Source organism: Sminthopsis crassicaudata, chromosome 4 (genome assembly GCF_048593235.1).
Source record: "Sminthopsis crassicaudata isolate SCR6 chromosome 4, ASM4859323v1, whole genome shotgun sequence".
Taxonomy (NCBI): Eukaryota; Metazoa; Chordata; class Mammalia; order Dasyuromorphia; family Dasyuridae; genus Sminthopsis; species Sminthopsis crassicaudata.
The window spans coordinates 221,896,364-222,040,542 of NC_133620.1; the positions used below are offsets into that span (position 1 = coordinate 221,896,364).

Below are 144,179 nucleotides of genomic sequence, written 5' to 3' on the forward strand. Positions count from 1 at the left end.
AAAAGCATTAATTGAAAAAATAGCAATGGTGAATTATCAGCTGTAGATTTCTCAATGCTAGCAGAACAGCCATTGCATTAGCCAATGTCTAAATACAGCTGAGAATGAATGCAAAGTTAGGCGCTTGCTGTAATGTAGGCAGAGCTCTAGAAATGGGAGATTTTTGAGAGGTTGTCTAGTTGAACCCTTTTATTTTCAGATGAGGAAATGGGCTGAGAGTGAGCAGATGAATTGAAAAGGTCATCCAGAAAGTAAGGGACAGAGCCAAAATTAGAAGTGAACTGTGTTACTCAAATCACTTAAATTTCTTTATCTTCACTTTAAAAAGGGTGGCACATTTAGGGAAGCTAAGAAAGAAATCCTCAATATTAAGCTTGGGGGAAAAAAAAAACTTTTTTTGGTGTAATGATAGTCTAAAAATTCCTCACGGTCTTTTTTTTTTTGGAGGGGGGGCACTATCTAATGTCTCTTGTGCAGTGGGAATGCTGGAGCTAATTAAAACTGGATGGGAAGCAAACAGATCATTAAAAAAGGAAAAGGACCTACATGTGCAAAAACGTTTGTAGCAGCCTTTTTTGTAGTGGCAAGGAATTGGAAATTGATTGGATGCCCATTAGTTGGGGAATGGCTAAATAAGTTATGGTATATGAATGTAATGGAATATTATTGTTCTATGAGAAATGAAGAGCAAGCTGATTTCACAAAAGCCTGAAAGACAACAGAAACTGATGCTAAGTGAAATGAGTATAATCAAAAGAACATTCTACACAAACAACAAAGATTATGTGATCAATTGTGATGAACTTGGCTCTTTTCATTAATGAGGTGATTCAAGGCAATTTGGATTAGATTGTAATGAAAACAGCCATCTGCATCCAGAGAGAGAACTATGGCAACTAAACATGGATCAAAGCATAGTATTTTCACTATTTTGTTCTTGTTGTTGCTTATTTGCTTATTTTTTCCTAGTTTTTTTTTTTTTTTTTCACTTTTTGATCTGATTTTTCCTTGTGTAGCATGACGAATAAGGAAAGAATTAGAAGATTTCACATGTTTAACCTATATTAGATTGCTTGCTGTCTATGGAAATGGGTGAAGGGCAGGGAAGGAGAAAAATTTGGAACATAAGGTTTTGCAAAAGTTAATGTTGAAAACTATCTTTGCATGTATTTGGAAAAATAAAACATTATTTTAAAAAGCTAGATGAGAAGATTGTTAGATTTTCTTTTTTAAAATTATATTTTATTTTTCCTCAGGCACTTACTAGCTATGTGACCCTGAGAAAGTAACAAGCATGTTTACTTTAATTTCCTTATCTGCAAAATGAGCTAGAGAAGGAAATGGCAAGCCACTCTAGTATTTCTGCCAAGAAAATCCCCAAAAGGGATCATGAAGAGTTGGACAGGACTGAAATGACTAAATATCTAAAATAGTGTACTGCTTTTTTAAGCCCAAAATGTTTGTTTCAACAATCCATCCTGTAGATAAATGGATTTTTGATGCAAATAATAGAGATGGTGTAGGGGATAGCACAAATAGAGAATTACTTTGGTTGTCATGTGTCTTCTAATAGCAAGGCCTTCTGGACATTAATGTAACAAGCTACACATATATTCTGGCTTTGGGAGTAATGATATTATAATCATCTTTGTCCTCATATCCTACTTTTCATATGAAATGCTAAAAGGGTCTTGCAAAATAGGATTGGATTGTTGTTAGGAATAGCATAATTATCAATCACTATAAAATGTAAATACAAAAAGATAAGAAATTAAGTGATTGGGCCAGTCTCTACCAGAATTCAATATTATGACAAGCCAAGGATTAGTAACAAATATAGACACTGAGGAAGCACAAGTGGGGATACTCATAAGAGTGACCAGAAAACTTAACTAGTTTGGGAAATGAATAGATATTTGGACCAGTTTAGCACTTTTAAAATGCTGGCATACCTTGGTCAAAACAGACCATCTTTGCACAATGTGAAAGAATAGGGAAATGAGAAGCCATGTAAAGCTCTGAGAAATGCTGATAAGTTTGGGTATGGTGGAACAAATTTTTCCATGCCCTTCTATTTAAGGTTTGCGTGTAGCCCTAGCTAATGTACCTTTAGTGAAGGAGGAGAGATAGGTAGATAGATATAGATAGATACATGGATAAATAGATAGGTAAGTAGATATATATATATATATCTAGATAGCTATCTAATAGATAGATAGATAGATAGATAGATAGATAGATAGATAGATAGCCATGATCTCAATTCTTCCACAAAATGTTCTATGTGGTCCATTGATGAGCTCTGCTGCTCTGGACCCAGGAAATAGATTGTGCATTTTGAAGTAATGAAAAGAACATTGGATTTGGAGTCAAGGATTTTGAGCTTAAATTCTACCTTTGATGCTTAGAGCTCTCAGTGTGGCTCAGTAAGCCTGTTTCATTATCTACAAAAGAAGATACAGATACTTTTCCTATATATCTCACCAAGTTGTTGTAGTGAAAATGCTTTGTAAACCTTAAAGAGCTATTTGAAAAATAGGGGCTAAGAGGTGATCACTGATCAGTGATGATATGTTCTGAGAGTATGGATCTGATTCTTCATAACTTAAAACAATTTCTCATCTTTGGAGAAGACTTTTGCCAACTCTCCATAAAAACCATATCATAAGACCTAAAGCTGAAAACAATTTTTTCCTCCTTTCTCAATTAAGATAAATGACCTCTCCAAGATTACAGAAGGACTACTGACAGCTGGGAACTCTCTTCTTTTGATTCTAGGAGATGACAGCCTATGACCAAATACTTAACCCAATTTTTTCAATAAGGTAATATAAATACCCCCAAAAAAAGAAAAAGAAAAGAGAAAAAAATCAGACTTCTCTGGTATGAAGAGAAGGCCAAAAGATTTTTCATATTTTGGTGGCCTGAACCCCTAAATCCTATGATGTAGAAGGGATAATTTTATTTTCATTTCACCTGCTCAGAGTTAGGAGTGATAATAATAGAAGCTACCCAAATATTAAAATAGGTCTGTGTGTGCATGCATGTACATGCATGAACATGCACACATATATCATCCAGCTTCTAAAAGACTCAATAGAAGGGGTTCATCTAGCCTTCATTCTGACTTAAAAAGATTTCATTCTCCTTGATTCATAGAGGAGTAAGGGCGTGACCTTTGTATTGAGAGAGATGAAGGGAAAAAAAAACTCTCAAATTTCCTAAGCAACCCTTTTGTGGGCCATCCAGGGAGACAGATGATGTATAGAAAACAGAGTTAAAATGGTTGACTAGCTCCAAATCACAGAGCTGGGTTGGTCCATTCTATGGCAGCAATGGCACTTCCTAGAAGCAGCAGCAAGAGAGAAGAACTTTAACAATGGCACCTAAGCATGCAGAGGACAACAGCATGAAGAACTGTCAGCCAGTGGCTCCAGAGGCTGAAGGCAGAGGCACAAGTAAGACATTCAGTGGAATATGGAAGCAGAGTTGTGATGGCCCAGAAGTACCTGGACGGTATCATCCATCTAAAGGTTCCATAGGAAATCAAGTAGGAGCTTTTCACTAATGACAAGAAAGATGCCACTGGTACTTAGACCCTTCCTCAGCTTAAACCAAAAGTTTTCCATGTCTTTGTTCCCTTGAGTCACTGTGATTCTTTTTTTTTCTTAAAGAATTGAGTTTATCTCACCCAGCCTAGAAATGTAGAGTCTACTCAAAGTCTCTGATCTGATCTGTGAAGTACTGGTTTCCAACTTGGGTTGACTCACCCTTCCTTAGGCAACTTGATAGATTTGAATTAATGTCAAATCTGGTGCCGTCACTGGATTGGCTTAGATCATGGCAACTCAGAACTCCTGAACTTAAGTGATCACCAGCTTTCTATCTCTTCTGTAGCAGGTATTTGTCTGTGGGAGTTTGTGCTCATTTGTGTATGGGGACTGAGAATTATTCATCTGTGTGATTCCTCCCTCTCCACAATTTATTGTGCTATTTTGTCTCAATGGAACACTTTGCTATTGGATTCTTGGTCCCTGCCTGATCTTTGAGTAGTGTAAGTACCTAAGAAGTACCTAAGTAAGTACCTAAGTAAGTACCTAAGAAGGATTGGAGACAAATTTCTCCCAGACAATGAACCAAAGTAATGCATGATTCATTAGTGGAGGAGAATTTGTTATTCAGTCTTTTTTCCAGTCATATCTGATCTTCATGACCCTATTTGGGGTTTTCTTGGCAAAGATACTAGAGTGATTTGTCATTTGATCATTATACTAAGGAAGAAACAGAAGCAAATAGGGTTAAGCGACTTGACCAGAGGCTAGTCTGAGACCAGATTTGAGCTCTGGAAGATGAGTCTTCCTGACTCCTGGCCTGGTACTCCATCTCCTATCCCACTTAGCTACCCAAAGGAGGGGGGAATACTTATTACATACTAAAAAGTTCTGCTGGCATCTAGTTATTTTCATCCAAAAGATTTGGGAACAGCCGGAGGGATGGGGGAATGGTTCTTCTTTCAAAGCTTACATTGCTTTAATATTTTCATTTCCCTTCTTTCAGGACTTCTTTGATCATGTGAGACCTAATTACATCTTAGAGATGATGTTATTATTCAAGAAAATTTAAGAAAATAGAGAAAATGTCTAGAGTGAATGTTTTCAATTGGCAAAAAGGAAAGGGAGACTGCTCATTCTGGCAGCACATATACTAAAATTGAAATGATATAGAGTTTAGCACTCCCCTGTGCAAGAATGACACTCAAATTCTTAAAGTATTTCATATTTTTTATAAAAATATAATAAAATATTTTTTAAAAACAATAAATTTATTTAAATTCTATCTTGACTATTTTATAGACTTTCTTTGTGCCTCAGTTAAGAGTAAGTTTCTCTTAGAATTAATTTTCAAAGAGTTGGATGAATATCTGTATCTAGGAATTATTATTTAAAAAACAAGAATTTTGTTTGAATATAGCTCTGATCTGAAAGTTTGCATCACAATCTTAAGTATGGTAGATTTTTATGTCTGATTGGGACATTCCATTCCTTATTTATATCTATTCGGGCCAGGACTAGGCTTTGAAATCTTTTTTCAACTTCAGAATACTCTTCCATTCTACCTTGACCTCAATCTAGAGAACTTACTTTTTAAATATGTTCCCTTGGTTAGCTTGTAGTTTGAATTTACTTACACAAGACATAGCTGCCTTCCCTAGAAATAAAACAGCAGAGATTGGGAGAGGAGGCTGGGGAGTTCATTAAATCAGTATCTGTGTGATGGTAGGTCTGGTTACTTGCTAATTCAGTAAATGAATTAATTCAGAAGATTCATTTTGGGAAAAGGCTATTGAATAATTTCTGAAAACCAAGCAAACAAACTCTGATTTCCTTTGATCAGAAGTTTTATAGTTTAAACTTCCTAGCATAGATTATGAACTTCACCTTCCCATGAAAGTTCTGATGACTTCTCTTCCTCTTTCTGCTCCTTCTTTTCCTCCTTCCTCTTCTTCCCTCCTTCTTTCCCCTTCTTTTATAAAACATTACTGACAATTTGTGTTTTTCACAACAGAGTTATTTCTAATGCTATTGGTTGTTGTTACTCAGTCATTGCAGTTGTGTCAGAATCTTGGTGACCCCTTTTGGGGATTTTTTTGGCAGAGATATTGAAATGCTTTGTCATTTCCTTCCTTCAGTTCATTTTACAGATGAAGAAACTGAGGCAAATGGAGTTTATGACTTACCCAGAATCATATAGCTAATAAGTGTCTGAAGCTAGATTTGATCTTGAGTCTTCCTGATTCTAAGCCTGGTCCTCTATCCATTATGCTACCTGGATAACCTTTCTAGTGATAGAAAATGCCAGTCTTAGAGTCAGGAAGTCCTGGATTCATGACCTGTATAGAACTTCTGTAACCCTCAGCAAATCATTTAAACCCTCAATGGACATACCATCCTCTCAGACTTACAGAAAAGTTGTTGATCTACATTGATGGAGTGAATTTCTACCCTGGGAGTTCTCTGTACAAATGGAATCAAAGGAAAAGAAAGGAAAGAAACAAAAAAGAAAAAATGTACCATTTCTCTCCTTTCCACTGAGATTTCCCTTGTAATAAAGAAAAAATCTGAATAATCCACTCTGATGAAGTATTCAACATTCAGTAGCGGTAGCCTCCCTCCTCTCTACTAAGAGAAAGGAAGTATATACATTATCTGTTCTCTCGGACCAAGAATGGTCACAAAAAAGAAATCAGAATTCCACCTAGCCTACTTTTAATAATGCTTTGGTCTACAAAAAAATTTAAGTTGCCAGAAGTGAAAACCAGTTCGGATTCAGATGGACAGATTGTTGTTGTTCATCCTTCTTTCTTGAAGAGGATCAATGACATTATGAAGGTAATGTCTTGAATTGCAGGTGAATTGGATTTAAGTGAGGAAGGCTGTATAGTCATCTATGTCTTTTCTCCAGAATGTCAACCCAATGGAATCAGCCTCTCCCTATAGGATGGCTGGAGTGGAACAGAACAGACTGGCGATTGTTAAAAATCGGTAATCAAACAAAAGCTTAATTTCAAAGTGAGAGAAATGATTTGCAAGTAAGAACACAAGTGCTGAGGTCCTTGTTGGGGGGGGAGGGTGGACCAACTTTAGTCAATGAGCTATAGCTCTGACTATAATAGGTACAGCAACAAGGTGACAAGTTGGATTCATAGCAGGGCTTCATGACCAGACACAATTCTTGGATTTTGCTGTGACTGATTATCCAGAGAGCAAGTTCAAAAGATTGTTGCTATGCGAAGTTCAGGGAACAGTTTCTTGCTAGTCCTTAGCTCTGGAAAACAGAGTATCTCCTAAAGAGTTACCTGAATCCAAAGGCAAGACATAGGTAGGACAACTGGAGATGACTCCAGATACAGTGGGAGACCTTAGTCTTTTTAAACTAAGGTCTTTCCCAGGTCTCAGTTTGTCTGAGGCATCACATATTCAGTGATTTAAGGCAAAAGATGGCCTAGTTTGCTTACTCCGCCCCCCCACCCACCCACCCAATCACTCTGGGACGGGAAGACTTATAGTTTCTGGCCAGAATAGAAACAATTGTTATTTATACTCATTCTAAGCCATCAAAACTGAAATAATGACCCTATAAAATGGGACCTATTATTAGCCAGAATGATTTGGGTTTAAGGCATAGTAAAGTAGCTCCATTTGAATCCCCATGGGCTTTATCCATGCTTGGTTTTCCAGAGCCTATTTCAAGAAATCATAAATGAAACTACATAGGTCATGTTATGATATGGATGATGAATCATCATCAGGGACTAGGACTGATAAATCATACAGATAAAAGGAGAACCAGGAAGGAGTTATGTCCCAAAAACCAAGAAAGGAGAGATTATCTGGGGGATTAAGAAGTCAAATGCAAAAAAGAGATCAGAGAGAATAAGGACTGGGAAGAAATCATTACATCTGGTCTTAAGGAGAGAGTTGGTAACTTTGGGGAGGGCAGTTTCAGCTAAGTGAAGATGTTAAAAAAACAAATTTCAGAAGATTGAAAATATAAAGAGAAAGAGCCACTGAAATCCACACAGGTGGATTTTTCAGAATTTGGCTGAGAAAAGAAGGAGAAATACAGGACCATAGTTACCAGAGATGGTAGAATCTTGTAAGAATTTTTGGAGGATAGAAGGGATTTGGGTATGTTTGTAGGTAGCAGAAGACTAAATATTAGAGAGATAAAGGGGATGATAATGGGGGCAGTTAATAGAAGAAATGGAATCGGGGATACACACAGGAGCTGGTGGCAGTAAGGAGAGTTGCTATCTCTTCAAAGACTAAAATAAGAGAGGAAAAAGTGGGAGATGATGTGAGGGAATGGAGAGATTTGGAGGATGGAAGAGATAATTGTTTATTGGACAACCTCAGTTTTTTGGATTAGAGTATGAAGATATCAGATGAATGTTTGGGGGGAGGAGTATCATTAGAGGCTTGAGGAGGAAAGAAAAAGTTTTGAATAGTCATTGTGGATAGTGGAATGGAAAGAAGGAAGAAAGGAAGGAGGGAGGGAAGGAAAGGAGAAATGAGAGTTTATTAAGTGCCTACTTTGTGCCATAAGCACTTTATAAATTTATCTCATTTGATTTTACAACAGACCTAGGAGGAAGGTATTTTTAGGATGGGGGGAAATGTGTATACACACACACACACACACACACACACACACACACATACACACACACACACACACACACTTTTTTACATATTTATGTTGTCTCATAAATATCAGATTCTTGAAGACAGTGTTTCATTTTTTTTCCTTTGTACCTCATTACCTAGGACAGCATCTGGCACATAGTAGGCATTTAATGAATGTCTTCATCATGGGTAATGGTGGGAAATTAGAACAATTTAACTCATTACTTTTAGCAAGATGTAATATGTAAGATGACAATCAATTAATCAGCAAACATTTATTAAGTACTAATTCATAGAGTCTTTTATATCATTAGATGAGTCAAATTGTGCTCATTTCCCATGTTCACTTAAGTGTCCCAAAGTAGACTCTAGACTCTAGAAATCACTCCACTGTCTTGACCTTAGCTACAAATTAAATATTTACTTCATATAGTGGTGCCTATATTCAAAAAGAACTACAAGCTACTCTATCATATTTTCTCTGAGATAATATTCTAAGAAACAAGGTGATATAGTGGATAGAGAACTGGTCTCAGAATCACAAAGATGTGGGTTCAAGTTTTATCTGTGACACATATTGGTTAACCTATCTGTTACAAGACACTATTCTCTTTGAGTCTCATGCAACTCTAAGACTGAGTAGGAGTGAACAATTAATTGCATTAGCAGAAGGTTCTAAATTAGAATTTCCCTACACCCATGTGATAATTGGTATGACAAAAATATAATTCCCTTTAGAGAAGCTTGAGGAAGGAATGAAATCATTGAATTAAAACAAAACAAAACAAAACAAAACAAAAACAAGTTTCCATGGACATTGCTATCTTTTCTGTTAGTCCTAACTGCCTTCACAAAGGTCACCTTTATTCACTACCTTCATCCTTTTATTCCTTTTAGAGGTTATTAGGTTTTAATTGCTGCCCTCCTGGCAATAAGCTACATAATTTCCAACAGAGTACAACATTTAGGTTTAAAGATGTGAACAATAGTTGTTCCCAGCTCCCTCAGAGGTACTCAAAGCAATAAATACCTATCAGGTAGAAGACTACTTTTATTTTATCATATGGAAAATGAGCTCAATATAGAGAATTCATAGGTGTACATAAACAATTATCGAAGCATATGCTATCGTGAAGTAGAACAAGTTTGTCCTTAGCATTTCCTCAGTTCTCCTTCCAATACTCCCAACCCTCTTCTGACCCTTTCTATTCCTTTCAAAATTACCAGCTTTGTTGTAGCCCCCCTGGATTCACAATCTTGGAGTCACTTTAGACTTCTCACTCTCATTCACTCCACGTAAAAATAAGTCATCTATTTCTGCAATATCTCTTTCAATTGTCCTCTTTTCTCCACTCACATGGCCACTGCTCTCATTCAGGATGTCATTCAATTCTTGTCTGGACTATTGCAATAGCCTCCTAATTAGTGTTTCTAATTCAGTTCTCTCTTCAGGCTGACTCAGGTCTCTTCCCATGACAGCTCATTTTTCACAAAGCTGCCAAGGTGATTTTTCCTAAACCATAGATCTGGCAATGCTACCTCTTTTTCTTAGTAAAATGCAATGGCTCCCTATTACCTCTAGGATTATATTGTAAACTCCTGTTCTTTAACACTTTTCACACTTTAATCTTTACCTGGGTCCAGTTTTTTCCATACATTCCTTCCTTTCACAAAAAACAAACTGGTTTTCTTACTGTTGTTCAAACATGGCAGCATCTCATTTCCCATCTTCATAGCTTTGTCTTAGTTGTCCCCTATGTCTAATGTGTACCACCTCCTCAACTCCAACTCTTAGAATCTCAAGTCTATTTCAAGACTTGCCTCACTTAGCAACTTCTACATGATCCCTTCAAATGCTGGTGTTTTCCTTCCAAATCATCTTGTATCTTTTTGTATATCTTTATTTATATACATATTGTTTCTTCAAGATAGATGGTAAATTCCTTGAGGGCAAGGATTGGGTCACTTTTTAATTGACTTTTTAATTCAATAGTATTTTATTTTTCCAATAACATTTAAAGAAAATTTTCAACATTAATTTTTGTAAATTTCTGAGTTCCAAATTTTTTTCTCCCTCCCTCCCTTACTGCCCCCTTCACCATGACATCAAGCAATTTGATATAGGTAATATATACAATCATTTAAATATATATTTCCATATTAGTTATTTTGTGAAAGAAAAATCAGAACAAAAGGGGAAAACCACAAGAAAGAAAAAGCAAAAAACAAACAAGGATGAGAATGCTATGCTTTGGTCCACATTCAAGTTTCCAAAGTTCTGTCTTTGGAAGCAGATGGCACTTTCCATCCCAAGTCTATTGGAATTGTCTTGGATCAATATATTACTGAGAAGAGCCAAGTCTATCATAGTTGATCATCACATAATTTTATTTTATTTTTATTTTTTTAAATTTTATAATTATAAATTTTTGACAGTATATATGCATGAGTAATTTTTTTATAACATTATCCCTTGTATTCATTTTTCCAAATTTTCCCCTCCCTCCCTCTACTCCCTCCCCTAGATGACAGGCAATCCCATACATTTTACATATGTTACAGTATAATCTAGATACAATATATGTCATCACATAATTTTATTACTCTGTACAATGATCTCCTGGCTCTGTTCACTTTACTCAGCATCAGTTCATCTAAATCTTTCCAGGCTTTTCTAAAATCAACCTGGATTTTCTCATCATTTCTTATAGAACATAATATTCCATTACCTCCATCTACCATAACTTATTTAGCCATTCTCCAACTGATGATCAGATTGGATCACTTTTATATTTGTATTCACAATGACTTGCAAAGTACTGCACACATAGTATATGCTTAATTAATTTTATTGATTGATTAAATAATATTTCTTCCTTTTAAAATTTTATTTTTGTTTTTACAGCAGACCTCAAAGACAGAGGAGAGAAGTTCATGAGGAGACACACAAGCAAGGAAGGTATGATTATTCATTCAACATTTACTAATCAATCAAGTACTTATTAAGTGCTTACTATGTGCCTGGCACTGTGCTAGGTGCTGGGACCCAAGAACAAAAGAAAAAAAATCTTAACTTGCATTCTAATGGGAAAGACAAGTACATAAAATATATTTAACATAATATATAACACAAATACTAAGTTAATAGATAACTGTGTTTATATTTGGACACACACACACAGCTCCCACGTTAACTATGAGAATCCTCTCCATGAATCAGTTCCCCCAGAGGTTGGCTGTCTCACCCCACTCAGGCCTCTAAGGGCACATATGAACAGTTGGGGTAATTCTCTAATGACATCAGCTGAAGCCCCCACTGACATGCTCCCTCCAGGTTATCAGGTGGAATCATTTAAGTCAGCCAGATTAAAGTAGTTTTTAGAAAGGAATATTTTATTAAGGAAGTATAGCAAGAAGGGGGAAACACGATAGAGAATATATGAATGAAAGTCAAAGGACAGAGAAACAAAAGTGATTTTATCATGTAGTGTGTTGCATATCACCAGACAAGAAAGAGTTCTGAGGAATTTGGAAAACAGATTTGAAGTCTGATGCAAGGGCATGAAATGTCATGGTAGGAACCTTCAATTATCCAGACATCTGTTGGCATTCTTGCTCTGCCAATAGCAGAATAGCTAATAACTTTGTTATTTGCTTGAGTGATAATTTCATCCTTTAAGAGGAACAACAAGCTGGAAGAGATTCTATTCCAAAACTGATTCTAAGATGGAGGATTTAGTTGCTAAAGTGGAAATGATGGTAATCTTGGGGGGAAGTGACCACTTCATTCTAGAGTTTGTTAAACAGGAAAAAAAAAAAAAAAGAAAAAAAAAAGAATGTGGACATCGTCTGACATGTACTTTAGATTCTGGGAAAGCAGATTTGAAAAGGTTTAGAGGAAAGATAGGTAAGATCCTATGAATTCAAATGCTTTAAAAAAGCGAATACCTAAAAATGAAATTGTGAAGATAAGAAAGGAAACAATTCCAGTGACGAGGAAAAATGGGGTTTATCTGATGAGAGTGACATAGAAGCATAAGGAACACAGCAACCAACTTAGATTAAAAAAAATAAAATTAAATTAAAAAAAGCCAGATAACAGAGGTTAGTGTGTGTCATTGCCCTATAAAAATAATGTCAGGAAAATGTAAACTCAGAATGAGCTCTATTGAGGAAACCTACAAAAAAAGAAAAAAACAATGTTTCAAAACAACTTAGTGGGGATAAAGAACAAGAAGCTCAAAGAAAGGAATAAGATCATTATTTGAAAAGGGTGGAAATAAAAACTGATAATGAGAAGAAGTCAGATCTTTGTTCATCTTTGACTTTAATTCTGTTTTCCCTCAAAGGAGAATGACCCTCACATTGTTAATGACAGAGAAAAAATTAATTTTAAGGGAGTTGATATACAAAATAAGAAATTGTAATGAAGTACCCAGCTGATCTCAATAAATTCAAGTCATCTGGTCTCTAAATAAACTGTATTCCTGAAGAAAACTGGCAGACATGATTGCTGAGCCATCATCAATGATGTTTGAAATCATAGGAAACAGGAAAAATACTTAATCATGGGAGGAACATAAGTGAAAGGCAGAGATGCTCACAATCCCCTCAGAAGAGGGACGAGATGTAGCTGCCTCATTCTAGGAGAATGGGACAGAGAATATTTGCTACATTGAGATTTTATAAAATAAAAAAAGGGAAGAAAGAACAGAGAAGAATAGAAGCTATAAAATTATAGGCCACTGAACTTGACCTTTAATCCTGGGAAAAATTCTAGAATGGATAAAGAGATGATTGACAAATACCTAGAAAGGGAAACAATGATTATAAAAATCCAGTGTGGCTTTGTCAAAAACAGGATTAACTTCTCTTCTTATTTATAGGCTTGTTAAACTAGTAAATAAGAGGGACACTATGGATATAGCTCACTTAGATTATGGAAAAACTTTTGACAGTAGAAAAGATATATGTATTAAATAATGACAAAATGAGTTGGATTTAGAACTGGTTAGATTGCTGGACTCAAAGAATAGTTTTGAATCATTGAATGCAAATATGTCAAGAGGTATCCAGTGGAGTATCCCAGGATTCTACACTTGGCCCTATGTTATAAAGCATTTGTTTTTTTTAATCTAAGTCTTGGATATAGACATGGATAGTATACTTATCAAATTTATAGATGACTCAAGGTTGGCAGTGATTGCTAATGTAATGAATGAGAGTCAGAATTCAAAAGGATTTGGCAGGATTGGAATGAATCTAATAAGATGAAATTCAATAGGAATAAATATAAATTCCTTCAACTGAGTATAAAAATTCAATTTCACAAGTTTAATATGATGGAAATATGAGGAGAATTCTAAAATGGATCTGGGAGTTTTGTTATTTAATTATGTCTGACTCTTCAAGGTCCCATGGACATGGGAGTTTTCTTAGCAATGATACTGGAATGGTTTACCATTTCCTTCTCCAATGTGTCATTTTACAGATGAAAAACTGAAGCAAATAGGGGTTAAGTGATTTGTCCAGGGTCACACAGTTTGTAAGTGTTGAACTACATTCGAATTCGTTGCTGATTCAAGGCCCAGTGTTCTATCTACTGTACCATTTAGATGCCTTGAGGGTAATGGGGGTTTTAGTAGAATACAAGCTAAAAATGAGACAGCAGTATGGCTTACAGCAACGTTAATGTGTCAATCAATTAATATTATGTCAGGCACTCTGCTAAATGCTGGGAATACAAAAACAAACAAACAACAACAAAAAGACATTCCTTATCCTCAAGGAGTTTCCAACTCAATGTAGAGAACAACATGCAAAGAAATATCTACAGAGTAAGCTATGATAAATTTAAATTTAAAAATTTAGCATAAATACTAGAATGATTACCAGAGAAAAGACACTAGAATTAAAAGGAATCAGGGAAGGGTTCCTCTAGAAGGTAGGATACAAAAAGGGGCATCACTTCCAGATATTGGAAGGTAATAATCTCATTTTACTATGCCCTCATCAGTCCTCATTTAAAGTATTGTGACCATTTCTGGGTACCACAGTTTAAGAAAGACATTCATAAATTGCCCAGAGGAGGGCAACCAGATTGAGAAAGGGCCTTGAATCCATGCTGTATGAGGATTGCTTGAAGGGACTGGTCATGATTACCCCTGAGAAGAGTGGGAAGGGCAATATTCAATTATCTGAAGGACTGTCCTATAGAAGAGGGACTAATTTAATTCTGTTTGGATTCAGAGGACAGAATCCCCCCATTGGCAATGGGAGAATTGAGGGGGAGTTTCAAAGAGCGGAATTTAGGCTTGATGTCAGGAAAAATTTCATAACAACTGGAGCTTTTCAAAAATGGAATAAGCTTCTTTAAGAGGTGGTCTGTCCTGCCTTCTGCTTGATCTTCAAGTAGAGGTTGTACCATCATTTAAAGAGTATGTGTTAAGTATAGACCTTAATGCTAGCATCCTGGTAATTTAGCTTGGATGTTGTAATTTAAATGTAGTACTTACAAGTCACTAAATAAGCAACAAAAGGAAGTCTATCTTGCTCTATCCCAACAAAGATATGCAATAAGGATCCCATGGCACTTAGCTTTATGACCCTTCCTAGTCTCTATATGGAAAGACCCAGAAGGACCAGGGATCCTGAGGGGGTTCTTCAGAAATCCGAGTTGCAGGTGCTCAGACTCCATATGCCTTTTTATGCCTTTAGGTGGTCAGGAAATTTCATCAAATGCTATATTGGTCTCTAAACTGTGAATAGCTAGAGCCGACAAAGCCGGCCTATAGTCAGGTTTTTAGAGATCAAATATCGGTTTAATTAATCACTTTCAGAGTGAGGAATACAGTTTGCAAATTAGAAGCTTTGCAAGTAGGAGACCCTGTCTGTTGCATTAAAGGCAGAGATTTTATATACAAATCACAAATTGGAAGGGAGGGCGAAATTGGAAAGGCAGGAAATCATTTTCAGGACCTGTATAGTTTCCCATGGCAAGTCTATGAGTGTAGTACAATATGGGTATTTTCCAGTCCTGTGGGAACAGTTCTTAAGTGATTATTTCAAATACCAAAGATTGTTACTTTAAGGGAGACAGGACTAGAATTTTGTGATGGAAACAGGTTCTGTAGTCTTTGATTCTCTTCACTTAACATACACAAGAGATTATTTCAAGTTGCATTGTAAGACTGACTCCCAAGTCAGATTCTGCCGGAAAAAATGGTAGCTCTGAAAAATCTAAATTATTAGTATATTCATTATATGTATCAGATCAATAATTATGAAAATCATAATAATTTTCTTCATAAAAATTTGGAACACAAAGTTTTTGCAAAGGCAAATGTTGAAAATTATCATTGCATGTATTTTGAAAAATAAAAAGCTATTATCACAAAAAAATTTATTTTCTTCATACAAACAAGCAAGGATCAATCCAGTCTAAAGAAAAAACTTTCCTTTTAGCTAAGATTAAAAGGAGAAACAGTGAAAGAGTTAGGATCCTGACAAACTAGAGATTAGTCTGAATCTAATAAGATGAAATTCAATAGGAATAAATGTAAAATATTTCACTTGGATACAGGAGGGGAAAAAGGAGAATCCTTATTTTATCATAGTAAGTTATAGATGAGATTCTTTCAGTGTATGATTTGGACCAGATGGACAATAATATCCTTTATAACTCTGAAATTCTGAGATTGTGCCCTGAAGTTGGTTGTTCTGATTATTGGTGAGGATATAATTCACATCAAGGATAAACTTGTCAAAATATTTGCAGGGGGATACCCTGTTTTCCAAAGCTAAAGTCTAGTAAGCAGTCTGTGACCTAGGCTTGGCAGAGCAATAATCCTTTGCACTCTGGATAATATTACCCTCTGGCAAAGTATATTGCTTGGACCAGTACCAGGTGTTCATTGGCGGATTTAGTTCCCCTTATTTCCCGGGGCTGCCCATCACATGTTCATAATCCGTGTTCCTTGTCATTCACAGGTATTACACTACTATTCTTGTCACAGAACTCTTTGCCCCACAGGGTGGCCATGACCCACAAAACTTGGTTCAATGATTGTTCCCATGGATCCAAGTTCATCTATATTGTCCCAAAAAGTGCTAACCATGAAAATTATCTCAAGTCTGAGAATGTGTTGTGGTATATAAGAGTCTCCAGTCTTTGCGGTCTTAAGCTTTTCTTTTTAGAAGGTGGTCTTTGGCTTGCAAGTGTTGTTTTCCTTACTCCAAAATTAATCAAGCTTCTGATTGTGTTCTAAGTGTCCTGTTTTTAGGCTGCTTTGTGTGGATCTGGCCACTCACAAATTAAAGGCTGGTTCCAAGCCAGTCAACAAATTATTAGATAAAGGAAATGGGACAGAATTGAAATTAGACTGCAATGAGAACTTAATATGAAGATGGGTCAAGTTGACTAATAATTCCTGAAAATTATTAATGAGAACTATTAATGAACTGAATTTTAGGGCAAGAAGCAATGAAATGAAGGTGTATATAAGTTAAGAGTTTGGGCTTTTGTGAATAGAATCAGACATCTCTCATAAAGCTGGCCAGACAAATTCCCACAATGGCGATGTCTCGGAAAGCAGTAGGATGATTTGGGTATTTTCACTCTTTTTCTACCCTTCCCAAAAATGCAAAAAAGAGGCAGATTATGTACCACAGTCCAAATAATTGGATCTTAATGTTATAAAAATTATGATTTGACTCAAAGGGAGATCTCCCAGATTCTCTGAATCAGAGTTATCTTATGAAAGAAATATTTACCTTGTGTTGGTATAAGTAAAAGAGTAGAGGAAAGAAGGAAGGAAGGAAGGAAAGGTAGTGGGGAAGGAAAAAAAGGAAAAAAAAAAGAGGCCAAGTAGGGAGAAAGAAAGGTAAAGGGAAGGAAGACAAGTAATGAAAGAAAAAAAAAAAGAAAGGAAAGGAAGGGATATAAGGAGGCAAGAGAAAGGAGAGAAGGAAAAGAAGGAAAAAAAACAGGGAAGGGCAAGGGAATAGGTAGAAAGGAGGAAGACAGGGACAGAAGGAAGGAAGAACTGGTGTGTGTGTGTGTGTGTGTGTGTGTGTGTGTGTGTGTGTGTGTGTGTGTGTTTTTAAGAAAATTATGGAGACCTACCAATCCCAAGGAATCTGCTGGATGGGAAGGAAATCTTGAGCTTGTTTTGGAACCACTGACAAAAAAGAAACTATTACTCAAAGAAACAGAGTTACCTTACTCTTGTGCTAGAGAAGTCTTGGGAGAAGTGAGACATTCTTGGAGGGGGTAGAGTTTTGAGCTTGGTTGCTCTGCCCGAAGGGTAGGTGCTGTCATTTTAGCAATAACTAGAGTAAGATGGCTTCCATCTCCTCCTCTAGCCTCCATCTCCTCCTCTAGCCTCCATCTCCTCCTGCTTCATCCATCTCTGAAAAGAGTGTCTGAGGCTAATGATTAGAGAGATATCTGCACATCCATTGTTGAACTTTCTATCTGAGAGAACTGATACCAGATGGTGATTGTGCCTATCTCTCATCCTCCCATCCCTGTCCAAGAGAGCTTATATTAAATCCAAAGCTCAGTAATTCTTAGTAATTCATTTACATTTGTGTTCAATTAGTCTTGAAAGCAGGCATAAAATAAGTGAGGTCAAATACAGGACTTTCTGGTGTTTCATTATCAAAGAAAGGAATTCAAACAAAGGAAGAAATATAGTAAGCTATATACATTCAAAATATGACTGATAAAGTAGACTGTCAGAAATTATCAGGATCTCTAAATGAAAAAGAATCTTCTTGGTTTATATTCCATAACTTCCCTAAATCAGGAAAGAGATTAAATGAATCTAGTCACCCTAGACAAAAAACTGAGCTATGAATAAACAATTTTAAATAGTAGAAGGTTTAATGAATAATAAAAATAATAAATGAAAGAGCTTCCTCAAGTTTATTCCTCCTCTCTTGTTCTCTGCACATGCTCAAGAGATATCCTGCTCCATGAAGCAAAAAACAGTGAGCAGAAAGGAGAGATAGAACACAGCAAAAAAGAATGGCTCTGTTCACTTGAGAATAGAAACTAGAGAGAAGGAGTGGATAGTTTTACTCTTTAGTCAAATACCTTTATAACCCCAGATATCACTATAAAACACACACAGACACACACAGACACAGACACACACACCAATATACCTGTGTAAGATTACCACTGAAAACAAGCATGTATTATTTGTTAATATAAAGTGGATAAGTGATTCTATGTTTTCTGTATAGCTCAATATTGAAAAGAAGTCCTGACATCACCAAGTCTCCACTGACAAAATCTGAGCAACTTCTGAGAATAGATGACCACGATTTCAGCATGAGACCTGGCTTTGGAGGTATGAAATGGGTACCTTTGTTGTTTCTTTGCTATTTGTCTGCCATTGGTGAAAAGTTAGCAAAACTTTGTCAAGGGGGCACCTAGGTAGTTGATAGAACTTTGGCTCTAGAATCACTGAATTTAAATCCATGACACTACCTGTGTGACCCTGTGCAAGTCACTTAATCCCTGATTGCCTCTAAACAAACAAAAGAACTATGTCATGAAGTTTTTTCTTTTCAAATTATACTTTTTGTTTGGATTTGGTGAGCCAGCCAAGTAAGCACGAATCTAATGAGTATCTGTTGAGTAGCATCACTATGTTAAAAAATCATGATTTTAGTCACATAAAGCATGTATTTTCAGAAAGGGATATCGTGGAGCTCAGTGCTCACTCCACCACTCTCTGGATTGGCATAGTTTTCTTTTTTAAAAAATTAGTTTTATTTATTTAAATATTTCCCGATTACAATGTAACTTTTTTAAGCAATCTTTTTTTTTTATTTTGAGTTCCAATTTCTCCCTTCTTCTTGCTCCTCATCCCTCCTTGAAAAGGCAAGATTTTGATTTTGATTTACATGTGTAGTATGCAAAACATATTTCTACATTAGCTATGTTGCAAAAGAAAACAAAAAAAGAACAATAAAGCTATATTTTTCAAAATGTATTCTTTAATCTGCATTCATATTTCATCAGTTCTCCTTCTGGAGATAGATTACATCATAGGTCCTTTGGAATTGTCTTGGCTCACTGTATTGATCAGAGTAGATGAGTCTGTCACAGTGTGTACTACATTCTCCTAGTTCTTCTCACTTCCCTTTGCATGAGTTCATAGAAGTCTCCCCAAGTTTTTCTGAAACCATTTTGCTCATCATTTCTTGTATGTATAGCAATATTCCTTCACAATTACATATCACAATTTGTTTAGTCAGTTCCCCATGTGATAGGCAATCTCTCAATTTCCAATTCTTTGCCACCACAAAAAGAGTTGTTATAAATATTTTTGTACAAATAGATCCTTTTCTCTTTCATTGGATCTCTTTGGAATATAGACATAATAATGGCATTTCTGAGTCAAAGAGTATATACAGCTTCAAAGGCCTTTGGGAATCTGTACAGTTTTCCTTCCACCCTTACTCTTGATAATGACTTCTAAATATTGATAAAGCATCACAGCCTACTATGTGATCAGGAAAGAATAATTGGACAAGTATAACAGAAAATATTCCAATGGCAAGTAGAAGAAAAAAGATCTTGCTATAAGGTCTATAGACTACTGGCAGGTAGTCTGGTACTGTGGAAGGGGCACTGGTTGTGGACTGAGAAGACCTGTTTTCAAATTTCCTTCCCTACTTCCCCTTCTCCCCTTCTCTCACTTCCCTGGACCTTAATTTTCTCATCTATAAAATAAAAGAGGCTGAATTAGATGGCTGCTAAAGACCTTTTTAGCTTTAAATCTATGATCCTATAAAGATATCCTTCTACATCTGAGAGCCTGAAACAGAAGTTGTTTTTGCATAATTGAGGATAGAGTCTGATGTGCTTGGTTTAATTAAATGGAGGGGTGGAGGTAGTAGAGCCCCACAGTAAAGTTTTTTCAGTTCAGGCTGTATAACCTGCTGAATACTTTCTCCTCGTCACCAGATGATTTCAACCAAGGTAAATTGTCTTACTTTGCCATTTGGTTCAGATCAGAGGCAGGTAGGTGGTGAAATGGATAGTGCACTGAGTTTGGAGTCAAAAAAGATAAGAGTTCAAATGTGGTCTCAGACGCTTATGAGCTGAGTAACCTTGGATCTCAGTTTGCCTCAGTTTCCTCATTTGTAAAATGAGCTGGAGGAGGAAATGGCAAACCACTTTAGTATCTTTGCCAAAAAAAAAAACCAAAAACAAACAAACAAACAAAAAACAACCCAAATGGGGTCACAAAGAATTGGATTGAATAACAACAACTGGTTCAGGTCTTTCTGTTTCTTCAAAGGAGAATTTAAGGTCCCATCTTTGTCCTTTGGGAGTTCTAATTATTAGCACTCACAGTCATTTATATTACTTTTATATTATTATATTATATTACTACCCTCTAAGGGTTGTAACTTAAGGAGAAACTTAAAGGAGGAAACTTATGTAAATACATTCTTACTGACTATATTTGTTAGAGGCTCTATAGTCCAAGAGGCAAAGAAAATGAAATAGCTCCAAACTTGACCAGCTGGCTAAGTGAGTTAGTTAATTATCCCTCACTTCAATTTCATCCTACATTCTTCAGAAAGATTTAAAAAATACCTTAGACTTAAGAGAAGAATTTACCTAGTAAATGATGTAAATCTTGATAAGATCCTACTCACACAGTCTCCAATGGGCTTACCCAGTGGACTGTTGGTCATTTACTAGAAGTGCTATCCTTTCATGGCTAGGTTGGACTATTAGTTCCTGATGTGTAAGAATTGTATTATGAGATCATGAATTTAGAGATGGATGTCAAATATAATACTACGAAATGTTAACCGTCTGAGGCTAAATTTGAACTCAGGTCATTCTGGCTCCAGATCCTGTTGTTCTATCCCCTGCACCATCTAGCTGCCACAGTTGCTTCCTCTAATTGCAAACTTAACACATTATTGCTGTGATCACAGTCTTACATGGAACTGTGCAACCTGAAAATTCAGGACCACTTGAATAAGAAAAATAATTTGGGTAAAAGACATAGCTTTCATTTTCCAGGCTCTGACCATAACTGTTCTTACTTGGAAAAAACAAAACAAAACAGAAAGCCTGAGTTCAAATCCAGCCTCAGACATGTAACACTTCCTAGCTGTGTGACCCTGGGCAAGTCACTTAACACTAATTACCTCAGCAAAATAAAACAAAACAGTATACTACTAATTTCATTTTGGCCCATCAAAGCACTCAGGTTCTAAGGAAATTGCTCATGTTCATTTTTGGGGGGGTGGGAGTAGATACTTGCTAACAAAAGAATATCTGACATCATCATCATCATCCACTTTCCAGGTCCTGCCATTCCTGTTGGTGTAGACGTGCAAGTCGAAAGTCTGGATAGCATCTCAGAGGTTGATATGGTAAGTACCATTCTGACAACAAAGAGAATTTGAGAATCAAGGCAAAAGCAATTTGTTATTCACGTGTTAATATGGTATCAGAAAGTTTCTTCAATTAGTTGATTTCTCACTAGTTTCTGTGATTGGCCCTGGAAATGCTCTGTGTCCTGGGTCCTCTTTTCCTTCTATGCTACTTCATTTGGTGATCTCCTTAGCTTCCCCATTCAATTATCATCCCCTGTGCTGATGATTCTCAAATCTGATTATCAGGGATTAACCATCTTATTGACCTTCAGTCTCACATTTCCAACTGCCTATTGGACATCTTGAATTAGATGACTCATAGGCATCTTAAATTTAGCATGTCTAAAACTGAACCCATTATTTTTTTCCCCTAAACCCTCCCTTTTCCCTAACTTCTTTTTTATAGTTGAGAGCACCACCATTTCCCAGTGACCCATGCCCACAGCCTAAGTGCATTCAGTGACAATGTTCCTTGCTGTTCCTTGAACACAACATTCCCTTTCCCAATTCTGGGCATTTTTACTGGCTATCCCCCATGACTGGATTTCTCTTCCTTCTACCTCATCATTTCTACATCTTAGCTTCCCTGGCTCTTTTCAAGTCCCTAAAAATTCACCTTCTACAAGAACCTTTTCCTTATACCCTTTAATGCTAGTGCCCTTTTTCTGTTGATCATCTCCAAATTATTCCATATTCTGCTTGTTTGTATAAACTATTTGCCTATTGTTTTCCCCCATTAACTTAGAAATTCTTTAAGTATGGGGGCTATTGTTTGGCTTCCTTTTATCCTCAGTGTTTCGCGGTTGGATAATAAATGTTTATTGATTGGCTGACAAAATATAACAGTTCCCCCATTCAACAACAGCAGCAGCAATCCAGGAGAGAACATGCTGAGTAGAACTACTTGAAGTCAACTCAATCCTCTGGAGTAAAAAGGAAGGACTAAGTCCCTGTGGATGGTACCAGAGGGGGAGAAGCAAAGAACCTGTCAGGGGAACTATAACTAGGGTGTGGCAATCAGTACTTTGCCTCAAAAAAGTAAAATTTTGAGGGCATTGACTTGTTGTCCTTTAATAGGTAGGATTTCCTTTCAAATCCTCCCCTCTGTTGAATTCTCCTATTCTTAAGGGCATTTCTCACACCATACATTAACTCAGTTTTCTAATCTTGCTATTTCTTCCTCCACAACGTCTCTTGAATCCAATCTCATCTCCTTATTCATAAAACCTTCCTATTAGTTCAGGCCCTTCATCACCTCTTTCTTAAATTATTGCAATACTCTACTAATTTGTTTTCCTGCCTCAAGTCTCTCCCCCATTCCAATCACCTCCCATATCTCTTCCAAAATGATTCTCCGTGAGTATATACTGACCATGTCTTTGTCTTACTTTATAAATTCTAGAATCATTTGATTCTATAATTCTGAAAGCCCTTCACAACTTGGCCCCAATGTATTTTTCTAGTCTCATTACTCATTATCCAATCTTTCATACTCTATTCTGTAGCCAAATGAATCACCTCTGAATTTCTCATTCTGTATCCAGTCTCTGTGACTTTTCATCGATGTTCCCTTCCCCCCCCCCCCTGCCCCCGACCTGGAATTCATTCCCTCTTCACTTTTGGTCAGGGGTGTGCAGAAATCAGCTGGAAATAGCTGCAAGTGCTGAGTAAAATTTCACTGTGAATATTATCACTGAAAATTAGAAATAAATGACAAATCAGGTCTTGGTTTATTGTTTTGTTGATTGTGTGGTACATTTGGTTATTTGTTTTTCTGGAAAATTGACTGTTAAATCATTGACTAGCATATTCCTTTCTCTGCCCCAAATATCACTTTCTACATAAAGCCTTTCTTGATGCTCCTCAGTTTCTCCTCCTCCTTGATTACCCTGTTTTTATTTTATATATGTTTACATAGACAGATTTTCCCTTAATAGAATATATGTTCCTCAAAGCAATATTGTTTCAGTCTTTGTCTCTGAATCCTCAGTACCTAGCTGGAATGTTTCTTGATTTATTTATTGATTGACTGAGGGTGAAATACTTGAAGTTAGGACCTGCTTACAAAAAATAGTTAAAATGGATAATGCCCAGAGGCAGCTAGTTGGTACAGTAAATAGAGCACTATCCCTGAAGTCAGGAAGATCTGAGTTCAAATTTGGCCTCAGATACTTAACACTTCCTAACTGTGTGACCCTGGACAAGTCATTTAATCCCAATTGCCTTAGCAAAAAAAAAAAAAAGACGCTCCCCCCCCCAGATAAATTTTTTTTCAAGGTATTACTTCCCTACCCACCCCAACAGCATTGGAAAGTGCATTTTGTCCTGTTTGCCAAAGGTAAAATATTGTTTCTGTCTTTTCTTGTCAGTACACAGAAGCAGGGCAAAAATATCGTAATTGGATCCATATCCTGAGAGGTAGGCATACGAAGACATGAAGTTTCCTGCCAGACAGCAAACAACAATCAGAAAAGGGTTTAGGCTGAACTTGGCTTGAGGTGTGAAATGACAGTTCAATTCGCACAGAGATAAAAAGAGCACAGGATCACAGAGCAAGGATGATTGAATTCTGTACCCACAGGACACTCTTTGTGGTATCTGTTGGTAATATATATTTTTTAATCATTAGAATTGTAAAAGAGGGATAATAACAATAGCACATAGAGATGCATCCTTTTTCAAACCTTGAAGGACTATAAAAAGGTTAGATATTACAATTAGAGGTCATCTAGTTATAGAACCAGGGGCTAACTGACATAGTGGAAAAAGTACCACACCTGAAGTCAGGAAAATTCAAATGTGGCCTCAGACACTTAATAGCTGTTTGCTCCTGGGCAAATCACTTCACCTTGCTTGCCTCAGTTTCCTGATTTGTAAAATGATCTGGAGAAGGAAATAGCAAATCATTCCAATATCTTTGCCAAGAAAACCCCAAAAGTCAAGTATAGAGTCATACATGACTGAAATAATTTAAAAAAACAACTACAACCATAACCACCATCACAATAACAACAGCCCTAAGCTTCATGATGAAGCTTGACCACAGGGTCCCTGATAGAGTAGCTACTTGTATCAGGGACCCTGTGGTCAATTGACATTCACGGGCCAGGCAATTTAAAAATGCTTCCAATTTCGGTGGACTACATGTATTATGCTAGAGCATTTATTAAGCAATTATTATGTACCAGGCTCTGTGTTAGGTGTTGGGATCAAAATATAAGTAAGAAAGAGAGTCTCTGCCCTCAAAGAGATTATATTCTAATGGGGAACACATAAAGGAGAACAAGAGAAAGGGGAATGACATACTAGTATGCCAAAACCCTTCCATAATACCTCTAAGGCTCAGTTGTGATTTTTGTGCAAGTAGCTTCTATTTTTATTACAAGTAGCTTAATCTCCCTAACTGAGAAGGATTTGCAAAAGAATATGCACAAGGTTTGTATACTACCTGAACCTATTTGGGTACATGCTGTTGAGGGGGCAAGGTAAACCATCAACCAGGTTTGTTAAGAGTCCTATTTTCTGTGAGCATCTCAGGTGAATGAATACCTTCAGTAGGTGCTTTAGAAGGACAGTGGGGTGAACTCACAGACCAACCAGTGGTAGTAGACTAGATAAACCATTACATCTCCTGTCTCATATAGACTCCTCCAAAATACCAGGTAGTCATAATAAGAGTTTTGGACATATTTACAGAGGTTCACCATTATGTTGTTTTGGCCGAAAGAAGACATTTCCCATCATGATTTTGTGGGAAAATCACAGGTGAACAAAGGTGCAGACTGCCCACACAGGCCTTTACATGCTGTGTATCTCTCATCCCCAAATTCACTACACATCATCCATGCAACATTTTGACACCATCACTTTCTCCCAAGATCATGTGTGCTCATGGAACACTTTAGTGGTCCTCAGGTCTTGCTTCACTCTTGCTAAATGCCAAATTCCTCTTCTGTTGTTATTTGTATGTCAAGAATGTCAAGATGATATTCTTTAACTCTTCTAGAAATATGTCAATTTGTTGGCCATTGGATAAGGAAGGATTTCACATTTGGAATAACAATTGTCAAATTAAAATCTGTTGACTCTTTAACTGATTCTTAGTGTCTTCTTTCCTACCAATACTACTGTCATTGAAAAAGGGGAAGGAAGTAGCACAGGAACGAGAGCCTGGGTATAGGAGTAAGCCATCCTCAGTCCCACAAGCTCCCTCCTATGTGTGTTGAGCTACCAGCAGATGGTCTTGGAGAATGGTGGAAGGAATGCTACAACTCTAATAATAACCAAATAACCAAAGAGAGAAGTTGAGATGAGTATATTGCTCAAATATTGTATACTGGTATAAATATTTTACCTGGACTAATTCATCATTGATAGGTATGATTGATCTACTAAGACAAGTAAAATAGAATCATAGATTTAGAACTAAAAGGGGCTTTAGGGATTACCTAATTCACTCCCCTTCATTTTATGGAATAGTAAAGTCCCTTTTCCAAGATTACACAAAGTAGCAAAGACAGGATTCAAATCCAGGTCCTCACTCACCAAAACCAGTTCTCATTCTATTATACCATGCCTGGGGTGATAGCATAAGATTATAGATGTACAGCTTGAAAGAACTTGAGAGTCAGTTGACTAGGATTTATTAAGTGCCTGATATTTAGAGTCCAGCAAGCTTAGGCATTTTATTCATTTGATATATTATAATGGATTTCCTATGGGTTAGATTAGATGCATACTGAGGTTCCTCTCAACTTGCAAATTTTGTTATTCTCCATTGCTTATTTCTTCCCAAGTCAATAAATCCATCACCTGGCAAATTTGAATTGAAAGGATGATGTTCAAAGACTTCTCCTACTTCTATAGGAAACCTATTATTGAATTGTCTAATAGAGGAACACTGCCTAAAATGTAGAGAGAGGTCTAATGAATAGTCTGTCCATCCAAGTCAGGTGTGTTAAAGGCTATCTTGCTTTGAACTGTGTGGAAGCCCTGGGAGTGGGGATTCATAATTAGTTTAACTAGACTAGAAGTCCCAGGAGCTCTTCAGCCTTGCAAAAGGCTATAGGAAACTCCCAGTGCTGATGGCAGAGTAGAGTTACTACCTCCACTTGCTTCCAGAATCACTGGTTTGCTTTCTGCAAATAGATACACTCTGGGAGAGTATGTGGAAGTCTGCAACAATGAGGTCTCTGTGGAACAAATCCAAAGATTTATAAGGTAACGAAGTTCAGGCAATTTCTCTGCAGCAGAAAGGCAACGAGCCTGGGTGTAAGGCAATATTGTTCAGCTTCTAGTCCCTTGGGGAAAAAGGGACCAATTAGTAGGTCTCAATGAGTAGGGCTCAAGTAAGAAATTATTCCAGGGAAAGAAAATGTGGTTCAATTTGTGAACCAAATCCTAATCTAAGTGAGCGGAAGTTATGTTGTCAAACTAGAGTTTTCTTTTCTTTTCTTTTTTTTTTTTTTGTTTGTTTTTTTTCTTGTTTTTTTTTAATTAATTTTATAATTATAATTTTTTGACAGTATATATATGCATGAGTAATTTTTTTATAACATTATCCCTTGTATTCACTTTTCCAAATTTTCCCCTCCCTCTACGCCCTCCCCTAGATCACAGGCAATCCCATACATTTTACATGTGTTACAGTATAACCTAGATACAATATATGTGTGTAAATCCAATTTTCTTGTTGCACATTAAGTATTGGATTCCGAAGGTATAAGTAACCTGGGTAGATAAACAGTAGTGCTAATATTTTACATTCACTTTCCAGTGTTCCTTCTCTGGGTGTAGTTGTTTCTGTCCATCATTGATCAGCTGGAAGTGAGTTGGATCTTCTTTATGTTGAAGATTTCCACTTCCATCAGAATACATCTTCATACAGTATTGTTGTTGAAATGTATAGTGATCTTCTGGTTCTGCTCATTTCGCTCAGCATCAGTTCATGCAAGTCTCTCCAAGCCTTTCTGAATTCATCCTGCGGTCATTTCTTACAGAGCAATAATATTCCATAACCTTCATATACCATAATTTACCCAACCATTCTCCAATTGACGGACATCCATTCATTTTCCAGTTTCTAGCCACTATGAAAAGAGCTGCCACAAACATTTTGGCACACACAGGTCCCTTTCCCCTCCTCAGTATTTCTTTGGGATATAAGCCCAGTAGTAGCACTGCTGGATCAAAGGGTATGCACATTTTGATAACTTTTTGGGCATAGTTCCAAATTGCTCTCCAGAATGGCCGGATTCTTTCACAGCTCCACCAACAATGTATTAGTGTCCCAGTTTTCCCACATCCCCTCCAACATTCATCATTATTTGTTTCTGTCATCTTAGCCAATCTGACAGGTATGTAATGGTATCTCAGAGTTGTCTTAATTTGCATTTCTCTGAACACTTTCATATGAGTGGATATAATTTCAATTTCATCATCTGAGAATTGTCTGTTCATATCCTTTGACCATTTATCAATTGGAGAATGGTTTGATTTCTTATAAATTAGGATCAGTTCTCTATATATTTTGGAAATGAGACCTTTGTTAGAACCTTTAACTGTAAAAATATTTTCCCAATTTGTTACTTCCCTTCTAATCTTGTTTGCATTAGTATTGTTTGTACAGAAACTTTTTAGTTTGATGTAATCAAAATCTTCTATTTTGTGATCAATAATGATCTCTAGTTCTCCTCTGGTCATAAATTCTTTCCTCTTCCACAGGTCTGAGAGGTAAACTATTCTCTGTTCCTCTAATCTATTTATGATCTCATTCTTTATGCCTAAATCATGGACCCATTTTGATCTTATCTTGGTATATGGTGGGTCCATATCTAATTTCAGCCATGCTAATTTCCAGTTTTCCCAACAGTTTTTTTCAAATAATGAATTTTTATCCCTAATATTGGTATCTTTGGGCTTGTCAAAGACTAGATTGCTATAGATGTACCCTTTTTTGTCCTTTGTATCTAATCTGTTCCACTGATCAACTGGTCTATTTCTTAGCCAATATCAAATGGTTTTGGTGACAGCTGCTTTATAATATAGCTTTAGATCAGGTATACCTAGACCACCTTCATCTGACTTTTTTTTCATTAATTCCCTTGAAATTCTCAACCTTTTATTCTTCCATATGAACTTTGTTGTTATTTTTTCTAGGTCACTAAAATAGTTTCTTGGGAGTCTGATTGGTATAGCACTAAATAAATAGATTAGTTTGGGGAGTATTGTCATCTTTATTATATTCGCTCGGCCTATCCACGAGCACTGGATGTCTTTCCAATTATTTAAATCTGACTTTATTTTTGTGGCAAGTGCCTTGTAATTTTGCTCATATAATTCCTGACTATTCTTTGGTAGATGGATTTCCAAATATTTTATGCTCTCGACATTTGTTTGGAATGGAATTTCTCTTTGTATCTCTTGTTGTTGCAATTACAATTACATCACCAATAGGCGATGTATAAAAATGCTGAGGATTTATGTAGATTTATTTTGTATCCAGCAACTTTGCTAAAGTTGTGAATTATTTCTAATAACTTTTTATTAGAATCTCTGGGGTTTTCTAAGTATACCATCATATCATCTGCAAAGAGTGACAGTTTGATTTCCTCATTACCTACTCGTATTTTTTTAATCTCTTTCTCCACTCTTATTGCCAAGGCTAGCATTTCTAATCCAATATTGAATAATAATGGTGATAGTGGACAACCTTGTTTCACTCCCTGATTCTTACTGGGAAAGGTTCCAGTTTATCTCCATTACTATATTATGCTTACTGACGGTCTTAAATATATGCTCCTAACTATTCTAAGAAATAGTCCATTTACTCCTATACTCTCAAGTGTTTATTAGTAGGAATGGATGTTGGATTTTATCAAATGCTTTTTCTGCATCTATTGAAATGACCATATGGTTTTTATTAATTTGATTATTAATCATGGTCAATTATACTAATAAAGTTTTCCTAATATTAAACCAGCCCCCTGCATTCCTGGTATAAATCCCACTTGGGTCATAGTGTATTATCCTGGGAATGATTTTCTGAAGTCCTTTTTGCTAATATCTTATTTAAGATTTTAGCATCAATAATCATTAAGGAAATTGGGTCTATAGTTTTCCTTTCTCAGTTTTTGATCTACTATGTAAGATGGAATGTTGGTAAATAAGCCTATATTGCTGGATATAAGTAAGGTTGTAAAGAGTTGAAAAGTAGGAAAAGGATAAGTTGTAAGGAGCTTTTAAATGCCAAACATTTAATATTTGAGCATAGGGAGTCGGTCACTGAAATATATTGAGTAGGGAAGTAATATGATCAGATCTGTGCTGTAGGAATTGCAGAATGGAAAGATATGAGTTAGGGAGATCAACCAGAAGGCTATTGCAACAGTTTGGACTAGAGGTGATGTGGGCCTGAACTTGAATGGTTATGGTGTGAATGGGCAGAAGAGATATTATGAAGGAAAAAGCAACAAGATTTGGTAACAAATTAGAACTGTGGAAAGAGTGAGAGTGAAGAGTTAAGGGATGATTGGGAGGATTATAATGCACTCAACAATAATAAAGAATCTAGAAGAACAGGACTTGATGAAAAAGATTATCAGTTTTGTTTTGAACATGTTGAGTTTGAGATGGCAGTTTCAGATGCCCAAAGGCAATTGCAGATAGATGACAGCATTCCCAAGAGAGAATCTTGGGCTAAATAAATAGAAGAGATAATTATCTGCCTCAAGGGATTCATTGAACTCATGGAGCTGATGAATTCAAGTGAGTTAAGAAAGAGAGAAAAGTGAAAAGGGCCTATAATAGAACCTAGAGGGACACCCATGATTATTAGGTAGGGCACAAAGATAGATCCAACAAAGGGGACTGAGCAGTCACGAAACTCTTGAAAACATCATCATCATGAAAAGTTAGATAGATGTGGGTATGGAAAGGGTGATCAACAAAGCAACAAAGCAAGATGAGAATTGAGAAAAGATCATTAGATATGGCAATTAAAAAATCTTTGGTGGGCAACTAAGTGGTGTAGTGAATAGAGCACTACTAGCTGTAGTCAGGAGGACTTTTGAGTTTAAATTTAGCCTCAAACACTTACTAATTGTGTGATCCTGGACAAGAAACTTAATCCCCCCCCCCCCCAAAAAAAAAAGATCTTTGGTTTCTTTGGAGAGGTCAGCTTTGGTTAAGTGGGCTGAACAGACTTAAAGCCAGATTTCAAAGAATTAAGAAAAGAATGAAAGCAGTAGTAGATGCACCCAATATAATTAGTTTTCTAGAGTTTAGTCTAGAAAGGGAAGAGGAATATAGAATAATTGCTAGCCAAGATGGTCAGATTAATTGAAAGGGTTTTTTTTTTAAGGAGGTAACAATTTACACACATAAGACTAGATTTTCAAAGTACTTTTTTCATAGCAATTCTATGTGTTTAATAGTTTAAGTATATTTACTCCTATTTTACAAATAATAAAACTGGCAGATGGGTTATGACTTCTCAGGGTCACATAAGTAATAACAGAGTCAGAATTCAAACTAAGATCTCTCCTAACTACAAATACAGGGCCCTTGCCATTATACACTTTGCTTCTCAGAAAAGATGTTTGCCATTTCATTTTCATTCTCCTAGAGGTGTGTTCTATAGCAAGAATCCAGTGCTAACATCTGTCATTGTTTTTGGTTTTTCTCCTTAGGACTTTACCATGACCCTATACCTGAGACACTATTGGAAGGATGAAAGGCTATCTTTCCCTAGTACAAACAACCTCAGTATGACATTCGATGGCCGATTGGTAAAAAAAATCTGGGTTCCTGATATGTTCTTTGTACATTCCAAGAGGTCCTTCATCCATGACACTACCACCGACAATGTAATGCTTCGGGTACAGCCTGATGGGAAGGTTCTATACAGCCTCAGGTAAAAAGCCAGTTCTTTGCTTCTTAGACCCAGTTAAAGCTGGGGGAGGGGGGAAATCTGAATTTAGAATGCTTTCTGGCCCATTTTCATCTTTTTCTGGATAAACTTCTTTAACTACATGTATTTTTAAGTAGTCTAAGGAGAAAAGGAAATTGCCCGATTGTGGCAGCAAAAAGCAAAAATTTCTAAATAGCAGCCCTACCTTATAATTTTGATTACTAATGAACTACACTAATAATCTCATTTCTTGAGTATAATGGAAGAAGCAGAGAAATATGGGTGACAGTCTAATCTAATACTTTGACATATACCAAATTTTATTTTTCTTATATTTATTACTTTAGTCAAGAAAAGTTAACACATCCCTTCTTCTATTTGAACAATTACTCCCCCCACTTTCTGCAAGAAAGCTGTATAGTATAGTGGAAAGAAAACAAGAAATAAAACAATGAAGATAGACTTTTAAAAATATAGATAATAGCTTTTTATTTTCAAAATATATGCAAAGATAGTTTTCAACATTCATCGTTGCAAAATCTTGTGTTCCAAATGTTTCTCCCTCCCTTTCTTTCATCCCCTTTCCTAGACAGCAAGGAATTCAATATGGATTAAACATGTACAATTCTTCTATACATATTTCCACATTTATCATGTTGTACAAGAAAAATCAGATCAAAAAGGAAGAAAAATGAGAAAGAAAACTAAAAGTAAGCAAACAAAGCAAAAATGGTGAAAATAATATGTTGTGATCCACAACAAGTCCCTACAGTACTCTTTCTGGATGCAGATGGCTCTCTACATCCCAAGACTATTGGGAATAATTGGCCTGAATCATCTCATTGTTGGAAAGACTCAAGGCCATCAGAACTGGTCATCACATAATCTTGTCATTGTGTACAATGTTCTCTTAGTTCTACTCACTTCACTTAACATCTGTTTATGTAAGTCTCTCTAGGCCTTTATGAAACCATCCTACTGATCATTTCTCATACAACAATAATATTCTATCATATTCATATATCATAACTTATTCAGCCACTCCCCAAGTGATAGGCATCCACTCAGGTTCCAGTTCCTTGCCACTACAAAAAGCGCTGTTATAAACATTTTTGCACACAGAGATCCTTTTCCCTTTTTTATAATCCCCTTTGGGATATAGACCCAGTAAAGAGACACTGCTAGATCAAAGGATATACAGTTTCATAGCACTTTAGGTATAGCTCTAAATTGCTCTCCAGAATGGTTGGATCAGTTCATAATTCCACCAACAACATATTAGTGTCCCAGTTTTCCCACATCCTCTCTAACATTTATCACTATCTTTTCCTGTCATCTTGCCAATCAGAGAGGTGTGTGGTGATACCTCAGTTGTCTTAATTTACATTTCTCTGATCAAGAGTGACTTAGAACATTTTTTCATATAACTAAAAATGGTTTCGATTTCATTTGAAAATTTCCTGTTCATATCTTTTGACGATTTATTAATTAGAGAATGGCTTGTATTCTTATAAATTCTCTATATGTTTTAAAAATTAGGCCTTTATCAGAACCTTTGGATGTGAAATTTTCCCCCTCAATTTTCTGCTTCCCTTCTAATCCTGTTTGCATTGGTTTTGTTTGTACAAGAAGTTTTTAATTTAATATAATCAAAATTACCCATTTTTCCTTTCATAATGTTCTCTAGTTATTCTTTGGCCATAAATTCCTTCCATTTCCATATATCTGAGAGGTAGACTATCCCTTGTTCTCCTAACTTACTTATCAATGTCAGAGGGTAGATTCTTTCAATAAAAGGAGGGTTAAATTTAGAATGAGATGATCTTGATTCACTTGTCAACTCTGTTGAAAAGTACGTATGTGACCTTGGACAAGTAATACAATGTTTTGGGGCCTTAGTTTCTTCATCTGTAAAAATGAAGCCTGGATTCGATAGGAAAACAAAGTGCCATTTATATAGTGTCTATGATGTGCCAGACTTTTGTGCTAAACACATTTTACAAATATCTTGTTTGATTCTCACAGCAACTCTGCAAAGTAGGGACTTTAAGATCTCTTTGAGCTCTTATCCTATGTCCCTTATTGCATTCGATCTCTCGAGATTCCAGTACTAGCACTATCATCTACCAGCCTTGTAATCTGGGCTGAATTATTTAATCAATCATCAAGGATTTCAACCAAAAAGCGTTTTCTATGTGCCAGGCCCTCTTTCCCCAAGGGGAAAGGAAAGACAAAAATGGAACCATCCTTACCCTCAGGGAGTTTTTTCTACTTGGGGAAAGCAACAGGTATAAACAAGCCTACACACCCACACCCACACCCACACCCACACCCACACACACACACACACACACACACACAATAAGTCAAAAAGTAATTTCAGTGAAGGAAGCCCTAGCAATTCTGGGGATCAAAAAAAAGGCCCTAAGCCTGAAACTGACTATTGAAGGAAGTTTTTAAGATTTTAAGAGTCAAAAGTGAAGAGGAGAGTTATAACAGGTGCAGAAAGAACACATATAAAAGAATGGAGAAGGAAGATGGAATATCATGCATGAGAAACAGTAAGAAGTTAGTCTGTTTGAAATACTGAAGGAGGGGTGATGGTGGTAATAAATAATAAACCTGGAAAAGTCATTTGGAGACAAGTGGTCGAGTAGTTTAAATACCAAATGGAGACATTTGTATTTGATCCTAGCAGTATTGGGGAGCCACTGAATTTTATTGAACAAGTGTGTGTGACAAGATCAGATTGTGTTTTAGGAATATCCCATGTTATTGTTCATCCTTCATTTTCAAAGAAGACCATGACCTCATAAGGTAATGTCTTGACTCACTCGTGAATTGAATTTAGGTGAGGCAGAGTTGTACAAAGTAGTCAGCCTCACTCTCTCTTCCAGTCATTGAAATCCAGTGGCTATTATGGCCAGCATAACATATAAGGGCTAGTGGCGGTTGAAAATAAAGAGACAGGGTTGCTGATAATTCAATAGAGTCATTCAATGAGAGAAATTGTGTTGCTTGTATATCTTAAAACAATGTTGCTATGAAAAACATTGTTCTGTGACCATTCTTGATTTCTGTTTTCTATGATCTAACTTTCTGAAACATGCCAGGTTCTAGGGACTCAATCTTACTTATAGTTCACAATGATCCAGTAATTTTTGCCAGAATCTTATGTTTTCTCATGATTTCAAGCTTAGATGCACTCTTAATTAATCTTAGGAGCAGGAGAACATCCCAGTTACTGAAGTTTCTAGCTTCCTGGGAGTTCTCTACAAGTGGCAAGACAAAAGTCAGGATGATTAGCAATGGCCTGGGATGCAGTGGCTGACCTTGGCATCTTTGATGTCTGACCAAGCTCTATGCACTCTTGCTTCAGTACCTGCCTCAGTGCCTTCACGGCAATTATTCCTATCCATTGATTGGATAGGAATTCCTATCAATTGATCCCCCTGACAAGTCTTTTTGCTCTCCAACCCCATGGAGAATGGGTTGGAGAGCAAAAAGACTTGTCAGGGGGATCAATTAGGAGGTTGTTGAAATAATCTAAATGAGAGGTGATGAGGGTCTGAATTAGAGTGGTTATATTATGGTTGGACGTGGAGGTGTTGAAGAAGAAGAATCAATAAGATTGAGCAATTTATTCAATATGTGAGGTGAGGAGAACAACTCTTAGGTTGTACACCTGGGCAACTGGAAGAATATTGGTGTCTTTGATAGAAATAGAGAAGTTTGGAAGAAGGAAAGGTTGAATTTCTCTGAGTTGAAGTTTCTTCATTTACAAAATAGATATACAAATTCCATGATCTACCTATTGTCCTCTGACACTTAAAAACAGATGTTTCCTTGGCAATTAGTGTAGGTAGTGATGGCAGGCACCATGGCAGCACATTCAGAAGATAAGAGACCCAACTTACAGGATAAGGCAGAAGAATATATATGTACCCCAAAACAGCAAATTAAGGAAATTCTTAAATCTAGACACTCATTACTAGGACAATATTAAATCCTATAGTTCAATTCCTGGCAAGTCTTTGGGCTCCTTCCCTCCCTGGGACACCGGGTTGTTTGAAGATATGAGATAATATTTGTATTGCATATAATGCAATAACTGGCATATAGCAGGCACTACAAAAATGCTATTATTAAACTGGGATTCTCCCGTTTCTGATCTATAGGGCACTGGACTTAAGAGTCAGAAATACCTGGATTCAAATCCTGCCCCTAACTTTTACTAACTGTATGATCCTGTGCAAGTCACTTAAGCTCTCTTTGCCTCAGGTTCTGGCTCTATATAATGAGGTTGGACTTAGTGGCCTTTAAAACCTTCTCAACACTAAATCCTATGTCCTTGGTGGATTTTTGAGTTTTTGAGACCACATTTCCCCATTTAAATCCCCACAGGCTTGATCCCAATACTTACCAGAATAGACTGGTTTGCCCCTTGTAGGCATCGTTTGGTCCTATAAGCAAGCAATCCACCTGCTTCATCCTTCTTTATAGAAAGGACTACAAGCATGCACTGCCATGCCCAATGATTCTATCATATTGCTCGCTCCCTTTGGCTAAGGATTGGGGCTTCTTACTTTTGTTGTATAGTCATTTCAATCATGCCTGATTTTTTGTGACCCCATTTTTGGCAATGATACTAGAGTGGCTTGCCATTTCCTTCTCCACTTCATTTTACAAATTAGGAAACTGAGGCAAACAGGGTTAAGTGACTTAAGTGCCCAGGATCTCATAGCTATTAAGTATCTAAGGCCAAATTTGAACTCAGATCTTCCTGACTTACACCTAGCTGCCTCTTTAGAGGGGATTTAGACTAAGGAACTTCAGGAGATGGAATTTCCTGGGTGTCCATGTGGAAGAATCTTTTAAAATATACTTCATTTTCAGCCTATATCATGGAACACTAATTCTTAGCCCACAGGATTTTTAGCTCACTCTCTTCCCATTCTGGGTCCTATCTTAAAGTACTTCTAAGAACAGCGAGGCTACTTCTGGATAAAGGTGATATTTGAGTGAGATGCCATATATTGAACATTGCTGCTCTATGTTGTATGTAAAGGATTACGTACTTACTAACAGAAGATTTGCTTTACATAGAGAAACAATTTGGTGCAATAGATAGATTTGAAAGCAAGAACACTTGGGTTTTGACTATGGCAAGTCATTTAATTTTTCTAGTTCTCAATTTTTAGCAACTATAAAATGGGTGCAGTGGATAGACTGCTGGGCCTGGAGGCAGGAAGATTAGTTCAAATCTGGTCTCAGGTGCCTACCAGCTGTGTGACTCTGAACAAATCACTTAACCCTGTTTGCCTCAATTCCCTCATTTGTAAAATGAGCTGGAGAGAAAAATGGCAAACCATCCCAGCATATTTGCTAAGAAAACTCTAAATAGGGTCATAAAGAGTCAAACGTGATTGGGAAAACAACAAAAAAGGGAAATAGGAGCTACTTCATAGAATATTGTGAGAATCAAATTAAGTCATTTATGTAAAAGCATTTTGCAATCCTTAAAGCACTATATAAAAGGTGAATATCATAAGGGGAGAAAGGGAAAGAAATAAGCATTTATATACTGTATGAAACACTTTACATTATTATCTTATTTGATGCTCAAAATCCTGGGAGATAGGTACTGCTATTATCCTCACTTCACAGTTGAAGAAACTAAGAGGCAAACAGAGATTGGGCCATTTCCTTAGGATCACACAGCTAGTTATGGTCTGAGGTCAAATTTGAACTCATCTTCCTAACTAGGTAGCACTGTGACACCTAGCTGCCTTTATCAACATCATTATAATAGCATCAAAGGAAGGTGACTGAGATAGCCAAGTGCTCAAAATGCTGTCTGTTCAAGCTAATTGATGATGCTATTATAATGATGCTATTTTAATTTCTCCACATGGGCTTTTTCCTTTCTAGTGCTTCAACCCGAATTTCTGTCCAATTAAAGAAGGTAGGATTTAATCACATTAAAATCCATAATTTGATTGGCTTGTGCCCCCATTCCCACAGGATGCTCTTTCCCAACTTCATGAGATCAGAGAGGATTATTTGCCTATGGATTAAAATACATTTACTAAGCAAAATCAAAATGTAAGAGATGCAGCATTAAAGCTATTTTGGCTTGAGTAGCCACAATCATATGAGTAAGCCACACTACCTAAGCTATTGCAGACTGAATATACAACTGTGCCTACCCAGATTTCTTGAACTCTGCCTCTCACTGTGCTGAGACAAGTATAACATGATTTGGCTCTGGCTCCTGTCCTCTGAGGTCACATTATTCTTACTAAAGGGCCTTCCAATATTCTGAGAAGAGTGCTTCCCTTCTCTGCCAGTGACTCATGTCCTGAAAATATAATACTGATTGTATTTTCCCCAATATAAGGGGCCAAATGACTAGCACCCCAGTTTCATTTAACCAATTAACATTGGGCTAGCTTTGACAAAGGAAGGTTTACTTCAAAGATACAGTAAGAAGAAATGTCCAAACATTTACCCCAATACTTTAGAGGCATCCTTTCTACATTACTAGGTCTCTGGGGATAGGAGGTTCACAGTCTATCTCAGTTCTTAAGTAGCATTAGTCTAACCAAGTTCAATTTTAAATCTTTCTTGATTAGCATCTTAGACTCTTTGCCCCTCAGAGCTCCCTTGCTGGACCGGCTGTAGCAACATCCAGTCCTGAATGCTGGACTCCCATTTTGCTATAGCTTGAGACTCAGAGACTCCATTCTTTGCACTTAGAACATAAAAGATCAAAGGAAAAGTACAAAATCCTGGGACCATTTCTCTAGGCAATATGGCCTATATGGAGGGATGGGGAAATAGGTGGACATCCAGCCCTCGCTCTTACCAAATGGTAGGAGTGAAGGAGTCTTTCATTCTCACATAAGAATGTAGGAAAAAGCCTGACCTTGCTTAGTAAAGTAATTTTAAAGACAGTACTAGCAATGTAACAAAAGACAATTCCCAACCCTGTGATAGGCCTTTACAGAATGACCAGTTTCCCATGCATGTGCCAGTTCTTCAGTTCCCCAGAAAAAGGACCCCAATATCCTCTACTTTCACACCTGTAGATAGCACTATCTTAAATAAAATTCCCTTTTTGCAAGCATATCTCCAAAGACTTTTATAACAATGTTTGGTCTCAGCTCACAGAGGGGTTGGTTCTCACAATGGCCTAAGATCTGTCCTGATCCATATAGGGACATTATTGCTTCCTGGTCAACTGTCTGGTGAAACCTGGTGATCCAATTCATCCAGTCAGGTTCTGTTTTTGAATTCTGTCTCAGGAGACACTCCTTTATGCCATACTCCACCCTAGGCCCAAGACCATAGGAGTTTCCACCAAACTCCTAAAAATAAAAAATAAAGTAAAATAAAAATAAAGCAAGATCACAGGTCCAGATTAAGGGTCCCTGCTCTAAGATAAAATACAGACTTCTCTATTTGGCATTAAAAATCTTTTTAATACTGAAGGAATTCAACCAGGGAGAAGGCAGACCAGCATGGTGGAGAGATGTACTAGAGTGAGAAAGGCCAGAAGCTGAGGGAAGTTCCAGGATTAGAAGGAAGCTGAATCATGCTGGTAAAGTTCAGCACAACACATTCTGTCAGACATTCTAGGATCTCACTAGTGCCAAGCTAGACAATCATCAGCAACAAGATTATGTTCTAATGCTCCTTTATATCCTAGAGAATAGTTGTTCGGACTAAAGTCTCACCTCTAAATTCCAATTAAAAATCCATCTTTTACAAGAAACCTTCCCCAATTTTTCTTAATTCTAGTTCTTCCTCTCCATTAATTATTTCCTACTTATCCTATATATAACTTGTTTAGTGTATGTGTGTGTGCGTGTGTGTATATATATGTGTGTGTGTGTGTGTGTGTGTGTGTGTATACATATATATGTTATCTTCCCTATTAGACTGTAAGTTTCTTGAGAACAGGGACTGTCTTTTGTTCCTTTTTATGTCCCCAGGACTTATGCTGACACATAGTAAGTGCTTAATAAATATTGACTAATAATTATACATAGCTGTATCAATGCTGTCCCCTCTATGTATAACTATATGTTTTCCAACCTTTGTGTATCAGTGTCTCCTTGTTGTTCAGAGGTGTTTCAGTCTCTTTGTATGTCTCTTTGTGACCCCATTTGGAGTTATCTTGGAAACGATATTGGAGTGATTTGCCATTTCCTTCTCTAGCTGATTTTACAGATGAGGCAACTGAGGCAAACATGGTTAAGTGATTTACTCTGATCCAACAGCTAGTAAGTATCTGAGGTAGGATCTGAACTCAGATCATCTGACTCAAGACCCAGGACTATCCCCAGTACATCCTTTGCCTAATAGTATTGTTGTACTTTGTACAAACACTGCCATTTTAAACTCAAAGGTGTAATTGCCTCTTCTTGTTAGGATTACTAAGTTTACTTAGTAATCCTAACATCTTCTGACAGAAATGCAAATGAATGAATAAAATGTTAATGTTAAAAGTTATTAAGGTACTTTCTATTTAGTTCTCCAAAGTTGATCTCTCACTTTGACTTTATAGACTTGGTTTTAGCTTTAGCATTTATAAATTAGAAAGATTAAATTACTATACTTGGCAAAGTAGAATAGACAGTGGTACATAAAATCCTGTATGTTACATTGTTATTGTAATAGATAAAATGTAATTCCATATAGAATCCAAGCAATTTTGAAGCTAGTTCTATGCCCGGAAGGAAACACTGTATAGATCAATAAATAGTCACTTCAGTCCTCATCCCAATTTGAAACCGAAGCAATCTGACATCAGGTTTATCTGGCAGCGTTGCATGGATGAAGTCATTGGGATTTCATCTCCAACTTTTGAACTGTGTCCCATAGGAAAGGCTTTTCGAAGAACTGTGAAATCATCTAGTCTTTGAAGTTATGAGACTTAGTTCTCTATCGAAATGCATCATGTGAGTTTTCTCAGGGCTCATTGAATTGCCTGGCAGATTTTTGGATTTCTATGCCCATTTCTAGAACTGTGCCCCACTTTCCTGTGTGCTTAATCTAAATATTCAGAAAACATAAAACCCTGACAGCAAAGTCTTGTCACAATCTCCAGAGAACCAGAGATTAAAATAATTATAACATTGAGGATAAATTAATAAAATGAGGAAGTGAAGATAGAGCTAAGTTAAATGGTGGGAGGAAGGGAGTGGAATCTGCTTACTTTGGGTGACAAATCAGCAATGAGAACATCTTACTCCACAATAAGTATTTTAAATATATTTATATGTGTACATATAAATATATATGCAGATATATACATATATAAACAAATTATTTAGTATTTAAATTAAATATTTAATTGAATTAATTTTATTGTTTAAATTAAATAATTGTTTAACAGAAATTAAATCATAACATATTAGTACTATTCATTACTTCAAATAAAAATATGAGATAGGTAATAAAAGTGAGTAATAGCAGGTAGATTGATCTTGTACTTTAAAGCCCCCTAGATCTTGTTGCCTTCCCTGCACCTTATCCCTCAGGACCACGAGGTCTATTCATCTACTGTGTAGCTGAACCCACTTCTTTATGCTGTTTCTTTTAATTAGAGTGTAAACTCCTTGATCATAGTGCTTCACTTTTCTATTTGTATCTCCACTATTTATCATAGTGCTTGATAAATAGTAAATAATTAAGAAAATTTTTTTATTCATTCATTCAATAAGCATTTAAGTACTTACTGTATTGCAAATAGGCATGTTGCACCATTATTCACAAACTAATTACAAAAATTCATAATACTCACAAAATAAAGAATCACAGAAAAGCCTCTACCACACCTTACAGAAGATTTATAACTAGGGATGAATATAAAGTGTAAATAGATTAAGATTTGCATGGGTTAGAGTTTATGCATGTTTATGAAATTACAGATCCATTGAAGTATTTGGGCAACTTGATGGTACGGTGGATAGAATACTAGGCTTGGAAACAAAAAGACAAATCTTCATGAGTTCAAGTCCAGTCTCAGACATTTAATGGCTATGTGATTCTGGGCAAGTCACTTAATCCTGTTTGTCTCAGTTCTATAAAATCTATAAAATAAGCTGCAGAAAACCTAAACTGGGATCATGAAGAGTCAGACAGAACTGACCAAAATATCTTAAAAAGTCATATTCTATTGAGCAAAATATTCTGAAGCCTATGAAAAAGGGAAAAAATAGAGTTGCTGGGACATCTACTGGCAATTATCTTATCAATAATTTGACAAAAATTGTCAATCAATAATAATCAGTCTTATAAGATGGTCTAATTTATCATTCTTTATTTCCTTTCAACTTCATAGTAGGATGTGCATGGGTCTACCCAGAAAGAAGACCCACAAAAAGATGAAAAATCAGCATCAAATTCACTTCCATATGAAACCTGTGCCAAATTTAAAGTCTTACTCAGATTCAATGACTCATCTCATCTTAGTTCCTTGCCTCAAGTTTCTTATTTGTCCATGATAAAGAAATAGTCTTCAGGACTTCTTTTTATTTTAACTATTTTCTTTTTATTTTTTATTGAATATTCTTTTTATTTTAACTATTTTTATTGCATGTTAAAATCTACTTGTCATGTAAATAATATGGGGCACATGGAGACAATAATGCTTTTTTCATTTGTTGATTTTATTTTCTTCTTTGTCATTTCTGTCTTATTCCATTTGCATAAATTCAATACTTAGAATGCATTGATACTAGAAACCACTGAAGCAAGCTGATGAAATTATTAAGCAGGTTCATACTTATTCTAAAGTAAGACTTTTTTTCTATTTTTAGAGGTAAACTAACAAAAGAAAGGAATTTTCTGAATTTGATACTCTTCTAAGCTTAGTCCCTAGAAATTCCTATGTGAGGCATGTACAAAGCTGGTCCCAGGAGTATTGCTCCTTTATCTTTACCTACTTCCTTAATAATAATGCTACAATTAATTAGATTCAGAATCTATCAGTAGATATGGAAGCCTCACCTAGCCTCACCTTTCTCTGCTATGGTCCTTTTCCATCAAAATCCACTCTTATGTCTCTCTTTTTGCTTAGATTACCTATTGAAAGGGAAATACCAACAGCAGATGTTAGGAATCTCTGAATTAGACTGAGTCTGCCCATTAGTAAAAAGATCTGGAAATGCATGCTGAAATACCATATCTGCTCAAAATTTACAAAGAACTGACTCTGAAATGTTCTTTTAATTTACATTACCCAAATAATTACCTCAGTTCTTCACAAAATACAGACTAGGAGATTGGAGACAAAAGAATAAAACAAGAAAAGAAAACAAATGAAAAGAGAAAAATAACCAAGAAATTTTATGTTCACAAATAATATTTTCTCATTCTGTGTACTTTGAAATAATTTATCTTCAGTTTATATTGGATGAAGTGGTGGTTCTTAGTTTCATCATAGGAAAAATGCAAATAATAATGGCTCCTACTTCCCCAGGGTTGATGTGAGAATTGAAGGAGATAACATGCATAAAGTGTTTTGTAAAATTTAAAGTGCTCTAATGCAGACAAGATTAGAAGGGAAGCAATAAACTGGGATGTTTATCTTTACAGTTTAACAGAAAAGATGTTTATCTTTACAGTTAAAGGTTCTGCTAAAGGCTTCATTTCCAAAATACATAGAGAATTGACTCAAATTTATAAGAAATCAAGCCATTCTCCAATTGATAAATGGTCAAAGGATATGAACAGAAATTTTCAGATGATGAAATCAAAACTATTTCTAGCCATATAAAAAGATGTTCCAAATCATTATTGATCAGAGAAATGCAAATTAAGGCAATTCCACTTACTGATACCACTACACACCTGTCAGATTGGCTAAGATGATAGGAAATGAGGTGATGAATGCTGGAGGGGATGTGGGGAAACTGGGACACTGATGCATTATTAGTGGAGTTGTGAACGGATCCAACCATTCTGGAGAGCAATTTGGAACATACTCAAAAAGTTGTCAAAATGTGCATACCTTTTGATCCAGCAGTGTTACTACTGGGCTTATATCCCAAAGAAATACTAAAGAAGGGAAAGGGACCTGTGTGTGCCAAAATGTTTGTGGCAGCCCTTTTTGTAGTGGCTAGAAACTGGAAATTGAATGGATGCCCATCAATTGGAGAAAGACTGGGTAAATTGTGGTATGTGAATATTATGAAACATTATTATTCTCTAAGAAATGACCAGCAGGATTATTTCAGAAAGGCCTGGAGAGACTTACATAAACTGATGCTAAGTGAAATGAGCAGAACCAGGAAATCATTATACACTTCAACAACAGTACTATGTGAAAATCAATTCTGATGGAAGTAGCTATCTTTGGCAAAGAGAAGATCCAGATCAGTTCCAATTGATCAGTAATGAACAGAACCAGCTACACCCAGCGAAAGAACATTGGGAAATGAGTGTGGACCACAACATAGCATTCCCACTCTTTCTTTTATTGTTTGCTTATATTTTTATTTTTCTTTCCAGGTTATTTTTACCTTCTTTCTAAATCTGATTTTTCCTGTGTAGCAAGACAACTGTATAAATATGTATACATATATTGTATTTAACATATACTTTAACATATTTAACAGGTATGGGACTACCTGCCATCTAGGGGAGGGGGTGGAGGGAAGAAAGGGAAAAGTTAGAACAGAAGTTTTTGCAAGGGTCAATGTTGAAAAATTTCCCATGTATATGTCTGTTAATAAAAAGCTATAATAAAAAAAATTTAAAGTGCTTAATAAATATTGGCTATTAATTGTCATCATTATTATTCCATATTATTTTTTTATCTTTTTGCCATCCCCAACACACTGAAAGCAAAGAGTTTCCTTCTTATTCTAAACTAAAAATTATTTTATTTTATTTTTTTTTATTTTATTTTTAAGGTTAAAAGACTTGCCCAGGGTCACACAGCTAGGAAGTGTTAAGTGTGTGAAGTCATATTTGAACTCCGGTCTTCCTGACTTCAGGGCTGGTGCTCTATCCACTGTGCTACCTAGCTGCCCTTAAACTAAAAATTTTAAAAAAAAATTTTAATCCATACATATTTATACAGAGAATATTTTTGATTCTTTTCAGTTCTGGCTGACTTCATGAAACTTTGGTAATAAAAATTATATATATATATATATATATATATATATGTATATATATATATATATATATATATATATATATATATATATATATATATATATATATATATATATATATATATATATATATATATATATATATATATATTACCTCCAGTGGAAACTATTATAACTAAAAATTATCAGCATCCTGTCCAAAAAAATGTAGCACCCTGGAGACCAAATTTTTAAATTAGCATTGGCAATTCATTAATTTCATTTCTAAGACATAACATATAAAATTTTTAATAGCTACAAAAGAACTTTAGAACTGAGTAATCTAAAATGAGTAGTACAATATAGATTCTCAAAGTGTCATTTAATTTCAATTCAATAATAAGATTGTTATTAAGAATCTATTAGGCACCTATCTAGACCTATGTTATGCACTGAGGATTCAAAGCCAAAAATTAAATAGTCCTTGCCCCCAAGGGGCTTCCATTTTGTTGAGGGATACAACATTTTCATAGATAAGTAAATATAAGCTAAATTGTTAGTCAAGTAGAATTTATTAAGTGCCTTCTATGTGCCAGACATTGTTCTAAGCACTGAGGATATGATGAAAGACAAAAAAACAGTTCCTGCTGTCCAAGAAATACATAGTTTAATATCTAATGTATACAAAATAAGTACAAAGTGATTTTGACCAGGGGTGGGAGAGAAGGATCTTTAACAACTAAAAGAATCAAGAAATGCCTCTTAAAGAAGATGGGACTAAACCTGATTCTTGAAGGGATCCATGGGTTCCAAGAGGTGGGGAAAAGAGGGAAAAACATTCCAAAACCAGCAGGTAACCTGAACAAAGGGATGGAGATGGAAGATGAACTGTCAACATACAAGAGACAGCAAATAAGGCAATTTGGATGGACTATTGAAGGTGTGAAAGAGTAATGTGAAGAAATGTTTGTATGATTATATCTATATATTAGACTGCTTGTCATCTTGGGGAGAAGGGCTGGGAAGGAGAGAGGGGAAAAAGTTTGGAACTCAAAATCTTATTTTAAAATGAATGTTAAAAACTATCTTTAAATATAAATGGAAAAAAAAAGAATATTACTTACCAAAAGAAAAAAAAAAAAGAATATCAACTTGGTAGCTATGTGAAGGATGAATAGAAGGAAGAGATTTGAGGTAAGAAGATCAAATAGGAGATTATTGCAATTGCCAGGTAAGAAACAATGAGAACCTGAACTAGTATAGTTGTAGTGTAAGTGGAGAAAAGGAGGCAGGATGCAAAAGATGTAAAGCCAAAGTCCACAAAACTTGGCAACTCATTGAACTTGGATGAGTAAGAGTGAAGAGTGAAGAAGGAGTTAAACCTTATCATTGGAACAATGGGTGGTGTTCTCAACAAAAATAGAATTCAGGAGGAAAAGTGATTTTTAGAGTCAAAGATAATGAGCTCTGTTTTATCCATGTTGAGTTTAAGATGCTGACAGGATATTCAGGTGGAGATGTCAAAAAGGAAGCTGCAGAAATGGAACTGGAAGAGAAATGAGGGTGGAATATGATTTGGACAGGATAATATAAATCATAGGAACTGATGATATTGCCAAAAGTGAGAATATAGACAAAAGGAAAGCAGATTCATTAAGACACAGTTCTTTCAGAAGTCAGATATACTTTGATCTTATGTCTTTGATTGCCATGTTTGGAGACCTTTGTAATGATATACTGTTTGCATGTGATACAAATTAGTGGAAGCATATGGTTTAGCCATGACATTGGTATGGCATGGGAGAAAAACAATGGATTCTGCATATAAAGTCTGGATTTGAATTCTGGCTCTTATGTTTGATGGCTATCTGGGCCTCAGTTTGCCCATCTGTAACTAGATCACCTCTTCAGTTCCACTGAACTCTAAATTTTAGAGCCCCCAAACATTTTGTTTTCCAACTTCATCTAAGTCCCAGAGTATTTAATTACACTGAAGGAGATTAGATGTTTGTTTCACCTTTCTAGAAAATATCAAGTGCCTTTTAAAGACATTTAAAATTTTTAAATTTCATATTCATTGTGTATTTTACAGGCTTTGAGAGCTTCAACTGTGTCATTGTATTTCTAGGGTCACTGTGACTGCAATGTGCAATATGGATTTCAGCCGCTTTCCCCTGGACACGCAAACATGTTCGCTTGAAATTGAAAGTTGTGAGTATAACTGGGTCCAGAAATTAAAAACATCTCTTAAAATTGATCCATTAAATTCAATGCAACTAACATTAAATGATTGCTATGTGCAGCACACTATGATAGATGCTTTAATTCCAATCGCCCATCCTCTTTTAACTCTTCTTAACAAGAATTATAGGCAATATTTATATATATTCTTTTTTTGTCATAGAGGCAGCTGGTGAAGTAGATGGAATGCTGGGCCTAGAGTCAAAAAGTTCTGAGTTTAAATTGGATCTCAGACATTTACTAGCTGTGTGATGTTTATTTTTGTGTGCCTCAGTTTCCTCAATTATGAGATGAGAAAAGCGGAAAAAAAGCACCTTGCAGGGTTGTAAGGGTCAAAATGAAATATTTGTAAAAAGTGCCTGGCACATAGTAGGTACTTTACAAATGCTTATTCTCTTTTCTTCTTTTGGATTACATGTGTCTTATCTACTTCTCATATCCTTATTTAACCATAAATTCCTTAATGGCTAGATCTATCTCTTTTTTTCTTTTTATTCTTGATATATCTCCCAATGCCTAAGCACAGAAATTACTTAGTAGGAGCTTGATAAATGTTTATTGCATTAGACAGCTATTAGGTATGATTGTAATGTAGATATTATTGTAACGTGGCCCATTTGACCTGGCCCAAAAAAGTTAGATCAAGGATAATTTTTAAAATCAAGAGAAATTTCAGGCATAAAACCCAGCACTCCTGTAACATGCCTTTTCTATCCTTAAGAGCAGTGGTCTCCAAAGTGGAGTCCCTGATATTGTCACTTCATGGGTGGGGGTGTGAGTAAGGTTTGAGGTATGACCCTAAGGGGTATAAAGAATAGGTAATAAGGTCCCACTTACTCCCTAACTCTCCCCTCACTCAGATATGCCAGCTTCCACTATTCTGAGATGGATTGGTACTTTTAAAAAATTCCACATCTACTCCCTCTCCTTTATGCCATCATCATTTGGTGACTATAAAAAGTGCCCCTCAGAGGATGAGTTCTATTCTTGGAGGCAGTGACTGGTGAGAAAGAGCTCTGCCTCCTGCTTTCCATTTTGGAGAGTCACATGAAGCAGGCATGGAGGGCTTATTATTTGGAAGATAAATTTTATTATATTATCTTTCCCCTAAAGCCACCCCTCTTCCCAACTCTTCTACTGCTAGTCCCAATGTCCTTGTAATCCTCTAGTTCTTAGATACTCCATGCTGACCCTTCATTGTCTCTAGCATATATGATAAATTGCCAATCTTGTTCTTCTTAGACATCTCTCACATTCATCCTGTCTCTCCACATAGCCGCCACCCAAGTTTGTCCTTCATCACTGAGTATTATAATAGTTTTCCAATTGCTTTCCTGCCTCTAGTATTTCCTTTGTTTAATTCATCTTCCATAGAGCTCCCAAAATAATTTTCCTTAAGTGCAGATTCACCAGATCATTCCCCTACTTAAGAAACTCCAATGACTCCCTAGTGATTATAGGATCAATATCATTTCATTTTTATCTAACTCTCCTTGATTTCTGGGTTGTTGTTGTTGTTGTTTTTTGGTGCTTTTTGCAAGATCTATAATTATTTGTAGAGTGGAATCTGGATACAATCTTTACATAAGGAAACAATATTTAGAGGTACACATTCAAAAAATTTTTACTGATAAGAGTTTTATCAAAAAGTTTAGGGGATCTCTGTTTTTTTTTGTTGTTGTTTCCAAAAGGAGTTTTTATTTTTATTTTTATTTGTTTTGCTGAGGCTTGACCTTGCTGAGGTCAAGTAACTTGCCCAGGATCACACTTCCTAGTGTTAAATGTCTGAGTCCATATTTGAACTCAGGTCCTCATGACTTCAGGGTTGGTGCTTCATCCACTGCACCACCTACCTGCCTCTAGAATGAGTTTTTTTATTGAAAGACCAGTCTCTGATGGCTTCTGTGACAAAACTCCTACTCCAAAATGATGGTAAAATTTAAGGTTGATGACTCAGATTTTTGTGTTTAAAAAATACATTTGGTAACTTAATTATTTTTAAAGTATTGCTAATGAAAGTCTATAGGAATTTTAGATTGTTGTTAATTAGCAAACAGGTAGGAGGCACAGTGAATAGAAGGTTGGACCTGGAGTCAGGAAGATTTCAAATCTAGCTTTATCACTTAGATGTGTGATTTTTTATTAAACCATATAATATCTTCTTCAATTTCCTTAATTATAAAATGCAAAATAATGGCAGCTAAATGCTGAAGGGGTTAGAACACCACACCTGGAGTTCAAATCCAACCTCAGACACTTACTAACTGTGAGGCCCTGGACAGGCCACTTAACCCTATTTGCTTTCCTCATTTATAAAATGATCTAGAAAAGGAAATGACAAAGTCTCCAGTATTTTTGCCAAGAAAACCCAGGTAGTGTCATGAAGAGTTAGACAAAATTGAAAAATTACCAAATACCATCACCAAAAAATGAGAATAATAATAGCACTTACCTCTCAGTGCTGTTGTAAGGATCAAATGTGATAATATTTCCAATGCTCTTAGCACAGTGCCTGGCACATGTTAGGTCAGTCAATAAACATTTATTAAGAGCCTCCTGAGTTTCCATACTCCACCTTAAACACTGGTGCTTCAAAAAAAGATGCAAAAGACAGTCCTTGCCCTCAAGGAGTTCACAATCTAACAGTAAGTACAAACAAGTTATATAAAGGATAAATAGAAAAAGAATTGAGAGAGGGAAGGTACTAGATGAAGGAGAGACAAGGAAAGACTTCCTGTAAAAGACAAGATTTTAACTGGGAATTAAAGAAAGCAAAGGAAGAGAGAAATGATGCTTAATAAATGCTTGTTTCCTTCCTTCATAACACCCTGAGTGGGGATATTGTAATATGTATCTACATGGTCCACTGTGGTAAAGAACGATATTTAAAACCAAAGAGCTGAGACAGAGAAAATAGGAGTCCTAGATCAGAAATCAAGAGGACATCCACAGAACTGATAAAGGAGAAGACTATAAGCAAACAGTACTCAGTCAATACATATTTATTAGTACCAATTAGATACCAGGGATATCGAGGGGCAGCTAGGTGGCACAGTGCTGGGCCTGGAGTCAGGAAGACTTATCTTCCTAAATTAAAATCTGGTCTTAGAAACTTACTAACTATGTGACCCCAGGAAAGTCTCTTTTAATTCTGTTTGCCTCAGCTTCCTCATCTGTAAAATGAGCTGGAGAAGAAAATGCTATCCTACTCCAGTATCTTTGCCAAGAAAACCCCAAATGGGGTCCCAGAGTTGGACACAACTGAAAAATGACTAAATTAATTTTGTTAGGTGGTGGGGATAAAAAGTCAAAAATAATGTTCCTAGTCCTCAAGAAATTCACATTCTAGGGGCTAAGGGGAATAAGGGATTTTGAGAGGTAGAGGTGAAGGTGGTGTAGCTTGGCACTTAATAAATGCTCTATTTACAGTGGTCAGTCAAAGCACAAGCATAGATTGGCAAGATGAAATGTGGGTAAGAATAAGAAAGACTTGTTATACTTCTTTTAGTTTGGACCAGAATATAAAAGCAGAGAATCTGAGACCCAACCAGGAATGGTCCCTTATTTCTTCAGAGACCCAAGCTATATAACTTGGGATGAAAATCTAGAAAGAGAAATTTGAAATAAAAAGAAGTGGTGACAAGAAAAGGATTTTGGTGGTTCAAATCTGGTTAATTTAAACTGAGATCAGATAAACTTAACTGAATGTCCTAAATTGCAATGAACAGGGCAGGGAAAATGGGCAGAGCTGAAGAAGCCAGAGAAAATGGCAAACTTAGGAAAGAAGTTTTTAAAAAATTAAATGAAGACTTTTTTAATTAAACCACCTATTATTTTGTCTTTTTCCCATTTTTCCCCCTTTCCCCATCCAACTGAAAAAAGAAAAATATAACTCTTGTAACAAATAGTCAAGCCAAACAAATTACCACTTGGGAATAAGGTTTTTTTATGTTAATAGCTTTCTATTTTTCAAAATACCAGCAAAGATAGTTTTAAACTTTCATCCTTGCCCCCCTCTTCTAGATAGCAAGTAATCCAATATAAGTTAAATGTGTGCAATTCTTCTAGACATATTTCCACATTTATTATACTGCACAAGAAAAATCAGATCAAAAAAGAAAGAAAAAACCCAGCAAGCAAACAATACCAAAGATGAAAATACTATGTTGTGATCCACATTCGGTCTCCATAGTCCTCTCTCTGAATACAGATAGCTCTCTCTGTCACAAGTCTATTGGAATTGGCCTGAAAGAGTGAGTTTTTTAATGGTGAAGTTTTTTTTACTCTTGAGCAAGAGAGAAATAATAGCTAATACTTATATAGCACTTTAAATTTGCAAAATACTTCACATTTATATTTCATCTGATCCTCACAAAGCAGGTTCTAATATTAGTACTAAGAATTAGTACCCAATTGGTAAGGTGCTAATTATTTTGTTTCACTTCATCTACTCTGCAGGGTTTTACCCTACTAAAGTCCTGCAAAGTAGATACTGCCCTCTTATCCCAATAAGATAAAGCCTTGTAAAGTGGGTACTCCATTTTATAGATGAAAAAACTGAGGCAGAGAGAAATCAGATGTTTTGTTCAAGATCACTGAGCTAAGCAAGTGTCTGAGGGAGGATGCAAACTCAGGTCTTCCTGAGATCTATTAGGAAAATAGAAAAATCAGATGTTTTTCTCTTGCCCCTGTTCTCTCTCATATTTAAATCTTCTGGGGGTCCTGTCAATACAGAAATCTCTTAATTCTTTATACATACTTCCTCAAGATATGCTGTCTCTAATGGTTTCCTTCTATCTTTTTAGATGCCTACACTGAAGATGACCTTATGCTCTATTGGAAAAAAGGGAATGATTCCTTAAAGACAGATGAGAGAATCTCTCTATCCCAATTCCTGATACAAGAATTCCACACAACTACCAAGCTTGCCTTTTACAGCAGCACAGGCAAGCCTGTCGGAGGGAGGCCTGAGAATATGGGCTGGATTTTGCTTTGTTGTGTTCTTTTTTTTTTTATTATAATTAAACCTTTTGGCTTATGCAGCTGGTTTTTATAACACTTGAATTTCCTGAAGTGTCTAATGGTTCTCAAAGAGGCAGCACCTTCCAGTGGAAAAAGTTCTTATTACCTAGGATCTAATTTCTGCCTCTATCAAGTTAACTGGGTGACCTATGACAAATCATTTTACTCCTCTGACCCTCAGTTTTAACATACATAAAATGAAGAAGTTATAAATGAAGGTCTCTTTCCAATGCAAAAAGTCTGTGAGCCCAAATTCTCAGAAGCTATAGGGTTTTGAAGTTAAAGCTAAGAATCCTAAAGAGATAGGTAATTAAGCTAAAGCAATTTGGACATCCCCTTTGCCTAGCAAATAGATTGTAATGACATTTATCAATTACAGACTCATTTTGACCTTCGGTATCATATGTGCTCTACTTAGGAGGGCAGGAACTCAAAGAAATGATATAAAAAGTATTAGCTAATATTGATAGAGCCTGCTACCATAAAGACTAAGGCTGGAGGATCCCTTGAGCTCAGGAGTCCTAAGCTGTATTGGGGCTAAACCTGAATAATATCCACACTAAATCTTAATTACCAATATGGTGAATCCTCAGGAACAGCAGGAAGCTCCCAAGCCATCTAAAGAGGGGAAAAAAGCTTGTGGATCAGCAGTGGGATAAAGCCTATAAGTGGCTGATACACTTAGAGCCTGAGATAGAGAAATCTAGTTTCTTTGAGAGAGAGATTTAAGATCTATAAAGTGATATGTGTGAATATATGAATTTATAAACATATATCATAGATGGACCTACAAATGTCTGCTTTGCAATCAAATGCAATTCAACATTTTTTCTCAAAGTAAGATGGACCTTATAGAGTCTTTTTTCTCACAAAGTAAGATGAATCTTATGGGGTTCAATGATCAAAATAGATACACTTGATCTTGTGTTATTCTGGGGATTTATCTAAGTGTTATGGTTAATTATAAAATTTTACTTCCAATGGTATGATAAAATTTCAGTAATGTTTATATAGGGAATCTGAGGGAGGGAGTGTTTGAGAAATTCATAATCTCTTTTTTCTTCTCTGTTTCGTAGGGTGGTACAACCGCTTATACATTAACTTCACTTTACGCCGTCACATCTTCTTTTTCTTGCTCCAAACCTATTTCCCTGCTACTTTGATGGTGATGCTGTCCTGGGTGTCTTTCTGGATTGATCGTAGAGCTGTGCCTGCTAGAGTTCCTTTAGGTAAGGATATCTCAACTACAACCCAAGCATTATACAATAAAAATAATTATTTTAGGATCTACCTAGCTCTTAAAAAGTTTCCTCAAACAAATATTTATAGCAGCTCTCTTTGTGGTGGCAAAAAACTAGAAACTGTGGGGATGCTCGTCAACTATAAGTCATGCTGTAATACTACTGTGCTATAAAAATGATAAGCTTAATGATCTTAGAAAAACATGGATAGACTTGCACAAAATAATGAAGAGATCAATAAGCAGAACCACTAGAACATTGTACAATTGTTTCTGTAACTGTAACTGTAAATTTGTTTTAAGTAACTGTAAAATTGTTTAAAGAACAACTTTGATTTTTTTGGACTATTTTAGTCAATTTTGACTATTTTTTGACTATTATAATGACCAAAATAACTACAAAGGACCTATGAAGGAAGATACTATCTGCATCCAGATTAAAAAAAAAAAAAACCTGATAAATAGAAATATATAGAGAATGGTTTTATACATGCACAAACACACTTATGTCTAATGGTAGCCATCTGGGGGGTAGGATTGGGGACAGGAAGAAAAAAGGGGAAAAAAGAAAAGGGGAAGAAAGTTATATGATAACTTTATATTTAAAAAGAATAGCAAGGTATACATAACAGATTTGCAGTTTCATGTGTAATCATTTTTATGTAATTGAAATGCTTGTTTTATTTCTTAAGTTCTGAATAAAATAAATAAAATTTTAAAAAGAAAAAATTCTTCTCCTTTTTACCATTTCATACTGCAAGGTTGGAAAGACTCAATTTATAGATAAAATTCAATGACAATAATTGTCTTTTCAAGAAAGTTTCTTTGGGACAAAGCTGCTTTTACAACCCCATATGAACCATATAAATAGTGCTTTATTCATCTGATTACAAAAGAACCATAAAATCTCAGAGTTGAAAGGTCATCAGTGATCATCTAGTGAATTCAGACAAATGGTGGGAAGTGGTCCTCCAACATCTATTTGAAGATATCCCAGGAGTGAAGGGACCCTTCCAGGCTAAGTTTGTCTATTTGCAATTTCCTTTTTTTCCCCCTTTTCCTTTCCTTTTCTTTTTTTGGAGGCAATTGGGGTTAAGGGTCTTGCCCAGGTCACACAAACTAGTAAGTGTCTGAGTCGGTATTTGAACCTAGGTCCTCTTTGACTCCAGCTGATCCTTTTTGTAACTTTCACCTATAGCCCCTGGTTCTTCCTTTTGGAGCTAAGCAGAGTAAATCCAATCCCTCTTCCCCATGGCAGCCTTTCAACAGCTGAAGGGCAAATATTTAATATAAGATGAAATTTAATAAAAAAGTAAATGTTAAAATATTAGGAATTCAAAATCAATTCAAAAAGTTCAAAGTAGGGAGACAATACCAGATAACTTGTCTTTTATTTTTCCTAAAAATAAAAATTTTAAAAACCTTAGTGGATTACAGGCTCAATATATTTCAACAATAAAATGTAGTAAACAAAAAAATTCCAAAACCCTGAGGTATGCATAGTAACTGGAAAGAAGGTGAAAACTCCACAGTGCTGCAGTTAAATCACACAAAAGGTACTGGTTGGTTAGTTCTGGGTATTAAATTTTATGAAGAACATTAAAAAGCAAAAATGTGTGTAAAAAAGAATAATTAAGATGGTGAAGGACCATATGAGGATAGGAAAAATTGCAGAAAAGCAGAAATATTATATATATTCTTTTCTTATTAGAATTATAAAATTTTTAATAAATATATAACTGTTATGTAATATAATATATAATGAGCTGAATATTATATTATTGTGTTATATATTATATCATATAATTTTAAATGTAATATGTAATTGCATATATTAGATACATAATTATATATTACAGTGAATTAGGAATATAGAAAATAAAAGGTGGAGGATAGTTAAACAATTGCTTGTCCTAACTATGAATGTGAATGAGATGAGCTCATTCATAAAACAGAAGTTAGCACAATAGATTTGAAAGCAAAATCCAACAATGTGTTGTTTACAAGAAACAGGTTAGAAACATAAAAATTCACAGATTTAAAATAAAAGATTAGAGCAAAATATATTATGTCTCAGCTGAACAGAAAAGAGTAAAAGAGGCAACAACAAAAATTGATTTAAAAAAATAAAAAGGGAAGCTACATTTTGCTGAAAAATAACAGAGAAATTGATTTGTCTTTTACATGTATGCACCAAATAACATATCTTCTAAATATTTAAGGAAAAACAAAATGAATTGTAGGGAGAAATAGATAATAAATCTCTAATAGTGAAGGAATCTCCACTTACTCCAATCAACTCTAGATATATTTTACCAAAAAAGAAAAAAGAAGAGCAATTCTGAAGGGAAGAAACTTGGGCTATTTATAGCCATATAAAGAAAAAACACTAGTTTTTTCAAGTTAATTCAAGTTAAAGACTATTTTTACTGATATATAAAAAAATTGTTGAATAGTGCATGTCCTTTGACCAACTATATACCACTATAAGGTTTATATACAAAAGAAATCAAAAAAAAGGAAAGGGGCCTACATGTGCAAAAATATTTATGGTAACTCTTTTTATAGTGGCAAAAAAAAATCCCAAATCCTAGAAACTAAAGGGATAACGAATCAATTGAGGAATAAGTTGTCATGTATAAATTTGATAAGCTGTAAGAAATGAAAAAATTGGTAATTTCAAAAATACATATGAACTGATACAATGAAGTAAGTAGGACCAGATGAATAATTTTAGATCTTAATTTTATAATAATGAACAATTATGAAGAGTTTTATAAAGTGATGAAGAATTGAGTGAAAACTAAATTATATAATGACAATACTAAAACAACAACAACAAAAAAAAGGAAACCAAAAAAGCTGGAAAATGCGAAATGATTCCAGTATGGTCAAATTTACTAACCATGACATAATAGATTTAGAAGGGAGAATAAAATATATGTGTGTAAATATATATATTAGAATGAATTGTTTTTTTTTTTTTCCCTTTGCTTGTTTATTACAAGAAATGTTTTTCTTTTCTTCTTTTCTAATGGGTGGACTTGGGGAAAGATAAAAAATAGATTTGACATTTTTTTAAATGGGGGATTGCAACAGTTGTGGAATATTGAATGCACTTTTAGATCAGGTCACTGCATTATTACTATTGTTGGATTGTTTCAGTCATATCCTTCTTTATTATAAATTTTACTTAATTGCTTTTTTTTATAGCTTTTTATTGACAAAACATATGCATGGGTAATTTATCAACATTTTATCAAAAACTTTTGTTCCAACTTTTCCCCTCCTTCCCTCCACTCCTTGCCCTAGATGGCAGGGAGTCCCATACATGTTAAACATGTTAAAGTATATGTATGTTAAATACAATATATGTATACATATTTATACAGTTGTCTTGCTACACAAGAAAAATCGGATTTAGAAAAAAGGTAAAAAATAACCTGGGAAGAAAAACAAAAATGCAAGCAAACAATAACAGAAAGAGTATAAATGCTATGTTGTGATCCACACTCATTTCCCATAGTTCTTTCATTGGGTCTAGCTGCTTCTGTTTATTACTGATCAAATGGAACTGACTTGGATCCTCTCATTGTTGAAGATAGCACTTCCTTCAGAATTGATCCTAATATGGTATTGTTATTTAAGTGTATAATAATTTCCTGGTTCTGCTCATTTCACTCAGCATCAGTTTATGTAAGTCTCTCCAAGCCTCTCTGTATTCATCATGCTGGTCATTTCTTACAGAGCAATAATATTCCATAACCTTCATATACCACAATTTACCCAACCATTCTCCAATTGATGAACATCCATTCATCTTTCAGTTTCTAGCTACAACAAAAAGAGCTGCCACAAACATTTTTGCACATTCGGGTCCCTTTCCCTTCTTTAGTATCTCCTTGGGATATAAGCTCAGTAGCAGCACTGCTGGATCAAAGGGTATGCAGTTTGATAACTTTTTGAGCATAGTTCCAGATTGCTCTCCAGAATGTCTAGATCCGTTCACAACTCCACAATTAATGCATCAGTGTCCCAGTTTCCCCACATTCCCTCCAACATTCATCATTATCTTTTCCTATCATCTTATTGCTTTACTTAAAAAAAAAAAAAAAAGCATCTTGGAGTGAGGATAATATGTAAATGTAATTTAAAACAAAAATACATTAATAAAACTGGAGAAAAAAGAGGAATGAAGGTGCATGATGATATTTGATAACTATTTCAATATAATTGGTTTCCTTTTTAATCCGATGTATTTTATTTTAAACATCATGTGAATATAGAAAAATTATTAACCCTTTCTGTGCCTCCATTTCATATCTTTTAGGGAAAATGTTATTTTATTCTTTTAGGAAATAGTCAATTCATATAATAGCCATTCATTATTTTAAAAGCTCCTGCTTGAGTACTATTTGTAGGGAAGGTGAGAAAAGGACCTTTAGCCTACTATTGACTAATAATTACATTTTAAGACCCCCTGTCACTATCCACTCTTAAAAAACAAACAAACAATAACACAGGCCATTTGTCTATATAGGCATAGGTATATTGGTGGTAGTGGGGGGCACCAAAAATAGATAACAATCCTGACAGAGAGACCTTTAAGAAACACTCCAATTCCTTCTGATTCCATATTTACTAAGCAGATGTTTTCATCTTCGTTTAATGAATTTTAAAATTAATTTCATTTCCAGATGAATTTTCACTGAGAATTTTCTGCCTGTATATCAGAAGCAATTGCAGGGTAGCTTGAATTGATACAATACAAATAAATTGGCATTTCTGGTTTACAAATCAGTCTGGCAGTTATAATTCCTTTAGGAGAAGTGGGAACTGAATTTCTATCTCTACAAGGCTGCCTGAGCCATCTCTAGAGCAGAGTTAGAATAAGGTCAAATTAGAGTTAGATGGCAGCAGCAACAATAATAATAAAAGAATCAAAACTTTGCAGGATTGGCTATTACATTTATAAAATACCTTAAAGTTTAGAATCGTAGATTTAGAGTCAGAATGGACCTTTGAGGTCATCTAAATCCAACCTCTTAATTTAGAAATAAAGCCCAGAGAGTTTGGGCAGTAGAAACAAGAAAACCTGAGTTCGAATGTGGGGCTTCAGATACTGTGTGACCCTAGGAAATTAACAATCTCTCACAGACTCAATTTCTTCATCTATAAAATGGGGAGAATAATAGATTCGATCTATGAGGAATATCATGAGATCAAATGAGATAATATTTATAAAGCACTTTGCAAACCTTCAAATACTATATAAATGCTAGCTATTATTGAGTGACTTGCTGAAAGGTCTCATAGGTAGGGAGTTGCAAAGAGAGATTTGAATCCAGATACCGCTCCAAATCCAGTGGTCTTTACACTGTTACCTCTACTCATCTGCTATATTTACTTTCTCACAAATACCCTGGTTTCAAAATTTCTGGAATTCTTTACTAATGGCTCAACCACATAACACAAAGGGGGAATTTTTTTTTTAAAGTAGAAACTTAAGACAGATGAGAAGCAACAAATAATGAAAACACTGACAATACAAACTGAGCTTTCTTTGATTTTTAATCTTAACATAGTGGTATGTTTCTAAGGTATCACAACTGTTCTTACCATGTCTACAATCATCACCGGTGTTAACGCCTCCATGCCTCGAGTCTCCTACATTAAGGCTGTGGACATCTACCTGTGGGTCAGCTTTGTGTTTGTGTTTCTCTCCGTGTTGGAGTATGCAGCAGTGAACTATCTGACCACTGTACAGGAGAGAAAGGAGAGGGAGCTTCGAGACAAGGTGATGTTATTGTGTAATTAAAGCTTTGGGCTTCTGGTTGAAAATCATATATCACATTTTCTCTCATACTTTGGTCTAGTGGTTTTCAAAGAATGATTTCAGAACCCCAAGACTCACTCTAAGGTAAAAAATATTTTCATTATAATTATATAGATGTTATTTGCCTACTAAAATACTCTCCCTTTTCTAATTACATATCTGCAAGAGGCTGAATTTTCTTCACATATTTCAACCAAAACAATCACAATAGATTGAATACAAAAGTTGGCTATTGAGCCAAACATAAAAGATATTTACAAAAAATATATTTAAATTGCTATTTAAAAATTTTTTTTGTTTTGGAAAATAAGTAATTTTACAAAAAGGTTATTTATATTAACATGAGATGAATTTATAATTTTTAACTTTAAAAATAATAAATGATTTTTCTTTTAAAAAAAGTTTGTTCCTAATATGGAAAATATTGATAGATACAAAATCCACATGATCATAAGTTCTTTGGGATCTTCCAAATTTTTCTGGAGTGTAAAGGGGTTCTGAGACCAAAAAAAAAAAAAAAATGAGAACTACTGCTTTGTTCTGTTTAGTATGTAGAAGGAATATGACATAGTATAAAAATATGGATCTGGAAAAAATGAAAGAATGTAGCTTCATATCCTGGCTCTGTCTCTTACTGCTTGTGTGTCTTTTGATAAGTTAGTTAACATAGACCTCAATTCCTTAATCTAAACAACATAGGGAGATGGATTGAATTATCTCTAAGGCCCCATTGTATTTATGATTCCCTGATCTTTTTTGGTAAGTTTTAAAAACACTACTGGTTAATATTTATGCAGGGTGTTCCAAAGGTTTTAGTTAACTTTAATAGCATAAAACTTCACTAAGACTTTTGGAACACCTTACATAGCACTCTAATAATGCACACATCATTCCCAATTGATCTACATATATATCTCCCATACTGTTTTCCGAGATTGCCCAAGCTGCCATTTCATGAATCTCTGTTCCTTCAAACTGGATGTCAAAGTCTGTCTCCTCCAGAAAGGGTACTCTTATGAGCAGCTTCTTATTAGTACAAGCCCTGCTTTCCTACTAGTCTTGCAATTGTTATATTTATCTACATCTATATCTATGTATATTTATGTTGTTTTCTGTATTCTGTTATCATCTCTTTGAGGGTAGGAGTTAGAGCTAATCTTTAATATGTCTCTTCAAGCAGGTGATATGGTGCTATATTTCAGAATAAATACTTATGTGTGGGAAAAGGTGAAAAACTTACAGCATATATTGATCAGAGACTGTTAACTAAAGTAGATCAAGCCTATTAGGCCTCAGTTTCGGCTTCTCTGGAGTCACGTGATTTTAGATAAGGCTGGACTACATTCCATTGTCCAATGTGGCTGAAGAAACTGTATCTCACCTTGTCTACTACATTCCACTGACCAACTAGGGGAACAGTAGACTTATGTGATTAATCACAACATATAGAGGGCGGGATTTTGGAAGTTCTTTGTCTGACATGTATAAAAGTTGTAAGCATTTTCAATGCTCTGGCCCTATCCTGCTGTGAATTTAGCTCACAGACCAGGATGGGGCCCGCTTCTTGAGATTCTAATAAATAATTATGCTTTCTATGAGTGATCTCTGAGTAGTCAATTTGGGTAGGTCTTTTTGTCCCAAACACTGAGATAAAACAAAATTAGTTACATGCCATTTTTGCTTCTAATTTTTTTTATTAAAAAGAAAATTAGGTAGTTGGAGCTACTGCTCTTAAGGAATGGCATCAGTATTTCAAAGGATATATAGTTATCCCTTCCATATTGCTGGGGTGGGAGTGTGGTATTCCCATAATCTGGAAAATCAGTATAAACATTTGGCCCTCCCTTAGTATCAGAAAAGATATTTGAATTATTAAGGTATTAAAAATAAAATGTTAATATTATACACATATTTTATACATTTTTGAGTTTCTAAACTTTTTTGTGTCATTTGTGGTTTCCCCAAAATTCCCATTTAATTTCTCATGTCTGATATATTGATATTGCCATGGGGAAATTTATGATGTGGAAGGAATACCTGTACTAGGATGTTCTAGATGGTCACTTTAAGGATTGTGTCACCATCACTATTGATGCCATCACCAGTTTGGTGGTATTTGCAGTAGGTACCATGTTTGGGATAACTTCCTATGCTACCTGTTCAACCCCAAAAGAAACTTAATTTATTCACAGTTCCACCCTGATAAAGATGGGAAAACCAAGTGTTCAGCAGATGGTTAGTGGATCTTCACTCTGAGTCAACAATGCCTTTCCTTATTTTAATGTAATGTTATACTTTAAAGTATATGTGTTTTAAGAAAGAGGGAAATGCAACATCCTTTAATGCTGACTTTGGATTATCTCTAAGGTTAACCACCTAAATTAGTTTTTCCTTTTGGTATCTTTTGTCATATTCACAGCTTTCCTGTACTTGTGGTATATCTCAGCCCAAGGCTATGATGTTGGATAGCAGCTATAGTGATGGAGAGGTGAATGAAATAGAAAATTATGAACCAGACAATGGAGATAAGCAAGACCGTATGATGGTGCAACTGGCTCTGGGTTCTGAGAGGAATGCCACGAGGAGGAAAAGCCAAAGAAGTTATGTGAGCATGCGGATTGACACCCACGCCATTGATAAGTACTCCCGGATAATATTCCCAGCTGCATATATCTTATTTAATTTAATATACTGGTCTATTTTCTCATAAATGTTATTCTAAAAGTTTTCCTGTTCTACACAAAAAACACTTTCAAAACAATTACATAAAATAATTAATCTTTTAAAAAGGTGAGAAAATATTTCATTCAATGTTATGAATAGGATAGAAAGAACCCAGAGCTCACTTCTATCTTTACCATCATTTCCCATGTGTGATATTAATATATTAAGCAATCATTAAGTCAAATAACATTTATAAAGCACTGACCATATATACACTGCACCAAACATTATAATAATGCATATACCCAATGGCATCTGATGTTAGTAACATAGTCTGAAAAAATATATGGTACTGTGATGTGGGTTTATATCTTATTATTTCTGATTTTGCTAAAATTCTTGTTTATTCTGCAGTGCATTTTCACATGAAATCTAGAACTCTTTGAGCTTGCTTATTTTTACAAATATTGCTTAACTCAAATGTTTTTATATTCATTAAAATGAGTATTGATATCTAAAATGTATTAATATGGGACCTAAATATCCCTAAAGATCAATTTTTTAAATAAGATGGGACCTTCTGATATGGATTTATAGAGGAGTACTATATAGTCTGTTCTTTCTGTTTCTGTGAAATCCTAAGTCACTGTCACTGAAAGCTATAAAAATGGTTACAATCATGTATTCTATATATGAAGTATTTTCATAGACTTACCCCTTTCCAAGTAGAGGACCTCTTAATAGTAGAAACTTTTGACTTCAATAGGAAATCTACTCACCAAGGGGAATTTCAGAGAGCAGATCATGGATGCAAACTTTCAGGAATGTTGTAAGGAACTAGTAGAAGCTAATTAAGTCATTTAAGGATTTCTTCTGTTATAATTACACAGTACTAACTCCTCTATTTCACCAAGTTATATAGTGAATAATTCTAGTACTCTTTATAGAGAAGTTTATTTCCTGTAGAGCAGGGATTTTTAGTTCTAAGGGGGTCCATGGGTAGATTTCAAGGAGTCTATGAACTTGAATGTGAAAAAAATCTTCATTTTCACCAATTTCTACCTTGAAATTTAGCATTTTCTTCAACTTATTTAAGAGCCTGGATCTTAGAAGAGGCCTATAGGTTTCACTAGGTCCATGATATAAAATAGATTAAGAACTTTGGCCCTGTGGTAACTCTCAATGAGAGAAGCCAAGAAGAATAGAAGTATAGTCTTGTTTCTGATAAATGCTTTGTGTGTTACCTTTGGTTAAGTCATAATCACATACACAGACATCTATCTGTCATCTATGTACAGTCTAACATATATACACACAAATATATGTGTTTTTGTACACACACATACTAGAGTTAAGTCTTCAAGTAAAGAGAGTCAAGCTCTTCAATCAAATTATGTTGTTTGTATGCTCTATTGTTAAGTCCTTTTCAGTTGTGTCCAACTCTCTAACCCCATTTGGCATTTTCTTGACAAAAATTTTAGTGGCTTTCCATTTTCTTTTCCAGGTCATTTTACAAATGAAGAAACTGAGGCAAACAGAGTTAAGTGATTTGCCCATGGTCATAGCTAATAAGTGTCTGAAGCTGGATTTGAGCTCAGGAAAAAGTCTTCCTCATTCCAGGCTCAGAAGTCTATTCATTGTGCTACCCAGCTGATACTTTCTATTCATCAAAAGGATTAACCAGTGGAACCTTTAGAAAGCACCTGAAATTAATTCACAAAGCCAAAAAAAATAAGGTTAGAATCCTCATACTATATTTAAAAGGTGGTGGGGAGGGAATTGAAAACTTAACCAGAATCAGATCCTCTAAATTCTTGATCATAAAGCAATTTGCTTAAATGATAGTGATTATTCACTTTTAAAAGGGAGTCACTATTTTAAATAGTCTTCAGCCATGAATAGAGATAATAACTATATGATTTCATAGTAGTATTGTTTTTTACACGTAGAGTAAGATAGTTTCAGAAGGATCACAGCAGAAACTAATACAGTAAATCCAGTAGCATAGCTGGAATATACCATATAGTGTTTTGGTTAATCAAATACCCTGATTAAGAGACATATAGCAATAACTACCTTATAAGGCTATAAGCTCTTTAGTCAGTAGGGATTGTTTCACTGTACTGTATTTGTATTTCTCCTCCCACCCCTAACTCTCCCCTTCAATAGACACTGGAACATAGGAGACTATGCTAAGTGATTAAAGAGTGAACAATATTTAAAGTCCTAATAAAATATAATTTGACACAAAAACTATTCTGAACACAATTTAATCTCTCCTAAAGGGATCAGAAAGCACTTGAGAATTAGCATTTAGGTGGCACAGTGGATAGAGTGCAAGGCCTAAAATCAGGAAAACCTGATTTCAAATCTGATCTCAGATAGATGTATGACCTTGGGTATGTCATTTAATTTCTGATTTGCCTCACTTTCCTCATCTGTAAAATGGGGATATAACAAATAGCCCCTAGTTCCCAAGGTGCTTGTGAGGATCAAGAGATATTTGTAAAGTACATACATTAGCACAAGGCTAATTTTATTTTTGTTCAGTGGTGTCCTATTGTTCGTGACCCCATTTGGTATTTCCTTGATAAAAATACTGGAGTGGTTTGCCATTTCCTTCTCCAGCTCTTTATTTTTTTATAGTAATGATTTTATTTTATTTTATTATTATAGCTTTTTATATACAAAACATATGCGTGGATAATTTTTCAATATTGATCCTTGCAAAAACTTCTGTTTCAACTTTTTCTCCTCCTTTCCTCCACTCCCTCCCCTAGATAGCAGAAAATCCCATACATGTTAAATATGTTAAAGTATATGTTAAATACAATATGTGTATACATATTTATAGTAATCTTGTTGCACAAGAAAGATCAGATTTAGAAAGAAGATAAAAATAAACTGAGAATAAAAAAAACAAAAATGCAAGCAAACAATAACAGAAAGAGTGGAAATGTTATGTTGTGGTCCATACTCATTTCTCAGTGTTCTTTCTCTGGGTATAGCTGGTCCTGTTCATTATTGATCAATTGGAACTAAATTGGATCCTCTCATTGTTGAAGAGAGCCACTTCCATCAGAATTGATCATCATGTAGTATTGTTGTTGAACTGCATAATGATCTCCTGACTCTTTCCATTTCACTTAGCATAAGTTCATGTATATCTCTCCAAGCCTCTTTGTATTCATCCTGCTGTTCTCATTTATTAGAAAACAATAATATTCCATAATATTCATATGCTACAATTTACCCAGCTATTCAATTGATATGCATCCCTTCAATTTCCAGTTTCTAACCACTACAACAAGGGCTGCCATAAACATTTTTGTACATCAGGTTCCTTTCCCTTCTTTGAGATCTCTTTGGCATATAAGCCCAGTAGTAACTCTGCTGGATCAAAGGATATGCACAGTTTGATAACTTTTGAGCATAGTTCCAAACTGTTCTCCAGAATGGTTGGATCCATTCACAACTCCAACAATGCATCAGTGTCCAGTTTTCCCACATGCCCTCCAATATTTGTCACTAACTTTTCCTGTCATCTTAGCCAATTTGACTGATGCATAATGATATCTCAGAGTTGTCTTAATTTGAATTTCTCTGATCAACAATGATTTGGGACACCTTTTTATATGGGTAAAAATAGTTTCAATTTCATCATCTGAAAATCGTCTGTTCATATCCTTTGACCATTTATCAATTGGAGAATGGCTTGATTTCTTAGAGTCAATTCTCTATTTTTTGGGGGGGGAGATGAGCTCTTTATCAGAACCTTTAGCTGCAAAAAATGTTTTCCTAGTTTATTACTTCCCTTCTAACCCTGTCCGCATTAGTTTTATTTGTACAAAAGCTTTTTAATATAATTGAAATTTCCTATTTTGTGATCAATGATGCTCTCTAGTTCTTCTTTGGTCACAAATTTCTTCCTCCTCCACAGGTATGAGAGGTAAACTATCCTATGTTCTTCTAATTTATTTATAATCTCATTCTTTATGTCTAGATCATGAACCCATTTTGATCTTATCTTGGTGTACAGTGTTAAGTATGGGTCAATCCCTAGTTTCTGCCATACTAATTTCCAATTTTCCCAGCAGTTTTTGTCAAATACTGAATTCTTATACCAAAGGCTGGGATCTTTGGGTTTGTCAAACACTAGATTGCTATGTTTATTATCCTGTGAACCTAACCTATTCCACTGATTCTCCAGTTCTTTATTAATGAACTAAGCTATCCACAGCACCACCTAGCTGCCTACCTGGCGCGTAGTAAGCACTATTCATTTATTCGCTGTTAAGAACATCACATCATTAGACCTGGAGATAGACAAGTGCCAATTATGGGAGCTTTTAGGTTAACAATGTCAGATTTTGCATCAGCTTTTGCTCTATTTATCTTTTGGTCTCTCCAGCAGTAATAGGATCTTCCATTTATAGAATGTTCAAGTTGTATCTATCTCTATGTGTAGAATGTGGCAGGCAACTGTCAGTTTCTCATATAAAAAATAAATTTCTTGCAGTACTGAATTTAACTTTCCAAAATCATAATGTAAACATTATGATTTTGTCTACACCAGTATTCCTGAACTTAAACTTCACTTTCTGTTCAAGTTCTCTAATTTTATTTTGGTCTAAAAATAACCAGTTTCCACTAACCCCATAAGCCGAAGTATTATTGAAGGCTGAGTATATTGGAATCACACGTAAGAAGCAGTCTCTACTTTTACTTAAGTGCAGCTGAAGTCAAATAAAAAGCAACACACTGATAAAATGCTAAATCCTCTTCCAGAATCACATGCGTATACTTACAATCATATAAAATGGACTAAATGCAGACCATTTGTATACTTGGGCCCATAAAACAAAGAGACTGGACAACAATAACTGCTGTGTTTTATTTGGCAGCTAGATAATGGTGCAACAGTTTCTCTTGGCTGAGTACCGAAAGTAGAAAAGGATTCCAAATCTTCATCAAATACAATTCGTCCTTTATCTAAAAAGAAAATGCTTCTCACTTTTTCATAATCCATAAGAGTAACATTCATGGGTTTTTTTTTTTTTTTTCAAAAGTCTGTGTTCATTTTAAGAAAAGTGGCTGTTGATTAAGTGAATTGTCAAAGGATGAGCTTAATTTTTATCCTTAGATTGAGAAAGAAAACAGACTAAGAGCACAAGCTTTCAATAGAGGAACATGAACAGTTTCCTCTTCCTTATAAAGCATTTATTGGGCTATTCATATTCCGAGGGATAGGAAACTATTCTTGTCGCCTACTAAATAAGAAATGTCACCCTATAGCTTTGTTTTGTATCTCACCTCCATTTAAAAATTCAACATTGTGTTTATATTACCATAACTTCAATCTAATCTCAAATTAAGATGACATCTTTTTATTTTAAAAATGTCTAACTGTTAAAAAGGAATAATACTGATTTTTGAAAATGAAAGAATTTGGTACAGCATTATTCTATTCTTTCTCCTCAAATTTTCTGAAAACATTATATTCATGTTCTCTGAATGAGGGTTTAGAAACAAGTGATCAGGTTTCATAACAGTGAAATCTAAAATTGACATAAACCATACTTCCTATCATCAAAAAATATGTATATATTATATGTATATTATATATACATATATTCACTTACCCTTTGTATTCATTGGGAATACCATTACAAAGAACATTCTAATGAAAAGAAAGGCATCTTATAATTAGTATATATTCTTAAGAAATAATTTTAATAATAATAAATACTCCTTTGCAAAAACTAACATCGATTCTCAAGTTACATGTGTAATTTAATAACTGAAGTTACAAAATTAAATTACCTGAAAAGTAATACATTTCTGAATATACCTCTCCCACAATTAACTACCAGGCCAGAGCACTATTCCCTCTCAAAGGTCAATCTTTTCTTTTTATTTTTTTTGGTGATGCAATTGAGATTAAGTGACTTACCCAGGGTCACACAACTAATAAATATTAAGTGCCTGAAGTTAGATTTGAACTCAGGCCCTTCTGATTTCAGGGTAGGACAATCTTTAATAATTTTTATTTTACTTCATTAGCCTTATGAAAGACTGAGTAGCTAATCATAGGGAAATGATTCAATTCCTTTCCAAACGATCCTACATATCAGGGTCTAAGATAATTCTTTAAATGATCATGGATGTTTCAAGTACACAAAAATTTATATACTGGGGCTAGACAATAATTCTAAAAATAACAAAAGTTCCCTCAGTCAAGTACATTAAAAGAATCACACATTTCAACTTTTTTATTTCATTGGAATTTTATTTAAAACTTCCAGTCAGTGACCTCTAAAATACGAGAACACAGGCTGATTAGTGTAAATATGCAATAAAAATTTACCACTGTTAAATTACAAAAACCAAAACCAATAAGGATTTTCAGTAATTAACACTCCTTTTTTGTGGATTATACATAAATATCATGGCTTGAATTCATTGACAGGAGAAATACAAACACACTTTATCATTACAGGTTCCATATAGAGTCTTAGGACTTGTCTTCAAATCAATAATCCCACCACATATCTTAGTTTATTTGTTTTTTTCCCCAAAAGAACATTCCCCCAAAAGACATTAAGTCTAAATAATTTAACCTAACTCAAAATTCATGCTAAATAGAAGTTTATATTTGTATTTCTTGAGGGGAAAAAGTACCTTAAACCAATGATAAACAAAAGACTGTACAAAGTAATGATTTACTTAAGTTACTATGAAAACAGCTTTAGCCTATATAAATATGTGCCTTCTACATAAACTTGAAAGAGAATAAAACTAAATTTCTTTTAAAATTATGTAATGTAAAATTTATCACTAATTCATCTAATTTTCCCCTCAAAATTTGACTAAAACTTATATAAGATGAAAAGTAATTGTTAAGAATCTCTTCATCCACTCACTTTAGAGATAATGTCCCTTAAATAATTTACTATTTCTCTTTTCCAAGAAGTTGCTATAGCCACAAAATTTGTAATCAGGGCCTTATAATTTATCTTATAATCTCCAAAGTTATTTCATTCCCTTGGTTTAAAAATGAGAAAGTTACAAAAGGCAGAACTGCAAAGAGCCAAATAAGGCTTGATGTCAGGAAAAACCACCTAACGATTAGAGTGGTCCAAAAATAGAACAGGCTGCTTTCCCTTGGAAGTCTTTAAGAAAGGGCTAGACAACCACTTTTTGGAAATGTGATATAGTGAGTGTTCTTTTCGTGTGTACATTGTACTATATTACCCTTTTCAGTCCTTTTAAAATCAAGTTGAGATTCTGTAATAGTCTTTCAGCAAGTATTTATCAAATACTCATGTATAAGTCCCTGTGATATAAAAACAGAAACAAGTCACAGCCCTGGCTTCAAAGAGCTTACAGTCTAATAGGAGAAGAATATATTAGCAAAATTATTTTATGTACGTATTTTTCAATCTTCTTCCACAACAAGGATTGTTACTACTTTACAGATAAAAATGTCAAATGACTTGTCCATGGTGACAAGTTAGAAGGACATGAATACAAGACTCTCCTGACTTGAAGTTATTACAGCATGTAAAATAGGGCATTTAATAAATGTTCTCTAAATCTAGTAGGAATGACTTTTTTTTTTTTTCAAGTCATGTCAGGCAAACTAATTTAGAAAAGGCACTTAATTTTCCCCCTTCAAAAAAATGCACATACAACTTACCCAAAAAGCAGGGGGAAAAATGATCAAAAATGACCTGAAATATGACCTAAAATGAATAGATCGTCTATACCCCTTACTCATTTTTTCCCTAAAAATAATGCTCACAGATATTTAACTTTTACTTTCTTCTGCCCCCTAAAATGGCAAACCATGAAAGTAAAGACTAACTATTTACCAGGGGAAATAAGGTTGAAGATTGGTTTGAAACATCTGAGGATTCTGGCCAATCTCTTAGCATGAAAGGAACTATGGCACAAGAACCAAATTCCAAAGAAATTAGCTTTTAGCATGGGGGAATCCTGCCTGCTAATTTCAAATTAGGTTACAGAGATGAGTTACAGTCATGCTCATGCCTATAAACTAGAACATGAAGCTCTTGGTTGTACTTCTTTCCACATGGAAAGATGGAATTTCAGTTCCACATGGGATTTGGCTCAAAGTAATTAATTTGTCATAGGAGATGCTTTCTTTTTAAGGGAGGCAGCAGGAACAAAGTCAATGAGGTGTTCTAGAATACCACTGATGGCTGAAGAATACAGTAAAAAATGTTTTTTGTTTTTTTTTCCCCTTTGGGTGAAGAATTCCCTCTGACTATGTCAAACTGATAAAACAAGCAATAAATTTGCTTTACATACCCAAAGCCTTGTATTTTCAAAGATTTCAATGACCACACCTAAATGTGAAATGTTATAATTACTATCTGCAGTTAAATACCTAAGTAGGAGAAAATGGGGAAGAAAGTTCTACAAGCCATTACACAGAAAGATTTTTTTTTTCTTTTGCCCTGAGAAAACTTAAGGTCATGAAAAACAATGGTATGACTGGAGATCAAAGGGAAATCCAAAAATAAAGAAAATCTCAGTAAGGAAAGGTAGATTGTAAAGTAGGAACCACAGTTCCCATAAAGGACATGATGCTGATAGGATCCTTCAATGTGAATAAGTCAAGTTTCCATATCAGTTGACAGGAAAATATCCAGCTACATAATAAAAATCAATGGGTAAATATACTTTTATTTATGTGAAAAGAAAGAGACATGTAATTCTCAAGTACTAGCTTCAGAAACCATAAACCTATAAAAGATCTATTCATGGAGAACTTTAAATTCAGGGACAGAGTATGGACAATAGAACTTCTAGAGCTGGAAAAAATCGTGAGCAGCCCTCCTTCAATTCTCTCCTTTTGTAAAGAAAAGAAATAGAAAGATTAAGAGAGATTTGACTGTACAAGTCAAATAGCCTTTCTTACTGATTCCCATTTCAGATAAAGTATTACTATCATTATACTAGATTACCAAGAATAATAATTCATAAAATTCATAGCACATACAAGCGGCTCCTTTTCCTCTCACTTCTTTTTAAAATAATCACACAGTATTAATGTACATCAGATATCACTAAATAAATAAGCCAATAAAAGGCTATTCACATATTAAAATTTTTTCTTCACAGTATATTTTTACTAGTTTGTACCTACAGCTTCCAAAAGCATGTTAATTCTATTAATCATTAGATTTTAAGCCTTATTCTTTTCAACATTCATCTTTGCAGTAACACATATATAGATCTACAGTGGGGTATATAACATTTCTATTTGTGTTGGAAAAATAAATTCTGGGTCTACTATGTTCTAACTTATATCAATTTCTAGTACATTTAAATTCTCTTGAAATACAGATTTTTGTAAATTTATTTTAGATTACATGATTTAGATTACATTAACATTCCATTTAGATTACATTCCCTTCTTACTGTGTCACAAAATTTCAAAGTACCAGAAATTTGATCCTAGAAGGAAAAAAAAAAGCAATCCTGTCCTACCTCATTAATGAAAGAACTCATTGTTAACGTGATTCACAAGTTGTGCTGAGGTCTTGGTTTTGATCTGTAGTATTCAGAAACTCTTCTTCTTGAAGGCTAAGTCTAAAGTCCTCTCTAACTTTTTCCAGCAAACCTGGCTTGAAAACCACATCTAGTGCTGTCATGGCCAGAGCCTTAGCAGTACGCAAAGTGTAGAATTGTGCTTCTTGGGATCCTATAGGGTGGAAGTACCAACAAACATTGAAGTGGCAACTATGTGCCAGGCACTGGGGTCATAAAGACATGGATATATCCAAATATAAACAGAATAAATGAGGAAAATAAAGCATTTCCAGCCTCACTGAAAATTAAACTAAAATCAACTTGACTATGAAGAAATACTTCATGAATTTGACAGTTAATGCTCAATCACTTCCCTACTCTCCATTCATAACTAATTCTGAGAATTTTAATTATAACATAATTATACCACAAAGACAAATTTGCTTTCAGCTAGTCCAATGGACAGAGAGCTGGGCCTAGAGTCAGAAAAATCTGATTCAAATTTGGCCTCATACTCTTTACTAGCTGTGTGATCACAGGCAAGTCATTCTCTGTCCATCTTAGTTTCCTCATTTGTAAAATGGAAATAAAATAGCAACTACCTCCCAGGATTGTGGTGAGGAGCAAATGAAATTTCCATAAAAGACTGTACAAATCATAAAATGTTATATAAATGCTAGCTGTCAAATGCCGATAATTCTCTCCCTTCACTTCACTCCACCAGATGATATATTCCAAAGTCTATTCACATCAGCAATTCTTACCTGCAGCTGCAGTATATTGCTCAGTATGATTCAGTGCATCAGAACCAATATAAAAATAAGGGTGAATTCCAGGTACCACAAAAGTAACATTTCCAAAGTCAGTGGAACCTTGAAGCATATAAAATAAAAGGCATGTATTCAGTTAAGTGTTTGAATTATTAAATTATAATCAAAAACTCATTTTCAAGTTCAGACATGAAAAAACATAGTAAAAGCAAAATATATTCATAATGGCATATTTTTCAAAGACAAATGTTAAACTTAGAGTGGGGGGGGGGAAGTAAAGTATATTGGAATATAGAATGAAAATTTATTATTACTTGACCTCGGTATTCCTAAATGTTAATCCCCAGAACCAGAAAAGCCAACCCCAGTTTTATAACATAATGCAAAGTATAGTTATTAGGCAAAAACATAATAAGGCAAGTAGATGTGTGGCTATCGGATCTTTTTATATTTCTGGGTCAGTCATTTTTATTAAAAAGTAGTACTAGTTATTTTCAACTCACAAATGGATCAGATAGATACTCAAAATCTAATTGTAAATTAGTTTGGCATTTTGGAACTCAAGATATATCGAAACATAATTTTCATGGAGAAAATATAACAATTAGAGCTATCCAGGAGTGGAATGGTCTCCTTCTGGAGTGTAATCTCCCTCTGAAAAGACATCAAGTAAAGGCTCCAGAAATATTTCTTAGGTATGGATAAGATGATCTCTGAGAAGACTGTCTAAATTCCATAATCAATAATAAATCAGATGAGTCTCAGCCTCCATTTGTTTACTTTTCATTGTATTTTCAATCCCTTGGAAATGTTTTTGCCTACTTTCCACTACCTTTCCTTGACTGTAAGATTACCAGTGCTTTCACATACTGTCAAACCCAATGATCTCCTCTCAGTGTATAGCTTCTCAGTGTATAGTGACTTAATTGGCTACTTCCCTTCCTCAAAGACAATGTCTCCCTGCCGTGGCTTTTGTGAAGATTCTCTCGTGGCTCTCTTCCATGTCTGACTATTCTTTTAGTCTCCCTTAAACAATCATCATCATGGCTTTGCCTACTACCTATGAATATATACCTCTTCTCTATCTGTGTGTGTGTGTGTGTGTGTGTGTGTGTGTGAGTGAGAGAGACAGAGAGAGAGAGACAGAGACAGAGAGAGAGAGAGAGACAGAGACAGAGAGAGAGAGAGACAGAGAGAGAGAGAGAGAGAGAGAGAGAGAGACAGAGAGAGAGAGAGAGACAGAGACAGAGAGAGAGAGAGACAGAGACAGAGACAGAGAGAGACAGAGACAGAGACAGAGAGAGACAGAGAGAGACAGAGACAGAGAGAGACAGAGAGAGACAGAGAGAGACACACAGAGAGAGAGACACAGAGACAGAGACACAGAGAGAGAGAGACAGAGAGAGACACAGAGAGAGAGAGACAGAGAGACAGAGAGAGAGACAGAGAGACAGAGAGAGAGAGAGACAGAGAGAGAGAGAGAGAGAGAGAGAGACAGAGAGAGAGACAGAGAGAGAGAGAGAGAGAGACAGAGACAGAGAGAGAGAGACAGAGAGAGAGAGAGAGAGAGAGACAGAGAGAGAGAGAGAGTCAGAGAGAGAGAGAGAGAGAGAGACACAGAGAGAGAGAGAGAGAGAGACACAGAGACAGAGACAGAGAGAGAGAGACAGAGAGAGAGAGACAGAGAGAGAGAGACAGAGAGAGAGAGACAGAGAGAGAGAGACAGAGAGAGAGAGACAGAGAGAGAGAGACAGAGAGAGAAGACAGAGAGAGACAGAGAGAGACAGAGAGAGACAGAGAGAGACAGAGAGAGACAGAGAGAGACAGAGAGAGACAGAGAGAGAGAGAGAGAGACAGAGAGAGAGAGAGAGAGACAGAGAGAGAGAGAGAGACAGAGAGAGAGAGAGAGACAGAGAGAGAGAGAGAGAGAGACAGAGACGAGAGAAAGAGACAGAGAAAGAGACAGAGAAAGAGACAGAGAAAGAGACAGAGAAAGAGACAGAGAAAGAGACAGAGAAAGAGACAGAGAAAGAGACAGAGAAAGAGACAGAGAAAGAGACAGAGAAAGAGACAGAAAGAGACAGAGAAAGAGACAGAGAAAGAGACAGAGAAAGAGACAGACAGACATGGAAACAGATAAAGAGAAATACAGACACAAAGACAGAGAGAGACAGATAAAGACAGAAACAGAGGAAGACAGAGACAGAGAGACAAAACAGTGACAGAGAGAAAAAGAGAGACAGATAAGACACCGAGAGGAAGAAGGAAAAAATAGAGGGAAAAAAGAAAGAGACAGACAGACAGACTGTCTCTATTGATGTTAACTTTAGCTCTATGTATTCAATCATCTTCATGCAGATGGCCCCTAAATCTAGAGTTTTAGTCTTCAATTCTACTCCCACATTACCATCTATCTGCTAAACATTTCCATCTGAATATTGCATGGGTATCTCAAACTCAACATATCTAAAAGAGAATTCATGCCCTCCTCCAAACCCATTAATCCTCTTAACAGCCCTATTTCTATTGAAATTACCAGTATCTGTCTAGTCAGTCATGTTTGACTTATCTCACCTCCCATATCCTTTGACTTGACAATTCCACCAACAGCAGCATGGCATGATAGCTAGTGTGTTTCAGAATAAGGAACACCTGGGCTCAACTTTCACCTCTTCCACTTACTCATGAGTGACCCAGGAAAAGCTGTTTACTCTCTCTCTATGACCCTGTGGGCTCATTTGTTTAAAATAAAAAAAAAAAAAAAAAAAAAAAAAAAGATGCGTGCAGACATTGGGGGAGATGTATTTATTAGATTTGATGACCTCAGAGGTTTCTTCCAGATCTAAATCTATGACTTCGGATTTTTAAATCCATCACTCTGGTCCACTCACACTTTAGGCCCTCATCACTTTGGCCTAGGCTACTGCAATAGCCCCACCCAATTCCCAAGTTATTCTCTAAATTGTTTCTAGTCTTTCTTCTTTGTTCCAGCTTCCACAGAAATATCAAAGTGACATTCCTGAAACACAGACCTGACTAGGTCACACATGGACTTAAGTCTTCAGGGGCTCCCTACTGATTGTATGAAAAACAGAAAAAAAAACTTTTCATAATCTGGCTTTCCAGTCTTATTCCCATTTATTCCCCTTTATGTCTTCCAGTAAAAATGGCCAACTAGCTGTTCCTCATACATGACATTCCATCACCTGTATCCAATGCCTTTGCACAGCTCATTCCCTCTGAAATGGAATCTTCACTCACTTTCTCAGTGCCCAAATTTCTTTAAAGGAAAGTGTTCAGATGACATCTATTACATGAAATTTTTTCTAATGCCCCCTAGCTGTTACTGCATTAGAGAGAAAAAAAAAGAGAGACAGATAAGACACAGAGAGAAAGAAAGAAAAAGAGAGAGGAAAAAAAGAGAAAGAGGCAGGAAAGGAGGGAAGGGGGAAGAGAGAGGGGAAGAGGGAAAGGGAGAGGGAGAGATGCATTAGAGCATTGAGAGCTCTAATTTGTGATGCCAAGAGCATCATGCTCCAAAGGACTAAGAATATGGACTCTCCCTGTCAAGAACAACTATCTGTGACTTCTGGGGGAAAACTTCTAATTCGTGAAAAGCTAGGGCAGGAGAAAAAGGTAAAGAGCAATAACAGGGATTCCAGCCTTGTATAAGGAAAAGTGGGGGGGGGGGGGAGGGAGAAGAGCTAAGAGAAGAATCACAAGGCTTATAGTGAGAAACTTCAGTAAAATAAGGTTTGAACTTGGAAGAGAAGATGCCAAGTATTTGGAATAAGAAGAATGGGTCCCAGTTCAACTTTGTTATCAATTAGTCCAATGACCATAAATCAGTTTTAAAGGGATAAAATGAATGGATAGTTGATTGAGACAGACATCTTAAAAAAAAAAAAAAAAAAAAAAAAAAAAACGAACTACTAAAAAGCCTTAGATCTTTGTCCAATAGTCAAAAAACTCAATCAAAATTTATCATATAGTCTGACCATTATAGGTAAAGAACCAGTAAAAATAGTTCATTGAAACTTAGAACTTTACTGACAAAGTTCTGTAACTAGAAGCCAAATATCTAGATACAGAAACAGATTTCTGCAGAATCTTTGTTTGAAGTAGAATAAAGGATATGAAAAGGCTTTTGCTTTCACGTAATTGTAAAGCCATAAAGCACAATAAAAATGTCAGGATCCTATGATGCCTACTAGTTATTTTTTCTCCCTCAAATGAAAAACTGGGGGAAAGTGAGGAAGACAACTAGATTTACAATTTTTTTGTATTGTATTTATTTTTGTTTCCAGTATACCACTAGAAAACCCTGAGAATTTCTGGCATAACTTGCCAGACCAATCAGCTTTTATTTGCATGTTCCCTTGCTTACATTGCCCTCCTCACTAACTTCACTCTACTCAGCTGACTCCTATTCTTCTTCAAAGACCATTTAAAGTCTAAGATCCCCCAAGAAAAAGTAAACAACAATCATGGCCTTGTAGACCTGTACTCTTCCTCATAACAATAGTACACAGTAGTATTACTAATACACAGTATGTGTATTACTTCCTAGCACTTAATATATAATTCAGCCTTTTTAGCACTTATAGCATTTCTTAGCACTTAATATATAACATATAATCATTATGAAGTCTATACAAAAAGAAACAACAGAAAATGGGAAGAATAAAAAACCTATTTCCAGAAAAATTTAAAATCCTAATAAATATTCACCTTCAGATTTCATAAAAGTTGCTATATAAGTAAGTGGTACTAAGCAATATGGTAAGATGTGATTTTCAGAAAGAATAATTAAAAGAAACAACAATCTAGGAAACAGGAAAAAATAACTTCTATGTAAAGATAACAGCTAAGATCATTTTATTGCTTAGTTTCAAGGTGTTTCCTAACTCTGTATCTTTTCTAAATCCTAAAAATTAAATTTATGTTTAAGCTCATGCCACACTATGTTTTAATAATATTATACTAATTATAGTTGAAAAAATTTAAAGCAACTTCAAAATCTCTATATTTTCGAAAACCTGTGCTAAGTGTTATCCCCTAGCAACAAAACAATACAAACATCATCAATTCCCTATACAACTAAGTAAGTATTGCCCTGGAAATGACCCTGCTTATTTATAAAGAGGATTAAGAACTTGTTAAGTTTTCCTTTTCTTTTTTAAGTAGTTTACAATCACAGGAATTAAAAAGAAGATTCAGAGATCACCTAGTTCAATCTTGTCACTTGAAAATTAGTTAAACCAAATGTCCCCAATGTAATTATTTGGAATTTTTTTTTAAAAGCCAAATATATGGCTACTTCTAAAAATAAAATGAACTCGTTTGACATTCTATATTTGCCTTAACTTTAAGAAATTAACTTTAACTTAAGGTTAATTAACTTTATCTTCAATTTCTCAAATATCTGAGAGGAAAACATTCCCTTCCATTAACAATTCATACCTTTCTATTCCCCAATATGCAGGAGTTAAGCTCTGGTAAAGCCAATAGAGAGCAGGCCTTACGAGTCAGCAGCACTTGACTCTTACTACCTCTTAAAAAACCCAGAGGTACAAAAGGACCTTTTATCCTTGAGCAAGTCATTTTTAAAAGTTGGTTTTTTTTTTTTTTTTCTTTTTTTGCTGAAGCAATTGGGGTTAAGTGACTTGCCCAGGGTCACACAGCTAGGACATGTCAAGTGTCTGAGGCCAGATTTAAACTTAGGTCCTCCTGACTTCAGGGCTGGTGCTCTATCCACTGTGCCACCTAGCTGCCCCCACAGTAAAAATTTAATCTGGGAATTGAGTTGTTAAGATGAGTTACAAAACAGTTGTCTATCTACATTTGTAGAGAAGTTTTCTCAAAAGGAGCATTGTACACAGATTAAATGACAGGTCCAAACCAAGAGAGGGAGAGGAGATAAAGACCTTTGTTAACAACTAAATAAATTATATATATATATAATATATATATTATATATATATTATTATATTATTAATATATATTATATATATATAATATATATATTTTATATATATATATATATATGTGTGTATATATATATATATAACATATATATATAAATATAAAAGCACCCTTTAGAATTACCTGATGAGCCATTTGACACAGAATCTCCAGAAATAAATTCTATTCCCAGCTTCTTTCCATTTTCCACGTAAGCGTTCCAGAGGCTCTTGTTAGGAAGGACATTATAGTAGTCATGCCCTGCACCTTTTAATTCCACCTAATGAAAAGATGGTTATTAAGCACAATTTGATTTAAAAAAAAAAAAGACAAAGAATTAGAGAAATTTTTTCAAATCAATAAAGTTATGAGCATCTCTATTTCCAATAAACTGTAAGCATCTGAGGGAGGCAGCTATTACCTTAACTATACCATATAACCTATACCCAAGATTTTTGTCTCCTGCTTTGAGAACATTCAAATATAAATATATCAATTTGTCATAAAGAAGTCCCTTAGAGTTCAGACCATGGGTACATATTTATATGTACTTAATTTTCTCATTCTTTTTAACAGTTTCCAAGGGTTTTAATTTAATTCGATAATTTAATTTATCTTCCTAGCCAACCCAGCCTCTTAATTTATTTCCTATTGACTATCTTGACAAACAGCTTTTATTTGCATGTTCCCTTGCTTAGAATGCCCTCCTCACTCCACTCTACCCAGCTGACTCCTATTCTTCTTCAAAGACCACCTGAAGTCTAAGATCCCCTAAGAAAAAGTAAATAACAATCATGGCCTTGTAGACCTGTACTCTTCCTCATAATTATAGTACACAGTGTGTGTATTACTTTTAGCACTTAATATATAATTCAGATAACAGTCCCTCCCAATTTAAGATAATTGTAGCACTTGGTACAGTACCAACATATATATTTATATACTGCTCAAAAAATATTTGTTGATTTGATTGATGTCAGAAATAAAATCCCCTTCTACAGAATAAAAAGGCAGCTCCTTCCCCTCCCCTATCATCTTATTCTAAGGTCCCAATGTTTACTATATTGCATACATGAGTATGTGATCTTTTTATCCCATGCTTTTTTTTTCCCCCTTCTAAATCAGGCTTTGCCAATGACTTGTTTCCTTAAATAGGAATTTTACTACATAGCAAATCTAAAAAGGCAAGTTACATGTTTCCACAGATAATAATAACCAATAAATAACATTAATTTTTGTAGTTATCCTAATTGTACTATTTGACAGTCCCAAAACATCTCTCAATAACCAAGTTTTCCCAACTACTTATAAATACTTGTTCCTAATCATGGCAAATGAGGAGCCCAGAGTCAACTAGTATAAAATATTTAAGCCTTTTTGAAATGTAAATTATTTTAGTCAATTGAGAAAATATTTTTCTTTCCTATGATTGGTTATAATTCATTGGAAAAATTCATAATAATGATAAATCAAGATGAAAATAATCACATAATTATATTAATGGAACCAGATAACCTGATTCTCCTCTCCATTTGTCTCTCAAATTTTTTTAAAATTTAAAATGTAGAGAAAAACCAAATCAAGGTCCTTCCCCCTCCAAACCCTTCTGATTAACATTTCTGATTAACAAATGGATTAGCTCTTAATACTTCTTACTGTGCATCCTGTAGCCAAAGCAGCAGCTTTAAAGCAATCTTCTGCTTTTTTGGTCAAAATTGGAAGCTCTTTCACTGAGGGCGTACGCAAATAATAGATTAATTCAGAGTATGAGGGGATGATATTAGGTTTCACACCACCATGTTTAATTATACCTAAAAAAAAAAAGGTCAGGGTATTAGAGTAAAGCAAAATAAAAAGTTGCTGAAAGCATTAACTTAAGTTATAACAGGACTAACAAGCTTTCTACCAATGTTCATATAAAAAGATAGATTTAAAGTTATTAGTAACATAGAAACCCCAATTGCAAAGGATTTTGAAAGCTATATATATTATTACTTTCATTGTGGTATTTTCCAGCCAATCAGAAATAGCCGAGTATAAGTCCAAGTCTTCCTATGAACCACAGAAAGGAGTTTATATAACATAGGATCAACTTTAAAAATCATTTGCTCTTTAATTCTAGTGAAGCTTGGAAACATAATTAGTTATATGTAATTTACTATAAGTCTATGTGAAGTTGGTGAAAATTTTATACTATTTACTCTGGATTTAGCAAAATTTTACTGCAACAAAACCAGGCACATCTTTAATCAGAAGGCTGGAAATGGAAAGTAATTTAGGTCATCTGATGTAAGCTCTTCACCATATCAATGAAGAGAAATGCAAAGGGACTTTTATCCAAGATTACAGCTCCATAAAGAGTTGGGGCATGAACCTAGTTTTTCTGGCTCCAAATTACATGCTTTAAAGTCTCAAACAGCAATAAAATCTTAGTGAGGATGTGAAGAGATGCAAGACAAAAGAAATATTGCATATTCAGTAACCATAATTAGGCAACATGCAATTATTAAGTACTTAGTATGTGCTAGTCATTGGTGCTTTCACATATTCTATTTGTTATTCTCTGTGATATGTGTCCTTTTGGATACAGATAGGAAATTTTCCCTCTAAAAATGGTAACTTAAAGCCATTCACAAGCTGGTTCTAACCCACTCTTCTCTGGCATATTCTCCGTAATTCACCTTCACACATTTTATGATCTAGCACCACTGGCTCTTCTTGTTGCTCTTCATGCATGACACCTCTCCTACTGTTCCTGTGTCTCTACACGGAATGATTCCTGGACCTTGAATGCATTCCCTCCTTAGCTCAAATGCTTAAAATCTTTCATTCCCCTCAAATTTCAATCCAAGTGACAAGGATTTCCTGAACCTCCAACTTCCTAGTGCCATGGTGGCTACATATATTTATATATTGCTTCCCTTGCATACATTTATATCTTGCCTCCTCTGAGTAAGTTTTCATGTCTTTATATACTGTCTCCCTGATAAATACCAAGTTCCTTGAGGCCAGGGCCCATTTCATTTTTGTTTTTGTACCTTTAGCACCTAGCAAGTGCCTAGCAAGAAGTGGGAGCTTTAAAAATGATTATTACCATTTCTCTTCCTCTACTTTCAGTTTAAATCTCTATAAGACTACAAACACACATCTTACTGATCCTTTTTAGGTTAATTCTATCTTTGGCCACTCCATCTTCCTGGTTCAAAAATCCAAATTCTTTTCTCAGGAGCCATATCTCTTAAACCAGTTGTTCATCTATTTCTCCCTTCCCCAAATTGCTGATGCCTTCCTGTGAGGACCCTTATATAATCAGTAATAGTGATTTTAAAATATTAACTCTATCTCTGAAGTCCTTAAGTTATTGCTGGATAAAATTTTTTTCCCCCTGGAGCAAAACATTTAATCTTCTGGCTTACTGCTATCTACATGTTTGTCTCAGCTCCTCCAGAGATTTTAGGATAAGGGTTCATTCTGGTCTTTCAAGCTTACTCTAAAAAGGAGCTAAACATCTCAGTGGATAGAGCACTGGACCTAGAGTCAGAAAGACCAGAGTTCAAATTCGTCCTCAAACATTTACTAGCTGTGTGACCCGCAGGAAGTCACTCAACCCTGTTTGCCTCAGTTTCCTTATCTGTCAAATGAGCTGGAGAAGAAAATGGCAAACCACTCCAGTATAACTCCAAATGGGATGGCAAAGTCAGATATAACTGAAAAACAACTGAACAACAAAGCTTTCTCTACTGACCCAGTTCTGGGATTTCATCAGGATAGGAGGTCCTTCTATTAGTAGATTACAGTCAGAATTCTAAAGCAAACAAAAGCTACAGCTCTGATAAAAGATCTTTTAAAAAAGGAGAAATTCAGCTTTTGACCACTACATACCTATTATCTTCTCTTTTTACTCATCTGTTTCACTGAATTTGGTCTCTACAATTGACCATATCAAATTAGATTAGCGTGAGATTAGAGAAGGTCTTCAGAGGGCCTCTCATTTTATAGATGAGGAAATGAGTGAAGGATGTTGACCACAATGGGTGCAAGAGAGATGGAATTTAAAAGCCAAATCCTCTGACTGAATAATTAATATTCTACCTTTTCTCTCTCATCTTCAAGACATTATGCAATACTTCTGTGATACTTAGGAGGCAACTATTATTCATTTTTTAAAAAGGGAAAACTAAGACAGGAGATCTCATAATTGGCAAACAAAAATTGATGGCAATTTATACACTCCAGTCTTGACTGAATTGTATAAGGATTGTTTCCCTTAAACATTACTGCAAACAGATAAGAACTAAACCACTGAAAGGTAAATAATATGAAAAGAAACAATATCCAAACTAATAATAATAACCAGCATTTACATAGCACTTTACAATTTGCAAGATACTTTACAAAAATTAAATTTTATCCTCACAATCATACTGAGATAGGTGCCATTATTATATCTTACAGTTGAGGAACCTGAGGTAGATAGAAGTTAAGGGACTTGCCAAGGGATACACTGCTAATAAGTATCTGGAGCTGTATTTAAATTCAGAAACAATGTTTTTTTTTTCAAAATATTTAAAACCAACCCATGTCAGTCTCTCATTGCATGTATTTCTGAAAATAAGTTCATGCTGAAAAGAATTTTTATTTTATCAACACTCTAATAAACATTTTGAGAAATTATTCTTATTTAAATGTTACTTTCAAACAGAGTATAAGTACTATTCCTGCATAAAAGAAATATTGACATGCTCACCATGAACTCTCCAGGAGGGTTTCATTTGCTGTCTTAAAACTGACAAATTGTTGTATGCAAGAACAGCAGCATCTAATGCATTCAGACCTTCCCAAGGATAAGCAGCAGCATGAGAAGCTTTTCCATAGTATTTCACAGTCACACTAGGGAAAAGTATCACTTGTTAATTATTTTCTTTATTTGTAATGAAATTTAAAAAAAAAAAAAATCCAAAGTAGTTATTTGGGAAAAGATCCAAGTATTGTTACTTAATAAATTCCGTGGGTATAAGGTGCAGAGAACCTATACTGGTAGAGAGAATTCCCTTACTTGAAGTTTCCTCATCTCAATGAAGGCACAAGTCCAAGTCCTAGTCCTATAAATATCTAGAATATTACACAGGAATTCTACAACTTTGTTGTAGAGGGCTGGGAAACAAGCTAAGGAAGTGGGCCATAAATCAGTTAAGAGGCAATGAAAATTTGTGATGAATAACCAAAAGTTGAATGTTATATGTAATCAGGAAGTAGACACATTTTGTAAGAAGAATATATAAGAATGGAGGAAATGGATGTCAAATAAACCTTACTCATATCTGAAACTAAAGAGGAATCAAACGTATAGGTGGAGAGGAAAAAAGAACTATAATCTAAAGTAAGGCCCTTTGATTGTTTCGTGGATAACTAGGGAATAGCTGAAAAAATTATGGTATAGATCGATGCAAAGGAATATTCTTTCACCTTAATTATAAAAGATGATTTCAGAGACTCCTCAGTCATAAGGACTGAGACAATTAAGTAAAAACATGAAAAAAATTTATATAGGTACAATAGTAACATCATAAAGAGAAACAACTATGAAGCACTTGAAAAGTCTCAGCAAAGCAATAACCACACAATGCATGAGAAAGCACATTACTGAGCTCTGACAAAGGTGACAGAGGGTGCAGCCAGATGGTATGGATTTGTTTTGCTTGATTACCTTTATTTATTATAAGAATATTTCCCTCTCTTTTTCTCAGTTAATTGGGGAAAGGGGAGAGCAAAAGAAATGCCAAAAAATAAAAATGGCCATTGAAACTTTTTTGGAATGCACAGAGAGAACAAAGTTTTTAAAATAATACATGAAACTTATACTTTTCATAATGCAAGTAATGTCAAGAGGAGACTCATGGTTTTACATAAATTACTCTTTTTGTGTTTTGCTGAGTATGAAAATGCTCTTTTTTGGTGTTTTAAGTCCAGAATAAAAAAATTAAATTTAAAAAGGGAACACTACTTAAGTATTCTACTGTAGAAATGATTAGTTGTTAGAACATTTTTCTTTCCATTTTCATGCTAAAATGGTTGTCAGTAAATAGCTGATGTTTAAGAGATGTACTTTATAAATTGAATCCATTAAAATCGCTCCTAAAATTCAAAACTTCTACCAATCCTAACTGTTAGGATCCTTACAAGTTGCTACATCAGTACTTAACAATTCTCTACTTCAGTGTTCACACCTTTAAAGAAGTTCAAACCTTTGAAGGAGTTTACACCTTTAAAGGAGCTCGATCATTGGTTCTTTAAGGAGTTTCCCACAAGCCCATTCTCTGGGAGGATATAAGGAGCCAACATTAAGTGGGGAAGTCATTCTGAATTGGGTCAAGGAGAAGACTTCCCAGGAGAACTTCAGGGAAGCTTGAGGAGATTCAGAGTGAGGATTCAGTGGATTTGCAAGTCCAGCAGATTCACAAGTCTAAAGGAAAAGCCAACTCATGGCCTTCTGGGAATTCACATCTAGGACTGAATTCTGGGAAACCCACAATCCAACACTCTCAGAGGTAGAGTCTGATTCCCACACTCTAGGAAATTCAGAGTCAAGATTTCATTTCCACATCTACCTTCGTGCTGGCTGGAAGCTTTGGATTTAGAGGGAGCTAGAGACTGAAGTTGGCTGAAGACATTCTGACAGAAAAAGATTCAAGACTTTGAAGGACATAATATAGGATATAGGATTTAACTCCTGGCTGCATTTTGGGATTATTGAACTGAAACTAAAACTAAGGCTGGCTCCAGAAGCTCCCCAAGAGATCTGCCCCCAGAGAACAATAACAATTTAGAGACAACAGAACATTATATTTTGGCGCCCAATATGGAGCGAGGACTTTTACTTATCCTGACTCTGGTTGATTCTGAGCCCTTCAGGGAGCTAGCCCGGACTTTACACCTAACCATAAACTTCTCATTCCTTTTAAACATTAAATAATTATGAAAAAAACTAGTTCATCTCATATTTAATGAAATTTTTTCAACCATACAAATTGAAACAAATTTTTTTTCCAGAAATAATTACTTATCCCACTTCTAAATGTTCTCTTACTAAGATGGGTTGATCAGATACTATCAGAATAAAAAGGTTTTGGCAAAGAAATGCAATCATGCTGCCTATGTACTTAGTAGACAAATTCATTTTTTTACAAATATTTAAGGGAAATTATTTTCAAACACCAAATGTGTCCAATTATATACATACATATATCTATGTATATGTGCATATATATATGACACCTAGATGTATCATTATTTTTCTCCAAAATGCCTAAAGATGACATAGCTGAATATTTTTAAGCATTTGTGTAAACACACTCTTTAAGGCTATTTCAAGTGGTATCAAATTATTAGGGAAGTAATAGATTTAATCAATGAAACAGACTAAATGTCTGAATCCTTAGAAACTTCACATCATTTCTCCATTGTTTCCAAACATTCCCTTAGCAAAAAAGCCTCTAAGTACATACTTTTTATTATGGTAGTATGAAGCAGCAACTATTAAGGCAGTGTATTCTTCAGTCTTTCTGTCTTCCAATTCTAGCACAATGTTCATGAATAATGACTGAATAACAGAGTAAATTTATCCTCTCATCATCCCCTTGAAACTGAAAAACACTTGTCAAGACATTTATTTGGAAGGGCATTAAAAAAAAAAAAAAAAAAAAAATCACCAAAACCTTCCAGGGAAAATGTTCTAATATCAGTTCTACAGATTAACTCTCAAAATCACTGATTAAAAACTCCACAAATATAAATAAGAAAAAAAAAAAACTACACTAAAAGCAATTTTATTTTAGCAGTAATTTTTAAAATGAAAAAGCATTAATCATCTTTGAGCTTGTGAAGGGTTCATGCTAGAGTGAGATTAGGATGGAGCTTTTCAATATGAATGTATCAAGTGGAAGAGCTCAGCACTTAACAATACATTAATGCCAGCTTTATTACAAAGGACACTTGAAAATGACACTAATAAATAAGAACCAATTATTATAATCTTTCAAGATTAATCCTTGCTAATTGGAATTAGAGTATCTTCCTGAATAGAAATTGTGCATTTTAAATTTAGATGTGTAACTGAAGATTTGCCCAGAATAATCTTTTTCAATTTTACTTTTTATTTCTGAACACTTGAATGTAGGTGAAGTGTAGATGGCATAGAAGCAGTCTGATTCACTGTAAAATGCATTTATTTGGGGTTAAGGGAATGCTTAATAATCTAAATCTCCAGTTCATTTCCTGTGTAATATTTGCCAAGATTCTTTGCTCTGCACCTCAGTTCCTTTCTCCATAGAGTAAGGAAGTTGGATTAAATAACCTCTGACCTCCCTACCAATATATAACACTATACTTTGTAAAGAGTTCATATTTTCTATATTACATAGAGAAATCCAGAGAAATGATTTTTTTAGAGGTTTGTACAAGATTGATGATTTTCCAGAAAGTAAATACACTACTTATTATCGAAATTTTTTAAATTTTTCTTTCTAAGACCTAGACAGACTTATATGAACTGATTATTATCTAATTGGAAACAGACTAACAATGGAAAATTTTTTGTCTCAGAGTTCCTATAGAGGAGTTTTAGACCTTTGCATTTTAATACTTATGGAAGCTTTCTTATGAAAGAAGCTTAGTTTCTTTCTTTCTTTTTTTTTTTTTAAAGGCAAACCAAATGTCCTTCATTGTCAAACACACAATGAAAAGTATTAAATGTAGATTCAGAAAATCTCCTATTGCTAAACACATGCTGGACTATTTCTTTGATATAAAGTGCCTACTATTTGTAAACCTCCTCACAAAGGACTTTCCTCTGGTGCTTCTTTGTGGCTTGGAGGTGATCGTGGCTTCCTAAATGCTCTGCCAGTAAAATAAAAGTTCTGGCCCTCTCTTTAAATATAGCCCCAACAATAGACAATCTGCTTTCAAAGGCCTTACATAGCTGAAGAAAGATGCTCACCACCAACATCTACTTTATGGATCTTTGGCTATAGCAACCCACAAAATAAAAATTAAAATACAAACTGTCTGGTATATCTTTCTACTATAGTAACAGTGGCAGAAAATGGTACATGAGATAGTAAGAACTTCAGTTCTTAGACTGACCATACATTTTAATTTAGCTATTGGTATTTGAAAAAGGGTAATTTACCATCAAGTGGACATACAGATGGAGCACCTGAATTGTATGAATAAATGAAACTATAAAACAAGAAGGTGGAGTTAAATGGAAAAATGGATCAGACATTGTTCTTAGAGGGGAAAATATAGGGGCTGGCCCAAAAAAGACCAAAAGAAGTTAAAAAGCACCTTTGTTAAATACGTAACCTACTTTAACTCCACCTCAGACAGTGCTGTGAGAGAGATATGAGTAGACTCACACAAATACAGGATACACACAAAATACAAGAAGCTACAAGGAAAAGCTGGAGTAAAAAAATATTATCAGAAAAATGTGTGCTCAGAATAGATGGGGTAGTAAATTAGCATAAGTTGAGGAAAAGCTTGGAAATTAGTCTGTATGGTTCACTGTATGTCACAAACCAGAAAGGCTCCCAGCTCAATATGTGGACCTCTTTCAGTAAGTTTAGGGGAGAACATGAATAAAAACTGAACAAGGTGAGGCAAGGCCTGATGACTAGAGGGAATGCCCACAAAAAAATGAGATATCTGATTGGTTAAGAGTTACGTATAAGGAAACAAAGATAAAAAAAATTTTTTTAAATATAAACACAGAGGTAGAGGCACATGGCCTGCATATGTACACATACCGTCCTCTCCAGGAGAAAACATTAAATAGAGAAAATATGAACATTTTGAAATTCCAGCTTTGCAATCTAAATTCTAGTTTCAAGGTTCAAGATGTATTTTCTACATCTTTTTTACTTACTCATGCTCAGCCACATCAGGTAGGTAAGCAGCATTTTCTTGTGATGGATGAGCCATAAAAACAGCATCAAGATTTTTAAAAGCTCCAGCTTCAATTAAGTCAATTTTGCCACCTCCATCTTCTTCTGCAGGAGTACCCAGGACAGTGATCTAAAAAAGACACAGGGATCAGAGAAGCCCAAATATTTATCCATCAAACCTACAGGTTCCTAGTTTACAAGTCATTCAAAACCTATTTCATTGTTTGTCTTCAAACTATAGGAAAGATTAACTTCTAACATGCAACTGTGAGTAACTTTTGATATTTAGAAATTCACACTTTAATTTATATTGCAATACAAAAAATCTCACAAGAAAATCAATTTGATGAGAAATATCAGAAATTTTCTATCTGAAATGCTTATGATGAAAAGAGAACTAAAGCCATTTGGTTACTCAAGGTACTCTATAATAATCAGGTAGTCTTTAAAGTCTTTATTGCAACTTTTTTGGACTAAATGTTAGATATGTAGAAATAAGACTTGCCCATGAATTCATAGGTATAGAGAATTCTTGCATGAAGAATAACTCTTCCCCAATGCAGGTCAGTAACTTCTCTGCAACTTAACTATGTGGTCTATAGCAGTGATGTCAAACTCAAATAGAAAAACAGAAAAGATCCCTGCATATTGACTTAGGAAACCACAGATTTAACATCTAAATTCTATTTTTTTAACTTTTTTTTTTTCCCCTGAAACAATTAGGGTTAAGTGACTTACCCAGGGTCGCACAGTTAGGAAGTGTTACATGTCTGAGGATAAATTTGAACTCAGGTCCTCATGACTTCAGAGATGGTGCTTTATCCACTGTACAACCAATCTGCCCTTTTTTATTTATTTTGTTAAACATATTCCTAACTACATTTTCATCCAAAGAGATTGTTCTAGGTTCTGTTGCTAGTGAATTTAGCACTTCTGGCCTAGAGTAATATAGTAGGTTAACTGACTTGTCCAGGGTCACAAGGGCAGGATATGTCAGAGGCAATTTGTAGTTTAGCAATAATAGCTAATTATTTGCAAAGTACTTCATAATTATTTATTAGTTAGTCCTCACAACAACCCTGTGAGGTAGGTGACAAAGTACCATTTTACAGAGAAAGAGAGGCCCAGGAAGTAGAGTGATTTGCCTAAAGGGACATAAAAAGGCTAAGGCAATGCTAAATTAAAATTCAACTCACAACACTTCTACTCTTATGCTATTTCATTAAGAACTTTCAAGATAGATTATTTTTAGAATTACATTAAACAATCTTAAATACCACAGTTAGAAATGACCAATTACACAAACTTACTAATTCGTTTCCACCAGTTCAATCAGGCAGATTTATTGGTCACCAAACACCTAATTAAACAAAAAAGAACTTTACAGAATAAACATTTTACTTAAATACTTTCTCAAAAACATACAATTTTAAACAGTCAGAATAAATGTCAGTGAATAATGGGGCTCCTTAAGTTCTAAAATCATTCAATCAACAAATATTTATTAGGTTGCTAGGGATACAAAGATGAAAAATGACAAGACTCCTAATCTCAAAAAAGTAAATGTAATGAATTTGAAATATGTGTATATGTTTGGATGTATTACTATGTAAGAAAGATGCTATTTTTTTTTTAAATTCACAGTTATTACTATTTGAGAACTACATGGTTCCTATAAATTATATAAATAGTATTGTGTACCCCTTTAAATGATCACTACCTCTGTTTTAATCCTCCAAAGCCCATCAGCTACCTTGTATTCAACTATCCTGTTTATGAAGGTGATTTCCATATCTATATAACCTGTCCGCTCTCCTAAACTCCAGTCCCATTTCACAAAGTGTCCTTTGGACATCTGGCTTTGAGATCCCACTGACACTTCTACCATGTCTAGAACTGAGTTCATAATCTTCCTGAATACCTACTCTCCCTTCTGTTTTCCCAATGCATTTGTATTGCCTCCCCCCATACCTGGAATGCTCATTCTCTCCTTTACTTCCTCCTCTTAAGAATCCTTGACTTCCTTTGAGACTATTAACATCGAAGCTTCTGCAAGAGGCCTTGTCAACCAGGATCCTTCTCCCAGAATTTTCACTTGAAGATTACCTTCTATTTCCATCTTGTACAGACTGTCTTTCCTATTAGAATGGGACTTCCTTGAGAGGAAGGACAATGTTTTTACCATTCCATGTGTCCCAAGAATTTACCACCTGGCACACTGTAAGAGCTAAATAAATATTTACGTGCTCCATTCTTATTGTAGAACTTCTAATATGTTTGATTTGACAGTGTGGTCTTTTTTCTTGTATTGATAAAGGGAAAAGTGAAAAAGGTTGATCATGTTCAGTAACAATCAACCCTTCTCAGATGGACAAAGATTTTAAAAAAGAAAGAAAGAAAAGAAAAAAACACAAGGAAAATAGCCTTAAAAAAATAAAAACTTTCATATTCTCCGTTATCAAAATAAGACTGGATTCAATTTTTAGCCCAAAGATGAAGAGTAATTATTCATATATATTCAAGAAATAAGCCTTTTAATGATTTTTTTCTGAAATCCTATGAAAAATTTTCTGTTTAAAATGTGAAGGGGTTTTTCTAATCCATAAAGGCAAAAAGTTTAAAAACTTAAAGCCTGAGTTGAACTATATTTAAAATGCTTCCTTATTATTACAAAAACCTAGTTCTATGAGGACTATAAAGTATAAGGACAAAGAAAAATCTCTCCAGTATTAGAAAGATAGATGTCTAAAAAGATCAGCAGCAGCCCACAGGGGACTGCCCCGAGGGATTTGGTAGCCGCAGTAAATCAAAGTACAGCATCCCCGTCATCTACTTCACACTACTTCCCCGTAAAACCCTTCGGGGGATGGACTAGCCCTGCAAGTAAATAAGCAGACACACACACACACAAACATGTCTTAGAGCCCATACCCTCAATTCTGTTATTCAAAATACTGGATGGCACTCAAGTTTTTGGGTCCAAATACAGGCCGTGACAGAATACATGCTAGGGAGGAAAAAAAAAAGTCCACAAACCTTCAAGCCTACATCAAAAAGCTGAAGGGAGCCTTCAGTGGGGTCGGGAAGGAAACCCCCACCCTTCTAAAGGAGAGGGAGAGACACAGGAGCCCCCACTCCGGGTTCCATTTAAATTTATTATTCTAACAAGGCTGCAAGCATTCTCTAAGGTGGGATGAAGGCGGGATGAGTATTCAGGTGCAATCTATCCCAACTATCATCAGATAGTTAATTAACTTAATTAAACTTAACTATCAATTAAATATTAGATCTAGCTACATCGGGGATGGGAAGCGCCTGCACAAGTGACGGGGACGAGCTTTAAGTGAAACAACATTGTCACTCCTGTGATACAATGACTCGAATGTGGGACAGGGAGCGACGCTGGCGTCCTCCCCTCCCCTCCCCTCCCCCCCAGGAAATCACGGGGGCGAGGGTACCGGGGCTGGTGTAGCACGATAACCCCAGCCCAGTCCCGGTCTCACCTTCACCGGCGGGCAGCTCGGGTGGCTCTCGAGCGCCCCCTTCAGACCCAGGGCGGCCGCAGCGCCCACCTCGGCTATCAGGTTGTGGCCGCAGGCGTGCCCGATGCCAGGCAACGCGTCATATTCGCAAAGAAAGCCCAACTGAAGCGGCGCGGAGCTCCCGGACCCCGCGGCGGGAGACTCCCATTCCGCCCGGAAAGCCGTGTCCAGCTTGTAATGCGGCTGCACGGCCCACGCGGAGGCGGCCGACGACTCCTGCTCGAAGAAGCGGGTCAGGGCACCGTGGGCCCGGTGCTCCTGGTAGGCGAGCTCGGGCTCGCTCCAGATGGCTTGGCTTAGGGCCCCGAGGCGCTCGGCCGCCTCGTCGATGCACTGGGCGGCGCGGCACTTCAGCAGCTCCAGCTCCGAAATGGCGGGGCCGCTCTCCTCAGGCAGCTCCTCGCCCGGTCTCATAGTGGTCAGCGCCTCGTCCCAACGGGGAGAGGAGGGGATGCGTAAGAAAGTGAACTCCACTGCACAAGCCGCAGGTCTGCCTGCGAGCGCCCGCTAGCCTCTTCTTCAAGAGCCAATGAGTCCCGCCTCTGCTCCGCCCCTGGCTAGCTCTCTCCAATCACAGCCGTCCTTCATTTCTCCCTCTCTCCTACACCCGCTCTCCCGTTGGGCCTACGGGAAAATGTAGTCAGCTGCCTCCTCCTGCTTCCTTGGGGATTGAAACTCCAAAAAGCTCACCTCCTGTCTTTATTTGATTTAGTCTCCCCACTGAACTGTGGGTTCTAAGTACAGAAAAAAACCCCTCCATTCTCCGAATACAAAGAATCCAGGGTTGTCGGGAGAGTCTCCGCAAATGAGAGCAGTGAGGGAACCTCGCACGCTTAACTTGTGATCAACTAAAAGGGACTCGAAGCTTCCATGGGCAGATTTCCAGGGTCTGTGAATTTGGATGGGGAGAAAATTACACCTTTATTTTCGTGAACCTATAACTGAAATTTAGCTCTCTTTCAATTGAGAAGGGGTCCAAAGACTCATGATAAAATCAACTTACCTGCCTCCCTACAGAAAGCTGATGGTCAATATCAATATCGACGATCATTAAATGCCTACTAGGTGTCAGACACTCTGCTAACCATTGAGTCTACCCCCTCTGCAAAAAAAAAAAAGGCAAAAGGCAGGCCCTGTCTTCTAGGAGTTTACAATCTAATGGATGACTCAGTGTGGATTAAGAGTTTTTTTGGGGAGAGGGATATAGTCAATCCAGAAATTTGTTTTATTTAAATATGCATATTTGTATCAAGGATTTTGTTTTTCTCACTTTCTCACTGGAGGGTTGAGTGGAAAAGTGTTATTGAAAATAAAATGTGATTTAAAAAAAAAAAAAAAAAGGGAATCCATAAAATTCACCAGACTGCCAAAGGGGTCCATATTGCACAAAAAGGCTAAGAACTCAATTTAGAGGCTGTCTTCTATGATTATCCAAGAAGTAGGCTGTAAGGGGCCTTTAAATGGGTGCCACAGCGCATCGGGAGATTGAGGCCCTGAAGTAATTTCTGTGGATATTAGGACTGCCCTTGGGCAGGATAGTAATTGTAACTGCCAGGAGAGCACGTTACAAATGGCGCTCAATGTGGACGCACCAGAAATTATCAGGTTTTGAAAATATTTAATATTCAGAATTAAGATTCTGAAAGATCCGGTAGAAACGCTACTTAAGAGGGAAGACAGAGAAGCAATATGGACCCAGGTAAATCTGGGATCAGGCTCAAGGACACAGCTGAACATAATGCTTATTATATAAAGAGGTTAAAGAGCCAGATGGAAGATCTTTTAACAGAGATCACCACTGAAGAACAGCAGGAAGCTTGTAATCAAGCTCCCAGAAGGCTATCCCCACACCCATTAAATATATCTCAGAGAGGGAGCAACCTAGAGCTAGTGCGTATGTATGATAGTATAGAGTATAAAATGCCACAGCAAGAGTTCTGGAATTGCAGGTTAAACTACAGATTGAGATAGAGAAAGAAGAAAAAGCCAGGTTACTACAGATAGAACAGGAAGAGTTCAAACCAGTGCCTGAAACTAAGGAAGGAAATAGACGAACCACATGGTTTTAATCACTAGAATAAATCACTAGAATTAATCACTAGAATAAATAGACAGTGTGTGATCTTTGACCCAGGAGGAAAAGTAATATCAGATTTATTGATTCACACTCCTGGAGTACAATTCGGTATCAGAAACTCAAACTTTGATTTTTTAGGCAAAAGAATTCAGGGATATAGCCGAGTGTTCTTTTTTCATTAATTGTATGAGTGAACGTTTTAAGACCAATGGACATTATGGCTTCATTCCATTCTGGAGAAGCAGCTAGACATGTGATCAACCATTTTTCTATTGTAGAAATTTCACATGCATTTAAGACAGTTTATGGATTGGCTTACAAATATTTTGCCTTTAGGTGTTTTTGCATTGAATTTGACTTTGCCAATCCATAAACTGTCTGATACCATAAACTGATGATTAAAACAGCAATTTTCCAACCCATTCTAGACATAAACACTGTTTTATAAGTACCCGTAGGGGGTTGGGAAATCAAGCTCACCTGTGGAAGTGGAAAATCCACAAGGTAAGAAAAGAGGAGTTCCAACTCTCCAAAGACTATCCTAGCAATTTTACAAGTATAAAACTCCACTCTCTCTAACTGCAAAGTCTTATCCCTGTAAGGTTTCTTAGAAATTAACTGAACTGTATTTTTAAAACTTTTCTGATTATACTCAATACCCCACAATTCCTTTTTGCCTTGGGGAATAAAGCCTACTCCTGTCTTTTGAAATGAAGACACAGGAGTTTTAAATGGATTAATGGGCAGTGCTGATGGTATTATCGCCCTTCCTTTTCCTCCTCCCCCTTCTCCCTTGGCCCAAGAAGGTGAGGCAGAGGGAAGAATTGGAAAATTCCCCAAAGGCTGATTTAAAATCAAACCTGAGCTTTGCACATAAAAAGAACTAAACTTCTTCTCAATGAAAGAGTAATCAAATTCCTTAAAACAACAATGCACGAGGTAAACCAACAAAACCCTAAGAAGAATTTCTACAACTGAAGTCCATGTGGTTCGTCTATTTCCTTCCTTAGTTTCAGGCACTGGTTTGAACTCTTCCTGTTCTATCTGTAGTAACCTGGCTTTTTCTTCTTTCTCTATCTCAATCTGTAGTTTAACCTGCAATTCCAGCAACTCTTGCTGTGACATTTTATACTCTCTACTGTCATACAATCGCATTAGTTCTAGGTTGCTCCCTCTCGGAGATATATTTACTGGGTGTGGGGATAGCCTTCTGGGAGCTTGATTACAAGCTTCCTGCTGTTCTTCAGTGGTGATCTTTGTTAAAAGATCTTCCATCTGGCTCTTTAACCTCTTTATATAAGCATTATGTTCAGCTGTGTCCTTGAGCCTGATCCCAGATTTACCTGGGTCCATATTGCTTCTCTGTCTTCCCTCCTAAGTGGCGTTTCTACCGGATCTTTCAAGAATCTTAATTCTGAATATTAAATATTTTCAAAACCTTATAATTCCTGATGCCCCACGTTGGGTGCCATTTGTAGCGTGCTCTCCTGGCAGTTACAATTACTAGTCTGTCCTAGACCCACCAGAGTACCTTTGACCACTGTCCTTTGCAGTGTGAACTCTACTCGGCTCGCCTCCTCTGAGGCCTTCTAAGGTCTCTGGCCACAATCTCTTGAATCTATAGCTTAATAACTGGTAGCGCACTCAAGAACAACCACGTGTAATCTTAAAAGCCTTTATTATACCTACTCACATAATGCCCTAACTGATGCCCTGACTTGTTGGTTCCCGAGTGAACACCTGGTCAGAAGACCCACGTGTTCACTACCAAAACCCTTACCTCTTTTGGCTATCCATCTTGGCTTGGCCACCGAGGCTAGGAAGCCAAGGTGAAGAACGCCAGGTTAAAGAGGGCGCTTGCTGCCTGCAGTGGGCTTACATAGGGCCTGTGAGGTCACACACACAGCCAATCAGTGAGAGAGTCACCCATTATGAAGCTATCTCAATATGGCCAGGATCCCGCCCAAGGGCAGTCCTAATATCCACAGAAATTACTTCAGGGCCTCAATCTCCCGATGCGCTGTGGCACCCATTTAAAGGCCCCTTACAAATGTGTATTCTTTATATGACTTGGTCAGGTTATTTAACCTCCTTTGACCTCAGTTTCCTCATCTGTAAAATGAGAAGATTGTATTAGATGGGCTTTTGAAATACCTTCCAGCTCTAGCTCTTTGATTCTATGATCCAATGAACTAAATACAGCTGTGAATATAGGAAAAACTGAGTCATACTCCCAGTCCCACCCACCTAGTAAGTTATATTAAGATCAAGATGTGAATGTATGAAAAAGAACTGTAGAAACTGTAAAACTGCCATAACCTGTGCTTCATTTTTATAGGAAAGCTGAGAATAAAGGAACCAGATCAGAAGGAGAAAAGAGTAGATTGTTTAGAGAGGCAGTGAAAAAAGGCAAGATCACAGAGGAAACTGAAATGGTTGCCCTTCCTTCTAAAACTTTTTAGCTTCCTTTTTGTGCTTCTTCATCCCTCTCTCCTCTTTAGATTGTAAGTTCTTTCAGGGTAGGGACTATCTTTTCTTAATTGTATATCCAGTACTTAGTACAGTGCCGCCTATATGTAGAGTGCTGGGTCTGGAATCAGGAAGATCTGAGTTCAATGTGACCTCAGGCTTTTATTAGATATATGATCCTGGGCAAGTCACTTTAACTCTGTTTGTCTCATCTGTTTCCTCATCTGTAAAATGAGCTGGAGAAAAAAATGGCAAATCACTCCAGAATCTCTGCCAAGAAAATCCCAAATGAGGTCATGAAGAGTCAGATATGATTAATGGAAAAAAATATTTTATTGTAGTATTGTACTGTATTGTATTTTATTATTATCCCAAGTTGTGAAAAATGTTTTGAGAATTGTCTAAATGATCCTGGGACAGCTACTGTGTCCAGTATTTGGAGACAAAAACAGTTTCTGGGTGAGAGGTTAACAGCTCCTCTGACCTGGTGAGACTCTAACCTTGAGGGGACCTGGGAGGATCCTCACTATGGGGAGAAAAGAGTGAGACAGAAAGGATTCTGCTGACAGCAAGTGTTATTAATTCTAATCTTTCATCATGTAGTCTTACCCTGTATTTGATAACTGTAGTATCTGGTTTTTGTTAGGTCAGTTATTCATATCCTTTTTTACCTGACATAAGGACTATATAGACACCTTATTCCTCTCCCCTCATAATTAGTTTAATAAAGAAAAAATTCATTCAAACTTTTGTTTTTCTAAGAATCAACACAAATATTGTCCAAGATCTATTGTATTTCAAGTGATTTCTCTCAATACCATGTTTTCCTGTTTTGAAAAGCTATATAACATCATTGTGATGTCCAAAGTTACATTTCCTATCAGACACAAAACTCAGATCATGTCTATTTGTATAACTTACAAGTAAAGCATACATTTAACTTAAAATAAGGTAAAAAAATACCCAAACTGAAAGATTTAAATTAAAAGGTTATCAGGTGATTTTTTTTACTGGAAAATGATTAAAAGTTTGGATAACAAAAGGTCTCTCACTTAGACATAATTTGTTTTGTGCACTAATAACTTTAAATGAAATCTTATGACTACTGTCCAGTTTTAGATTTAACTGATGCTGAACTACAGTAATGTGATACACACAGCTGGTGCCTACATTATAAAGTAGGCATAAAATTACCCAATGAGATAGTCAAGATTCTAACACCCTTGTTTTCTATATAGAGAAGCACAGTGCTTATTGGTAATGTAATACCTACGGATGATATAACTTTTATTATATCAAAGGATTCCATCAAACAGTATTAACTACAAATTCCTTCCTCAACTTAAAAACAATTTTGTTGGTTGTGGCCAACTCTTCATGACCCCTTTTGGTAGTTTGCTTGGCAAAGACACTAGAGTAAATTTCCATTTCCTTCTCCAGGCATTTTTATATATGAGGAAACTGAGGCAAACGGGATTGAGTGACTTGCCCAACAACTAATAAATGTCTGAAGCCAGATTTGAATTCTAGAAGAGGTGTCTTCCTGACTTTAGGCCCTGACCTATCCACTGTCACCTAGCTGCCAATTTAAAAACAATAGAACCTAATAAAATTCTCCTTGATCCTCTAAGAGTAACTTTAGGACCTTTATCTGTATCTGTGGGATGACAAAGTCAGAATCCTCCCTTCCTCCACACACACACACACACACACACACACACACACACACACACAAATTTCAGTAGTCAAGAACAGTAGAAAAACAATGGGTCAAATATAATAAAGATGCAATTCAATAGGAATAAATATAAAGTCATATATATGGATTTTTTTTTTTACAAATTTTATAAGGCATGGCTAGACAATGATTAATAAAGAAATGATGTGGGGAAATAAAAGCTCAATATCAAGTCAATATGTGTTGCATGGTAGACAAAAAAATGTGAAGTTAAGATCATTAAGAGAAACTTTTGAGTCCAATCTTATCTCTCCAAAACCTCATAGTAGTGACTACTACCCAGCTGTAACTACTACGTAGTAAATAACTACAAAAAAGTTAACTCTGAGTTCTAAAAACTCAGAAGATCTCAAGCTCTACATTATCTAAGGGCAAACCAAATTTAGTTTGATTTTTTGTTTTTTTTGTCTTCTAATACAATGTATGCCCAATCATCAAATATTTATTAAATGCCTAATGCCATACATGGTGGCTAAATGCTAGACTGTATGGAGAAATTATTCACTAAATCACCCATTAACATATTCCCCCCACAATGACTACACCAAACTTTTTTTTTCTCCTCCAGTCCCATTGTCATCATCCCCTCTTCATTCTCAGCAAATGAGTTAATTGCCTAATTTACTAAAAAGATTACAGTAATCTAATGGATTCCATCTTTTCCTTCTAACTTTTTCAGCTTCCTTAATGCTCCCCCTCCCATTATCTTGCTTATTTTCTCCAACTTGGTTTCTTCCTTTCATCTTATAACCATGTTCAGGGGTACATATGTCCCACCCTCTTAAAACAGCAAAAATACTTCCCTTGCAACTGCCATGCCTTCAAATTATTACTGTATCTTTTCACTGATAAGCTTCTAACTTGGGAGAAAATGTGGTCTAGTGTGAAGTGTGTTAGAGATAATATTAAAAAATCTTGGCTTAAAGCCTAGTCTTGTACATTAGCTCTATGGCCTGGACAACTCATTTTTGTGTCACTGAGCTTCAGTTTCCTTATCTGTATGAAAGGATTACAATAATCTCCAAAGTTGCTTCTAGCTCTAAGACAAAGCATAGTGTAGGTTCATGATCACCAAACCCTTTCAATTTGGCTTTCCATCCCCACTACTGTTCAGTCATTTCATATCTTTGGGACACTATTTGTTTGTTATTGTTTTTTTTTTAATTTTTACAAAAATTTTTTGCATAGGTAATTTTCTAGCATTGACAATTGCAAAACCTTTTGTTTCAACTTTTCCCCTCCTTCTCCCCACCCCTTCCCCCAGATGGCAGGTTGACCAATACATGTAAAATATGTTAAAGTACAAGTTAAAATACAATATACGTATACATGTCCAAACAGTTATTTTGCTGTACAAAAAGAATCGGACTTTGATATTTGTTTGTTATTGTTGTTGGTTTATTTTTGTTTTTGTTTTGGCAAATTAGACAGGTCTGCTATTTCCTTCTCTAGCTCATTTTAAAGATGAGAAAAGTGAGGCAAATAGAATTAAGTGATTTGGCCAGGGTCACACAGCTAATACATGTCTGAAACTGAATTTGAACTCAGGTTCTTCTGACTCTAGGACCAACATTCTATCTACTGTACCACCTAGTACTTATTGCTATATGTCTTCTCAGAAAGCATCCTTTTGTGAAAACTAATTGAGGTTAACTGATAAGTTGATAGTGAGGTGCTATAATTGATACCAAAGATACTGAAGAAATAACTGGTAATTGATATTGGGGAGAATAAATTAGAATGGAATTCTAATGGAAAGCAGTCAGTGGAATAAACTGGGCTACCTATAGCCATATGAAAGGGGAAAAAAAAGTCTAAATCACTATTAATGAAATAAATGACAAAGATAACAAAAAAAGGACAATGATAAGTGTTGAAGGAGTTGTAGGGAAGCAGGCACGTTGATTTACTGCTGGTAGACCTGTGAATATATACAACTATTCTGAAAAACAATTTGGAATTATAAACAAAAAGTTACTAAATAGTTCATGCTCTTTGATCCAGCTATACACTCTTAGGCTTTTATCCAAAAGAGAGGAAAATGTCTTTTACAGGGGGAGGGGGAGATGGGAAGAGAACAGCATTGTGGTATCCAAAAATAAATGAATAAATAAAACCCAACTGGAGACTTAGAGACTAAGTTGAGAATGACTGAATAAGTTGTGAAATATAAATGTGATGGAATATTATTTTGCTATAAGAAATTAAAAACTAGATAATGTTAAAAGACATGGAATAATATATGAAGTGATGCAAAGAGAAGCAGAACCAGAAGAACAATTTATACTATAATATATGAAATAATATGAAAAATGGACAGTATTGAGAATTTTATAAATGGATGAAGAATGAAATTAGAAGAGCCAGGAGAACAATTTATACAATGACAACAACACTAGAAAAAACAAATACTTTAACAGTTATAAGAACTATGATCGATACAATTATCTCTCATGATTCTAGAAGAACAATGATACAACATCCTATCCATGACAGAGAGAAGATGCATATAGGATGCAGAATCACACATACATACATTGCATAAGGCCACACATTTTTGTATAAGGGAATTTGTTTTGTTTGATTATACATATTTTTTCTCTTCTTTTTTGCTCAGGGGATATGATTGAGAGGAAAATAAAATAGATTCATGTTAATTTTTTAAAATAGCGGTATATGTAAGCTACAGATGTGGAATATTGCATACACTTGCCCATCAGCTGGAGAATGGATGAATAAGTTATGGCATATGAATGTTATAGAATATTATTGTTCTATAAAAAATAACCAGGAGGAGGATTTCAGAGAGGCCTGAAGAGACTTATATGAACTGATGATAACTGAAGTGAGTAGAATCAGAACATTGTACATAGCAACAGCAAGATTATGTGATGATCAATTCTGGCTCTTTTCAACAGAGAGGTGATTCAGGCCAGTCCCAAAGATCTTGTGATGAAGAGAGCCATCTGCCCCCAAAAGGAGGGCTTTGGTTCTGAGTGTGGATCATAACATAGTTCTGAAAGAAACCAGGCTTGTTGGCTTCCATTTTATTTTCTTTCTCATTTTTTTTTCTTTTTGATCTGTTTTTTCTTGTGTATCATGATAATTGTGGAAATATGTATAAAAGAATTGCACATGTTTAACATATTAGATTTGCTGTCTAGAGAAGGGAATGGAGGAAAAGGGATGAAAAAAATTTCGAACACAAGGTTTTACAAAAGTGAAAGTTGAACATTAAGCATGAATTTTGAAAATAAACAGCTTTAATCAAAAGAAATTTTTAAAAGGAATACTGCAAAAAAATTTTTTAAAAAGGAATACTGCACACACTTTCAGACTAGGCCACTGTATTATTAGTTTTACTTAACTATTTTTGTTACAAAAGATGTCACAACGTGGAAGTAATCTATAAAGTTTGTAATATAAAAACAAAACACCAATAAAACTTTTTTTAAAGGAAAAAAAGTAGTTTGGGAAACTGCACATTTATAGGTTAAACTAGTTGCATGTGGGTTTCTTTCCTTCCCCCACAGTTATTTATATGAAATGTTATTAACTTTCACTTAAATCACTTCAGACAATTAAGATCAGCTGCTCTGCTCTCAGTATCAGTTCCTGGAAATCAAGTTCCCAGAAAAAAACTTCAAGGTTTACTCTGAGGGGTAAACCTTCTGACTCATTATCTTGATGAGGGAGGCTGCTACAAAATCCCATTTTTGAATGTTTTCCAAAGCTAAAAATAAGCCTGGTTTTTCAAGTTTCTTTGATGAGTTTGTTTCCACAATCATGATCAACTAAATTCAATTCAGTGCAACAAATATCTACTATGTAGCAGATACTGTGCCAGGGGAATTTAAAGACAAGAATGAAACTGTTACTGCTCTCAAGTTGCTTATTACTGAAAAGAGGAAACAAAATATACAAATCAAATTATTAAAAAGTAATTCTGATGGAGGAAGAATAAGAAAAAACTTCAGGTAGAAGATGGTACTTGGGCTGTGCCTTGAAGGGATCTGAACATCACTCTAAGTAAAAGTGAGAGGAAGAGTTTTCCGGGATTAGAGGGACAACCTGTAATTAACTCTTCACCAAGTGTAGTATAAAACGTCAGGGTTTGGATCCTGCCACAAACTGTGTGATCGTGGGCAAAAATCTCTTGGCATCAGTTTATCTGTTGAATAGTGAATATAATAAAGTACCTATTGTGTGCCAGATACAGGGCTAAGCACTAGGGATACAAAGAAAGGCAAAAGAGAGTCCCTGCTCTCAAGGAACTCATTTATTGTGGGAAACAAGAAGCTAATGTATATGTACAAACAAGATATATACATTATAAACAGGAAAAGGGAAATCGCTAGAAAAGAGGTGAAAAAGTTACATATAGGAGGTGGGATTTTAATTGGGACTTGAGAGAAGCCTAATAACACCTACCTCACAGGATGTTTTGAAGAACAAATGAGATAATATAAAGCACTTTGCAAACTTTAACCCCCCCAAATAAAAGTTAGCTATTATCATCATAGCATTAAGATGCTTTTATAATTAGCTCTTATGTGCAGGTGGTATATAGCTCAACATACTCTAAACTAGAAATTATCCCTCCATGATCAGGTAAATGATTATTTCCTCTAATTAATGTGACTACAATGTCATGAAATACAATAATCTTAAAGTAGGAGGGTCCTTGAATTGGTTTTCATCTCCATGTTAAAAGTTTATAATATAAATATATATGTATAAGACCATATATGTATATATATAATTTTAATAATTTACTTGTGCTATCTGTCATTAAGTTATCACAAGAACCCCCATATATTCCAATAATTTTGGTGATGTTTATTGGAGTTGAAAGCAGGAGTAAGTGGAATAGATAATATACAGGTATTTATTCAACAAAGGGTTTGAGAACCATTCATTGATTCACTGTTCTCTCAAATTACACACTAGGTTTAGAATAACAAAGCTCCAGGGCAAAATTTACTTTTAAATGTAAAGAATAGCATAATCTGTTATTACACAGGAGCAAAAAAGATATCCTCAAACAATCTGTACTCTGATGTAATTTACATTTTCAGATGACCCCATCTTGCACATGTGCCCTTAATAAAAGTATATTAAATTAAAATTGAATTAAAGCTGGTTATGAAATAGGAGATCCAAATAGTCACATCTAACATGATCATACCTCAAAGAAATATATATTATAATCTCAGAAGAACTTTAAAGATCTGTTATATAATTCAGGGAGTTTTAACCTTTTTTTTTTTTCCTCCTGGCAGTCTTGTAAACCTCATAAACTCATCAGAATAATGTTTTCAAATGCATAAAATGAAAAAATAAAACAAATAAGAAACCAATTATATTGAAATTCAGTTATCAAAATAATTAAGCTAGAAGTATTTTAAATGTGGGCCTGGTTTAAAGAGATATATTAAACTTCTAGAATCCTTAGAGTACATAGGACTTTTAGAATTTATAAGGACAATGTGACCTCAATTAGGCACTTAGTTTAAATTACTGAATACAGAAAGATCTCTTAGTTTTAAAGATTTCTAAAGAAAAAGACTCACGGGAGCTGTCCTGTCCCAGTGAAAGCAAAGCAGGATTCTGTTTCTTTAGTACACTAAATATTACATCTATAATGGGAAGGGGATTCTCCTCTTATAGTTCCAAGGCAGAAAAGAGGGCTTGTGTCTATGTCCCTAGAAGGGACCTAAGTCTCTTTGAAAAATAGCTGCACAAAAATCCTGAAACTTGTGACAATGTATCATCTTCCACCCTTGAAACAGAGCCCTGGAAACAAAAGAGTTAAAAGCCGAGTAATATGTTAGGAAAATGAACAGACAGTAACAGCAAAAAAGTTTCTGACCCTAGAAAAAGACTACACAGGGATAGTTAGATGGTGTGATGCTTAGAGAATCAGCCCTAAAATTAGGAAGTCCTGAGTTCAAATGTAACCTCAGAAACTTAATACTTTCTAATTGTGTGACCTGGGCAAGTTAATCTTAATTACCTCAGCAAAAAAAAAAAAAAAAAAAAAAAAAAAAAAAAAAAAAAAAAAAAAAAAAAGAAAGAAAGAAAGAAAAAAGACACCACAGTCATTTTTAGCAACTCTTTTCTACACAATCACAACTGAAGGCAGCATGTGATGTCACTGTAAAAGTGGCAGAAAAGGAAAGAATAACTATGTCTTCAAAGCTCTGTTAGCAAAAGGAAGAGTAGAACCAAGGGGAGAGAGTGTAACAGTAAGGAAGAAAAGATTAGAAGTGGAAAAAAAAGGGAGATTAGAAATGAGGAAGAAGGAAAGTGTAGAACTGGCAGAAGAAAGTTGTGAAAGTATAGAAATGTTCATTTCATTCTGTCCAGGACCTTATGGTGTCTTGTTACCTATGTACTTCCAGTTCCTTCTCCTTTCTCCCAACACATTCACTGGCTAGTTTATAGTTTTCTTCTCTGAAGCAAGTCATAACCACTTTGAACTCTTTGATCTTTTTGTTCTTCAATGTCCTCAATTCCTATGACTTCCATCTTTCTCCTGCCTCAACACTAGTGTTCAGACCTTAGATATCCAGTTGAATTTTCCCCAAGTGTCAGAATTTTTAGTTATAGCTCTGGTAGATGTGCTTCATTCTGAGGCTATGACTAGAAGGCTGCAATAAAAGGAATAACTGATGGTAAATTGAACTTTGGTGGGAGAAGTTGAAGAGAATGATTACAAGGCAGAAAATGTTATTTGGTGGTGGGGTACAAAGAATGAGTGCAAGGGGAAGAAGGAGAGGAGACAAAAATATTTTGCAGGTTGTAGAGAAGTCACTTTATTCCTACTTTATAAGTTTTTTGGTTTTTTTTTAACTTTGGGTTAATTAATAACAGATCCTAGGAGATTAACATTTCCATTCTTAATAGAGTTTGTTAGCCTTAGATTTTACAAAAATATTTGATAAAATATTAATGCTACATTTCTATATGCAAGTTAGAGAAATGTGTGTGGAATTAATGAACAAACTCAAAAGAGTAGTCATTTAAGGATTGATGACCACATGAAAGGGGGTCTTTAGTGGAATGCTTCTGGGAAATGTCCTTGTTTATACCTGTGGCATTCAATATTTTGACTAGTTAAGCAGTATGATACAATAGAAAGATAAGTATAAGCAGAAATATAGAAATATAGGCAGACTGATGACAGATAGATAAATGGATACATAGATAGATGGATAGGTAGGTAGAGAGATTGAATGAATAAGCATAAACTTATTACTCATGCCACACACTGTGCTAAGCTTTGGGGATATAAAAACAAGCAAGCAAGATAGTCTTCCCTCACCGATCTTACATTTTAAAATATACTCTATACCACATAAAATAAAGTTCCAAAGTAGAAGGTAGATAATGAGGTTGATGGCTGAAGGGAAAATGAAATGATTTACAGCCACTGAGTATAACGTTTCTTTAACTTGGAGTTAGGAAAACTGGGTTCAAGTTATTTATCCTGCCTTGACACTTACTTAACTGCTAAATAGAGATGGATAAATAACTTCATCTCTCTAAGCCTCAGATTCTTCATCTGTACAAAGTGAAAAATAAATTGTAGTACCTTTAAGTAGTTGTAGGAATAAGTTGAAATAATGCATATTAAGTGCTTTGCAGACCTCAAAGCATTAAAGAAACATCAGATTCTATTATTTGACTTGGGTGAAACCTTCAGTCAATAAACAGTTATTAAATACTTTCTAAATGCCAATTTACTATACTAGGCAATGGGACAAAAGGACAAAAATGAAGTCACTACCCTCAATTCTATTGGAGAAAACTACATATACACATACACATATACATACATTCATTTATAGACATACATATGTGTGCATGCATGTGTGTGTAGTCATTTTCAGTTGTTTGATTCATGATTCCATTTGGGGTTTTTATAGCAAAGATACTGGAGTGGTTTGTCATATCCTCTTCCAGCTCATTTTCAAATGAGGAAACGGAGACAAATAGGATTAAGTGACTTGCCTTGGGTTACACAGCTAGTGTGACTAACTAGATTTGAACTCATGAAGATGAGTCTCTCTGATTCCAAGCTCTATATACATTTACATCTCCACATACATATCCATATCTATATGGGGTAGAGGGAGAGACAGAAATAGAAAGTATTATCCATATGATAGTTTAAGATAAATGTTTCTGCAGCAATTTAATTTGAAGCTGTCGTGTTCTTATAATATCTAGCATTTTATAATGCTTTATGGTTTATAAAGCATTTAAAAATTGTTCTCTTTTTATTTGTTCTTGCTTTTCTTGAGAAAAATCTGTGCTTTTGACATCACTTCTTATCAGTAGAGCCTTACTTTTCAAGTGTTCTTGAAGAGTTATAAACAATATTTGGCTAGGGCATTACATGTGCCTGAACTCACAGCCATTCTTTTTTTCCCCTATATGTTTGCCAGTTGGTCAACAATCTGTAAACATTTATTGAGTGCTTACTATATTCTAACTTCCCATAACTCCCTCCAAAATTGACTATCATTATTTTTTTTGCCATCTTTGCAACTTGGAATTTATATTTTAATGCAGGAAGAAAACACATACAAGAAAACTGAAGGGTTTGTTTTTTAGGATAAATTGGCCTTTACATACATTTGAATTGTCTTAGGAAGATTCTGACGATCACCTGGTAGGATAAGATACTAGACATCGAGGTCCTTTCTAGAACTAAAATGCCAAACTCTATTTAGAGAGTGCAACTCTGTAGGATAATCACATTGTTCGAATGCCAAATGTATGCTTGTCAAAAAGACTATTTTATGGAGAATTCACACAAGGTAGGCATTCACAAACTGGTCAGAAAAAGTGATACAAGAACATTTTCAAGGTCTCTCAACTTTAGATTGACCATATGATATGGGAGACACTGGCATAATGTGCCCTTATCAGCACAGTGCTGTGCTCCATGAGTGAAATGAGAATTGAATTAGCTCAGAAGAAATGTGAGAAGTGCAAAGCTAGATAATCCACCCCATATGTTCAGAGAGACTATTTGTGTCCAACCTGTGGCAGACCATTTTGAGCTTGTATTGGTCTGATCAGCCACAGTGGGGACACATTGTAACTTGACTCTAACATAATGATATATTTTGGTCCTCTTTGAGAATGAAGGACAACAACCAAAAAAATGAACACCTAGTTAAATAAAATTGAATTGTCTATTACATGGGAGAGAGATTAGATTTGTCTTGCATGGCTCCAGAAGAAAAGCACTGGGAAGAATGAGTCAAAGCCCAGGAGACAGATTCTGGGTTAAATGTAAGAAAAACTTGATTATAATTAGAATTGTCCAGAAATTATGGTCACTTGTTAGAAATAATTGTACATACTACATAATGGGATAGATGAATCCTTTGTGATTCCATGATCCATATATAATTCCCTTCAATATCTAAAAGTGCCAGGTTATGATGTCTTTTAATGTTTATGTTTTGATATTTTATGGTTTGTATATTTTAATAAATGTTTCTGTCTTTTAAGAAGGCGCTAATTAGAACAGAATAGACAAACAATGCACTGTGGTAAGTGATTATAGTAATTTTGTTTGACAAACTTGAAGATTTAAACTTTTAGGATAAGAACTCACGCTGGTTAAAAAAATTTGTTGGGAAAAAACAGTGGAAAGCAGTATAATAGAAACTGTCTACATTTCTAGTCTTATGAAAAATGTTCTAAATCACTATTGCTCAGAGAAATGCAAATTAAGACAACTCTGAGGTACCACTACATACCTCTCAGATTGGCTAAGATAACAGGAAAAGATAATAATGAATGTTGGAGAGGATGTGGAAAAACTGGGACACTAATACATTGTTGGTGAAATTGTGAAATGATCTAAGCATTCTGAAGAGCAATCTGGAATTATATCCAAAAGGCTATCAAATTCTGCATGGCCTTTAATCCAGCAGTATCTCTACTGGACTTGTATCCCAAAGAGATCATGAAAAGGGGGAAAGGACCCACATGTGCAAAAATATTTGTAGCAACTCTTTTTTACTGGAAACTGAGTGAAGGCCCATCATTTGGGGAAAATACAAGAATGTTATAGAATATTATTTTTCTATAAGAAATGATCAGGAGGATGATTTCAAAAAGGCCTAGAGAGACTTACAAGATAAGTGAAGTGAGTAGAACTAAGAGAACATTGTACATAGCAACAACAAAATTAGGTGATGATAGATTCTGATGAAAGTGGTAAAATATGCTAGCTCCAATGGTCTTATGATAGAGTCATCTGTACCCAGAGAGACGACTGTGGGGACTGAGTATGGATCACAAAATAGTATTTTCACTTTTTGCTGTTGTTATTTTATTTTATTTCTCATTTTTTCTTTTTTTGATCTGATTTTTCTTGTGCAGCATGATAATTGTGGAAATACGTACAGAAAAATTGCACATGTTTAACAAATATTGGATTACTTGCTGTCAAGGGGAGAGAGTGGGAGGAATGGAGGAAGAAATAAAATTTGGAATGAACTTTTTCAAGGATGAATGTTGAAAACTATTTATGCATATATTTTGAAAATAAAAAGCTTTATTTAAAAAAATAAAGAAACTACGTATAAAGCAATATCTTACACTATGACTTAGCTATAAAGGGAGATCTAAAAAAATCTGAACGTGAAATACATTACCTATCAGATTCATGGATCAACAACTTTATGAATAATAAGAGATGGAAAGTATTGTGAGATAGAAAATAGATAATTTTAATTACTTTTAAAAGGTTTATATAAATAAAACCAGCATAGCCAAGATTAGAATGAAAGCAAAAAACTGAGAGGGAGAAGGGAAGATCTTTCTTTTTTTATTTTATTTTATTTTATTTTATTTATTTATTTATTTTAAATTTTATTTAGAATTTTTTTTCACAGTATATATGCATGAGTAATTTTCTTTTATAATATTATCCCTTGTATTCATTTTTCCAAATTATCCCCCCCTCCTTTCATTCCCTCCCCCCGATGACAGGCAATCCCATACATTTTACATGTGTTACAATAAAACCTAGATACAATATGTGTGTGTAAATACCATTTTCTTGTTGCACATTCATTAAGTATTAGATTCCGAAGGTATAAGTAACCTGGGTAGATAGACAGTAGTGCTAACAATTTACATTCACTTCCCAGTGTTCCTTCTTGGGGTGTAGTTATCTCTGTCCATCATTGATCAACTGGAAGTGAGTTGGATCTTCTTTATGTTGAAGATACCCACTTCCATCAGAATATATCTTCATACAGCATTGAAGTGTACAGAGATCTTCTGGTTCTATTCATTTCACTCAGCATCAGTTGATGTAAGTCTCTCCAAGCCTCTCTGTATTCCTCCTGCTGGTCATTTCTTACAGAACAATAGTATTCCATAACCTTCATATACCATAATTTACCCAACCATTCTCCAATTGATGGGCATCCATTCAACTTCCAGTTTCTAGCTACAACAAAAAGAGCTGCCACAAACATTTTGGCACATACAGGTCCCTTTCCCTTCTTTAGTATTTCTTTGGGATATAAGCCCAGTAGTAGTACGGCTGGGTCAAAGGGTATGCACAGTTTGATAACTTTTTGGGCCTAGTTCCAAATTGCTCTCCAGAATGGCTGGATTCTTTCACAACTCCACCAACAATGTATTAGTGTCCCAGTTTTCCCATATCCCCTCCAACATTCATCATTATTTGTTCCTGTCATCTTAGCCAATCTGACAGGTATATAGTGGTATCTCAGAGTTGTCTTAATTTGCATTTCTCTGATCAGTAGTGATTTGGAACACTCTTTCATATGAGTGGATATAGTTTCAATTTCATCATCTGAGAATTGTCCGTTCATATCCTTTGACCATTTATCAATTGGAGAATGGTTTGATTTCTTATAAATTAGGGTCAGTTCTCTATATATTTTGGAAATGAGACCTTTGTCAGAACCTTTAACTTTAAAAATATTTTCCCAATTTGTTACTTCCCTTCTAATCTTGTTTGCATTAGTATTGTTTGTACAGAAACTTTTTAGTTTGATGTAATCAAAATCTTCTATTTTGTGATCAATAATGATCTCTAGTTCTCCTCTGGTCATAAATTCCTTCCTCCTCCACAGGTTTGAGAGGTAGACTATTCTCTGTTCCTCTAATCTATTTATTATCTCATTCTTTATGCCTAAGTCATGGACCCATTTTGATCTTATCTTGGTATATGGTGTTAAGTGTGGATCCATATCTAATTTCTGCCATACTAATTTCCAGTTTTCCCAACAGTTTTTTCCAAATAATGAATTTTTATCCCTAATGTTGGTATCTTTGGGTTTGTCAAAGATTAGATTGCTATAGATGTACCCTTTTTTGTCCTTTGTATCTAATCTGTAGGGAAGATCTTTCTAGAAAGTTTTTCAAATAAAGATTTCATATCTCAAATATTTAAAGAATTCAGGGGACAGCTAGGTGGCACAGTGGATAGATCACCAGCCTTGAATTCAGGAGGACCCGAGTTCAAATTTGGTCTCAGACGCTTAACACTTCCTAGCGGTGTGACCCTGGGCAAGTCACTTAACCCCAGCCTCAGGGGAAAAAAAAAAAAAAAGAATTCAGTCAAATTTGTAAGAACACAAGTCATTCCCCAATTGATAAATGGCTAAATGATATGAGCAGGATTTTTTTTTCAGTGAAAATTATATATAATATGAAAAAATGCTCTAATTTATTATTGATTAGGAAAATGCATATTAAAACAACTTTGAAATATCTCACACCTATTAAATTGGTTAAAATGAAGGGAAAAATGACAAATGTTGAAAGAAATGTGAAAAAATTGGGATACTAATACACTATCTGTGGACTTGTGATCTGATCCAACCATTTTGGAGAGGAATTTGGAATTATGATCAAAGTGTTATTAAACTGTGTAATATCTAGCAATACCATTATATAGTCTGTTTCCCAAGGTAATTAGGGGAAAAGGAAAAGATCTATATTCTTTTGTGGTAGCTCTCTTTGTGGTGGCAAAGAATTGCAAACGGAGGGTTTATTTGTCAATTGGGGAATAGCTAATATTATTGTGATGGAATATTACAGTGCTATGAGAAATAATGAACTGGCTGATTTTAGAAAAACATGGATTTGCATTAAGTAATGAAGTATGAAATGAAGAGAACCAAGAAAATATTGTATACAGTAATAGCAAAATTGTTTGAACAACAACTGTGAAAAGGCCTTTAGAATCATAAACAGATTGTTAGAACAATAGCACTCTAAGGCTAGAGGACCACAGAATTACTGCTATTTTTAGGATTACTGCTATATTTCCCCTAGAAGCTGTACCCTCTTCTGTATTGTTTTACATATATTTATATATCTGTGTCAAATAATGGCCTTCTCTGTTGTGGGATGAGAAGGAAAGAAGACAGTTTGGAACTTAAAATTTCACAAAAAAAAAAATTTAAAAAGTAAAAAAGATACTAATATCCTCTATTTGACTGAGGAAAAAAGGTTTAAACTTCCTAGCATATATCAATAAAAATTAATAAATTTTATATTAGTGCTCATCTGCCTGACCTTTCTGTTTCATCTCTCTTTTTTCTAATTCTTTCCTTCATCTCCCTGTAAACTGGCTACAATAAGGAATGAGGCTCCTATTTCTAATGTTTACTTATTTATTATACAATACTGTCTTTAAATTTAGAAAGCAAGTAAATTGGCCATTTAATATTTTTCTCCTTTAAAACAAACTTAGGTTACTTAAATTTTAGGACTTTTAAAAATCTTTATCAATAGCCTTTGATTTTTGTCAGTAGTGCTCAATAGAAAAGGCTTTTCTACCTCTATCTAGCTTAGAAAATAATCAAGTATCATACTTTGGGAAGTAATGTTAGAAATGGGGATTTATTTAGTTTCCACAATTGTGAAAATTAAATTGGAGAAGTGAAATTTAAATTAGAAAACTAAAACCCACAAGGACATTAAAGAATAATCAGGAATGGAGTTTAGATTTGAATTTGAGCCCCAGGACTTTGCCCCTTCCTCTCCTCAGGTAATCTTCCTCCATAAGAATGAAGAATGTGGATTCCTTGGGGAGCTCTCCCTAGGAGAGGAACTGACTATATGGTAAGAAAAAAGAGTTTCCATCTTGGTTAGGGAAGGGTTGGAATAGTGAAAAGGGGACCAACTGTAGGAGCTCAAAGAACCAAAGGAAGAAATGCTCTGATTACATTTCGCTTAAAATTGAGTATATTACATACCTTATAAGAGAAAATAGTAACTTGGAAAAGATCCTGATTGGTCAAGATTCAGAAGGAAGAACTAGGGGTAACGAAACCCTATAAAAAAAACTTGACTTGGCTTCTATAGGTGTGTTCCCATTCCACAGAATAAGGATAGGAACATCCATTCTTGCAAGGATTAAAATAAATCTTTTCTGCACTCATCACTTCATTTGTAAAGAGTACTGATCCAGTTGTAAAGATAGCAAAGAACCTACATACCAGTCCATAGATAAAGGACTGATCCTCTGGTTGCAGGTAATTTAAAATATAATCATCCTTCCTCCAAGAAGCATTCACCTTTGCCCTACATTCTACCCTATCCCAGTATCCTCTAGACTCAGCTAAGTTTTTAATATAAAGGGAATTATTCATATATAATATTGCACAAACATCCCAAATATGATTTGTTATTTTACTTCCGCTTGGAGTTTATATTACAAAACACTTTAAGTACAGTTTAAGTATAGCTCAGTAGTAATCAATGTTTTTTGTTCAATGAATTCCCTTCAACAATGAACTATGAACCTTCAGGATAATTTAATATATCACTGGTAATATGTTTTTAGGTGCAAACATGCACATGCTTGTTGTCATAGAAGAAAATATATAATTGTAACATAATGGGGCAATTAGTGTTTAAGGTGCCATTATAGAATTTTTAGTGTGAACACCTTGGGCCATTGTTGTGAAACACCAAACAGGATCTGCTGGTATAGTTCTTGTCTCATTTCCTTTTAAGATTTTTATCATTTTTCTCACTCCATGTGTGGTTCATACATTGTTTATCAAAGATATCATAGTCAAGAGCCACATCTTTCCTTTCCCCAGATGGTTCAGCAACTAGCTATTGTTTCTCTGGCTCATTTCCAGTGGTATTCTCTCAGGACTCCAGCCTACTAAACAAGCTTTGAACTTCAAATCACAGCTATCCACAAAGGTATAGATCAGTGTGTGGCAAAATGATAAGACTCTCCATACTCCTAGTGTGGCCCTGTATGGTAGTCAAGTATAGCTCTGACAAAGCAGTCCAGTGCATGTTTTGTTCCAGGGCAACAAAATAATGACATTCCCATTGCTTTCAGCTCTGGGTCTTTCCTCTCGTCCCTCTGTTTCCATTCACCAGTGTTCAATTTCAGGAGGAAACCAGAAAAATGGGAAGGAAACATCCAGCCACATAAACATAAAGGTTACATCTGCTTAAAGAGGGCTAATATTTATCTAAAAGAAGAAATCTTTTGAGGACTTTTCAGGTACCATAAATCATAACATAATCTAACATAAATCTAAGGTGGGTATGGTTATAGGGATTATTGTAGTAGGGGGTAAATTTGATGTTGGTAGGAACCCTGCAAAGATACTTCCTAAGGCAAGTGTATGATAGGGTTAATTAGGCTGGGGTTATTTTTATTTAGTGGGCTTATAGGGAGGAATCGGGGTTCTTTCAGGAGGGTGAAGTGGATTACTCATATGCTGCAGACAGCTGTAAGAGTAATAGCTACTAAGGTAATTAGTAGTGCTCAGGTGTTTACATGTGATGTATTTATAGCTTCAATGATTGAGTCTTTGGAGTAGAAGCCCGCTAAAAAAGGTGTGCCTATTAGGGCAAGGCTACCTAGAATAATTGCTGAAGATGTGATGGGGAGAAGTATGAGTAGACCACCTATTTTGCCAATGTCTTGTTTGTCTTTGAGGCTGTGAATGATAGAGCCGGAGTAGAGGAAGAGTATTGCTTTGAAGAAGGCATGTGTACAAATGTAGAGAAATGCTAAGTGTGGCTGATTAAGGCCTAGTGTAACTATTATTAGGCCTAGTTGACTGGATGTAGAAAAGGCTACAAATTTTTTAATATCGTTATCTTTTTGTGTAATAGCACAGATAGCTGTAAATAAAGTTGTAACACCTCCTAGGCAAAGTATGATGGTAAGAGCTGTTTGGTTGGATGATATAACAGGACTGAAGTGGATTAAGAGGAAGATGCCTGCTACAACTATTGTGCTGGAGTGAAGTAGGCTGATACAGGGGTTGGGCCTTCTATGGCTGAAGGGAGTCAAGGGTGAAGGCCAAATTGAGCTGATTTACCAGTTGCTGCAATGATGAGACCTAGCAATGCTAAAGTATCAATATGTGTTATAAGGATTTGTTGAATATCTCAAGAGTTGCTGTTGAATATGAGTCAGGCTATGGTTACTATAAAGCCAATATCACCGATTCGGTTATAAAGAATGGCTTGCAGGAGATAGTGAATAAAAATAGCAATCTAATCTTTGACAAACCCAAAGATCCCAAATTTTGGGATAAGAATTCATTATTTGACAAAAACTGCTGGGAAAACTGGAAATTAGTATGGCAGAAACTAGGCATGGACCCACATTTAACACCACATACTAAGATTAGATCAAAATGGGTCCAAGATTTAGGCATAAAGAACGAAATCATAAATAAATTGGAGGAACATGGGATGGTTTACCTCTCAGACTTGTGGAGGAGGAAGGAGTTTGTGTCCAAGGGAGAACTAGAGACCATTATTGATCACAAAATAGAACATTTTGATTACACCAAATTAAAAAGTTTCTGCACAAACAAAACTAATGCAAACAAGATTAGAAGGGAAGTAACAAATTGGGAAAAAATTTTTACAGTTAAAGGTTCTGATAAAGGCCTCATCTCCAAAATATACAGAGAATTGACTTTAATTTATAAGAAATCAAGCCATTCTCCAATTGATAAATGGTCAAAGGATATGAACAATTTTCAGATGATGAAATTAAAACTATTTCCGCTCATATGAAAGAGTGTTCCAAATCACTATTGATCAGAGAAATGCAAATTAAGACAACTCTGAGATATCATTACACACCTGTCAGATTGGCTAAGATAACAGGAACAAATAACGATGAATGTTGGAGGGGATGTGGGAAAACTGGGATGCTGATAAATTGTTGGTGGAGTTGTGAAAGAATCCAACCATTCTGGAGAGCAATCTGGAATTATGCCCAAAAAGTTATCAAAATGTGCATACCCTTTGACCCAGCCATACTACTACTGGGCTTATACCCCAAGGAACTACTAGAGAAGGGAAAGGGTCCTGTATGTGCCAAAATGTTTGTGGCAGCCCTTTTCATAGTGGCTAGAAGCTGGAAGATGAATGGATGTCCATCAATTGGAGAATGGTTGGGTAAACTATGGTATATGAATGTTATGGAATATTATTGTTCTATAAGAAATGACCAACAGGAGAAATACAGAGAGGCTTGGAGAGACTTACATCAACTGATGCTGAGTGAAACGAGCAGAACCAGAAGATCATTATACACTTCAACAATGATACTGTACGAGGATGTATGCTGATGGAAGTGGATTTCTTCAACATAGAGAAGAGCTAATCCAATTCCAATTGATTAATGATGGACAGAACCAGCTACATCCAGAAAAGGAACACTGGGAAATGAATGTAAACTGTTATTTTTACCTTCTGAATCCAATTCTTCCTGTGCAACAAAAAATTCGGTTCTACACACATATATTGTATCTAGAATATACTGTAATATATTTAACATATATAAGACTGCTTGCCATCTGGGGGAGGGGGTTGGGGGAGGAAGGGAAAAAATCTGAATAGAAGTAAGTGCAAGGGATAATGTTGTAAAAAATTACCCATGCATATGTACTGTCAAAAAAAATGTTATAATTATAAAATAAAATAAAAATTAAAAAAAAAAAAAAAGAATGGCTTGCAGGGCAGCAGTGTTTGCAGTTCGTCAGAACCACCATCTGATAAGCATGAAGGATATGATTCCAACCCCTTCTCACCCAATGAAGAGTTGAAATAGGTTGTTTGCAGAGACAAGAATGATTATAGTAAACAGGAGTGTGATTAGGTATTTGAATAATCAATGGATATTAGGATCTGCATGTATATTATGTTGAGAATTCTAAGATATACCATGTGACGTACAGTACAATAGGGATAAAGATAATGGAGAAGTAATCTAGTTTGAAACTTATTGTTATATTGAAGGAGTTTATTGAGAATCACTGTCAGTTAGTGATTGTAGTTTCTTGCCCTGAGAAGATGAATAGGGTGAGTGATAGGATGCTAGTAAAGAAATTGAGTTTAACTGTTTTTACATAGTGTGGGGAAGCTATTGGTTTTGTGTGGGAAAAGAAAGCTATAAATTAGAGGGAAGGTGGGTATGGCAATGGATAATAGTAATGAAGTATTTAATAGATAATTACTTTTATTTGGAATTGCATCAAAATTTTTGGTTCCTAAGACCAAGAGATGACTATTATCCTTTAAAAGTGAGAAAGCCATGGGTTTTAGGCATGGATTCAAGAATTAGCAGTTCTTGTAACTTTGGTTACATAACATAATTAGATTTATGAAAATCTCCCCAAATTTTGAAACCTTACCTTATCAGCCACTGAGTTACTGTTTGGGATTTAAAATGGGAGTTATATCTGAATCTGAAAGATTATTTATTTCATCAATGTAGAAATCCAACATATCCTTTCAATCCTATCTTAATTCTATTTGATAGATTTCCAAAATCCAATTCATTAGGCTGCTGACCATCTTTTGGTATCTTCACAATAGTGATATAAACAATTAACTCACAAAGATTAAGCACATCATTTTTCTGATCATCTAGGTTTGCAGCCTCAGAATCACTGTCAGCTCTTCCCTCTCTTCCATTTTCTATAAACAATCAATTGCCAAGTTTTGTTACTTCACATTTCTGACATCTACCTCTTTCAGGACTACTAGAACAGTTCAGGCTCTCATCACTTCTCCCTGAACTACTGCAGTAACCTAATTATATTTCTCTACTTTGTCTTTTTCCTCAATTTATACTCCTCAAAGTTCTCAAAATACTTCGTTAGCTTATGACCATGTTATTTCTCTGCTCAAAAAGCTTCTATGACTCCCTGATGCTTCTAAAATGAAATACAGATTATTCATCTTGACATTTAAAGCCCCCTACAATCTAGTCCCAATCTATCTCTCTGGCATATTTCACATTCAAAATGTGAAATATTTTCTTGCCAGTTCTTGCCAGAAATGGTCTATTTGCTGTTCTCCAAACTTTACAATCTATCTCCTGACTCTGTCTTTGCAATGTCTCCAATACCTAGAATGTATTCTTTCTCATCTCTATCTGTTAAGAATTCCTTAACGGTCTTGCCTCAAGGCAAATTTAATTGAGGTACATTTTGAATCACTAAATAGAAGGTAGGAGAGAAAAATCTGAAGCCATGAACTTTCCTAAATGGAATACTATATTAGTATTAGCCATTGACATATGGCTTCTAAGAGAAATTCACTCTTCTATATAAATTATTTTTCAACATTTATAGTGTTACTAGGCCAGTAGATTATAGATTAATAGGCTGCTAAATTTCAAGAACAACCTGATAATATGCATAAAAATGACAATAATATGTAATGATAATACATTATCAATAAATACAAATAATAATGGGCATGAGGAGGAAATAAGGAAATTAAAGTATTCTTAAATAACTAATTTTTCATTTGCTTTAGTCTTATCAAGAATTTTAACTTTTAAGGATCAATGAAAAAAATGATATAGCATTTTAACTAGTAAAGAAATAGTTGATGGTTAAACTTTTTTAAAGAGTTAAAATTAGGTCTGTCACCTCTAACCTCAGTCTATTTACAATAAATGCTAAATAATTCCTCTGTGAAATCATAGTAAAGTTGGATTTGTGTGTTGCTCAATAGCATAATTCATGATAGCTGCTAATCCAAGAGAATTTGATCTTCTATTACCACAACAAACTTGACCCACTTTAAAGTAGATTCTAATTTGGAACTCAAAAGTATAGCTGTTATATCTGTCATGCAAAGTACTTTTTGTGTCTCTCTTCTAGTATATTTTATTGTTAAATATATGAATAATCTTAAAACTGTAGAAATTGAATCTTCACAATCCCTAGAGACTCCATAGTAACTCAATAGTTACTTATTGACTTCAACTAACCTTAGTTCACTGGCACAGAAATGAGTGGTTGAGTTCATGAGAATATCAATAGCAATCAATACAGAGTATGAAACTAATGAATTTATAGATGTTATAGAACAGTGTGACTGAAATACTGGGAATTTATAACAGAACTACCTGATAGATGTGAACATTTAAAGAATCTTGTTTTAGAATTCCCTTACACTCTGGTGCAGACCCTTACTATTTTTCTAAATTAGTGCAATAACCCACAGGTAGATCTGTCTCTACTCCAATCCTTCACACAATCCAAGGCTGGAAATATTAGGTTAACTCCTCTCTCCTGGCTCTCTCTCTGATGTAAAGACAACAACTTAAAATGTTAGACTAATTGCCTTCTCAGCTTCTGGATCTTGGTTGCAAATCCTTTAAAAGTTCCCTGCTTCAGTTCCTTGAGGCCAAACAATTTTTGAACATGAGTTCCATTAGGTTGGCTAGCCTAAAACTCTCCACATTAAAAGATTAAAAACCAATCTCTATCTTGCCTTAGTTTCTCTGGCATTTCAGTACTTACTCAATAAACATTAAGCATCTATAATATGCCAGGCACTGTGTTATGCTAGGTATACAAAAAGGTAAAAGAACAGTCCCTGTCCTCAAGGAACTTAAAATCTAATGGGGGAGAAGAAAAGCAAACAGATGTATAAATAAGCTACATATAAATATGAAGTTAAAAAGGAGGAGGGCACTAGAATTAAGAGGGGTCTTCCTGAAAATGTGATTTTCGCTGGAACTTAAAGGAAGCCAAGAAAGCTAATGGGGTTCACTAAAAGTGGCATAGATAAAGGTGTGGGTATGCAGTCAGGAAGATCTGAGTTCAGATCTGGTCTCAGGTAGATACTGTCTGAACAAGTCACTTAATCCTGTTTGCCTCAGTTTCCTCATCTGCAAAATGACCTAGAGAAGGAAATGTCAAACTACTACATTATTTTGTCAAGAAAATCCCAAATGGGATCATTAAGAGTAGGATATGACTAAAATAATTACAATATAAGCTAGTATTTACAGCCTTGGATTGTGACTCAGTTCCTATCAGGCAAGGGAGTAGGACCATTCTTGGATATATAGGGACTATAACTTACGTTTTTAGGCAGGAGACAAAATAATTCTATTCCAGGGTAGTTTTGGACAAGGACGGAGTCGGAGTGGTGGGCACCTGGATATTTTCTTTTTCTGTCCTTCATTGTGTCACAATGGTATGTAGAACTCAAATTTCCAGTCTTAATGGCAAGGAGTGGGGAGGCAATATCTAACATATCCACTCACTCTGGTAAGCATTCAAATCCTTAAATCATCTTGGAGGGTCTCAGCATTATGATTTTGACTGACCCTACCTGGGAACAGATAAGCCGAACAATACTAGAAAAGATGTAAGAACCCATGGCAAGGGCAAGGAGAAGGAGAAACAATGGTGGACAATCAGGTTAAAATTCTCCTCTAGGTACTTCAAGAAAGCTATAGAGCACATTTGGTATCATATTCATTAAACAAGGAGACCATTATGTACTTATATAAATATTAAATAATTTGCTGAAGACCTTGATAGGGAAAAAATCACTTTCAGAGAACTTGTGGAATCTATGTAAGTTTTACATATATATATATATATATATATATTTCCTCCCTTCCCTCCCCAGGCTGGGGTTAAGTGACTTGCCCAGGGTCACATAACTAGGAAGTGTTAAGTGTCTGAGATCATATTTGAACTCGGGTCCTTCTGAATTCAAGGCTAGTGCTCTATCCACTGCACCACCTAGCTGCCCCACTTGTGGAATCTATGAAAAAATGACCTTGCTTTGAAGTAGCCATAGACTTGAAAAAAAAAAATGCAGTAATTAACACCATGTATAAGTAGGCTATTCCTTTAAATAATAAAATGCTCTCTGCAACAAGAGCCATCTGAATTTGTCTTCACTTCTAAAAAATCAGCCACAAAAGGGGGATTCCACATTGAAACACCATTCCCTTTCTCCTTCCCCCACTCCACTTCTCCTTATAATTATTTTAACTTTTAGGGTGCCAAATCCTTCTCAGGATTTAGCCAGTCAGTGTGTTTTCTTTCTGCAAACAAATGGCAAGTTCCTTCCATTAAGGGACTTATCCCTCCTTTTTTTTCAACTTACTTCTCTCCCTTTTCCAGCTTTCTTTCCCCTCCCATCCTGATTCCTTCCTAATACTTCCCCTTGTCCAACATGCTGTCCTTCTCTCTCTTACCAATAAATTCCATCTCTATTCTCTCTGACTACAACATTGTTTCCCTCTCTCTCCAACAATAATATTTAACATTTTTAGGTTTCAATATTACAATAACCTCTACTTATCAGTTTCACAATTTTCAACAAATGATAGCCAAATCAACATGACCTAGTAAAAAATGGATAGGAATCTCATGTAATTTATAATGATTTCAAATTTTAACATACACACCAATTAAAATTATTTAAACAAAATTACTACTGTTCCATGTGATATTCTAACTAGACATTTCATTCAAACTGTCAATTGTTTCTGCAAAGCAATTCTTCTTGTCCCATGTATGTAAAATCACCTCTTTTCTCCTTTCCTTTCTTTTCCTTCAAAACTTTTAAGATTCACAATATAGTTAACAGCTAAATAATTCTATGAAGCTTTTAAACACATGTCCAGCAGAACTGACAAAATTTTAAAGCATAACTTATGTTTACAAATTATTCAATATATATTTTAGAAGGTAACATACTTCATCTAATTAGGGGATATATGACCTCTTCAGGTAAGTTATCAGAACTTTGTTTTTAACAAGCTATTTTTAAAGCACATAAAATCAAATATTACTGCAAATTTCCAGTAGTAATATTTCAATATTGGAAAAAATTCCTAAGATCTTATGCCCAGAATAAATAGATTTAGCATACACAATGCAACAGTAATTACCTCCCACAATTTCAGAATTACAATACCACTTTAATTTTTTTAAAAAACTCCCCCAAAATTCAATAGATCAATAAGTCATATCCTTTTTTCCCACTTAAGTAAATTTCCCTAAATTCTAATTAAATGTTGCAGACAAACTGAATTACCATTTGGTTACACACACACACACACACACACACACACACACACACACACACAGGATCTCAGAATCTGAGCAGGCTCAGAAGTTTGATTGGATAAGGAGGCTATTTTACAGTAGATTGTTTTTTCTTCAAAGCAATTGATATCAGCTTCTTTTGTTCTCTCTCCCTTACCTCCCCCCATTCAGAGCTGCAACCTGATCCAGATGAAGTTTTATTGATGTTTTTTCCCCTAAGTTTTTGAAAAAAACTGCTTTTCTGTCAGATTTTTAAAGCAGCCAAGTTTTCTCTGTTTTTCCCCAAAATTAGTGCAAACAGGTTACAATTAAGTCCAATAAAGAAATTAACACTCATAAAGCATTTTGTTTTATGCCAATTGTCTTGAAATGATCAGTTGCCAAATTCCTCAATCATTGTTCCTAAAAGTTAACAGAGCTCTTTAAATCAATGCAATAGACAGACAACTCACAGACATATATACAGACACAACATTTAACAAATACAAATTACGGGCATATTCTGATAGCTCAGGAGTGCCATGAGGGGTGTTTTCAGATCTCTCCCTCCCAGAAATCCAAACTTATCATTTTCAAAGATTAACTAGGCTTCCAAACGTCAGTCTGTTGTGTTCCCTGCCTTCAAAGAGAGTGCCCAGATATATTTTTCTGTGTTTTATACACAAAAAACATACTCAGAATTAAATTGTGCCTAATGGCACCCAGATTTGTGCCCAAAGGCACTCAGACCAAATTGTGCTTAGAAAGCACCCAGACTTGTGCCCAAAGGCACCCAGACTAAATAGTGCTACATGGTGTCCCATAGGCACTTCCCAGGCTCGTCAGCCAAACATTTTCTGGGGACCCAGACTTGCTAGCAATCAAACCAGACAGAAAACTTACCCTGCAGGGGTTTCAAACCAGATTCTCCACTTAGGCCAAATAAAGGTGTCAGCAATGAGTACTTGCTGGCCTAGACATAGTCCCCCCCATGAGGCTCTGGAAAAAACCAAAAGCCAGCTCCCCTAAGAGTCCAAAACCAGCTGGCTCAAGGCTCCCTGCTGAGGCTTGCTGTTCTCTAATCTCTAATCTTGCTCTCAGAACTCATATCTCGATGGGGTCTCCAAATTTATTGCCAGAGAAACTGAGGCAAAACAGAAATTGGTTTTTAATCTTTTAATGTGGAGAGTTTTAGGCTAGCCAACTGAATGGAACTCATGTTCAAAAATCATTCAACTTTGAGGAATTGAACTTTTTTTATCACTAGGCCTAGACATGAAGCCTTAGTTTTTGTCACTATACAACTTTGCCTCTGTTGCTGTTGTGTCTCACCATTGTTGCAATACTACCCAGTTTGACTTTTTGTTTAGCCAGAAGTATATAAATTAAAGTTTAGCTTCACTGCTTTCGGTATCTTCACTTGGGATGTCTATCTGCCTCCTTGCTTGCAAGCCCTTTCTCTCACTTTGAAATTAAACTCGTTTCCTGAATCTCTTCTCTAGACTGCTCTGTTAGGCTCCAGCTATTCATAGGTTAAAGGCTGGTTCAGTTGATAATTTTTATGTAAATCCATTTACTCTGACAATTATTAGAGATTCAAAACTATTTAAGTCTAATATCTCCCAAGAAACTATTTTAATGACCTAGAAAAAAATAACAAAATTCATATGGAAGAACAAAAGGTTGAGAATTTCAAGGGAATTAATGAAAAAAAATCAAATGAAGGTGGCCTAGCTGTACCTGATCTAAAATTATTTTATAAAGCAGCAGTCACCAAAACCATTTGGTATTGGCTAAGAAATAGATTAGTTGATCAGTGGAATAGGTTAGGTTCACAAGACATAATAGTCAATAACTATAGCAATCTAGTGTTTGACAAACCCAAAGATCCTAACTTTTGGGGTAAGAATTCACTCTTTGACAAAAATTGCTGGGAAAACTGGAAATTAGTGTGGCAGAAATTAGGCATGGACCCACACTTAATACCATATACCAAGATAAGATCAAAATGGGTCCATGATTTAGGCATAAAGAATGAGATTATAAATAAATTAGAGGAACAGAGAATAGTTTACCTCTCAGACTTGTGGAGGAGAAAGGAATTTGTGACCAAAGAAGAACTAGAGATCATTATTGATCACAAAATAGAAAAATTTTATTACATCAAATTAAAAAGCCTTTGTACAAACTAAACTAATGTAAACAAAATTAAAAGGGAAGCAACAAACTGGGAAAACATTTTTACAGTCAAGGTTTTGATAAAGGCCTCATTTCCAAAATATATAGAGAACTGACTCTAATCTATAAGAAATCAAGCCATTCTCCAATTGATAAATGGTCAAAGGATATGAACAGACAATTTTCAGATGAAGAGATTGAAACTATTTCCACTCATATGAAAGAGTGTTCCAAATAACTATTGATCAGAGAAATGAAAATTAAGACAACTCTACCACTACACACCTGTCAGATTGGCTAAGATGACAGGAAAAAATAATGATGAATGTTGGAGGGAATGTGGCAAAACTGGAACATTGATGCATTGCTGGTGGAGTTGTGAACAAATTCAACCATTCTGGAGAGCAATCTGGAATTATGCCTAAAAAGTTATCAAACTGTACACACCCTTTGATCCAGCAGTGCTACTACTGGGCTTATATCCCAGAGAAATACTAAAGAATGGAAAGGGACCTATATGTGCCAAAATGTTTGTGGTAGCCCTTTTTGTAGTGTCTAGAAACTGGAAACTGAGTGGATGCCCATCAATTGGAGAATAGTTAGGTAAATTGTGGTATATGAATGTTATGGAATATTGTTTTGTGAGAAATGACCAGCAGAATGAATATAGAGAAGCTTGGAGAGACTTACATGAAGTGGTGCTAAGTGAAATGAGCAGAATCAGGAGATCATTATATACTTCAACAACAATACTGTATGAGGATGTATTCTGATAGAAGTGCATATCTTCCACAAAGAGAAGATCTAATTCAGTTCCAATTGAGCAATGACGGACAGAATCAGCCACACCCAGAAAAGGAACACTAGGAAATGAGTATAAACTGTTTGCACTTTTGCTTTTCTTCCCAGGTTATTTTTACCCTCTACATCCAATCCTCCCTGAGCAACAAGAGAATTGTTCAGTTCTGCACACATATATTGTATCTAGGATATACTATAACATAATTAATATGTATAAGATTGCTTGCCATCTAGGGGAGGGGATGGAAGAAGGGAAGGGAAAAGGTGGAACAGCAGTGAGTACAAGCGATAATGTTGTAAAAAATTACCCAGGCATATGTTCTGTCAATAAAAAGTTATAATAATAATAATAATAATAAAGAAATCATTCACATTCTGACAAAAGGTTAGAAAATATCATGACATTAAAAACAGCAATATTAAAATGATGAGAACAAAACTGAAACACATTGTCATATTCACCAATAAATTCTGGCAAAGCTAAATATCTGGCAATATAGAGAATATGGACTTTTAAGAATCCCAGTCTTTGGTGCCTGTATATATAAGCACTTAATAAATGATTGTTGATTAATTATCATTTCAAAAAGAAAAATACATAATTAAATAGTTAAGAACTTGTAGTAGAAAGGTTGGTATAAAAAGACTAATGTGATTTCATTTATAAATCAAACAACAGTGTCACTACTCCAAACATTAAGCATACACATATTCATACACAAAAGTCACACTCTAAAAGTTAATATATTTGCTATTTCAAGTAGGAAGTTTTTTTATCAGCAGTCTTAGTGTTAGAAAACAAGCCAACCTTGCAATAAGTTTTTCAATTCACAGGAAATCAGTGGAAAATCTCAGCATACATATAATATATGAATTCATCCATTTGCTATGTATTTTCTAAATTTAAAAGTCTACCTTTTAGATGTGATTAAAAACATTAATTTGGATGGCACTTCAAGGTCATTATAACCAATAGAAATTCCTCTATTATTGAATGCATATGAATGAAAATGTTAGTAATATCCAGATCCTAGAGGGAGACAAAATGAATAAATACACATTCTTGTGTCTTAGAATTCCTCCTAAAAAAAAAAAAAAAAAAAAAAAAAGTTTAGTATCTAATTTTTGCTATAGAGGCTATATGACAGAGTTTTGATCTTGATGCCAAGAAGATTTGAGTTTATATTCCATGAGTCTTCCTGACTACAGGCCCAAATCTGACATACTACGTCCTTAATAAATGTTCTTTGGTTTATTGGTAGGTGCCCCTTATACAGATGCCTATCTTCAAAGATATATCATAGTCATAAAATTGATCACCTTTGGTTGTAAGGGGCCTTTAAATGGGTGCCACAGCAAATCGAGAGATTGAGTGGTCCGGAAGTAATTTCTGTAGATATTAGGACTGCCCTTGGGCGGGATCCTGGCCATATTGAGATAGCTTCATAATGGGTGACTCTCTCGCCAATTGGCTGTGTGTGTGACCTCACAGGCCCTATGTAAGCCCACTGCAGGCAGCAGGCGGTCCTCTTTAACCTGGCACTCTTCACCCTGGCTCCCTAGCCTGGGTGGCCAAGCCGAGATGGGTAGCCAAAAGAGGTAAGGGTTTTGGTAGTGAACACATGGGTCTTCTGACCAGGTGTTCACTCGGGAACCAACAAGTCAGGGCATCAGTTAGGGCATTATGTGAGTAGGTATAATAAAGGCTTTTAAGATTACACGTGGCTGTTCTTGAGTGCGCTACCGGTTATTAAGCTAGTAATTGTAACTGCCAGGAGAGCACGTTACATTTGGTTAGAAGTTTTCCAAACTTTACTCAAATGCTCTACCTGCTTAGTCTTAATAAGAATTCAGGGTTACCTTCATGCTACAACATGACAGGAGAGGATATTTTTCTAGAGGATATTCATGCTCATTGAAGCAAAATGTCAATACTTAACTAAAATATTTAACCCCTGATACAATTTTTGTTGTTATAACTAGTTTTGTTGAGTCTTTAAAGTTTTATTCAGAAATGCTGCCTTTGGAGTTTCAAAGGTGTGTTTACTCACCTAGGCACCTATTCTTGCAAGAATGTAAAATAAATCTTTCCTGCATTCAAAAAAAAAAAAAAAGTTTTATTTATCTGTCAAAAAATGGATCCAAAAATTTGGATAGGTTTCTAAACAAAGAGAATAATGGTGATATCATAATAAGTCTTGACTTGTAAAGATATTTAACTAAAACAAAAATTAGCATATTTCTTGGCTTTTTGCATGATGAAAATGTTTATTCATACAGATGAATTTAACATTAAACAAAATCATTATGATTATGATGTACAGCAACTTTTAAAATACAAAAATTATAAAATATGAAAAATGTTTAATTCATCCTTATTAATTCATTTCAAACTCATTTTTACACACACTTTGGCTAGAATCATCTTAAATCAGTTGATATAACTTAAGATACACTAATAGTATTCTTGCTGATTCAAGAATTCTGGAGGGCAATTGGGAACTATGCCCAAAGGACTATCAAACTGTGCATACCTTTTGATCCAGCACTGTGTCTACTAGGTCTATAGCCTAAAGAGATCATAAAAAAAGGGAAAAAGACTCACATATGCAAAAAATGTTTGTAGCAGCCCTTTAGGTAGTGACAAGATACTACAAACTGAGTGGATGCCCATCATTTGGGGAATGGCTGAATAAATTATAGTATATGAATACAATGGAATATTATTGTTCTATAAGAAATAATCAGCAGGATGATTTCAGAAAGGCCTGGAGAGTCTTACATGAATTGATGCTCAATGGGCTACTAACTAAGTAAAATCAAAAGAACATCTTACACAGCAACAAAAAGATTATATGATGATTAACTGTGATGGACTTGGCTCTTTTCAACAATACTGAACATTTCAACAGGTAGTTTCAATAGACTTGTGATGGAAAGAACAATCTGCATTCAGAAAGAGGACCATGGGAACTAATGTGGATCACAACATAGTATTTTCATTTTTTTTATTGTTTGCTTGTTTTCTCTTATTTTATTCCTTTTTGATCTGATTTTTCTTGTGCAGCATGATAAATGTGGAAATATGTTTAAAAGAATTGCACATGTTTAACTTAGGGGAGGAGGGAGGTGGGAAGGGAGAGAGAAAAATATGGAACGCAATGTTTTGTTAAGAGTGAATGTTGAAAACTATCTTTGCGTGTTATTTAAAAAAATAAAAAGCTATCACTTTAAATCTTTCTGGGCTCATAATATTATAGCATCTATGCCTCCTGGCTTTCCTCGGCTCTCAGAAAGTCTATTTTTCCAACTGGTCCTTCTCTTAACTATTAAAACCAATGAACCAACCAACAACTTTTCCCCTGGGTATACCATTAGTTCTTAGTTCTTAGCTCTCCTTCCTTCTTCTATATGAGAAAGCACTAAAGAGATACAGAATAGTACTTAGGAAGCATCCATCCATATGGAGCTTTTGTAAAACCATTAGTAACTTCTCCATTTCCAAAATAATAAGGGGGTGTTTTTCTATATTACTTTTTAAGAGGAAACATTCTTTCCTCCTTTCTGTTTTCTAACTAATTTCAGAGCTATGACTAGCAATTTTCATGCCTGGGTCATAAAGCTCAAAACTCATCCTCAAAGGCAGTTGGAAGTTGTACCACAATACCTGAGAGACCCCCAAGACATAGGATTCCTTGGGAAAGAGACCCCCAAGATTTTGGAAAGCCGGTATAGGAAAGGACTTGGGGACAAAAATGGTAAAAAGCAGGATAAGGCCAGACCAGACAGTATTTTACCAGGGATTTAGCTGCTGAATGTAAGTATCATCAGTACCCAGAAAATGTTGAAGCTGTAAAATTGAAGTCTCACCCTGCCCTAATTACAGCTCTCCAGGTAAATTATCTCCCCTCCTCAAATTTATGTAGCTTTTATAAAATGAGAATTGGATTCCGTTTTACTACAAAAGAGGTACAGCACCATCTGGTGGGTAATTCACAGAAAAGGATTACTTTCAAACTTCCCTGATTTCAATAATAGTATTTACTCCAAGTATTTTTTCCAACACAAATTTCAGTGAACGAAACACAAAAATATGTCAGTACAACAGAATTTCCTATGAGTCCTAATTCTCTGATTGCTTACAAAATAAGAGTAAAAAAAATTGTATCCTTCCTAATCTGATTAAATAGCAGAGTATTCTTATAAGAACAGACTTCTATTTCAGATCTGAAAATTACTACTTTTGTAATTAGATTACAAAAACTGCATAAAATCTATAAAAATATACACTATAGACCTGATTTAGAAAGACAACTACTTCTGTCCAATAATTTAAGAGTCTATCCAATCAATAAACATAAGAAGAGAAAAATAAAACAGTTCTTGCCAAAAGACATGCAGTGCTGTTCAATTGGACACAGAATTCTTCTTGATTGAATTTGGGGTTTTCTTAGCAAAGATATTGGAAAGGTTTGCCATTTTCTTCTTTAACTTATTTTATAGAGGAGGAAACTGAGGCAAACAGGATTAAGTGACTTGCCCAGGACCACACAGTTAATATCTGTGACCAAATGTGAACTCAGATCCTCCTGACTCCAGCCCAGTGCTCTATTTATTGTACCACTTATGCCCATGTGCATAAATGACTACAAAAATATAAATGACATAAATGCAAAGTAATTTGGCAAGAGGGAGGCATTAGTAAGATTATTACTATTAATAATTAAGAGCAAGTAGGGAAGGTGATAAAGGCTTTTACATAGGAGCAAGTCCATCAGCTGAGTTCTGAAAGAATCTAGAGGTTCCAAGAGGTGGAACTGAGAAGAGATTATATTCCAAGTATGGAGCATAACATCCTTCAAAGAGGTATTGAGAGGCTAAATAGTGTTATGTATTAAGAATAGCAAGGAGGCCATTTGGCAGGATTGTAGAATGAAGGCTTGTCATGTGTAATAAGCATGGAAAAGAGGATAAAATCATGTTGTAAAGAGTTTTTAATGTCAAATTAAATGTTTGATCCTAAGGGTAACTGTTGTTCATTCTTTGTTTTTAAAGAGGTTCAATGATATCACTGGTAATGTCTTGACTTGGATGTGAATTGAATTTAAGTGAAGTAGAGTTGTACAAAGTTGTTGATCTCACTCTTTTCTAGTCATTCCAATGGCAACAAATATCAAAATTACTGGCTATGGCCCAAGATGCAATTGATGACGCTGGTGTCTTTGATGTCTGACCAAACTCTAAGGATCAGCCATGTGTTCATAATCACTGACCAAACTGTTCTAATCCGCTCATTCTACCAGGGGAAGTCTTTACATGCCTGAAGTAAACATCCCTTTCACTGACAGGTTTTGAAGCCTGTCAATTACTTGAAACCTGATTTTGACTGCCCACCCAAACAAGTTTTACTGAGATATGGTCCCTGTGCATGCTACAACTTCTTAGAGCTACAGATGAGAATTGGTGTGCAGGTAGTCACCAAGGGTAGATGAGCAGCCTTGGAAAAAGCCTAGCAAGCTCTCATACCAGAGGTGCTATTCCTCCCTTAATACCACAGGGGTAACGAGAACCACTGGACTCTATTGAGAAGACTAATCAGTATTTTAGGAATATTATTTTGGCAGCTATGTGAAAGATGAATTGGAAAGGAAAGAGAAGGAAAGATAATGTATGTCGAAAGGTCAGTTGGGAAGCAATATTGCAATAATCCAGGGATAGGATAATGAGGGGCTGAACTAGATGGAGGTGGTCTGAGTAGAGACAAATTTAAGAATTAAGAAGGGAAACGAGAAGCCTAGTTTAGGGGCATTAGTGAAAATGAAGAGTTTGCTATGAATATTAAAGACAAAATCAGAAGAAAGATATAATTATTAGCAGATACAAATATACCTAGTAAAGTTTAATATAAAAGTCAATTGATTTTAGAAATGTTATCTACAGAGACAACTTTTGACATTTCAAACTGTGTTTTCAATTAAAACAGACATAAAGCCTATTTATTTTTGAGAAATAGAAGAACAATATAGCAATTTCTAAATGAGAAATTACTCAGTTGAAATAGAAATGTCTAGATCATTCTTCACAATACACTCATATTAAATATTCTCTCTCTTAGGGGAGAAATTAAGAAGCATTAATACAATTATCCGTCATAAAAGCTTTTATTGGATGAGACCAAAGAAGTAGTCATATACACAAAAATGTGTTTTAAAAGAGCAGTCAAACTATATAAAACATTAACTAGTAAAGAAAATGGATTTATCAGACAAGAGCAAGATCTTTTGAACGATATGCTCATTGGAAATAAATGTGGCCCGTTAGAAGGAATATAAACTCTTCCGAATCATTAATCTACCATTTTATTGTATTAAAGTAGTACCTCAGTTAAGTTTCAGGAGGTGATAATACCAACCAGTTCCTAGTTTATCTGTGGTATTGGATATGGATGAGTAATTTCTTTGAACCTCCCTCCAGAAGCCTGGCTTTGGTGGTTGCCCAACGATGACAGTCTTTTCCCCAAACCCTGTCAAAAATATTCTCCCAAGGAGCCAAAACAAAAATGACTACTTCATTGCCTGCTCATTTCTGCTGCTTCAAGCTCCCTGTCAAGATACAGCCAGCGAAGAATGCCGATTCTAATTTTTTTAAGGTAAGTTTCTTCCCCAAAGTTCGCAACTCACACCCAAGTAGTAACTGCTCACAGTCTTAAGCATTATTCTTAACATTCTCCAGAGCCCCCAAATCTCATTTAAATCAAATTTAGTCAAAACCTGAATCTGAATTTTACATCTGTTTCCCCGTATTATTTAAGCCCATTTCCACATATAGCCGACGCGGAAAACAAGGCTGCTTCCTACTCATAAAAATTCTTATCTACTTGACCCTTAAAGGGACAATTAAGTTCCTTTTATCCCAGCACTCTTCTAGCTCTCTCACTTGTTAACCCCCCACCACATATACTCGGATCCCTTCCACAAAGTAAGACTAAAAGGGATTTCCCAGGGGACAGCGATGAGATGGGATGAAGTGGACCTGGGGGCGGGGCAAGAACTGAAATGAACTTCCATGTGGTAAATTGTTCCTCCTCTGATTACAAAAGCCCAACACACACTGCTGAATATAAGCAGCAAGAAAAAGCCGAACCGTTTTTGCTCTGTTTGGGTTTTGCATTCGACCAGACTAGTCTTTTCATGGCTTCAGGGAACTCCCACCAGGACCCGGATCAGCACCCGCTCGGCCTGGGGTACAGCGGTTAAGCGACTTGCTAGGGTCACACTGCTGCACCTCATCTCAATAGCTATCTTTCAAATAAGTAAACAGAGCCCTATGGTCTTGACAGCACCTCGTCCACCCCGCAAATCAAATACGTATGCGGGAGGTCACCGGGACTTCGGCCAGAGCCGACCCTCCCACACCACCTGGAAGGCAGCGAATAGAGCGCGGGTTCCCAGGCCGCCCCCAACCTCAATCTGACGTCTCACGGGCGCGCGCTCGCAGCCCGACGCTCTCCTTTTCCCCATCCTCTTTTAGGTCGACGTTTCCCAGGCGCGCGCGCGCAATTCCACGCTCGTCCCCGCCACGCCCCCCTCCCCCCACCTCCCGGGCTCTGAGCTCTCAGGCCTTCACCGCACCTCCCCCTCACGCCCCTCCACCGGCTCTTTGCAGCGCGAGCCGAACAGGTGTAGCTGTTAGAGAGGCCTGGGGTTCCCAGGAGGGAGGGTGGGAGACAGTCACTCAGTTAAGCCGAACAAGAGAAAGGACAGACGGCATCATGTCTCGCTACACTAGGCCCCCCAATACCTCCCTGTTCGTCAGGAACGTTGCGGATGCCACTAGGTGAGTGAGGGGCGGCTCTGGGAGATGGTGGGAGTGCGATAGGGATGATGGGCAGAGGTCATAGAAGAGGAAGATGGGACCCGCACCTTCCTTACCACTCCCCCTCCTCGATTCCCCCCTCCCCCGCCCCCAATCTCCAGGCCCCTCCTCTAGCGAACTGCCAGCTGAGAGGCCCCCTTCGGGCTAGGGCCCGGAGCGGCCTCGGGGCCTCCCAGGCCGCGGTGTGAGTCTTCTGGGTCCGTGTCCGACTCAGCCCCTCCTTGGTACTCCCAAACTCTCAGTGGTTTAAAGGACTCGTTTCTCTCCGAGACTTAGTGGCTCAGGCGGATTCTCTGGGGTCTGACCGGACCCACTGTCTGCATCCTCAACGCTCGAGCCCGCCCCTTCCAATCCTACCCCAACCCCCACTCTGGCAACCAGGCTGGATTCTTTCCTTTACCCCCGCCCCCCGCTGCGAGGGATCCTGCACCCCAGGCCGCTCTGCCCCCTCCCCCTGTATCCTCCCCTCAGAACCCCATTCCCTTCCCCCAGCAGGCCAGGCCGGGGAAGAAGGCAGTCTCTTAATCGTATTTCTTTAAACTCCCTTTAAACTGATAGTTTTCTTTTTCGTGGGTTTGCAAGTTTCGGCTTTGATGTTACCCTTGATGAAATGGAAAGTTTTAACCTGTTAGGTGAGGAGGACTCCAGGAATGAGAGTGATTGCTTTCTGGGAGTATTGAGTTAATGCTGGGAGGGACTTTGATAAGTCATTAAGCCCTTATTTTATGTGAGAAAAGTAAGACCCAGAAAGCTCCAGATTTTTTCCAAGATAGTGTAAATGGCAGAGCTCAGAAGTAAACCTAGACTCCAAATGCCTCGGTTTTCCACTTTGTAACATTGTCCTCACTCATTACTCTTCCTCTGTGTTTCCAATCCTGCCGTGGTAACACGCAATTACATTTATACCTTTTTGTATTAATGAATCACTTCAATGAAAATAACATCATTCCATCACCTTTCTTTGAACTTATCCATAAAGTATAATCCAATTACAGTATGGATTTGAATATAGGGAAGGTCAAATCATGTCCTTATAACATAATCATGTCCCTATATTAAGAAAATAGGAAAATACAAATAATGTATGGTATGATATTAATCTTATCTTGACAGAAGTTTTATAAATGGGTTCCACTCTACCAAGCTCATAATTTTAATGAGAAATTAATAAAATAAAATAAAATAATTAGTTTGGATTGAAAGAATATAGACATTTATTTCTAAAAGTTGAAAAAAACTAAGTGAGGCCTAACTTGGTATAATTCAGATATTATAACTTGGTTGACGATCCAAAATTTAAGATTGCAACTGTACCCTGTGGTGGCATTGAGTCCTAATTCCTTTATTGCCCTTATCTGAGTTAAGTGGTTTCTTCACAGCAGCTGACTTTTGTCTTTTTGTTCTTTATGATGAGTTAAAGGAAAGGGGATATATTTGAAATTTCCTTATTTTATCTGTAACTTAATAGGAATAAAATGATAGATCTTGTTCACTTATAATTACCTTGAAGATTAGGGTTGGTTGATTAGCATATATCTGTTTTCTACTTTCCTTGAAGTTAGGATATAATAATATGAGGGGGAGCACAGCCTAAACAACAGTTGAACCTGTTGGTCATCTACTTTTTGAGACTTTCTTTCCTTGACTTTGTGACATGCTTTCCTGGTTTTCTTTCTATCCCACTGGTTGTTCCCTCCCTCTTTTTTGAGTATTTTTTCTTTATCCTATTTTCCATCATTACAATTGCCTCCTGCCCTTCCTTTGTAAAGCAACTTCCTCTCTCAATTCTTATACCGCACCTCCCCTAGGTGCTCCCTTAAGCTCTGTTCTCAACTCAGTAATTTTCAAAAATTCTCAATTCAGCTATCCAGGATTCAACTGTACCTCCAAAATCAGCATCTCTCCTCTGACTGATCTTACATTTCCAACCATGTGCAGGATCAGCTACTTAACATAAATACTTACACTATGCCAGGCCCTTTGCTAAGCAGTGGGGTACAAAGAAAAGCAAAATAAAATCGCTGTTTTTGAGGAGCTCTTCTCAGTTTAACAAATAATAATAACAAAACCTTTCAAGCATATTCAAAACACAATTTATCCTCTTTCTCTCTAAATTTTCTGGTAACACTGTTCCTCCAATTTCCCAAGCTTTAATGTTTCTTACGCATTGTTTCTCAACAAATATTGCCATTTCTTTCTCTGAAAAGTTTCTTAAAATCACATTTTCCTCTCTTTTCTTACCCCTGTCCAAACCTCCAGTTTGGTTACTACAAAAATGGATTTGGTTTCTCTATTTCTAGTATTTCTTCTGGCTATTTTTCCTGCTATTCCTTGAAAAGGTCTCTGCAAACCATAAAATTCTACATAAATGTTAACTGTTGAGTTGTTTCAGTTGTGTATGACTCATTAAGGTGTTGGGTTTTTTTTTTTTTTGTTTGTTTGTTTTTGGCAAAAATACTGGAATGGTTTGCCATTTCTTTCTCCAGCTCATTTTATAGCTGTTAACCATTAGCTATTATTAAAACACCATTTTTTTGGTCAGATTTCTTCTTTCACAAACTAAAAAGTTGCTCCCTGTAGGGCTATTAAGGGCTATGACAATTAAGCACTTGCTATCTATCCAATTTATTTCTCTTTGTTCCCCAGCAAGTACTTATACTAAGAACACTTTCTTTCCAAATCTTCCCAAATACACTTTACTTTCACCTTTACTCATACTATTTCTTATATTATATTCACTTAAATTTCACTTCTAATTATCATTTTAACTAAATGTGTTCTTCAAAGTTCACCTGCAAAGTGCTTCTTGTAACTACTTTCGCCCATAATAAACTCCAAATTACTATTGTGAAAAGCAGTTTCTCTCCACCCACAGGATCCCACAATGCTAGGTAGACACAAAATGAGATTAAAAAAAAAAAATTGGTTGTCACTTAGAGAATAATACTTTTTGTTTTGTTATATAGCGAAGTATTTTAATATGAACTCTAACCACATATAAATCTTGAAATCCTCAATTTTATAACCTTAAATTAGGAATGTCTGTTACATTTTGAGAATTTTATAATACTTGATATCTAAAAACAAGACAAATTTTAACAACCTCGAGCATTCTCTTTCTCTCTAAAATCTTTAACTCCTGATAACCATTTCTTTTTCTAATGCTTTCATATATGCCCAGATCTCCCTAGTTTGTTTTTTTTTAAACCTTGAATAAACCTTATTATCCCTTCAAGATATTGACCTTTATTTCCTCCCTTTTACAAACAAATCCCATTGAAAAAACCTTATGAATTGTTCCTCAACCCTTTGCAGTTTTGGCTTCTACTCTAAATCACTAATTGAAACTTCTCTTTCTAAGTTGTCAGTCATCTCTTAATTGCCAAATGTGATGGTCTTTTCTGTATCATTTCTCAGAACATCTGTTGCACTTGATACACTTGATCATGGTCCTGTGTACTCTCTTTTTGTTGTACTACTTTTTCCTGATCCTCTGACTCTTCAATCTTCTTTTCTGGTTCATCATTCATATCATACCTCCTGGCCATGAGTGTTCCCCAGTAGACCCTATGTCTACACTAGTGTATTGATATCTTTATGAGCTCTCCTGGGTTTCTTTATGATCTCTAGACCTGACTTGCAGCTCTATATATCAAGTGTGAAGTTTCTACCCTGTCATTCCCTTATCATCAGATGCCTATTACATAATTTTATAATGGATGTCTGTTAGGATTCTTGTAGTTGTTATGGGCCAGAATTTGAGACAAGGTAATGTGCTCAGTTCACCCCTTTAAAAGGAGTTTACACCTTTAAAGGAGTTAATACCTTTAAAAAAGCTAGCTCATTGGTTATATAAGGTGTTCCCACAAGCCCATTCTCTGGGAGGATATAAGGAGCCAACATTGAGTCTGGAAGGAGTCAGTCTGGATTAGGTCAAGGAGAAGGCTTTCCAGGAGAATTTCAGGGAAACTGGAGGAGATTCAGAGGGAGGATTCAGTGAATTTGCAAGTCCAGCAGAGTCACAAGTCTAAAGGAAAAGCATGCTCATGGACTTCTGGGAATTCACATCTAGGATTGAATTCTGGGAAGCCCACAATCCCACACTCTTGGAGGCAGAGTCTGATTCTTTCCCACGTCTACCTTCCTGATGGCTTTGGATTTAGAGAGAGCTAGAGACTGAAGCTGGCTGGAGACATTCTGACAGGAAAAGATTCAAGACTTTGAAGAACACAATATAGGATCTGGACTTTAACTCCTGGCTGCATTTTGGGATTATTGAACTGAAACTAAAACTAAGGCTGGCTTCAGAAGCTCCCCAAGAGATCTGCTGCAAGAGAACAACTACTTTTTAGATAAACAGAACTTTGCAGATGTCTCATAGACATCTCAAATTCAACATGTCCCAAATAGGACTCGATACTTTCTTCTCTCTACTTTTTCCAAATTTCCCAGCTTCTTTGGAAGATATTCCCATATTTTCAGTTATCCAATTCATAACTTCAGTATTATTTTTTACTTTCTGTTTCACCATACTTACCTAATTAGTTCCCAAATCTTGCTTTCTCTCTTCCTGTAATATAGCTTGCATCCACCCTTCTCTCTACTTGAGTAGCCATTGCCTTACTTTAAACCTTAATACCTTTTTTTTTTTTGCCTTACTTTAAACCTTAATACCTTTTTTTCTAAATTATAACAATAGCTCTGTAATTGGTCTCTACCTCAGGTATCTCTTCTCTGTAATCCATCCTGAACACTGCTGTCAAAATAAATTTCTTTAAAGGAAAGATTGACTATATCACTCCCTATTTAGTCACCTACTATGGCTTCCAATTACTTCTAGGATAAAATATAAACTCTTCAATTTAGCTTTTAAATCTCTTCACAACCTGGCTCACACTTTTCATTCTCATCTTTTCTTCCTCATTCATTCTGGTCTTTCTGTTCCTCACACACATCACTCCATTTTTCATCTTAATGCCATTCATTTTCATTAGCCATTCATCCATTCTTTTATTCATCCCTGCCTCATAGATTCCTTCTTTTCCTAATGATTCAGTTTAAGCATCACTTTCTTCTATATGAATCCTTTCCTGATTCTTATTCTTTGTACTTATAGTCTATTTAGCACAGTGTCTAATAATAACTTATTAATGCTTGTTGATTAAGATAAATCTGGCTTATTTACAGCTAGGCAAATGGATATGAATGGCAATATTAATTAAATGGTGAAAATATTAATTTATATAAATAATTGGCTATTTGACAATCTTTTGCATGATGAGAACATTTTAACATATAGATGATTTAGAAAGTGTGCTTTCCTTCTAAAACAGAGGTTCCTAACCTTTTTTGTATCATGGACCCTTTTGGCAGATTGATAAAATCTTTGGACCCATTCTTAGAATAATGTTTTTAAAATCATAAAATATGTAGAATTACAGAGAAAAATAAACAATTATATTGAAATGCCACCTGTATATAGGAAGTCTGAAATTTCACACAATCTAACTGTGGGTCTAAGAACAATAGTAATTTTTAAGTAAAGACCAGCATAAAGATATTTCAAGATAGTAGCAACAACTGTAAGGTGATATGAAACTTTATATGATTTCTGTTAGTGAAAGTCACAGGTACTTTTAATATTAGTCTGTTTTGTTGTCTGATTTCATAATTAAAGGAAATACTAAATTTCAATTAGAAATTAATGAAAATAAAGAAGTAACTTTTTTTCCCCATCTATGTTCAAGTACCTCCTGAAATCTATCCACAGGGATCCGTGGACCCAGGTTAAGGACTCTTGTTCTAGAAGGATCAATACAAGTGTTACAACTGGATTTCTGTAAACAAACTGCTGTAACACAGTTATATTCCTATTTCTTTGCCTTATTTCTAAAATACTTCAGGCCTGAGGACTTGCGACGTGAATTTGGTCGATATGGCCCTATAGTAGACGTATACATTCCACTTGACTTCTACACTCGCCGCCCAAGAGGATTTGCTTACGTACAATATCCTTTATTTCACTCTGTGTGTGTATTGGTACATGTGTCTGCGTGTAAACATATGTCTATGTCTACACGTAGACATATATGTATTCAGGGGAAATTTTGACAAGATTAATATGTCCTAACTAAATGTATTTATTTCTTTGTCTCAGAAAATCTAAAGCAGTCCACAGTAGCTGGCAAGCACCCCAAAGTTTGAATCAACCTGTTAGATAGAGTCCAAGCATAAACCAAGCAGGCAAGCCAAAAGACACCTTAAAGTTCAAGCATCAAGGAATAAAGAGGGAGGGTGGAAACAGATAAAAAGAAAACTGGAAGAGGGGAAGTCTTTATCAAGCAAAAGACAAAGCCAGCACCAAGTTGAGGCTTCGGCTTTCCTACATTTACTCAGAATTCCAGATTCAAAGCCAAGTCTGATTTGGTTGGTTCTGCAGCACTTATAAAGTCCATCTTGCAAGCCCAAAAGAGTAAAGGTCAAGGTTCAAGATCAAGTGACATTGAGGTAATTGCCAAATTTTTTGTATCATCTTTCTTTAGCTTTTGCTGCTCTCTGATATTTGATTAAATCAGTGGATGATCTCCTAAAATTTACTTATTCGGTAATTTTTCTACATTCCATTATAATTAAATGGATTGGTATTGCATAGTATAAATAGATAAGGGAATTAATTTATTGTTAATATTATAAATTCTTCAAAATATAATTTAGGCTGTGTGTGTTTCTTTTGTTTCCTGTATATTAACATATAAAAGTATACTTAAAGAGACAGACACAAGGATAAATGTTAGATCATTAGATCAAACTAATTTTCCATATAAAGTATATGTTTGCCTGCTTTGTCTGTGTGAAAATGTTGTTATTATAGAAAGTAATTGCTCCCAAAATCCATAATCATGATTGTAATTTCTGAATAAGATCTATCACATTTTGGTTTTTTATTTTAAAAAAACCCTGATGGATTCTTTATAAGGCTGAGACCTAAAAATTCATCTTATGATATTAATCGGTATTGAAATATATTTTTCCCAAGTAGCAAATTCTTAGTTGCCCATACTCACTGAAACCACATTGATTCATATAAGCGAAACTCAAATATTATTTTATTAACATAGTTAAAAATTGATTTCTCATCTTCCTGTTTACATTGTCTTTAAAATCACAGGACTCTGCAGTTTCCATGGTAAAGACATAAATAATATTTGGCTGATATACTTCTAAAGTAATGAGCTTAATATTTTACTTGGTATTTCCTTTTCATTTGGCATGTGAAAATTATTTTTAAAATTATTTCATTGTATACTTTGATGTTCAAAGTGTCCTTAACAGCTAGTCATATTTGAAGATGTCCGTGATGCAGAAGATGCTCTTTATAACCTCAATAGAAAGTGGGTATGTGGTCGTCAAATTGAAATACAGTTTGCACAAGGTGATCGCAAAAGTAAGTGTAGATAAACATATAGTTTACTTGCTATGCAAAATTATAGTTTCAGGAATAGTAGATTTTTTTGCTTAAAATTCTTTCATTGATTAATTAGACAAGTTAAATAGTTATTATTGAAGCTTTTTAGTGTTGAATTATTTTACAGTGATGTTCTTCAAATTCTAGCACCAGGCCAAATGAAATCAAAAGAACGCCACCCTTGTTCTCCAAGTGAACATCGAAGATCAAGAAGTCACAGCAGAAGGACTCGAAGTAGAAGTTCTTCATGGGGAAGAAGCAGAAGACGATCTGATAGCCTTAAAGAGTATGTAAGGTGTAAATAGTATTAGAAGGTACCATCTTGCTATGGGATAGAACATGGTATTTTAAACATAAATGAAATATAAGAATTTAAATATATAAAAAGTTTTAAGGCATACTGCATTAGTCATTCATTTTTAGTTTTATTAATAGAATGGCTTTAGAAGAAAGGACAATAAATATGCTGATATATCCGATTCATGCGTAAACTATATATATAATTAAACTTTATTGACTGATATACACATATTAAGTGCTTAGAAAATATTTGTTAATTTGCCTTCATTAGAGATTTAACATGAACCTTTTAACATAGGTAGAGGAGAAAAGGAGCATTTTTCATGAAGTGGAATTTAGACTGAATCTCAAAAGAAGCAAGGAGACAAAGGAGAAAGGGTAAAGCACTTCAGTGAAGACAGTTAAGATAAGGAGTTTTAGGTGGAACACGAGCAAGAAAACTTGATACAGGTTTTCTGGATCATAAAGCACAAGGGAGGGAATAAAATATAAGATTGGAAAGGTAGAGAAGGGCCAAACTATAAGGAGTTTTAAAATAAAAATGAAGGATTTTATATTTGATCCTAAAGATAATAGGAATAAGAATTTATTTACTAGAAAAAAATTACATGGTCATAGCTGTAATTTAAAGGAATGTCACTTGGGCAGCTGAATAGTGGATGGACTTGAGTTAGAAAGACCCACCAGAAAGGTATTGCCAGAGTCTATGTGTCCAGTGATAAGAGGTTGCATTCGAGGGATTGCTGTGTGAGTGGAGTAAAGAGGACACATGGGAGAGATACAAGACTTGGTAACAGGTTATGGATTAAGAGAGGAAATAAAGAATGACACTAAGATTCTGAGTTTGAGTGACTGAGAGGATAGTGATGTCATGACTGATCGGGAAATTAGGAAGAAAAGAGAATTTGAGGGAAAGACAATGAATTTGGTTTTGGGCATTTTAAATTTGAGATGCCTCCAGTGGAACATCCTGGTGGAGAAGTACAGTAGGCACTTATTAGTGGTATAATAGAGCTCAGGAGAGAGTTTAGGATTACATATAGAGAACTGGGATTCATTTGGAGAGAGGTGATAATTGAACCCATTGGAGTTGAGATCATCAAGGGATATATAAGGGAGAAGAAAAGAGAACCCAAGACAGATTCAAAGGGTACATCTTGTTAGTGGGCCTAATCAACATTAGTTGATATCAACAGTGATTTCAAACTCAACTAGAAATGGTGCCATTGAATAATACAAAAAGAGTCCTGCTGACCACTTATTAACTTAGAAGAGCTCTTGTTAAGATTAAGTTCTATTGTATTTTTGTTTGTCAATATTTCCCAATCACATTTTAATCTGGTCTGAAAACACTCAGGAGTGCATTTTGTTTGACACTTTCCACCTAGAAGAAGATCAAAAAAACTGAAAAGGAATGGAGAAACAGGAGAGAAGTGTCACAAAAATCTGGAGAAAGGAGTGATCAATAGTGTTGGACCTTGCAGAGAGGTTAAAAAAGATAAGGATTGAAAAGAGACTATTCTAATTAAGAATATTAATGGAAATTAAGAGGTCATTAATGACTTGGGGAGAGTAGTTTCAGCCTGTTGAAGATGTTAGAAATCAGTTTGCAGAGGGGTTTAGAGCTAAATTAGAAACATTGATTCTAGACAACCTTTTTCAAGAGTTAAGCCATAAAAGAAAGGAGAGTTTTAGGGCTGCAGTTAATTAGTAAGGACAGAATCAAATAATTTTTTTTTTTTTTTAAGAATTGAGGAAAAGGAGAAAAGGAAAAGGGAAAAAGAACCAGCAAATTTAGACAAATTGAAGATTAGTGAAAGAGTGAGGATAATAAAAGGGGAAATCTGCTTGAGAAGATAGAGATAGGGGATCCCCTGTCCCTTCAAGGAACTTACCTTCTAATTGGGGAAGAACATACAGGATAAATGCAAAGTAGATGGGAAGTAGGAGGGAATGGCACTAAAAGTTGGACAATAAGGTTTCCCAGAGGAGTTGGCACTCCTGAAGCTTAGCTGAATCTAAAAGGAAGGCAGGGATTCCAGAAGTTAGGAGTTAAAAAGAACAGTTTAGGCATATTTAAAAATAACAAAACTTTTCAGAATTTGTTGATCTCTAATATTTCTTCAGTATCACAGTTTCATAGTTAGAAGGAATCTCAGTGACCATCTATATCCAAAAAATATCTGTGCTATAATATATCTGGAAAATCATCACCCAGCTTCTGCTTAAAAATCTCATTACTATAACACAAAAGTTATTTGTGAAAGAAAACTAACTAAAAATTAATGTACAAGTATTCCATTCAACAAATTAAAGTATTAGAAAACATACAATCTGTAGTACTGTGCTTTAGAAGATAGACATAACTTTTTTGAATGGCAAGTAGGTTGCATCATGGATCAAAGCCCTGAACTCAGAGCCAGGAAGATCTGAGTTCAAATTTAGCCTCAGATATTTATCAGCTATATAACTGAATAAGTCACTTAACTGCTGCCTTCCTCAGTTTCCTCCTCTGTAAAACGTGGAATAAGAGGAGGGGTTTAAAGTGGCCTGCAGTGTGCCAAGCACAGTGCTCTTGGCTAAATGTTTTACAAATATTACCTCATTTCATGGAATAATAGTGACTGTTTCCCAGGCTGGTCTTTGAGGATAAAATGAGATAATTTTTATAAAATGTTGTGCAAGCCTTAAAGTACTACATAATGCCAGTCATCATTATTATTGTTGCTGTTATTAGTATTATGAAAGGGTTAATGATAACTTATCAACATTTTGCTAATAAGAAATTTTTTCTTGATAAAATATCCTTTGCAGTAATTATTTAGTGAATTTGTAAAACAAAAAATAACAAGATTGTATATACTAGCTGTTGTACTATTTATTCTTAGTAACTACCTTGAATATTATTTGTATTATTTTTCCATTTGTATGTAGAATTCTGTGGTGCGTTCTTCTGTCAATGAGTGGAATTCATATTTGTTTTCAAACCTTTTGAGAAAAGGCAGATGGATCAGTAGATAGAGTACTGGATCTGGCATCAGGAACACTTGAGTTCAAATCTGCCCTCAGACTCTTACTAGCTGTGTAACCCTGACAAAATCACTTAGTCTGTCTGCCTCAGTTTCCTCACCTGTAAAGTGGGCATAATAACATACTTCTGAGGGTTATTGTGAGAATCAAATGAGATATTTACTAAGCACTATATAGATATTAAGCTGCTATTATGTTGGCCAAGTAGTATTTCCAAGTATAATAGTATTTTAGTTTTCTGTCTTTGTAGTTGTAGGATAAATGTGTTCCAAAATTTTTGAAGAATTTTACCAGCAATATTTCCTATACAGCTTTGCTCCTAGAAACAAATATTGATTGTGTACTACTGGTTTTCTGAGATAAAAACACAATAGGAATAAGGAAAAATAACACAGGACTTTTACTTATTGCAGAATTAGTTTTTCATAAATTAAAATTAACAATTCTTTGGGTGTGTGTCTGTGTGTGTGTGTGTGTGTGTGTGTGTGTGTGTATGTGTGTGTGTGTGTGTGTGTATATGCTACTAAGGATGATATAAAGAGAATAGAGGCATCACCAGGCTATGGCCATAACCTGATATTAAGGGAGATCTGTCTTTGATTTTGTAGTGATGCAACAGTATAATCTGTGTAGTATGACCTTTGATTGCACTTCTTTGCCTTGTTTTAAAAAAAATAATAAAACTAAGAAGGTATGGCCTGTCTTGATTCATAGTAAGAATGTCCTTATGTGAAGAAAGTTTTTCCACTAGCTCCTAAAATAATCTGTGTGATTTCAGTTTCATTGATAGATACATAAAATATCTAGTTTTGTAGCATTGAATATTTCCTTTAAAAAATTCAAACATTGATTTTATTGAAATACAAAAAGAAAGACTAATGTCAAATATATTTATTTCTGCTATCATTATTTTTATCTTTCCAGGGAATTGTTTCTAGCATTTCAAATTACTATGCCACACCTCTGTAAAAAATAACATTTAGTAGCTTAATGGAGATGTAACTGTTGTTTTTCAGATTTGGTAAAGCTTTGGATACTTTGTTTTTCTTATAAAATGAGTATAAAAAAAGTAACTTTGCAAAATGCAGAGTGCTCTAGGATATAAGCTGTGGACTGTGCCATGCAGCATTTTTATTTTACTGCATAATAATCCCTAGACTTGGTGCAAAATGCATGCTTGATGAATTTCCTCCTTTTTTTGTGCCCTAAAATCTTAAAACTTTTCCAAAGTTGTTGGGGCCTCATTTAACTAATAAATATCAAACTAAGCTATCAAAAAAGGGAGAGAAGCAGTTAAAAATGTAGCAGTTCATATTGGCTTATTATAATTATAGCATTGACTTTATTAATATTACTTTCCCCCTAGTGGAAATTAAGCCTAGCACATGACTGGAGAGAATAATCTGTCCCAATTTTATGTGGAGTCATAGAGTTAGAAGATTCTTCATCCACTTGCCATT

The 144,179-nt window shown here is 35.4% G+C and overlaps 3 protein-coding genes and 1 non-coding gene across 6 annotated transcripts in view; 3 read left to right on the top strand and 1 right to left on the bottom strand.

Annotated features, from left to right (window-relative positions):
• Positions 1-4,680: 4,680 nt before the first annotated feature.
• On the top strand, positions 4,681-4,783 carry LOC141541993 (U6 spliceosomal RNA). The gene has a single exon (XR_012482002.1). It is a non-coding gene; the product is annotated as a U6 spliceosomal RNA (small nuclear RNA).
• Positions 4,784-11,091: 6,308 nt separating this feature from the next.
• On the top strand, positions 11,092-61,676 carry LOC141566159 (gamma-aminobutyric acid receptor subunit rho-1). Its single transcript, XM_074310308.1, has 9 exons — positions 11,092-11,145; positions 18,438-18,544; positions 21,535-21,602; positions 31,295-31,518; positions 46,756-46,838; positions 51,674-51,814; positions 52,967-53,119; positions 58,731-58,927; positions 61,386-61,676. The coding sequence occupies exons 2-9, from the start codon at positions 18,526-18,528 to the stop codon at positions 61,674-61,676; spliced, it is 1,176 nt and encodes a 391-aa protein (XP_074166409.1). The 5' UTR covers positions 11,092-11,145; positions 18,438-18,525.
• Positions 61,677-70,414: 8,738 nt separating this feature from the next.
• Positions 70,415-91,949, bottom strand: PM20D2 (peptidase M20 domain containing 2). Of its 2 annotated transcripts, XM_074310310.1 has the most exons (8): positions 91,373-91,948; positions 87,851-87,999; positions 82,673-82,815; positions 79,582-79,736; positions 78,070-78,205; positions 71,956-72,063; positions 71,150-71,363; positions 70,415-70,508 (listed from the first exon to the last, which is right to left on the bottom strand). In XM_074310310.1, the coding sequence occupies exons 1-7, from the start codon at positions 91,823-91,825 to the stop codon at positions 71,173-71,175; spliced, it is 1,335 nt and encodes a 444-aa protein (XP_074166411.1). In that variant the 5' UTR covers positions 91,826-91,948; the 3' UTR covers positions 70,415-70,508; positions 71,150-71,172. The 2 variants fall into 2 exon arrangements, with proteins under 2 accessions (XP_074166411.1, XP_074166410.1); XM_074310309.1 differs by having other exon boundaries at positions 70,415-71,363; positions 91,373-91,949.
• A 39,680-nt stretch (positions 91,950-131,629) lies between these two features.
• Positions 131,630-144,179, top strand: part of SRSF12 (serine and arginine rich splicing factor 12) — a 13,332-nt gene continuing 782 nt past the window's right edge. The window contains exons 1-4 of one of the 2 annotated variants that reach the window (XM_074310314.1): positions 131,630-131,885; positions 137,828-137,932; positions 139,265-139,368; positions 139,537-139,675. In XM_074310314.1, the coding sequence (XP_074166415.1) occupies positions 131,821-131,885; positions 137,828-137,932; positions 139,265-139,368; positions 139,537-139,675 (413 nt within the window). In that variant the 5' untranslated portion in view covers positions 131,630-131,820. Of the gene's footprint in view, positions 131,886-137,827; positions 137,933-139,256; positions 139,369-139,536; positions 139,676-144,179 lie in introns of both variants that reach the window. The other variant, XM_074310313.1, reaches the window with a different exon arrangement.

Bases quoted from the DNA above. Each gene is read 5' to 3' on its own strand.
- LOC141566159 (XM_074310308.1), top strand. The intron at 31,519-46,755 runs GTAAAAAGCCAG...TTGTATTTCTAG, and splicing joins AAGGTTCTATACAGCCTCAG to GGTCACTGTGACTGCAATGT. The intron at 46,839-51,673 runs GTGAGTATAACT...CTATCTTTTTAG, and splicing joins TTCGCTTGAAATTGAAAGTT to ATGCCTACACTGAAGATGAC.
- PM20D2 (XM_074310309.1), bottom strand. From the start codon at position 91,825: ATGAGACCGGGCGAGGAGCTGCCTGAGGAGAGCGGCCCCGCCATTTCG. The intron at 79,737-82,672 runs GTGAGCATGTCA...TTTTTTTTTTAG, and splicing joins ACCCTCCTGGAGAGTTCATG to GTATAATTAAACATGGTGGT. The intron at 71,364-71,955 runs GTAAGAATTGCT...TCCACCCTATAG, and splicing joins GCAATATACTGCAGCTGCAG to GATCCCAAGAAGCACAATTC.